Below are 144,179 nucleotides of genomic sequence, written 5' to 3'. Positions count from 1 at the left end.
GGCCTGGGTGTTCCCAGAGCTGCCAGCCTACCCTTGTCAGGGGCAGGGCGCCACCTGCCGGTGAGGGAGTCCGGAAACTAAGAGGGAGACTTGCTGTATATCAGAAACAGACTTAACTAAGGTGCAAAGGGCAGAAAGTGGTCGCTTTTTTTCCTTCCAGGCATTTATCTGGTCTTCCTGCTTCCTTTTCTTCTTTTGTATCTCTCATTCTGGCTGAAACCCTAGAAGGCGTGGACTTCCTACTGTCTGCCTTTGCTGACCTTGGACCCGAAATCCCACTCATCCTGCACCATCTTGGTGAATGGCAAGTCACTGGTTATTTTTCATGTTCCCTAACATCTCATTTCTCCCAACCAAATTGCGTAAGATCTGCCTTACCCCAGCTTAGGCCAAGAGAAAGTCCCCAGGCACTGGTGTCGGGTGCTTGCAGTAGGTCATGTGGGCACGCACAGGGCGGGGCCCCACAGTGTCTGTTACTTCCTCCGAGTATCCTCCTCCACACAGTGCCCAGAGGGTGTGGGGAAACAGGTGGTATCTGCATTATTGGGGGAGGTTTAAATTGGTACGGCCTTCAGAGCAATTTGGCTGTACTGTCCAGACACTAAATGTACCCTTTGACCCATCAAAGCCACCTCTGAGAATCCAGCCTGCAGAAACACTGACACAAGTCACAAAGATGTGTAGGTACAAGAACACTCAGTGCATCCTGTCAAGGGGGCAGTGCTTAAATACGTTAGGATAATCCATGCAAGGGAAAAGTAGGAAGCTGCCTTTTAAAAAGGATAATACATGCACGCATCTTTCAGAAATAGAAGCAACTCAGTAACATGTAGGGTATTACCCCTTCCTGTCGGGTAAAGATAAGCAAGTTGGGGTGGGGTGGGAAGAAGAGGAGAGAGAAAATGATGTCCTTGGCTAGTTTAGATGAGAGCAAAGCACTTGAGATAATTAGGGGGGCCTAACTTTTGTGGGAGCCTTCGATGTACCAGACCCTTCACATACGTTGTATCACTTAAACCTCACAAAAACTTAGCCAGGTGAAGATCACTGTCCTGTCCAGTAGCTCTGTGGGAGAAAAGACCTGGAGATCTGCTCCCATAAAGATTACAGCCTGGGAAACCTTATGGAACAGTTCTACTCTGTCCTATGGGGTCATTGTGAGTTGGAATTGACTGTAAATATCTGTGGAAGCAGACTGCCACATCTTTCTCCCTCAGAATGGCTGGTGGGTTCGGACAACTGATCTCTTGGTTAGCAGCTGAGTGCTTTAAACACTGTGCCACTAGGGCTCCTAGAGGAAATATAGATGGAGCAAATTTTAGGAAGTTTCAGAAATCTAGGACCCTTAAGATGCAGGAAGGCAGGAAGGCAGGTGCAGAGAAAGCCACTGGAAAGAAGCCACTAGGGAGGCCAAGATTCCCTTGTAGATCCTCCAAGAAGCTAGAAATCTTGAGCCCTTTTCCTGACACCACCTCAGTGCCTCTTCCCCTTTCCCTGGGACAGGAGGGAAGGTCACATCTGAGTTTGTATATAGAATTAAGGGAAGGAGAGTAGGGAGCCAAAAGATGGGGCCCTGATCCTCGCATTTGGCTGGACCACAGGTGCTGGTGGTGCTCTGGTGCCATGTGTGGAAACCCCAGGCTTCTGCAGACCGCTTACAGCCTGCCTTAGTCATCTAGTGCTGCTATAACAGAAATACAAGTAGACAGTTTTAACAGAGAGAAATTTATTCTCTCACAGTCTAGTAGGTTACAAGTCCAAATTCAGGGCATCAGCTCCAGGGAAAGGCTTTCTCTCTCTGTCAGCTCCAGGGGAAAGCTTTCTCTCTCTGTCAGCTCTGGAGGAAGGTCCTTGTCATCAATGTTCCCTTGGTCTGGGAGCATATCAGCACAGGAACCTTGGGTCCAAAGGACGTGCTCTGCTCCCGGTGCTTCTTTCTTGGTGGTATGAGGTCCCCAAATCTCTCGGCTTGCTTCTCTTATATCTCAAAAGGAACCGGCTTAAGACACTATCTAATCTTATAGATCTCATCAATATAACTGTCACTAAACCATCTCATTACATCACAGTGATAGGATTTATAACATATAGGAAATCACATAAAACGGTGGACAATCATATAATACCAGGAATCAGGACCGAGCCAAGTTGACAGATGTTTTGGGGGGACAAAATTGAATCCATGACACAGCCCAACATGCCCCAGAACATTCTTAAGTGCCTCATCTTTCCTACCACCCCTGCTGGGGAATAGCCACAGGAAACCAAGGGCCCAAGCCCAGTTCCAGGCTGGAGAGCATTTTTTCTCCCTGCATTCTCACTTTCTGCCTTGGAATTAAATTTTAAAAAATAAAAGTATTGTGATTTGCCTCCTGCCCACAACTGCTGAGGGCTGTAGAACTTGAAAACACACACACATTCAAGTCTTTAGCTTTGAGATAAAGTGCCTTCCCCAATGTAATGGAATCAGCCTTCTACCTCAGCAGGTGAAATCCCATTCCTGGTAGACCGGGCAGTGAATGGGGGGTGGGGGGGGGGCAGTTAGAGAGGGGCAGGCTCTGGGGAGGTCACTAACTAGGAGTGGGTACCAGCAAAGGTGGGGAACTACCTGCTGCCTCTTATGCTCCACAGCCTGCTTTGTCACAGGGCATATTTCTCCTTTTAACAACTACCCTTAATGATCACTTGGGGCAAATTTCACCTGCATAAATGTGTTAGAGGAAGTTGGATTTTTCGGAGCCTTTCTCTGTTTCAAGGAAAGCCCTATACCTGTTTACCAACAACAGCAGTGAAGGCAGGTCTCTCTCCCACCCAACCAGCCAACCTGCAAGAAGGAAAGTCCAGCTTTGAACTCTCTAAGTACGTATATATACTATACATACGGTTTTCTGGAGGCTTTAGGACTGGCTTTCTAGTTGGTTGCCTCATAATCCTGCCCCTAAACAGTGGGATAAACAAGGTCCTTCCCCACCTGGGAATCCTGGAACTTAAGAAACTCTTTTCAAAAGAGCTTTTCCTTTTTATAGTCATCTTGAAACACATTTTTTGCAAATACCCTTGAGAGCGATCTTGTGCTGCTAACCACCAAACCAAAAGCCCACTGCCACTGAGTTGGTTCCGACTCACAGCAACCCTACAGGACAGAGTAGAATTGCCCCACAGGGTTTTCAAGACTGTAATTTTTTTTCCCTCAAGTATGTGAATTTTTACAGAAGCAGAGTGCCACATCTTTCTCCTGCAGAGTGGTTGGTGGATTTGAACTGCTGACCTTTTGGCTATCAGCAGACCTCTTAACCACTGCCCACCAGGGCTCCCACAGAGGCCTTCATTTCATCATAATCAAACTGTTGAAACATTATTAAATGTTCTCTCTTCCTGAGACCTCTTACTCACTTTATCTTTGTGGCAAACTCCTATTTTAAGACCCACATTAAAGTTTTCTCCTCTGGGGGTGGAAAGTGTCTCTCTGCCTGCTAGACCTAGCCTCTCATGTATATAGCCAATGTGCGTGGTAAGAGCTCTCATCACAGCACTTATCACACTGTGTTTCTTTATAGGTATGTCACCCTCACTAGATTGGAAGCTTCCTAAGAGCAGGGACCGTCTTAATATTCACATATCCATGAGATCTAGCACAGTGCATCACTCATAGTTGACGCTCCATAATATTTGGTGAATGGATGAGTGAATGTACGAATAAAAGCAGAGCTGCCATGAGCGTAGACTATGCTGTCCAATATGGTAGCTGCGAGCCACATGTGACTACTTATATTTGTATTAATTAAAAATTCAATTCTTCGGCTACACTAGCCACATTTCAAATGCTCAATAGCCACATGTGGTTAGTGGATACTGTATTAAAAATTAGAAAGATTGAGAACAGGTCTAGCATCACAGAAAGTTCTACTAAACAATGATAGACTACCTACTACTGGCACCACGTAGAGTTCTGCAGTGCTCAACCTGCATAACTGTTCAGAATAGCCCTGCATGAATGAAGTATCTCCCTGTACCTGGTGCCGCGCTGGCTTCTAGTAAGGAATTACTCATTTATAGTCTAAGACAAGCATGAGAACATCTAAAAGTTCATTATGAAGAATGCCCCGTTGATAAATATATGTAGAATAAATGAAGGAAGTAAACAGATTATGATTGAGTGTCATCAAATATATAGAGAATGAACAGACCAAAGGAAGGAAATAAAAAGAGCTTTGGCTATCCCATAGTCTCCAAATTAATGTCTGTTTCCCTTCCCACATTTGAAATGGACATTACTTTGCTAGAATTATTTCCTGGAGAAATAAACACATTAGATAAAAATAATCATACAGGCTATTGAAATGACAGTGAAAGAAAACCTTTGTCTTTATGTAGAAACCACAGATCTCTAACACGGCAGCCACTGATTTTCTGGGTGAGAGAAGGTTTACAATGATATTTCCTGCTGTTTTCCGTAGACCATTGGAGTGCCCTCTGCATTATGACATTTCCATTTCCAGGTTGTCTTTCTGACACTATGTCTGCACATGAAACATGTAAAAATATCCTTCGTTGGAGCATGTGTTCTATCAGATGTGGTCCCTGTACCTTGAGGGTCCCTTCCACCTCTAACAGGCTGTGATGTCACTTGGCCAAAGGAACTTTAAGTCCAAATGGCTAAGGATGCCTTCTCCCAGCTTTGGCCAGACACATCACGCTGGGGAGAAGGAGAGGAAACTTCACTTTTCTTCGTAGGAAGCCAGGGGTCCTGTACTCCAGGCCTCAGGCCCCTCTGCTTCATCCTCATCCCTCCATCCCAGAACAATTCCTGCTGGCTGCCAGGAAGAACATGAGTGGGGCTGGGATCTGGGAGCTGCCAGCTGAGAGCCCGGCCTGTGGGCTTGGCCACCCTTAATTAGTTTATCTTATTAATGCCAGTTTATTAACACAGAACCCTTGGGAAGCAGCAATGGGGGTGGGCAGGTGGAAGTTTGTGTTTTAAATAAGCTTCTATAACCCTGGTGGCTTAGTGGTTAAGAGCTACAGCTGCTAACCAAAAGGTTGGCAGTTTGGATCCATCAGGCTCTCCTTGGAAACCCTATGGGGCAGTTCCACTGTGTCCTACAGGGTCACTATGGGTCAGAATCGACTCCATGGCAGTGGGTTTGGTTTTGGTTTTATAGTTCATGTCTGTTAACTTCACATCTGAGCTAAGTGGGAGGGACCAAGCTGATAGCTGATCCTCCTGCCCCACCTCGCCCCGCTTCTCTGGATGGGGCCAGAATTGACCCAAGGAAGGCAAGGAAGCATGGTGTGGCTTCTAAACACAAAGAGATTGTCAACCTTTCACAGGTTGTCCGTGCTGGCTTCCCTTAACTGGTCTTCTAACAATTAACTTAAAACAAAGAACTTCTCTGTTAAACAGCAGTGACTTGTAAATGAAATAGGCTCAGTAATTAACCCTTACTCCTTCAAGGATTTCCAAATGGATTAACTCCTTCAGCTCTTAGGTGTTAGGAGCTGGGAGGAAAAGCTATCTTTCTGCTAAGGGGTTTCTGGCTTGTAATGAGTCCCGGCATTCACCCCCTCCTTGATGCTGGGACTGAGATAAGAGGTACCACATCCTTCCAGACACAAGACAGCATTGTATTTTATTTTTAAAAAATATTATTGTGCTTTAAGTGAAAGTTTACAAATCAAGTCAGTCTCTCATACAAAAATTTATATACACCCTGCTATATACTCCTAGTTGCTCTCCCCCTAATGAGACAGCACACTCCTTCCCTCCACTCTCTATTTCCATGTCCATTCGGCCAACTTCTGACCCTCCCCACCTTCCCATGCCCCCTGCAGACAGGAGATGCCCGCATAGCCTCGTGTGTGTACTTGATCCAAGAAGCTCACTCCTCACCAGTATCATTGCTATCTTATAGTCCAGTCCAATCCCTGTTTAAAGAGCTGGCTTTGGCAATGGTTCCAGTCGGGCTAACAGAAGGTCTGGGGACCATGACCTCCGGGGTCCTTCTAGCCTCAGTCAGACTGTTAAGTCTGGTCTTTTTATAAGAATTTGAGGTCTGTATCCCACTGCTCTCCTGCTCCTTCAGGGATTCTCTGTTGTGTTCCCTGTCAGGGCAGCCATTGGCTATAGCTGGACACCATCTAGTTCTGGTCTCTGATGTAGTCTCTGGTTTATGTGGCCCTTTCTGTCTACAAGAGAGCATTTTAAATGAATTGATGAACTGCTGTAATTTAAGGAGATGATGCAAAGCACCTGAGAAATTTCCATGGGCATAAGCTCCTTCTGCTTTATAGGGATCAGGGCCACAGCCAGGGCAATCCTACCTGGAAAGGTGAGGGTGGGTGGGTGAGAGAGAAAGAACTCCCAACCCAGACAGTGGTTCTTCCCTCACCAACACCCAGTTTTGAAAATCCCATCAAAACCAAACAAAAGCTTCTCACTTACCCCTCCCCTTGCCCAGGGAGGGCCTCTCCTTGGCCTGGCAGCCAGTGTTGGGGGGAGAGGAGGGTGAGGGGAGGGAAAGAAGGGGTTGGGGAGGATGAGGGGCAGTATGAGTCCATCTGAAGCTGTGATGTGCTGGGGAATACTTAACAACTAATTCACTGGAAAAAAAAAAAAAAAAGCAAGCCCTGATTTGTAATGTCTTCCAATTTCTGTGATGTAAATGCTGTCATCTTTGTCAATTCAAGGTAGCAATGCAATGTCACTGAAGATAAAGTTGGGAGGAGAAGCATACCCTTATGTAGTATTTCCACCAGACAGATACAATAAATGCAAAATACATAAACAATACAGGCAGTCCAGTCCAGTCCAGTGCCGTCGAGTCGATTCCAACTCATAGCAACCCTACAGGACAGAGTAGAACTGCCCCATAGAGTTTCCAAGGAGCGCCTGGTAGATTTGAACTGCCGACCCTTTGGTTAGCAGCTGTAGCACTTAACCACTACGCCCCCAGGGTTTCCATACATACAGGTAGTAGAGAAATGTAAATAAATAAATGCAGTAAAATAAATAGCAAATGATGAATTCTGAAATTTTTTCTCACTTTCATTTTTAATATAATTTACTTAATATAAGCTTAGATGCTTTAATTTTTAATAAAGGGTGTATTTCACAAGTGGGTTTCACAATTCCCTGAAAATTTTGCAGTCAGCTCTTTAGAGCTGGCACAAGCTGGCTCCAGCACACTGCTGCCCTGAAGCCACTCACTCACACATTTGTGTCCCTGTTGTTGCCACTTCAGCTTTGAATTCCTGCTTCATGGCTCCCACGACCATATCTGTGTGGTCAGTGTGTGAATTTAAAGAAATGGAAATCAGTTGTAGTAGATGCTGGTGACGCACTTGTATCCCCTTCAGTGGTGGGTGACATCAATCAGTTCTGGTCTCATGGCAAAGGAGACAGTTCACGGAGGCAATTAGACATACATTTCTGTTCCTCCTCTGCTTCCTGACCGTCCTTCTCCCTCTGCTGCTCCAGGCAAATACAGAACAATTGTTGTACCTTGGATCGCTGACCCTGAGCACCTTTTTAAAAATTATTTTATTGCAGTAAAATATATATTACATAAAATTTGCCATTTTAACCTTTTTTAAATGTACAATTCAGTCACATTAATTACATTTACAATGTTGTGTAAATACCATTAATTTTTTGGCTTAAGGTTTAAAAATTATCTCAGGGTAATAGTTTCGGGGGTTCACCGAGCTTCAGTGGTTCCGGAAAGTCTGGATTCCATGAGAATTTTAACTTCTGTTTCAGATTTTCCCCCCTTTGATCATAGAATTATTTATCAAAATGTTCAGTAATGGCAGCTGGGCACCAACCAGTTTTTCTGGTCTCATGGCAAAGGAGGCAGTTGTTCCTGGAGGCAACTGAACATCAAGGAGGACTATTCAGTGGAGTGGGTTATGCCCAGAAATTTATGGATCGGACAAGATCTTTACCTGAGATACATCCTGGCTTTGCAATTCCCTCTCCTTTATCCTGCTCCCCACATTCCTTTTCTCTGAGAGCCCTCCTTCAATAATTCCTGTCTTAGGCTCTGCTTCTGGGGAACTTCATCTAAGACACGAAGTCTCAGACGGTCTTCCCTGAATTCTTACAGTGACCAAGGCAGAACTTGAACCCAGGTCCTCTGACTCCCAAGAAAGTGTTCTTTCCATCATCCCACATCTGCTGATTCTACTTAAGGCTCTTCAGTGCCTAAGGAAGGAGCCTGAAGCCCAAACACCTTAGCTTGGCATTCAAAGCCCCTGGTTCTTTGACCCCAACCTTCCTTTCCACCCTCACTCCCTAGGGCTTCTTGTCCCCATGCTTTTGATTCTGTCGTTTCTTCTTCAGGACAAATAAATCTAAATGTCTTAAGTACCTACTGCATTCAAATCACTGTGCTCTAGAAGTGTAGTCTTCAAAATGGGAGACACCTCGTAGGGAACAGGAGACTTTCCAGGTATGTGCACAGAGTGGTTTTGGTTTCCATGTCCTCTGTCTCCATATGTATATGTTTCTAAAAATGTGTGAGAAGGGGCCTGCTATCAAAAGAGTCTTTTTTCCACCTGTCAAAAGAAAAGAAAACCCCTGTTCTATCTCAATTTTCACTATGGTGCATTGCCCTGTTTTATAAAAATGGGTGTTTTGAAATACTGGTTTGAGGGAAGGGTCCTTTAATGATTAATCAAAGCGTGTTTACACTTAGAGTTTTGTATTAGTCAGCTATTGTTATAATAATGCTGTATAACAAACAACCCTGACTTAAAAGAGAACTACAAAAACAAGACTTTATTTTTCTCTTTCACGGGCCTGTGAGTTGGCTGACACAGCTCTGCTTCAGGCTGCCGATCAGCAGGGCTTGGCTCCAGGCTTCAGATCCACGTATCTCATCCAGGGGCCTAGGCTGAAGGGCAAAAGCCGCCGCTCATGTCACATTCATTAACATTGCAGTAGCCAAGGCAAGTTACATGGCCAAGTCCAACATCAAGCGGGCAGGGAAGTAGACTGCCTACCCTAGTGTGCTGCAAGGTCACGTGGCAAGAAAAGGGTGCGAAGAACTGGGGACAATAAAATGTCGATCCCAGACATCACCCCCAGCCTTTTTACTCTGGGAACAGTGTGCTGAGATGTTGGGAACTGAGGCCAGCAGACTTTCAGGTTAGTGTGTCTGAGTCTTCTAAATGTAACTATAGTGTGTTTTGGATAATTACATTTTTCAAGATTTACTGGATAATACCCACAGGTAAAAAAAAAATATACATAATTTCTTCCAGAGTCGTGTATGCTATGTGATATATTTAAAACCTATTTTATTAAATCTTTCATGAAATATTTATTTTAATAACAGTGATTCTCACAGTATTTCATGGTATTAAAAACGTTTAATTTTTTTTTACCTCCTATTGATGAAAGGAAACCCTGGTGGCACAGTGGTTAAGTGCTATGGCTGCTAACCAAGAGGTCGGCAGTTCAAATCCGCCAGGCGCTCCTTGGAAACTCTATGGGGGCAGTTCTACTCTGTCCTATAGGGTCGCTATGAGTCAGAATCAACTCGATGGCAGTGGGTTTGGTTTGGGTTTTTGGTATTGATAAAAAATAAGCTTTGAAAACATGAAGAAAAAAATTTTGACAATTAAAAAATGTGTGAGGAGCATACTTAGATTTTCACATTTTGATTGGGGCTCTGTCATAGCTGTGGGAGCCTGAGTCCTAACACCACTTTGATCCTTTGATGTAATGAGTGGAAATGGCCAGAAGAAACTTTCTCAAACAACTTGTGTTTGTCACGAGATTATTCAACATAACAGATGTCATGAATTGAATGAACTGTGTCCTCCAAAAAATATGTGTCAGCTTGGTTATTCTGTGATTCCCAGTATTGTGTGGTTGTCCTCCATTTTGTGATCGTAATTTTAAGTTAAAGAGGATTAGGGTGGGAGTGTAACACCCTTACTAAGGTCACATCCCTGATCCAGTGTAAAGGGAGTTTCCTTGGGGTGTGGCCTGCACCACCTTTCATCTTATAAGAGATAAAAGGAAAGGGAAGCAAGCAGAGAATTGGGGGACTTCATCCTACCAAGAAAGCAGCACTGGGAGCAGAGTGTGTCCTTTGGACCCGGGGTTCCTACGACTGAGAAGCTCCTTGATGAGGGGAAGATTGATGACGAGGACCTTCCTCCAGACCTAGCAGGGAGAGAAAGCCTCCCCCTGCATTTGGTGCCCTCAATTTGGACTTGTAACCTACTAGACTGTGAGAGAATAAATTTCTCTTTTTTAAAGCCCTCCGCTTGTGATATTCCTGTTACAGCAGCACTAGATAACCAAGATAAGAGACTTATACGATAAAAAATGATCAAACTACTTAGACTAAACTTTCCTGTTAATCCATCACATGCCCACAGGCGCGTGCACGCACACATACATGCGTGCACACACACATGCACACACACTCCTTGCATTAGGAGTAGAGGCCACAGTACTGTAGCCTTTAGTTAGCTGCTCTGTCCCACCTGGTCTGTCACTTGGATTAGATCCAGTCTAATCCAAGTCTCGTGAAGTCCAGAGCCCTGGCCAGAGCACCTGAAGGGACAGTATGCGCCTCTGCAGCAGGAGCAGGTCATCGAGCTATGAAAGCTCAAGGTTCTTATTCACTGTAATGAAAACTCCCTTCCAATGATTGGTTCTCTAGGGGTTTTGCCTCATTCACCCTCGCTATGATTTGATATATGTAAATTAGTGAACCCTGATACGTTGTAATCAGTGCACATGCTGGCTCTGCTGCCCTCCCTCACCCCCAGCCTACAGATTTTACGAATACATAAAACATAGCCTTACTATGCTGACGTTGGTAACATGTGCTGGCTCTTACTGGGAAGCAGGCAGCCTCATGTATCGATAGGATAAGATTTTGTAGTCAGAGCTGGGACTTACAGTCGTAACCATATACTCACACATGTTTATGGTTACTTGAGCAAGTGGTTTTGAGGGCCACTGCTATAGAATGTCTTCTCTCTAATCCCACAGCCACCATCTCCACCAATGAGATTCCTGCTTCTTCTTCAACACCCAAGTTATATCCTATCTATCTTCTCTAAGAAATGTTCTCTTATCTCCCAGCTGCCTGTGACTTCTCCCTTCCCTGAACTGCATCAAGACTTTGTATCTCACTTAGTACAGCATCTAACTGCAATGCAAAGCTGAAAATGATAGCCGTGAACTTGTGATTGTAAGTATCTCCTTACTAGGGATGATACTTCTTACTGGTCTACCCCACATAGCCTAGCACAGTGCCTGGCACATAGTAGAGGCTCAATGAATGTTTGCTGAATGGAATTGAACATGAACAAAGATAGTACTGAGGCTGACAAACAGGCCCATGTTCAGGAGCAGTGAGGGATTGTGATGGAGACCCATGGCTGTAAGGTTGGACTGGGCTTTGGGGCCAGGCAAAGGGGTTTTAGCCTTGGTGCAAGAGGAAGCAGGTCCATTTGGCACCAAATACCCAGCTACAGGGATTTTGACTGGGGTTGTTGTGAGATTAACTTTGCGCTACTTCCATGCTTTTCAACCTGGGTTATTAACGCCGTATCAAGGGTTCTTGAACATGGCATATCTTTATGAATCGTCAGTTTTACTCACATTTGTTGGGGGTGAGTGTAAGGCAGGGGAAGTTTAGTAATCTAGCTAGTAAGTAATTGTGTACGTTTTATATTAAAATAATAGTAATAGCTTACACGAGCAGTGCTTTCTTTGTGCCTGTCCCTGGCCTAAGAACTTGATATATATTGTTGTGTTGCTGTTGTGTGCTGTCAAGTTGATTCTGACTCATAATGGCCCTGTAGGACAGAGTAGAACTGCCCCATAGGGTTTCCTAGCCTGTAATCTTTATGGAAGCATATTGCCAGGTGTTTTCTCCTACAGACCTGATGGAAGGTTTGGGTTTGAACCACCAACCTTTAGGCTAGCAATTTAGCACTTAACCATTGCACCACCAGGGCTCCTTTTGATATATATTAAACATGTCTAATCATTACAACACTACTATGAGTAAATGAAGGCTAAAAACAAAGGCTGAGTACATTACTGTCTTGGTCATCTGATGCTGCTATAAGAACAATACCACAAGGGAATAGCTTTACCAAAGAGAAATTTATTCTCTCAGTCTAGTAGGCCACAAGTGCAAGTTCAGGGCCTCAGCTCCAGGGAAAGGCTTTCTCTCTCTGTCAGCTCTGGAGGAAGGTCCTTGTGATGCATCAGTCTTCCCTTGGTCTGGGAGCATCTCAGCAGAGGGACCTCAGGTCTGAAGGACAGGCTTGCTCCTGGCACGGCTTTCTTGGTGGTATGAAGTCCTCCTGTCTCTTTACTCACGTCTCTCTTTTATATCTCAAAAGAGATTGGCTTAAGACGCTATCTAATCTTTTAGACCTCATCAATATAACTGCTGCTAATCCATCTTATTACATCATAGTGATGGGATTTACAACACACGGGGAAATCACATCAGATGAGAAAATGGTAGACAATGATACAATCATACAAGGGAATCATGACCAGCCAAGTTGACAGATATTTTGGGGGGACACAATTCAACCCATGACAATTACCCAAAGTCTCCCAGTTGATAAACTAATGACCCAGGATTTGAACCCATGTGGTATGGCTCCGGAAACCCTGGCAGCATAGTGGTTAAGTGCTATGGCTGCTAACCAAAAGGTCGGCAGTTCAAATTCACCAGGCACTCCTTGGAAACTCTATAGGGCAGTTCTACTCTGTCCTATACGGTTGCTATGAGTCAGAATCGACTCGATGGCAACAGTTTTGTTTTGTTTTGTTTTGGTATGGCTCCAGAGTCTGTGCCTTTAACCACAAACCCCATGTCTTAAAACAAATGCAGATTTGTTTTAGAGTAGAAAGCAAAATCTGTATGACTGTTTAAGCTAAAATGTCAGGCTTTTAGGATTCTGCGAACTGCTTCTTTTCCTAGGAGCGGGGTGGTGATGGGAACTTGGTCATTCTTCTATGACCTTGAAGAGTTGGTGGAAAGGTTTTTTTCCATCTTTTTGGTCTCTATGTATTCTGCTAAGTGGGGAATAAATGGAGGAGACATTGAGGATGTCCTGGGAAGAATAGAGTGGGAACACCATATGCATATGAATGAAGTTAATTTTCCTCTGTCTTCCAGCTCATTAGAGATGTTGGGTGGGACCAGGCTGGTCACCTGCTGGAGTCAGCAGGGTAATGTTGCCTATCTTACCACCTGGGCTGGAAAAGCCCTCCAGCAATGAGAGTGCTGGGTCTGTGCTGTGGAGAGATCAGCTGGGTAACCGAGGGAAGGGACAATGAGGCAGGAAGCCCTCAGAATGATGGGGGTGAGCAGATATCACAGTGCAGGTGGAGCTTTGGAAGCCCTCAGAATGATGGGACAAGCAGACATCACAGTGCAGGTGGAGCTTTGGCCAAGGCTAACTTGCATTGGTGAAAAGAAAGAGAAGGGGCTTGTGTTAAAATTTGGAAGGAATAGAACCCATATGAGTGTGTTTTTCTACATTATAGCCAGGTAACAAGTATGCTTATGGTGAAATATGGGCAAGGAACTCATAAAAGCATGAGTAAATGAGATGGAATGTACGTCCTATTTTTCAAATTTTCAGTAAAGCTTTTTTTCCCTTTGCTAGTAATAAAAGAAAATATTTCTTTTCTAAGGAGAGTGGAAACATAAGGAATATAAGACAACAATTTTGACTTCTGCCCAAAACTGGTCAGTGCAGAGCCTTCTGTGTTTTCCCTGAAAATGCCTGTCTTAGTCATCTAGTGCTGCCATAACAGAAATACCACAAGTGAACGGCTTTAACAAAGAGAAATTTATTCTCTCACAGTTTCGGAGGCTAGAAGTCTGAATTCAGGGTGCCAGCTCCAGGGGAAGGCTTTCTGTCTCTGTTGGCTCTGGGGGAAGTCCTTGCCATCAACCTTCTGCAGTAGAGAAGCTTCTCAGCACAGGAACCTCAGGTCCAAAGGACACATTTTGCTCCCAGCACTGCTTTCTTGGTGCTATGAGGTCCCCCTGTCTCTCTGCTCACTTCTCTCCTTTATATCTCAAGAAAGATTGACTTAAGACACAATTTACATTGTAGATTGAGTCCTGCTTCATTAACATAACTGCCTCTAATCCTATCTTCATTAACATCGTAGAGGTAGGATTTACAACACTTGGGAAAATCACATCAGATGACAAAACGGTGGACCATCACACAACTCTGGGAATCATGGCACAGCCAAATCGACACACACACCTTTGGGGGACACAACTCAATCCATGACACTGCCTTTTCCTGAAACTTGAAGACCACTTCCTGATTTGTGAAATACTTACAGATGTAATAGATTAGTCTTTTCACACTTTAAAGTAGGCAAGGCAGGCAATATGGTTCCATTTTATAGAGAGGAAACAGAACTCAGAAAGGCAGTGATTTGCTGGAGGTCTTACAACAAGATATCTTCTCCACTGGATGGGGGCAAGTTGCTTACAATGGATCTCCTGAAGTGTTTCCTAGGAAACTTATGTCTAAACTATATTTTTAGTTCTGGGGAAGTGGCTCAGAAATCAGAAAGGGGGAGGGGAACAAAGGGAAACAGAGCCCTCTGCCTGGGCACAGATGGAAAGCTCAGGTTGCTGCCAGTTTGTCCTGGCTTCCTTTGACCCCAACTTTGGGGATGAAGACAGGCTAGCAGTGGGGGCACACTGGTCTGCAGAGGGCACTTAACTGGTCACTGAGGCAGTTGAGACAGAAGTAAGACACACGGAAGGGTGAGAATGGTATGAAAGGGCCTTAGGTTCAGGGTCCATTTGGGGTCTGTTCCAGGGATGGAAAGTGGGACTGCAGTTTGGCAAGCCTCTAAGACTGCCTGCAGGTTCAATGGTTTGTTAGAAGGACTCATGGATCTCAGAAAAACCATTATACTCATGGTTACAGTTTTTTATAGTGGAAGGATACAGGCTAAAGTCAGCAAAGGGAAGGGATGAGTAGGGCAGGATCCAGGAGAGAGCAGGCGTGAGCTTCCAGTTGCTCTCTCCCAGTGGAGAGGAGCGGGTAGTGCCTACTTCTCCCAACAATGATATGTGGTATTACACACAGAGTATTGCCAACCAGAGAAGTTCACCTGAGCTTGGTGTCCAGGGTGTTTATTGGGGGATCAGTCAGGTTAGGAGGCTGACTGCCTGTGCAGCTGACCTTAGTCTCCAGCCCCTCAAAAGGTCTAGCTGATACCGTGTGACCCAAGGCTCCCGCCATAAATCACACTGTTAGCATAGACTATCTGGCATGTCCCAAGGTCCCCAAAGACAACCCTTATCAGTCAGGATATTCCAAGGACTTAGAGGTTACCTCCCAGGAGCTTGGCAAAGGCCAAACCTTTCTTTGAGCAAGGTTAATCCTTTACTGCACAGGGACTAAATCAAATCACTCTGTTATCTAGGAATGAAAAAAAAGAAAAAAACCAGTTGCCATCGAGTCAATTCCAACTCGTGGTGACCCCATGTGTGTCAGAGTAAAACGGTGCTCCATAAGATATTTAGTGACTGATATTTCAGAAATAGATCACCAGGCCTTTCTTCCTGTGGATGGACTTGAACCTCCAACCATTCGGTCAGCAGCCAAGCATGTTAATCATTTATACCATCTATGATTGGAGGGATTCTTGATCTCTCTTCCCTGTGGACCTTTGATTCTTGGTGCCGGGCCCTGCCAGCAAAGGGAGCTTTTCTAGAATGTGGCTTCTAGAATCCAATCTCAGGGGCCAAACCAAAATATGTAAAGGGAAGATTTAGGCTGCCCTGGCTCCCTAGTCTAAGGAGCTGTGGTGGCACAATGGTTAAGCACTTGGCTGCTAGCTGAAAGGTTGGCAGTTCAAACCCATCTAGTGGCTCCATGGGAGAAACACCTGGCAATCTGCTTCTGTAAAGATTACAGCCTATGAAACCCTATGGAGTAGTTCTACTCTATCGTATAGGGTTATAGGGTCTCTGTGAGTCGCAGTCGACTCAACAGCACAGAACAACACCACAACAGCTCCCTAGGTTGCAGCTCAGCATTTGGGCAGCCTTGCTACTGAGAAAGCCCAGCCTTCTTCCTGAGACCCAGTCTCTGCCTTAAGTCTCGGGCAGAAAACGGGTCTTCTGCACTGTGCCCATCATGCAAGAGCATATCCGGGCAGCTTCTCAGACTGATACTCTGCTTGTTCTTGCTTGTTCTGAGACTGCAGTCCTGCCCTGAGCCCAGATTGGACCTTGCTGCCTACCTCCGGCCTGGACTCTCCATGTCCTTTCCCATATTCGTGTTGCTTCAGCCCTTACCTGACTTGGGCACTGACAACTGAACTGAGGCTCAGAGTCACTGCCCAGCACCTACAGCTGGTCTGTCCTGCATTTGTGGGATAGTGCAGACCCTGTTTTCCCCTTTGGCAATCATTGGTGAAGCTGGACCACACCATATCTCAGGCTATGGCATGGTGCTCTGGAAAGCTTGAATACTCCCTTTGCCTCTCTCTTCCCACCCGCAGCCAAGCTTAGTCCAGTGTTCCCCAAGAGGGGAAGTTCAAAGAGCTGTAGCACAACTGACCCACAAAGGAAGGCTGTCGCTCTTACATCTGTACCTCAGTGATCAGTCAAGGGCTCTTGATGGGGAGTTCTGCTTGCACCATGGCCAGGAACTTCAAACCTCTGGAATTCCTCCTGGACCAAAGGGACTTAAAGAAACCTAGGTGTCCAATCTTATCAGAAACCCTTGGGCCAGATGTATTTCAGAATTTAGAAAGATCGTTTGATACAGCTACTGTACTGTATGTAACAACCTCCATGGGGTCTGGAGCACCCTGCAAATCACACACATCAGTATTTCTGCAATGGAATGTATGAATATTCACACCCATGAGGTGAATAAAAACTATAAATTGCCTCATGTCAACTCAGGTCAGATTTTGCTACCAAATAAATTTAGGTTAAGTCAGGTGTTGGTGCCATGTAAGCTATGGGAAAGAAGATCAGGATACAGAACTTTTTGAATAGGCCAAATATTTTCCATGTTCTTTTTTTTTTATTGTTGTAGCAATATACATACATACATACATACATATATAACACAACATTTGCCAATACAACAATTTTCAGGGGTACAATTTAGCAAAATCAATTACATTAGTCATGTTGTACGACCATCGCTTATTGTCGGCAGTTTTGCCATCATTGTAAACATAAGCCCACTGCTTCCCAAACGGTGGGCCCCTTCCCCACTACCTCCTGCCCCTGGTAGCCACTCATAAACACTGGTTTCTATACATTTGCCCATTCTTGTTATTCCATATAAGCGAGATCATACAATATTTGTCCTTTTGTGATTGACTTATTCACTCAGCATAATGGTTTCAAGGCTCATCCACGTTGTGGCACGTATCAGGACTTCATTTCTCTTTATGGCTGAGTAGCATTCCACTGTATGCATGTACCACGTTTTGGTTATCATTCATCTGTGGAAGGACATTTAGGTTGTTTCTGCCTTCTGGCTTTTGTGAATGGTGCTGCAGTGGACACTGATGAACATGTTTGTGTTTCTGCTTTTCGGTTTTTGGGTATATGCCTAGGACTGGAATTGCTGGGTCCTGTGGTAGTTCTAGGAAACCCTGGTGGCGTAGTGGTTAGGTGCTACGGCTGCTAACCAAAGGGTCAGCTGTTTGAATCCGCCAGGCGCTCCTTGGAAACTCTATGGGGCAGTTCTACTCTGTCCTATAGGGTCGCTATGAGTCGGAATCAGCTGGACGGCACTGGCTTTGGTTTGTTTTTGTTGTTGTTGTTATGGTAGTTCTATGTTTAACTTTCTTAGGAACCATCAAACTGCTTTTCACAGTAGTTATACCATTTTACATTTACTTATCCATAGCAATGGATAAGTGTTCCAATATCTCCACATCCTTGCCAACATTTATTATTTTCCTTTTTTTATCTTAGCCATCCTTGTGGGAGTGAAGTGGTATCTCATTGTGGTTTTGATTTGCATCTCTCTAACGGTGAGTGATGTCGAGCATCTTTCTGTGTGCTCTTCGGTCATTTGAATACTCTCCTTGGTGAAATGTCTGCGCAAGTATATGTTCTCTGCTTTATAAGCCTTTTGATGGTAGAAATTTTGGCTTATGCACCCTTTTTATCCTTAATGCCTAGTGCGACTCCCGGCAGATAACAGACAATGAATGTTGAATGGGTGGGTGCATCATTTCTTAGTTCATCTTGTTATTTCCTTACAGGTAACACAAGGTGAGCAAGCCCCTCCCAGAACGAGTCATGACCAAATCCTGGTAGGTCATTACCGACAAGGTTGTGTAGTATCTCCAACTTGCCCCGAAAATCTCCATGAGGGCTCAATGATCTACAAAGTATTTTATCACCCTCCTAACCCATCTCAAGGGGCCCTGGAGGTGCAATGTTTAAAGTGCTCGGCTGCTAACCAAAAGGTCAGTGGTTCAAACCCGCCAACCACTCTGCAGGAGAAAAGACCAGGCGATTTGTTCTTGTAAAGATTACCAGCATAGAAAACCCTATTGGGCAGTTCTACTCTGTCACGTGGGGTCACTAGGAGTCAGAATCAACTCGATGGCACACAACAACAACTAACTTCTCTCTGCCCGGAAAAGCAGGTGGCAGCCAAGAGCAGGACACTGAGGGACAGGTCTTGTGGGGAGGCAGCAGTGCAGGAGAAAGGAGCCTTGGGAGGTACCTGGAGGACCTGAGCCCTGGGCACAGGCTCATCACTCACTGGGAGTGTGTGGCTGTGGTTATGTCTGGGCCTCAGTTTCCTCACCTGCCAGAAAAGTGACCCCTAAATTTGCCACTCATCAGAATTGCCTGGGGAGCTTTAAAAAAATGTAGATTTGGTTCAGTAGGTCTGAGGTAGAGTCCTGAAAGCTGTACTTAAAAAAATTCCTCCCTGAAAGAAGCTTGGCAGTTTCTTTAAAAAAACTGAACATGCAACTATCATACGACTCAGCAGTCATGCTTCTGGGGACTTACGCCTGAGAAATGAAAGCGTATGTGCACACAAAAACCTGTACACTAATGCATATAGCAGCTTTATTTGTAATAGCCCCAAACTCAAAACAACCCAAATGTCCATCAGCTGAAGAACAGACAAAGTGTCGTATGTCCACACACTGGAATATTGTTCAGTCATAGAAGGAATGAAGTCCTGATACAACGTGGATGGACCTCTAAAACACTATGCTAAGTGAATGAAGCCAGTCACAAAAGACCGAATATTGTATGAGTCCAATGAAATGCAATGTCCAGGATAAATCGGTCTATAGAGACAGAAAGTAGATTAGTGGATGCTTAGGGCTGGGCAGGAGGTGGGGGGAAACAAGGGGGTGAAAGCTAAAGTGTACGGGGTTTCTTTTGGAGGCTGTGAAATGTTCATTGCGGTGATGATTGTGCACATTTGCGAATATACTCAGAAAACCCCCTTTCCCCTCATCTCTTAGTATGTGTTTTACAAGTGAAATTGTTCTTAGTTTTTTTCTGATTAAAATGATACATGCTTAAGATACACACTTTAGACAATACATAAAGGCGTAGAGAAGAAGGTTAATGTATTGGGTAAGACGGTGAGCTCTGGAATCGTATCACTTGGGTTCAAATTCCGACTCTTTGGGTAAGTGATAAAACCTCTCTAAGCCTCAGTGTTCTCTTCTGCCAAATGGGGATCATGCGTGAGAGGGGACAAATACTCTGTAATGTTAGGTATTTTATCGTAATTACTATAACTACTATTACTAAAAACCACCTGAAATCTCACCACTCAGAGACAACTCCTGCTACTACTTTGGGGAACATCTCACCAGACACCTGTCTGTACATACAGGCGTGTGGACACCTCCAGCAAGTTGTGGACCCCAGGAAGCATAGTTCGATTTCCTGGAGCGAAGAGTTGGGAAGGGCTGTGAGGTTTGGAAAACTCCCCAGGTGATTCTGAATGGCTCCCTCTTTTAGGGAGACATCCGACCTTCACCCCACTACCTAGGCATCCCTGGACACTGACACAAAGAGGGTCATAAGACCCACGCAGTTTGGTAAACCGTCTTTCACATTCCACATCATTATACTCAGTGGCTCCATGCTATTATAGTTTGTTGTTGTTGCAGCAGAACTTTTAAGCTCATCCCATGTTCATATTATTTAGTTTTTCCATTAAAATATATACAGCATTGCAGTGAACATCTTCATACATATAAGTAGCACCTTATAGTGAACACATATTAGTGGAATTTCTGGATCAGTGGGTTGGAACATTCAAAAAGATTGATACATTATGTCATAATAACATCTAGAAAGATTGTACCAATTTATACTTCCATCAACACTCATTCAAGAAATATTTATCAATAACAAATATTTACAACCACAACGGATCAGGCATTGTTTAATCATAAGATTATCTCCCACACCCTTTAACGTTTACAAGTGAGTTCTAAAAGTTTTCCCAGTCTGAAAGTCCTGCTTCTAAGCTCCTAACCTCCGGTGAAGATGCTAATAATGCTTGTTTATTAGATTGAGGAGCTGTGGGGAGCCTACCAGCCCTTTCTCCTCCTCCATAGGCAAGGCTGTTTGTTTCTCTTTGCTGCCACCATGTGCTCGAAGAGGAGAAGTTCACTACTGGAGGACCTACTGACTTCAGGGCATGGAGGGTGGAGGAAATCTCCTGCAGTCAGATCTTGATAACCAGTTGCTGATGAGTCCGCTCAATTCTGACTCACAGCGACCCTATAGGGCAGAGTAGAACTGCCCCCTAAGGTTTCCAAGGCTGTAATCTTTATGGAGCAGACTGCCACATCTTTCTCCCTGAGGAGATGGGTTTGAATCACCCCTCTTTCGGTTAGTCCTTAACCACTGGGCAACCAGGGCTCCTTCCGCATCCTGATGTTGGTGGTGGTGGTGGGTGCCATCAGGTTGGCTCTGACTCATAGCCACCCTACGTACAACAGAACGAAGCACTGCTCAGTCTTGCACCATTCTCATAATCGTTGCTATGTTTGAGCCCATTGTTGCAGCCATCGTGTCAATCCATCTCATTGAGGGTCCTTCTATTTTTCGATAACCGTCTACTTTACCAAGCATGATGTCCTTCTCCAAGGACTGGTCCCTCCTGATAACATGTCCAAAGAACGTGAGACGAAGTCTAGCCATCCTTGCTTCTAAGGAGCATTCTGGCTGTACTTCTTTCAGGACAGATTTGTTTGTTCTTCTGGCAGTAGTCCATGGTATATTCAATATTGTTCACCAACACCATAACTCAAAGGCATCAATTTTTCAGTCTTCCTTATCCATTTATTGTCCAGCTTTCTTGTGCATATGAAGCAACTGAAAAGACCATGCCTTGGGTCAGGCGATCTTAGTCCTCAAAGTGATATTTTTTGCTTAACACTTTAAAGAGGCCTTCAGCAGCAGATTTGCCCAATGCAATATGTCGTTTGACTTTTCTTTTTTTTTTTTTTAATTTTTATTGTGCTTTAAGTGATAGTTTACAAATCAAGTAGGACTCTCATACAAAAATTTATAAACACCTTGCTATATACCCCTAATTGGTCTCCCCCGAATGAGACAGCACACTCCTTCCCTTCACTCTCTCTTTTCGTGTCCATTTGGCCAGCTTCTGACCACCCTCTACCCTCTTATCCCCCCTTCGGACAGGAGATGCCAACATAGTCTCATGTGTCTACTTGATCCAAGAAGCTCATTCTTCTCCAGTGTCATTTTCTATCCCATAGTCCAGTCCAATCTCTGAAGAGTTGGCTTTGGGAATGGTTCCTGTCTTGGGCTAACAGAAGGTCTGGGGACCATGACTTCCAGGGTCCTTCTGGTCTCAGTCAGACCATTAAGTCTGGCCTTTTTACAGGAATTTGGGGTCTGCGTCCCATTGCTCTCCTGCTCCCTCAGGGGTTCTCCATAGTGTTCCCTATCAGGGCAGTCCTCAGTTGTAGCTGGGCACCACCTAGTTCTTCTGGTCTCAGACTAATGTTGTCTCTGGTTGATGTGGCCCTTTCTGCCTCTCAGGCTCATAATAGCCTTGTGTCTTTAGTGTTCTTCATTCTCCTTTGCTCCAGGTGGGTTGAGACCAATCGATGCATCTTAGACAGCTGCTTGCTAGTGTTTTAAGACCCCAGACATCACTCTCCAAAGTGGGATGCAGAATGTTTTCTTAATAGATTTTATTATGCCAATTGACTTAGATGTCCCCTGAAACCATGGCCCACAAATCCCTTCCCCTACTACGTGGCCTTCGAAGGGTTCAGTTTATTCAGGAAACTTCTTTGCTTTTGGTTTAGTTCAGTTGTGCTGACTTCTCCTGTATTGTGTGTTGTCTTTCCCTTCACCTAAAATAGTTTTTATCTACTATCTAATTAGTGAAAACCCTCTCCCTCCCTCCCCCCTCTTGTAACCATCAAATAATATTCTCTTCTCTGTTAAAACTATTTCTCGAGTTCTTATAATAGTGGTCTTATACAATATGTGTCCTTTTGCAACTGATTAATTTCACTCAGCATAATGCCTTCCAGATTCCTCCATGTTATGAAATGTTTCACGGATTCATCGTTGTTCTTTATCGATGCGTAATATTCCATTGTGTGAATATACCATAATTTATTTATCCATTCATCCGTTGATGGGCACCTTGGTTGCTTCCATGTTTTTGCTATTGTAAACAGTGCTGCAATGAACATGGGTGTGCATATATCGTTCGTGTAAAGGCTCTTATTTCTCTAGGATATATTCCAAGGAGTGGGATTGCTGGATCATATGGTAGTTCTATTTCTAGCTTTTTAAGGAAGTGCCAAATTGATTTCCAAAGTGGTTGTACCATTTTACATTCCCATCAGCAGTGTATAAGTGTTCCAGTCTTTCAACAACCTCTCCAACATTTATTCTTTTGTGTTTTTTTAATTAATGCCAGCCTTGTTGGAGTGAGATGGAATCTCATTGTAGTTTTGATTTGCATTTCTCTAATGGCTAATGATCGTGAGCATTTCCTTAGGTATCTGTTAGCTACCTGAATGTCTTCTTTAGGGAAGTGTCTGTTCATATCCTTTGCCTATTTTTTAAATTGGGTTATTTATCTTTTTGCGGTTCAGTTTTTGCAGTATCCTGTAGATTTTAGAGGTCAGGCGCTGATCGGAAATATTATAGCTAAAAACTTTTTCCCAGTCTGTAGGTGATCTTTTTACTCTTTTGATGAAGTCTTTGGATGGGCAGAGGTATTTGATTTTAGAAGCTTCCAGTTATCTAGTTTCTCTTCTGGTGTTTGTGCATTGTTAGTAATGTTTTCTATACTGTTTATGTCATATATTAGGGCTCCTAGCATTGTCCCTATTTTTTCTTCCATGATCTTTATTGTTTTAGATTTTATATTTAGGTCTTTGATCCATTTTGAGTTAGTTTTTGTGCATGGTGTGAGGTATGGATCTTGTTTCACTTTTTTTGCAAATGGATATCCGGTTATGCCAGCACCATTTGTTAAAAAGACTGTCTTTTCCCCATTTAACTGACTTTGGGCTTTAGTCAAATATCAGCTGCTCATATGTGGGTGGATTTATGTCTGGATTCTCAATTCTGTTCCATTGGTCTATGTATCTGTTGTTGTACCAGTACCAGGCTGTTTTGACTACTGTGGTGGTATAACAGGTTCTAAAATCAGGTAGAGTAAGGCCTCCCACTTTGTTCTTCTGTTTCAGTAATGCTTTACTTATCCAGGGCCTCTTTCCCTTCCATATGAAGTTGGTGATTTGTTTCTCCATCTCATTAAGAAAATGTCTTTGGAATTTGTTTGACTTCTTAACTACTGCTTCCATGGGTATTGATTATAGATCCAAGTAAAATGAAATCCTTGACAACTTCAATCTTTTCTCCTTTTATTGTGATATTGCTTATTGATCCAGTTGTGAGGATTTTTGTTTTCTTTATGTTGAGATGTAAATCACACAGAAGGCTGTAGTCTTTGATCTTCACCAGTAAGTGCTTCAAGTCCTCTTCGGTTTTAGCAAGCAAGGTTGTGTCATCTGCATATCACAGGTTGTTAATAAGTCTTCCTTCAGTCCTGATGCCAAGTTCTTCTACATACAACCCATCACTTGGTCATGCTGTGGTGGCTTGCGTTGCTGCGATGCTGGAAGCTATGCCTCTGGCATTTCAAATACCAGCAGGGTCACCCATGTTGGATAGGTTTCAGTGGAGCTTCCAGAGTAAGACAGACTAGGAAGAAGGACCTCATCCTGATAGTTTGTCCTAAAAGGACCTGGGCCCCACGGAGTGAGGCCTCTGGGCTTCAGTGGAGTAACGGGGAAGAGCTCGGGACTGGGCATCAGAGACCCAGAGTCCAGAGCTGGATCCGCCCCTGATTTGCTTTTGGGCAAGTCTGTTCTTTTGTGCCCTCTATGTCTTCTCAAGGAAATGAGAGGCTGGCCTAGGTCAATATTTCACAAACTGTAGGCGGTGACCTACTAATGTGCTATGAACTGCACTCAATAAATTCTGGCAAGTTTTTTTTGTTTGTTTGTTTAATAGAAAAGGATAGAATGGGAAGTAACAGAAGTGCCAAGATGCATCTCACAAGCATTGCAGGTAGTAAAGGTAACTATGGTTTCCTGAACTTTCTCTACATGGGAGTGTCCTGGGTTACACTGTAAAAGGTATTTCTTACTTCAGGTCTCGGTCTTGAAGGGCCACTGGCTCAGGAGACTTCTAGGGTCCCACAGCTGGAGCTCTCAGTTCTACCTGGTACTACTCGTGGCAAGAAAGTCCTATCATGTGGAGGATGCTTTGGCGCATGCTGATGTGGTCTGTTCTCTATCCCTGCCCCTTCTCAGCTCATCTACGACAACAAGAAGCCTCAGACTGTAATGCCGATGTCAGCATTATGCGTGAGAGTTTCCCATGGGGCCCCAAAGAAACAACAACCTACAGCCCTTGACTCAGAATTCCCTTAGAGCAGCTCATTCTTAGGGGTGCCCGGAATGGGGCAGACAATGCAGTCATTGTACGCCGCTGACCTTGCAGAGGCCCTAGGTGGAGCCATGAGCCCCAGGCCTTGTTTTCCCTGCTCATCACCATCCTGCAAAGGGCAGTGAGGAGAACCCGCAAACCTGATAGGGAAGGAGAAACAGGGCTTGGGCCTCTGGACGCTCTCACCTGACCCACTTGAGTCCCTGAAAGCTGGAGTGGGAGCGGGAGCCTATTTCACCTGCCCCCTGGGCTTTTCGCCCTGCTCTGGGGCGTACGGATCCCGTGGTGGGAAAAGGGCTCTCAGCAGCCGCAGAGCGCTGGAGCTGCCGTTAGGGGGCAGCAGAACACTGATGTTGGAAGTGTGGGCTCGGCCTTCAAGGGTAGGGACTAGAGGTAAAGGTTTTAATCTAGAAATGAAAGGTGGCAGGGAGCAAAGGGCCTCCAGAGAAGAGGGCCTTGCCAGCTCTCTCCCAGGGGACTCCAAAAAGAGGACAAACTCAAACTTCCAAAATAGGGGCCCACCAGTGGTGTGCTTGAGGTGGCTTATACTGGCTCATAAAAGCCAATAGTTAAATTTTCAATAATTTTGCAAACTAATTGTTAAACATAAAAAAAAAAAAAAAAAAAAACCCAAACCCGTTGCTGTCGAGTCAGTTAGAACCCATAGTGACCCAATATGACAGAGTAGAACTGCCCCATAAAGTGTCCAAGGAGCACCTGGTGAATTCAAACTGGCAACCTTTTGGTTAGCAGACATAGCTCTTAACCACTACACCACCAGGGTTTCCTTTTGTTAAACATAGCTGTTGCTAAAAACTTACAATTAAATAAATTACATTTAAAACAAAGGTAATAAACACTTAAACCTCATCACTTTCTAATTATACTACAATCTATTATCACCTGTGCTGTTGAGGTTATTTATGTCTCCTGTATCTGTATGGTAGAAATGCTATATAACAGGGTGCTATTCCTCATTTCTTCCCAACTCTGCTTTCAGTGACATCACGTTAATAACTTAAAATTGGCCTTGGCGGAAGAATTCGCACCACAGACACCAGCAAATGCCACCCCTCAGGGTGGCAGCAGTGGCAGCTGCTTCTCCTCCTCTCCTTCTCCTTATTCTTCTTCCCAGCTGTTACACATTTACCAGCATACCACTGGGGCCCACTCTGATCTCCCCAGTTCTCTGATCTCTTCCTCTACCCCAACCAGCCGCTCCTGCCACTGGTGGTCTGGGAGAGAGTCCTCTTCAGAGGTAGGAATGTGCAAGACATGACTTTGGCTTTGGGCTTTAGCACTGAGAACACTTAATGACGTGGAAGAACTTAGGTCAGAGACCAGAGTTCAAAAGGGAGGAGATAGGGCAAGCTGCACACAGCCCCATCACCCCCACCCCACACACACACAGCCCACGCCATGTGGGGAGCAGGTGGAGGGGGAGCTGCTCAACCTGGAGAAGAGAAGACACAGAGGACACATGCTAACTCGAGCAAAAATCTGAAGAGCTGGAAAGTGGATGAGGATTTAGACCTGATTTATCTGGATCCGGATATAAATATAGATCTTGAAGCTTCAACTCGAGCTGCTCTAAATGGAATTAGTTGGCTCCTGAGTGCTGCTCCCTTTCCAATGGGCAGGCCTCATAAAAGAGAATTTAATACAGGAAGTTGACAAACTCTTGCCGCTCAAAGTGTGGTTCACAGACCAGTATCGTCTGCGTCACCCGAGAACTTGTTGGAAATGCAGGCTCTCAGGGCCCAGCCCAGACCTGCTGTATGGTATCAGCACTTTAACAAGATCCCCAGGTGATTCATAGGCACGTTATTGTTTGAGAGGCAATAAACCATGGTACCTTTTAGAGGCCTTTGAGGGGATACTCATTACATCATTGCCTTGGGCTGGGAATAGTCTACGTATAATTTGGGGGAACTGGTGAAATAAATTATAGTAAATCTGCACAATAGTATAATTATTCACATAGCTAAAAAAGAATGAGACAACTTTTAAGCACTAGTATGGATGAGTTCCAAGCTATATTTTTAAGTGAAAAGACCAAAGCCATTCCTAAAATAAAAATTCATTCCAGGTTAACTAAGATTTAAAAATAAATTTGAAACTCTGGGAGCATATTTTTATAATCTTACAGTATGGCCTAAACCCAGAGGCCATAAAAGAAAAGCCTGATAAGATCAGACGTATAAGAACCAACCACACATTTCTACTTGGCAAAAACAACCGCTCAAAAGTAAAGGCACGAGTGACAGGTTGGGAAAGTATTTGCAACATTGTAAACAGGAAGTTACTTTAGTAAGTGAAGAGCTCCTACAAATCAATAAGAAAAAGACTGACAATTTAATAGAAAAAAGGACGAAAGGTATAAACAGATCTCTCTTCTTCCTTACGGCCCTTCAACCCCACCGCTACCTCAGCCATTAATTTGCTCACACTAAGGTTTAAATTTTTTTCCGCAAATTTTATCAGCTCAGGGGAGCTTTCACCAAATATTTATGAGGTGACTATTGAGTGCTGGACACTCTGAATGAAAATATAGATAAATAATACACAGAGCTTACAATCTTTTGGGGAAAACAGTCACAGGAACAAAATTCATATAGTGTTGTTAGCGCAGTGGTGGGAGCTGCTCGAGGTATTACGAGAATATAACTGGCGGCCATGGCGTTGACTCCACCTCACGGTAACCACACGTGACAGAGTAGAACTGCCCACGGGGTTGTCGGGCTTTAATCTTTTGGGAGCACATTGCCAGGCCTTTCTTCCATGGTGCCACTGAGTGAGTTTAAACCGTCAACCTTTAGGTTAGTGTTGTGCTGTTGTTGTCGGGTGCCATTGATTTTGATTCATAACGACCACGTGACAGAGTAGATCTTCCCCATAGGTTTTCTAGTCTGTGATCTTCACAGGAGCAGATCTCTAGGTCTTTCTGCCACAGAGCCAGTGGGTGGGTTGGAACTACCAACCTTGTGGTTAGTGGTTAGTGGCTGAGTGCTTAACCATTGTGCCACCCTGGCTCCTTTACAAGAACTTACCAAAGCCACTTATTGCTATCAAGTTGATTCTGACTCCTAGTGACCCTATAGAACAGAGTAGAACTTCCCCCATAGGGTTTCCAAAGCTGTAATCTTTAGGGAAGCAAACTGCTACAGATCTTTCGTTTAGCAGCCAGGTAAGTAACCACTGCGCCTGTACAAGGGCTCCTTTACAAGGACGTAGAGCAGGGGGATTATCCTATTCTTGGAATTAGGGACATTTTCCTGGAGGGGGTGATGCCCTGGCTCAGTCTTAAGAAAGAATGAGAGTCTGGGGCTCCTGTCCAGTTTTCACAGCTAGTTGTCTTTTTTAGCCATGATACCTCATCACCCCTCTTTCCATCTTTCTTCCTTTCCTCCACAGTGGAGGGGCTGTCCAAGATTAGCGGGGGGTCGGGGGTGGGGGGGAGGAACCATTTTGAGTATTACAGGGCCCAGTCACAGGGACAAACGGAATGATGTTGGACATTGATAAAATAGTTGTGCAGCGTGAAAGACCCCTGCTGGGACAGGTAGTAGCTCAGGGTATCATTGGAAGGGGATGGAAGTGGGGCTCTAGGGTGATTAGATCTTGCCTTATCAACGGTCCAGCTGGAAGTTACCCTACTCCCATCCAGGGAGCATGCTCCTCTCCAGTTCAGGCTGTGTGAAGCCCTCAAAGGCCCAGCCAGGCTCTGCCCTGTTTCTGCCCACCAGCAAAGGGCCCCGTGGGCGGGGCACTCCAGGCTCGAGGCTCTCAGGCACAGCCTGGCCACTCTCGGTAGTCACTGGTGGGCCTTCCACTCCTCACTGCCCTCTTCAGAGTCCAGAGGAAAATATTCCCGGACGTGCAGAATCAGAGCTGTGGATTGGCTCTGTCCTGTTCGAACCCCTCCTGAGAATCTGCATTTCTAACAAGTTCCCAGGCGATGCTAATGATGCTGGTTAGGGACCAGTTCTGAGAACCACTAGTAGAGCAGTGGTTCTCAAAATTATTATACATAGGAATCAGCTGGGGGTCTTGTTAAAATGTGGACTCTGACTCAGTATATCTGGGGTGGACATGCAAGTTCTCAGCAGGGGTTCGAATCAGAAGGAACCAATTCAAAGCCCTGCTCAGGAGTAAGGCTGCACCAAGGGTATTGGCCGGCAGCCACTGGAGGATCTGACCCCACATGTGCATGGCGCTTGTTTATACCATCTGAAGCCTTTGAAACAGCTGCATGTCCTGGAGGGTGGGCTATATGCTGGGGATGTGAAGGGTGACTTTACTGGGGGACCACGTGGAGGTTACAGGCTCCCTGAGTGGTGCAAACGGTTAAGTTCTTGACCATGAGCCAATAGGTTGATGGTTCAAACCCACACAACGGTGCCTTGGGAGACAGTCCTGGTGATCTGCTTCCAAAAATTCACAGCCTTAAAAACATATCTAGCAGTTCTACTCTGCACACATGGGGGCGCCATGAATCAGAATTGAGTCTATGGCAACTAGCAACATGCGGAGGTTAGAGGCAGGCATCCTCCAGGCACAGCTCCCATGGCACCTGGTGGAAGGGAGTGAGGAGCCAGTGGGACCGAGAGTGAGAACCTCCTCCTGGCCACCTGCACCCTCTATTCTTCCCCCTTGAAGGGCCAGCCTCAGGACAGCCAGGCTGAGAACTGTCAGAGCCCTGTGGTTATGGGCCCATTCATCTCCACGTCTGGCCAGCAGAGGCAGGGGGTGCTTCTTGAGTGAAAACCTCCAAAAGCCGATTGATTCTCAATGCCCAGAGCCCAAGGTGGCAGCTGCCAGCTGACCTTCCCTTCAAGTTCAGACACTCGGGCTGCCGCAGTGAAGGGCAGGCTTTCAGGATGTTGGAGAGGCCAGGAGGCTCCTCTCTGCTGCAGGCATCCACCACTTCCCAGCTGGGACCCCTCCCCCAGATAAAGGCTTCTTGTGAAAAAAAGCTTCCATCTGAGGCACTGGGAACCCTAGAAGCCGACTGCATTAGCTACATGTCATAAATATTTATGCTCCCGCTGACGTGTGTCACAGTCTGTGTGTGTGTGCAGGGTAGTGTCTGCTGCTGATGGACTCAGAGAAGGAGACAGATTTCAAGTCATGAAAGGGCGAACTTTCTAGCCCTGAGCATTGTAGGGCCTCCAAGATGGAGTGAACTTCTGCTTCTAGACTTGATCAAGCAGAGGCTGGGTGGCCGCCATCAGGGATCCTGTAACGGGAGTCCTTAGGAGGGTGGGAAGAAGGAACCTACAACCCCTTCGGCCCTGTCCAATGCCCAGATTCTGAGCCTGTGAATGTCAGTGGTCCCTGTCCTAGTTCCCCTATGCTGCTCTAACAGAAGTACCACAGGTGAGTGGCTTTAAAGAACATTTATTTCCTCACAGTTGAGGAGGCTAGAAGTCTGAATTCAGGATGCCGGCTCTATGGGAAGGCTCTGTCTGTCAGCTCTGGGGGAAGATCCTTATTTCAGCTTCTGTAGCCCCAGTGTTCTTTGGCAACTTTCCCGTGGCATCTCTCTTCCCCTGTTTCTGCTTGCCTGTCTCTGTCTGCGCTGCTTCTTATAACTCAGAGCTGATCAGGCCTGGGACACTGCTATGGCCTTATTAACACAGCAAAGAAAGCCCTATTCCCAAATGGGATTACATCCACGGGTATAGGGGTTAAGATCCCAACACATATTTCAGTGGGGAGGGACACAATTCAACCCATAATGGTCACCATGGTTTACAGTTAATTGGACTAGCTCCACATATCCAGCACCAAGAATGTGTCTTCACAGAGGTGACCTTATTCTCCCTCCACGATGCCCAGAGGTTAGTACCATTTCCCCATCTCCCAGAGGTGGAGAATAAGGCTCAGAAGGGTCACACGACTGTCTGTGGTCACATAGCCGTGAGCAGCACAGCTGAGATCCAATTTCAAGCCCTTGGCTCCCAGACCAGTGCTCTTTCCTCTGTGAGGCGACTGCCTGTTCAGTCAGCCCTGCACACCCTACGTGATGCCACAACCCTGTCTGTGAGGGGCTTTGAGTTCAGTCAGCCCTGCACACCCTATGTGATGCCACAACCCTGTCTGTGAGGGGCTTTGAGTTCAGTCAGCCCTGCACACCCTACATGATGCCACAACCCTGTCCGTGAGGGGCTTTGAGTTCAGTCAGCCCTGCACACCCTACGTGATGCCACAACCCTGTCTGTGAGGGGCTTTGAGTTCAGTCAGCCCTGCACACCCTACGTGATGCCACAACCCTGTCTGTGAGGGGCTTTGAGTTCAGTCAGCCCTGCACACCCTACGTGATGCCACAACCCTGTCTGTGAGGGACTTTGAGTTCATCCTGGCCACCTGCTACACAGAGTGCTTTTCTGTCACTTGTTGAAGATGGGGTGGGGGCACGCTGACTTGTGTGCACAGTTTAAGGGCCGGAAGGAAACTCGCCAGGCCTGACACCCTGATTGGGTGCACGGGGGTGGGGGAGGGTAGAGAGTTTGGGGATCTGAGCTGATCTGTAGGGGTCAGCACGAAACCCACACACAGTCCCCAAACTCAGCCCACAGAGGACAGGAGCAAGCCGCCTCTATCTTTCTAGAGTAGAAGCGCCCAGGGCAGCACTCAGGGGTGGCTTGGGGATGTTTAGAACCTCATAGTTCTCATCAACCACTTCAAACACTCCTTCCCCTCATGAACATAATTCAGGGGTGTGCGGGAGCTAGCTCCTGCCTCCTTGGGGGAGCCAATTGTGTGTACCTTTTCTACCCTCTGCTTTTGGTGACTTCACATTGATATCATGAAACTGGCTGTGGTGGGAGTATTTACACCAAGGAAATTGGCAAGCACTACAAACCAGGGCTTCCCATCCTCCCTGCCACTTGTTAAACATTCACCAGTATACCTCTGCATGTAAGAACAAAGTACTTGCTCTGCAACACAGCTTCAAGAAAGGTTCCCTCCACCACTATCTGCCTTGCACATCTTCTGTAAAGAAAGCTGGACTCACAGGTACAGAGTGTCTTGCTTTCATAGCACTCTATACTTTTTGTTCCAAATTCATATGCAAGTATGAAAAATGAAGTTTATATTTAAAATAAGATACATATTTTATTGACACACATATAAATATTTAGATAGTTAAAAGCACACACACACGACAACAACATTTGTCTTCTCACAAGATAGCTAGCAACATGAAGGCAGACTGGGCCTGCTTTGCTCACCAACACCTACCTTTTGGGTGTTCATTGAATACTTGTTGAATGAATGAATGAGTGCCCAACTTCTGTCCTTTCACTGACCCTGTTAAAAATTAAATTTTGACATTAATTGGTCTCAACCCACCTGGAGCAAAGGCAAAGGAAGAACACCAAGGTCACACGACAACTAAGAACCCAAGAGACAGAAAGGGCCATATGAACCAGAGACCTACATTATCCTGAGACCAGAAGAACTAGTTGGTGCCCGGCCACAATCGATGACTGCCCTGTCAGGGAGCACAACAGACAACTCCTGAGGGAGCAGGAGACCAATGGGATACAGACCCCAAAGTCTCACTAAAAGACCACACCTAATGGTATGATTGCGACTAGAGGAATCCCAGAGACAATGCTCCCCAGAACTTCTGATGGCACAGGACAGGAACCATCCCCGAAGACAAATCATCAGGCATGAAAAGGACTGGTCAGTGGGGGGGAGAGAGATGCTGATGAAGAGTGAGCTAATTAAATCAGGTGGACACGGGAGAGTGTGTAGGCAACTCTTGACTGGAGGGGGGATGGGAAGATAGAGAGAGAGGGAAGATGGCAAAATTGGCACAAAACGAGAGACTGTAAGGGCTGACTCAATAGGGGGAGAGCAAGTGGGAGAAGGGAGTAAGATGTATGTAAACCTACATGTGACAGACTGATTGGAATGGTAAATGTTCACTTGAAGCTTAATAAAAATTAAAAAAAAAAAAATTAAATTTTGTTGCCCTCCTGCTAAAAAAAAAAAAAAAAATATGTGTTGAAATCCAAAACCCCTCTACCTATGAACGTAATCCTATTTGGAAACAGGGTTTCCTTTGTTGTGTTAATTAGATCACACCGAGTAGGGTGGCCTCTGAACCTAATCACTCTCAAGTTATAAAGAAAGCCGATTAGGCACAGCGATATGCACACACAGGAGAAGACAGACAACATGGGAGAACCATCCACAAGCAAAGGAATACCAAGGATTTCTGGCAGATACCAGAAACTAGGACAGAGGCTCACAGAAGGAATCGATGCAGCAGAGACCCTGAGCCTCCAGAACTATGAGAAAGTAAATCTCCGTTCTTTACAGCCACCCACTTGAGGGATTTCTGTTCCAGCAGCACTGGGAAACCGAGCCAGCCCCAATCCTCAGAGCCCATTGCTGGAGAACCAGAAAGACTCAGTTTAGATTTTGACTCTGTCTCTTGGTTTTCTGGCCTTGAGTAATTGGCTGAACCTCTCAGAGTTTTGGCATTTTCTGCCACTGACTTGTAAAATGGAGCCAACACCCATCTTACCCTCCCTGTAGGGGCTTTTGTAAGGAGGCAACTGCGGAGGGCCTCGTGTAGTGCATGGCACACAGTAGGTGCCCGACAAGTGGGGCCAGAGCAGGAATCTGTCTTACACCCCCTCCCATTGCTCCCCTACACTGTGCCTCTCATCTGTCCCGGAGGGTCTCCTCCATTTCCCCTGCCCGCCCTGTGCCCCCTTCCTTCCCCCCAATTGGAATACCTTCCTCTACCTCTTCACCTGGTGGCGCAGTGGTTAAGAGCTATGGCTGCTAACCAAAAGGTCAGCAGTTCAAGTCTACTATCTGCACCTTGGAAACCCTATGGGGCAGTTCTACTCTGTCCTATAGGGTCACTATGAGTCAGAATCGACTGGATGGTAATGGTGCCTCTTCACCAATCAATGATCCCATGCTTTCTCTCTCTCTCTTTTATGGCTGATAATCTTTATTTTTTTAATAGTTTATTTTTGTTGTTGAAAATGTACACAGCAAAGCATATACCAAGTCAACAATTTCTACGTGTAGAATTCAGTGACACTGGTTACACTCAAGTTGTGCAGCATTCTCACCCTCCTGTACTGAACTAGTCCCCTTCCATTAACCTGGACTCTCCACCCCCAAAGTCTTCCATCTAACCTTTCGAGTTGCTGCTGTAACTCGATTCCATACAGACAGTTATTTAAAATAGCACAGTGCTCAAGGCAAACATCCTTTACTAATTAAGCTAAACCGTGGTTTGCTTTAAAGACTTCCAGGGGATAGTTTTGGCCCTACCTTTTCCATACTGATTTCTCTGACAGCTCCGGTCCCCACTCAACTCTCCCGTCCAAAAATCTTAATCACATTTTTGAGATCTTTATTGTACAATCCCTGCTTGATTAAACACTTTCTTGATCTCTTCACACCTAGTCCATGAGCCTTAATGCAAGGAACCTGTCTTCTAATTCTCTAACATTTCTCCCAGCACCTGGCCCAGAACTGGGCACAGAGCGGGCACCCATGGAAGGACGTAAACACAGGTGCTTGGTTCACACAAGGGCCCTCTGCATGGGCCCTTACTCTGTGCCAGCCATTGGGCCTGGGGCAGGGATAGGAGCTCAGAGACCCCCAGCCTGTAGACAGACAGTAAGGAGTAATTATAATACGGGGTAATGAGACTGATATGGCAAGCACTGGGTTCTTGGAGCACAAAGGAAGTTGAAAACTAACTCTGTGTGTGGGGGGAGTAGGGTGTGGGTGAGAGAGAAAGAAGAAAGAAAGAAGAAGAAAGAAGGAATTTTCCTCCCTGGCCAAAAAAGAAGGTAGATGGAGAGAAAACAGCATTTTCTCACTTTGCCCTCTTATAGACTCCAAAAGGAAATGAGGCTTTGTCCCTCACTAATGGGTCACAAAATTCTCCCCTACAGCCCAGTCCCAGGTTGAGACAAGGCTGGGCAGACCCCTTGTTGCCTTTCCCTCTCCCCCTTGGGAGATACCATGTGGAAAGCTGCCCCCAGGACCTGACCCTCTACAGCGCGGAGGGCAGCAGCTCAGTGCTCTTGCTCTCCTGAAGTGGCCCCCACACCTGGGCACCCCTAACCCTCTTCATGTGACTGGTTGCAAGGCCCTCGAGAGCCTGGAGAGCCTCAAAGATGACCAGTTGCCATCACGTCACCTCCAACTCATGGTGACCCGTGTGTGCCACAGGGGAGCTGTGCTCCGTGGCTAGTCAACGGCCGGTTTGTCAGAAGTAGGCCAACAGGCCTTTCTTCCGAGGCACTTCTGGGTAGACTTGAGCCTCCAACCTGTCTATTAGTAGGAGTGTGTTAACAATTTGCGCCACCCAGGGACTCCCCTTGATAGATTTAAAAAAGAAAAACAACCAAACCAGTTGCCACGGAGTCTGTTCTGACTCATAGTGACCTTGTGTGTGTCAGAGCAGAACCACAGGGTTCTCATGGCTGTGGCCTTTCAGAAGTAGATCAACAAGCCTTTCTTCCGAGGCATCTCTGGACGGGTTTGAACTACCAACCTTTAGGTTAGCAGCTGAATGGCTAACCATTTGTACCACCCAGGGGCTCCCCACTGACAGGTTAGGCAATGACAAGCAGCACCCCCTACTTAACTCTGCCTTTTCCTGTGAAGCCAAGGAATGAGCCTGGGGACAAGACCCTGTTGGGGGTGGGGATGGGGGGGGGTTGTCTCTGTTATGTAAAAGGCATGTGTGTAAGGGGAAGCGCTCAGGGTTTTGAGCCCAAAGCCCTGGGTTCAAACCCTTTCTCTTCCATTTGCTAGCTGCACGACCCTGGAAAAGTCATTTCCCTCTGTGTCTTCACCAGTAAAGGGTCTGCGTGCTGACTCCCCTCACAGAGGAGGTGGGAGGAATAAACGAGAGCATCTCTGTGACAGAGCCCGGCGCCGAGCCCTGTACTCCACGCAGACTCAGCACGTTTGCCTATTCAGCCTGACGTGGATCACTGCTCACCGCCTCTGGCCCAGCTTTGGATCCTTTGGGCCCCATTGACTTTCTAAAGGAAGGTTGCTGGGATCTAGCCCTGAAGGTCCATTTGAGCAGGAGAGAAGCTCACGAGCCTGAACTGGCAGATGCAACATTGCCTCGAGGCAGTGGCGGACGTGTCTGCCTCCGGCAGGAGCCGCCTGCCGGGGTATCCAGAAGGCTTTGTGGATATGTTCACCTAAGAAGCTGCCTGGGCCTGCCAGTTGGCACCAACGGGGCCACCCTGGGTGTGCTAAGGACCCAGGCTGCCTCCCCTGCACTGCTCCAGCTCCCTGGCCTGCAGTGCCTAGGCCTGAGAAGAACAGATACAGCCCTGAGAGAAGGATGGGGTTGGCAGGGGACAGGTGAGGGAGTCAAGGGGGCCTTGGAGCACCTAGAGGAGCTCATCCACTACCCGCCCCCCCCCTCCCCAGCCACCACAGCCCAGGTGTAAGCAGGCAGCCGGCTCGGGACAGTGGACTGCAGGACCCGGAGAGCTAGCCCTCTCCCAGCCTCGCCAGGGCTCCTTCTGGAAGATCTGGATGTATACAGCTGGCACAAGTTGCCTACTTCTACTGCTTGCAACCTAGGATTTGGGTACCAACCCAGACAAGTCCAAATATGGAAAATACACATGTTGGTTATCTAGTCCAACCCCTCACCTTAACGACAAGAAAAATGGAAGCCAGAGGGGCTAAATGGCTTGGGCAGACATGCAGAGCTGGCTGGTGGCAGAGTGGGGTGGTCCGGGCTATGGCACGCTGCTTCTCACCTGGGGCAGTAGCCTCAAAGATGCTGCCTCGTCCACTCCCGGGGAGTAGCCTTCACTCAGGTCACACATAGCTACAGGCTTGAAGCTGGGCCAGACCCACTGACATTCTGTCCAACCCGAGGGAGAAGCACTCAGATACTCCCCAGCACTGGCTAGAGGGTGAGAGGACAATGTTTTGTTTATCAGCGTAGCCCAAGCACCTTGAGTGGTGCCTAAGTACATAGCAGGTATTCAAGGAACATTTGATGAATGAATGCCAGTTAAGATACCTGATCACCATCTGTCATTTTGTCCTACTGTGGTGTCTTGCATGTTGCTGTAATGCTGGAAGCCGTTCCATCAGTATTTCACATACCAGCAGGTCCGCCCATGGTGAACAGGTTTCAGCATAGTTTCCAGACTAAGATAGAATAGGAAGAAAGGCCAGGTGATCTACTTTCAAAGATCAGCCAATGAAAACCTTATGGATCACAACAGAACATTATCAGATTTGCTTGCTTTGGACATGTCGTCAGGAGGGATCAATTGCTGGAGAAGGACATGTTTGGTGAAGTAGAGGGCCAGCGGGGGCTTGGGAGACCCTTGGTAAGATGGATTGGCACAGTAGCTGCAATGATGCACTTGAACATGCTGGTGATTGTGAGGGTGATGCTGGAGCGGGAAGCATTTTGTTTTGTTGAACGTAAGTTCGCCATGAGCTGGAGCCACTCAGTGGCATCCAGCCACCTACCATCCGTCTGTCCGTCCGTCCGTCCGTCCATCCATTCATCTATCATCCCTGAAGGAAACAGCACACCCAAATTAGGAGAATTTGAGGAAAATGTAACAAAGGGATTATTCTCAAAGGTATGGATGGGTGGGGAAGCCACAGACGTGTTGTAGAATCCCAGCACCTACACAGTACAGCTGTGACCACCCGTAAGATTGAAGGGGCAAAAGAGGGTTCCATTGCCAGAAGCTCTAAGGAGAGAGTAGTGGGGAGAGGGCTGTCTTGAGAGGAGCTGTGACTTCAGCTGACGAATACAGGCAGCCTGAGGTAGTCCCTGGACAGGGGCCTGGGAATTAGGGCCCCAACCTCACTTTCTCCCTCACTCTGATCTCCTCCTGGCATGCCCTTGGCTGAACACAGCTGGAAGGCTCTTAGGATAGAGATCACAGTGGAGAAGGGCAGAGAAGCACCTGGAAGATACCAAGTGCCCAATGAATGGATCCCACATCCCAGACAGCCAACTTTGGACTCCTCCCGACACCTAAGAAGGTTGTTTCTTTCCCAAGTTGCCAAGCTTCTCCTGTAACCCCAGCAGGAGGCCTCAACTTGTTTTCCTAGTGACTGAGGACACAGGCCCTCTCAGCTGCTCCCTGTTCCTGGCCAGGTTCAGGAAGACTGCCCTAATGTTCTCTAGACCAGCCTTTCTATCTGCAAGCATCTATTCCCCTTCTTTTCTTCTAGAAGAGTTTTTAGGAAATGAAATGGCTCCAACTCATGGCAAACCCATGTACAATAAAATGAAATGCTGCCTGATCCTGAGCCATCTTCACTATCATTGGTATGCTCGAGTCCATTGCTGTGGCCACTGTGTATTTAGGGTGCCTTCCAACTTAGGGTGCTCGTCTTCCAGCACTGTATCAGACAATATTCTGTCATAATCCGTAGGGTTTTCACTGGCTAATTTTCAGATGTAGATTGCCTGGTCTTTCTTCCTAGCCTGTCTCATCTGGAAGCCTCATTGAAACCTGTCTATCATGGGTGACCCTGCGGATATTTAAAATGCCAGTAGCATAGCTTCCAGCATCACAGCGTCAGGCAAGCCACCGCAGGACCACAAACTGACAGCCAGAGGTGGCTCCTAGAGCTAGCTTACCCTTAAGTCAGGGTTTCTCAGTCTCCACATTACTGACTTTCTGGGCTAGGCAATTCTTTGTCTTGGGGGATTGTCCTGCGCGTTGTAAGATATTTAGCAGCATCCCTGGCCTCTACCCACTAGATGCCAGTAGCAGCCCCTCCCTCCCCACACCAGCTGTGACAACCAAAAGTGTCTCCAGACATTTCCAAAAGGCCCCTGGGAGGCAAAATTGCCCCCAATGAAAACCACTCCCCTCAACTGCCTTTTCCTAGGGCAGACACCCGGGCCCAGCCCTGCACTTTAGCATCAGAGCTGAAACAGCCTGTTTACTTGTGTCCTGGGTACTCATCAGAGCTCCCAATTTCAAATCCAGTCAGTTACACAATTAGCACAGGCAAACACAGCCATTTGCAGGCATCAGCAGGCAGTAATTTTTAGAAAAGTGATATACAAGAATATATACATATACAATGGGAAGCTGTTTAAATACGGATAGGATGCGTTTATTTATTCCCCACCTTGTTCCAAAATGGATTTAAATCAGTTTAAAGTAAATTAAAACAAGTGAGGGGAAATGAGACAAAGGGAAAATAAGAGCACGGATTTCAGATGGAGCCAACATAGAGATTCATACACCAGATGTATGCAATGAAGCGTTACATGCTTGCTGAAGACGGACCATAAACTAGCTCTATGCTTCTTATGCTTCAGCTCAAAAAAGGAAGCAGGACCAGGTATGGTGGTGGGAGAATTTCATCCTTGGAGACCTGCAGGGCTCCAAGGCCCAACATCCACCTCCCCACAGTCCCTGTCTCTGGGTGTGGGGAGCCCGTGTGGTCTAGTTGGTGAGGCAGTGGAGTCCTCTATCACCGTAGCGATCAAGGGGGTTAACAGACTCACCCTGGTGGAGTCCAGCAGGTCGGGCCCACCCTTGAACCAGTCCTGTGTGGGGCTGGCCAGGTTCCTGGGCCATGCTCAGAATTCGTTTAGGATCTATCTGGAATGCATGAGGACACAGTACTGTCTTGCCCTGTGGCTTCAGGAGTGGATAGAGCATGGTACTTGGATTGTTTTCTTCTTCTTCCCAAGTATTTATTAAATCTCTTGAGTGTACAATGTGTCTCACTTTGGGACTGAGGACATGATACCCATTTTACAGGTAAAAATAATAACTGATGCCATCATTAGGAGACTGAGTGGCTCAAGCGGTTTGCATTGGCTGCTAACCTGAAGGTTGGTTCAAACCCATCCACTGGCTCTGTGAAAGAAAAGGCCTGGTGATTTGCTTCTGTAAAGGTTACTGCTAAGAAAACCCTGTGGAGCAGTTCTAACTCAGGGGATCGCCATGACTGACTCAAAGACAACTAACATTAACAACAGCATTTACTGAGCACTTACCAGGGTCCAGGGCCTTTGTTCAATGCATTATGCCCATCATCTCACTTAGCCTGCACGATAACCCAGCACGGCAGGTACAGATTAGAGCACTGAGGTTTACAGATTAAGAAACTGAGGCTTATGAGATGTTAAGCAACTATCCTAAACAACTGTCCTAAGATGCCATAGCTAGTCAGTAACAGAGCAGAGATTTAAACCCACCTTGCCTTACTCCAGGGCCCATGAGCTGCTGCTCAGCTGTCCTGCCTCTAGTGAGAGAGCTGGAGGTCAGAGAAGAAAAGGAGCCATTCCCTGAAGTGAGAGGCCAAGCTAAGAAAAATGCTAGTAACAAAGTCCCAGGCAGTGTTTCCTCCATCCCAGGGAGTTCCTCCCTTTGCACCCAGAAGAAAGGTTTGTTTCCTGAAAGGAGGGCTGATCCTGTCTTTATTTAAAACTTTGATGTGTTGTTCTATCATAGATTTGTTTTCATATATTTAGAGTATTTTAATTTGGCATTAAAGTGTTATTTATCTCAATAACTGACTTTTTTGGCACCCCCTTAAAATTTGCACCTGAAGTAAGTGCCTCACTTGCCTCACCCGGTCCGGCCCTGGAAGGAGGAGTAAAGAGGCTGTGGTGAGTTCAAACAGACCACAGGGAGCCCAGAGAGCCTGCCACTGAGCAGCACACACAATCCATTCCTTGCCTTTCCTGTCACTCCCCAAGTAAGCTGGCACCCACTTCTTAGCCTCAGTGTCCTTGTTGTGTCAGAGAGAATAGCCATCTCCCCTCTCTCTGAGGGCAGCAGTGGCTCAGTGGTAGCATTCTCACCTTCCACACAGGAGACCGGGTTCAATTCCTGGCCAACGCACCTCATGGGCAGCCACTGCCCTTCTGCCAGGGGAGGCTTGTGTTGCTGTGATATAAACAGGTTTCAGCAGAGTTTCCAGACTAAGACAAACTAGGAAGAAAGGCCTGGCAATTGGCTTCCAAAAATCAATCAAAACCCTATGCAGCACAATGGTTTGATCCACAACCAATCATGGGGATGATGCAGGACCAGTCAGCAGCCAACAATAACAACCTCTCCCTGACAATCAGGGCTGATATGAGAATCAAGGGGGAAGGAGGCTGGAAAAGCTGTTTGTCTTAGTTATCTAGTGCTGCTATAACAAATACCACAAGTGGATGGCTTCGACAAAGAGAAATTTATTCTCCCACAGTCCAGTAGGCTACAAGTCCAAATTCAGGGCGTCATCTCCAGGGGGAGGCTTTCTTTCTCTGTTGCCTCTGGAGGAAGGTCCTTGTCAGTCTTCCCCTGGATGAGGGGCTTCTCAGAGCACGGACTCTGATCCCAGTGCTTCTGTCTCGGTTGTATGAGGTCCTTTTGTCTCTGCTTGCTTCTCTCTTTTATATCGCAAAAGAGATTGGCTTAAGATACTACCTAATCTTGTAGATCTCATCAATGTAACTGCCGCTAATCCATTTCATTGACACCCTAGTGATAGGATTTACAACACACAGGGAAATCACAACAGACGACAAAATGGTAGACAATCATACAATACTGGGAATCACGACCTAGCCAAGTTGACAGGTATTTTTCGGGGACACAATTCAATCCAATCCAATTTCTTATTATTATACCAAATCCCCCCAGGCTTCACAGTCCTCACCCTGCCACGTCAGCAAAGATTATCACCCCCATTTTACAGGTGAAGAAACTGAGACTCAGGGTCAAAGTGCCTCAGCTAAGGTCACACAACCACTGTGGGATTCTTAGTCCAAGGCTTTTCCCACCACCCTCCCCTGCCTCCAGTCCTGGCTCCTCAGGCCCTGAAGGAGAGCATGGCTGTGGCTCTGGTCCCTGACTGCCCTACGCAGGAGTCTGAATGCTGCTTCCTTGTATTGCCTCAGCAGACTGTGAAATCCAATTCAATCGAATCTGTGGGGAAGGTAAATGGACCCTACAGAGAAAACGTGAGATGTTGTCTGAGTTAATAAGGTAACAATTTAATATGTTTCTCTCCCTTAGCCCCAGCCTCCATCTTAAACAACCTAGCAAGTGCTCACAGTTTCCCTTGAAGTAATTTAGGAGAAGGCATTTGAAATTCCCATCTGCCTTACTCCCCAACCAGTGATGTTTCTTGTCACAGGCTAACAGCATTTAAAAGATTTACAGCCCTTTCTTTACCCTAGGGGTGTATCAGAATAAATCATTGTTACTGCCAATAAGTCAAAAATTAATCTGCAGAAAGCTCGATGCCTGTCCTAACCCTCAAATAACAAGTTGCAGAATCTATCCAAGAGATTGGCATCATGGGAATCGGTGTTTTCCCCAGCCTCTCCAGGGAAAACCCAAACCCAAACCCAACTCACTCACTGCCTTTGAGTTGAGTTCAACTTATAGTGACCTTTTAGGACAGAGTAGAACTGCCCCATAGGGTTTCCAAGGCTGTAAATCTTCACAGGAGCAGATCTCCACATCTTTCTCCCTTGGAGTGGCTGGTGGGTTCAAACAACTAACCATTGGCAGCTGAGTGCTCTAATCACTGTGCCACCAGGACTCCTCCCCCAGGACCCGTTGCCATTGGGTCGATTCCGACTCATAGTGACTCTACAGGGCAAAGTAGAACTGTTCCCATAGAGTTTCCAAGGAGCACCTGGTGGGTTAGAACTGCCAACCTCTTGGTGAGCAGCCATAGATCTTAACCATTACAGCACTAGGGTAGGCAAAAGAAATGATGACTCCACACTGCCCCCCGGTGGAGCTGCTGCTGCAGGGTCATGACCAGCCCTGGGATGGACTGATGTCCCTGGAGCCCTCAGTGATGCTGAGCCTGCATCTGGCCTCTTCATCCTGGAAAGCCACCTGCTCCTTTGCTGGTTTTTGTTCTTACTATTTTCTTTTTCATCTATTGAGATGTCCCTACTCTCATCCTCTCAGTCCTTCCTATTTCGCTCTCGTCCAGCTCTCCTTGAGTTCTGCTGTACTTTTCTCTTCCTTTAAAAGCTCCTTCCCTCCACTTGCTTTCAACTTTCTCTCTTATCTTGGAATTCGGGATGGAATAGTTAGAAATCTAACGTGTGTGCTATGCGCCAAGTACCATGCCAAGCAATTTGTACATGTCACTTAATCCCCAAACAGCCTCATCACATTCTTTCCATTTTAAAGATGAGAAAACTGAGGCTCAGGGAAGTTAAGTAACTTGCCTAAAGTCACACAGCTGATGCAGACTCCATAGCCTGCATTTCTTTTGTTTTTTATTGTACTCTAGATGAAGGTTTACAGGACAGACTCGTTTCTTCATTAAACAGCTAGTATACATACTGTTTTATGACATTGGTTAACAACCCCACAACATGTCAACACTCTCCCTCCTTGACCCTGGTTCCCTATTACCAGCTTTCCTGTCCCGTCCTGCCTTCTAGTTCTTGCCCCTGGGCTAGTGCACCCCTTTAGTCTTGTTTTGTTTTATGGGCCTGTCTAATCCTTGGCCGAAGGGTGAACCTTAGGAGTGACTTCATTACTGAGCTAAAACGGTGTCTGGGGGCCATACTCTTGGGGTTTCTCCAGTCTCTGTCAGGCCAGTAAGTCTGGTCTTTTTTTGTGAGTTAAAATTTTGTTCTACATTTTTCTCCAGCTCTGTCTGAGACCCTATATCCAAGCAGTCAGTGGTGGTAGCCGTGCACCATCCAGTTGTACTGGTCTCAGTCTGGTGGAGGCCTGCTAGATGTGGTCCATTAGTCCTTTGGACTAATCTTTCCCTTGTGTCTTTAGTTTTTCTCACTCTCCCTTAGAGCCCACATTCTTAACCACTATACTATCGTGAACAGACTGGGGAGTTTATAAGTTTATACGTTATGCTGAGTGAAAGTTAGATCCACTGAAACTTTTTTTTAAAATAATTTTTATTGAGCTTTAAGTGCACGTTTACAAATCAAGTCAGTCTGTCACGTATAAGCTTATATACACCTTACTCCATACTCCCACTTATTCTCCCCCTAATGAGTCAGCCCGCTCCCTCCTTCCAGTCTCTCCTTTCGTGACAATTTTGCCAGTTTCTAACCCTCTCTACCTTCCTATCTCCCCTCCAGACAGGAGATGCCAATACAGTCTCAAGTGTCCACCTGATACAAGTAGCTCACTCTTCGTCAGCATCGCTCTCAAATTCATTGTCCAGTCCCTTCCATGTCTGATGAGTTGTCTTCGGGAATGGTTCCTGTCCTGGGCCAACAGAAGGTTTGGGGACCGTGACCGCCGGGATTCCTCTAGTCTCAGTCAGATCATTAAGTCTGGTCTTTTTACGAGAATTTGGGGTCTGCATCCCACTGATCTCCTGCTCCCTCAGGGGTTCTCTGCTGTGCTCCCTGTCAGGGCAGTCATCGGTTGTGGCCAGGCACCATCTAGTTCTTCTGGTCTCAGGATGATGTAAGTCTCTGGTTCATGTGGCCCTTTCTGTCTCTTGGGCTCATACTTATCTTGTGACCTTGGTGTTCTTCATTCTCCTTTGATCCAGGTGGGTTGAGACCAACTGATGCATCTTAGATGGCCGCTTGTTAGCATTTAAGACCCCAGACGCCACATTTCAAAGTGGGATGCAGAATGTTTTCATAATAGAATTATTTTGCCAATTGACTCAGAAGTCCCCTTAAGCCATAGTCCCCAAACCCCCGCCCTTGCTCCGCTGACCTTTGAAGCATTCAGTTTATCCCGGAAACTTCTTTGCTTTTGGTCCAGTTCAGTTGAGCTGACCTTCCGTGTATTGAGTATTGTCCTTCCCCTCACCTAAAGTAGTTCTCATCTCCTAACTAATCAGTAAATAACCCTCTCCCACCCTTCCTCCCTCCCCCCCCGTAACCACAAAAGTATGTGTTCTTCTCAGTTTATACTATTTCTCAAGATCTTATAATAGTGGTCTTAAACAATATTTGTCCTCTTGCCTCTGACTAATTTCACTCAGCATAATACCTTCCAGGTTCCTCCACGTTATGAAATGTTTCGCAGATTCGTCACTGTTCTTTATCGATGCGTAGTATTCCATTGTGTGAATATACCACAATTTATTTAACCATTCATCCGTTGATGGACACCTTGGTTGCTTCCAGCTTTTTGCTATTGTAAACAGAGCTGCAATAAACATGGGTGTACATATATCTGTTCGTGTAAAGGCTCTTATTTCTCTAGGGTATATTCCAAGGAGTGGGATTTCTGGGTTGTATGCTAGTTCTATTTCTAACTTTTTAAGAAAAAGCCAGATAGATCTCCAAAGTGGTTGTACCATTTTACATTCCCACCAGCAGTATATAAGAGTTCCAATCTCTCCGCAGCCTCTCCGGCATTTATTATTTTGTGTTTTTTGGATTAATGCCAGCCTTGTTGGAGTGAGATGGAATCTCATCGTAGTTTTAATTTGTATTTCTCTAATGGCTTTTAATGGCTAATGATCGAGAGCATTTTCTCATGTATCTGTTAGCTGCCTGAATATCTTCTTTAGTGAAGTGAGTGTTCATATCCTTTGCCCACTTCTTGATTGGGTTGTTTGTCTTTTTGTGGTTGAGTTTTAACAGAATCATATAGATTTTAGAGATCAGGTGCTGGTCAGAGATGTCATAGCTGAAAATTTTTTCCCAATCTGTAGGTGGTCTTTCTACTCTTTTGGTGAAGTCTTTAGATGAGCATAGGTGTTTGATTTTTAAGAGCTCCCAGTTATCTGGTTTCTCTTCGTCATTTTTGGTAATGTTTTGTATTCTGTTTATGCCTTGTATTAGGGCTCCTAACGTTGTCCCTATTTTTTCTTCCATGATCTTTATCGTTTTAGTCTTTATGTTTAGGTCTTTGATCCACTTGGAGTTAGTTTTTGTGCATGGTGTGAGGTATGGATCCTGTTTCATTTTTTTGCTAATGGATATCCAGTTATGCCAGCACCATTAGTTAAAAAGACTATCTTTTCCCCAATTAACTGACACTGGGCCTTTGTCAAATATCAGCTGCTCATATGTGGATGGATTTATATCTGGGTTCTCAATTCTGTTCCACTGGTCTATGTGCCTGTTGTTATACCAGTACCAGGCTGTTTTGACTACTGTGGCTGTATAATATGTTCTAAAATCAGGTAGAGTGAGGCCTCCCACTTTCTTCTTCTTTTTCAGTAATGCTTTACTTATCCAGGGCTTCTTTCACTTCCATATGAAGTTGGTGATTTGTTTCTCCATCACATTAAAAAAATGTCATTGGAATTTGGATCAGAAGTGCATTGTATGTATAGATGGCTTTTGGTAGAATAGACATTTTTACTATGTTAAGTCTTCCTATCCATGAGCAGGTGTGTTTTTCCACTTAAGTAGGTCCTTTTTGGTTTCTTGTAGTAGTACTTTGTAGTTTTCTTTGTATAGGTCTTTTACATCTTTGGTAAGATTTATTCCTAAGTATTTTATCTTCTTGGGGGCTACAGTGAATGGTATTGATTTGGTGATTTCCTCTTCGATGTTCTTTTTGTTGATGTAGAGGAATCCAAGTGATTTTTGTATGTTTATCTTATAACCTGAGACTCTGCCAAACTCTTCTATTAGTTCCAGTAGTTTTCTGGAGGATTCCTTAGGGTTTTCTGTGTATAAGATCATGTCATCTGCAAATAGAGATAATTTTACTTCCTTCTTGACAATCCGGATGCCCTTTATTTCTTTGTCTAGCCTAATTGCTCTGGCTAGGACCTCTAGCACAATGTTGAATAAGAGTGGTGATAAAGGGCATCCTTGTCTGGTTCCCATTCTCAAGGGAAATGCTTTCAGGCTCTCTCCATTTAGAGTTATGTTGGCTGTTGGCTTTGTATATATAAAAAAATTATAGATGCCCTTTATTATGTTGAGGAATTTTCCTTCAATTCCTATTTTGGTGAGAGTTTTTATCATAAATGGGTGTTGGACTTTGTCAAATGCCTTTTCTGCATCAATTGATAAGATCATGTGGTTTTTGTCTTTTGTTTTATTTATGTGGTGGATTACATTAATGGTTTTTCTAATATTAAACCAGCCTTGCATATCTGGTATAAATCTCACCTGGTCGCGGTGGATTATTTTTTTGATATGTTGTTGCATTCTATTGGCTAGAATTTTGTTGAGGATTTTTGCATCTATGTTCATGAGGGATATAGGTCTGTAAATTTCTTTTTTTGTGTGTCTTTACCTGGTGTTGGTATCAGGGATATGGTGGCTTCATAGAATTAGTTAGTTAGTATTCCGTCATTTTCTATGCTTTGAAATACCTTTAGTAGTAGTGGTGTTAACTCTTCTCTAAAAGTTTGGTAGAACTCCGCGGTGAAGCTGTCCGGGCCAGGGCTTTTTTTTGGGGGGAGTTTTTTGATTACCGTTTCAATCTCTTCTTTTGTTATGGGTCTATTTAGTTGTTCTACTTCTGATTGTGTTAGTTTAGGTAGGTAGTGTTTTTCTAGGAATTCATCCATTTCTTCTAGGTTTGCAAATTTGTTAGAGTACAATTTTTTGTAATAATCTGATATGATTCTTTTAATTTCAGTTGGGTCTGTTGTGATGTGGCCCATCTCGTTTCTTATTTGGGTTATTTGTTTCCTTTCCTGTATTTCTTTAGTCAATCTGACCAAAGGTTTATCAATTTTGTTAATTTTTTCAAAGAACCAGCTTTTGGCTTTGTTAATTCTTTCAATTGTTTTTCTGTTCTTTTAATTCATTTAGTTCAGCTCTAATTTTTATTATTTGTTTTCTTCTGGTGCCTGATGGATTCTTTTGTTGCTCACTTTCTATTTGTTCAAGTTGTAGGGACAGTTCTCTGATTTTGGCTCTTTCTTCTTTTTGTATGTGTGCATTTATCGATATAAATTGACCTCTGAGCACTGCTTGTGCTGTGTCCCAGAGGTATTGATAGGAAGTGTTTTCATTCTCATTGCATTCTATGAATTTCTTTATTCCCTCCTTAATGTCTTCTATAACCCAGTCTTTTTTGAGCAGGGTATTGTTCAGTTTCCAAATATTTGATTTCTTTTCCCTAATTTTTCTGTTACTGATTTCCGCTTTCATGGCCTTGTGGTCTGAGAAGATGCTTTGTAATATTTCGATGTTTTGGATTCTGCAAAGGTTTGTTTTATGACCTAATACGTGGTCTATTCTAGAGAATGTTCCATGTGCGCTAGAAAAAAAAGTATACGTTGCAGCAGTTGGGTGAAGTGTTCTGTATAAGTCTATGAGGTCAAGTTGGTTGATTGTAGCAATTAGGTCTTCCGTGTCTCTATTGAGCTTCTTACTGGATGTCCTGTCCTTCTCCGAAAGTGGTGTGTTGAAGTCTCCTACTATAATTGTGGAGGTGTCTATCTCACTTTTCAGTTCTGTTAAAGTTTGTTTTATGTATCTTGCAGCCCTGTCATTGGGTGCATAAATATTTAATATGGTTATATCTTCCTGGTCAATTTTCCTTTAATCATTATGTAGTGTCCTTCTTTATCCTTTGTGGTGGATTTAACTTTAAAGTCTATTTTGTCAGAAATTAATATTGCTACTCCTGCTCTTTTTTCTTGTTTGCTTGATATATTTTTTTCCCATCCTTTGAGTTTTAGTTTGTTTGTGTCTCTAAGTCTAAGGTGTGTCTCTTGTAGGCAGCATATAGACGGATCGTGTTTCTTTATCCAGTCTGAGCCTCTCTGTCTCTTTATCGGTGCACTTAGTCCATTTACATTCAGCATAATTATAGATAAGTATGTGTTTAGTGCTGTTATTTTGATGCCTTTTTATGCGTGTTGTTGACAATTTCATTTTTCCACTTACTTTTTTGTGCTGAGAAGTTTTTCTTTGTAAATTGTGTGTTCCTCATTTTCATAGTATTTGACTTTATGTTTGCTGAGTTGTTATGTTTTTCTTGGTTTTTATTTTGAGTTATGGAGTTGTTATACCTCTTTGTGGTTACCTTAATATTTACCCCTATTTTTCTAAGTAAAAAGCTAACTTGTATTGTCGTATATCGCCTTGTTTCCCTCTCCATATGGTAGTTGTATGCCTCCTGTATTTAGTCCCTCTTTTTGATTATTGTGATCTTTTACATAATGACTTCAATGATACCCAGTTTTGAACATTTTTTTGTTTTTAAAATTAATCTTAATTTGTTTTTGTGATTTCCCTATTTGAGTTGATATCAGGATGTTCTGTTTTGTGACCTTGTGTTGTGCTGGTATCTGATATTATTGGTTTTCTGACCAATTTCCTTTAGTATTTCTTGTAGCTTTGGTTTGGTTTTTGCAAATTCTGTAAGTTTGTGCTTATCTGTAAATGTTTTAATTTCGCCTTCATATTTGAGAGAGAGTTTTGCTGGATATATGATCCTTGGCTGGCAGTTTTTCTCCTTCAGTGCTCTATATATGTCATCCCATTGCCTTCTTGACTGCATGGTTTCTGCTGAGTAGTCTGAACTTATTGATTCTCCTTTGTAGGAGACCTTTCTTTTATCCCTGGCTGCTTTTAAAATTTTCTCTTTATCTTCGGTTTTGGCAAGCTTGATGATAATATGTCTTGGTGATTTTCTTTTTGGATCAATCTTAAATGGGGTTCGATGAGCATCTTGGATAGATATCCTTTCGTCTTTCATGATGTCAGGGAAGTTTTCTGCCAACAGATCTTCAACTATTGTCTCTGTGTTTTCTGTTATCCCTCCCTGTTCTGGGACTCCAATCACACGCAAGTTATTCTTCTTGATAGAGTCCCACATGATTCTTAGGGTTTCTTCATTTTTTAAAATTCTTTTATCTGATTTTTTTCCAGCTATATTGGTGTCAATTCCCTTGTCCTCCAGATCCCCCACCGTGCATTCCAATTGCACAAGTCTGCTCCTCTGACTTCCTATTGCGTTGTCTAACTCTGTAATTTTACTGTTAATCTTTTGGATTTCTGAATGCTGTCTCTCTATGGATTCTTGCAGCTTATTAATTTTTCCACTATGTTCTTGAATAATCTTTTTGAGTTCTTCAACTGCTTTATCAGTGTGTTCCTTGGCTTTTTCTGTAGCTTGCCTTATTTCATTTCTGAGGTCATCCCTGATGTCTTGAAGCATTCTGTAAATTAGTTTTTTATATTCTGCATCTGGCAATTCCAGGATTGTATCTTTATTTGGGAAAGATTTTGATTCTTTAGTTTGGGGAGTTGCAAAAGCAATCATGGTCTGCTTCTTTACGTGGTTTGATATCAACTGCTGTCTCCGAGCCATCACTAACATATTGCAGTGATTTATTCTATGTTTGCTCACTGAGTCTTATCTTGTTTTGTTTTCTTTCAACATACGTAGATGGCCTTCTAGATTGCACTGTCTTGATTGTTGTAGCCCTTGAATCACTTATGTCCTATTACCAGCTGGTTTGGGCTGTTACCAGATATATAAGCCTAAGAGTCCATTCGCTATTCTTGAGTAGAATCTGATTTTGGGTCATCAAGTGTGTGGTGCAGACTGTCACCTATCCACCTAGACAAGTAGTGGTGATAGTTGTGTGCACCAGATTCTAGTAGCAGCAGGGTTTCACACTCCAGGGGGGGCAGGATGCTGACAGGCTTCCCCCAAGTGCCAGGGAGGTAGGTGTGTCTCTATTCCTCAAGCACTTTGGTGGGTGGGCTCTGCAGCTGTACCTTAGGCCCCCAGTGCAAGTACCTCTACAGATTGGTAGGTGTCACCCTCCTTAGAACACTAAGGCAGGAGGCTAGGTGGTCTGGGGGGAGCTTCAGCCCTCAGTTCCCTGTTGTGGGTCAGTGAGGCTCTGTTGAATACACAGAGATATCAGACCTGGGAAACTAGTCTTTCCAGTAATCCGATAAAACAATTACAGTCAGATCCCTATCAGAAATGCCTTTGCGTTATAATAGCCACCTTGCTCCCTGTAGGGATGAAAGCCCAAGACTGTGGATCACATATGTTTGGCTGGAGCTTGTTCTGTGTTTTTAGTCCAATTAGGGAAGGATTTTTGGTCCCTGGGTTTTTTGCAGCTGCTTCTCTCAGGCCAGGAGAATGGCTTAGGAAAAGACCAAAAGAAAAAAAAAAAAAGAAAGAAAGAAAAACCACAGCACACTTCACTCTCTGGCTCAGGAAATTCCAGTGTTAATGAAACCACCTGGGAAGGGGAGGAGAGGGTTCAGATAAGTAGGAAAGAGTAGCACCCCAGAATATAGACAAAGTTACTTATCTTGCTTGGGATGACTGTTTTATCTGAGATTCCTGAGGGTCGTTTTGACTGTGTGCGCTGGCTGGGTAGAGATTGCCACCGAGGGTCAGGCCCGCATCCCGTGCTTGTGCTGTCTCGGATGCCGTGGTCAGTTCCTCCACTCCCAGTCCAAAGCCCAGCACCAAGGTTCCCCGGCTGGGACGCCACACTCCAGGCTCCAAAACCAGTCGCTGCCTCCCGGTGACTTCTCCTCCTGTCAGCCGTGTTGCTGCACTGCCTGCGTGCACTGGCTGGGCTTCCCCCGAGGTCAGTTCAGGGGGCTAGGGCTACGCCCCGTGTTTGCGCCATCTCAGGATGCCATGCTCGCTCCCCTGGGCCCAGCCCAAAGCCCGGCGCCAAGGTTTTCTGACTGGGACGCTGGCTCCAGGCTCCGAAAACAGTCACTGCTTCCCCGTGATTGTTCGTTCTCAGTCTCTGTCACTCAGGTCAACTCTTTAGATCTGTGTTTGATGGTCAGGGTTCGTAGATTGTCATGTATGTGATCGATTCACTTGTTTTTCCGAGTCTTTGTTGCAAGAGCGATCTGAGGTAGCTTCTACCTAGTCAGCCATCTTGGCCTCACCTCCCCACTGAAACTTTTTAACCAAGTGAGTAGAATTATAAACATTTTAAGTCTGTATTTTAGAAATATTTATCTGTGAGAAAATAGGCAAAAAATTTACTGTTCGTTAATTCTGGATGGTAGATACACAGATGTTTATAGTATTATTTATTCAATGTTCTTTTCTGTGTATAAGAAATATTTTGTAATTTTTTTAAGTTACAGAAAAAAATTCTTGGGGCTTTGTGGAAAATGGAGGGTCTTGGGAAGCTGGAGATGAATGAAGGGACTGCCATAGAGATTCAGACAAGTGATACGGTGGCCTGAATAGAGGTCATGGCAATGGGGAGGAAAGGAACTAGATGCATCCAAAAGGTACATAGGAAGTAGAGTCAGAGAGCTTAGCCATCAGCTGGAGTGGAGGGCTGAGGGATGAGGATGACACCCAGGTTTCTTTTGGCTTGGACAAAACGAGATGGTTGGTGGTGAGATGGGGTCACTGGAAAGAAGCGAGATTCCAAGGATGGAATTCAAATAGAGATGCCTGGTAGTTCTTCTGGATTTGGAGCCCAGCTGGAGGGCGGACTTGGGAAGACGTTGGAAAGGATGAGGTCACTTCAGAAGGGAGTATGGTGTGAGAAAAGAGAGACCTCAGGGGGACCTTTGAGTAACCAAGAAGATGGGCAGAGAAAAAGTACCCTGTGACCAGAGGGGAAGAGGGAAAATTGGAGTTTACGTTCTCAGGGAAGCCACGGGAGGAGTGTTTCGGAAAGGCAGTGGGAGGAACACCAAGTGTGTGCAGCATCTATGGAGTCCGGGCTGCTTGTTAAACCACATCCCACTAGCTGCCTCCATTTCTAACAACCGACTCTTGTTCTCCACCTCCTGGTTCCAAACCTCTCTGTTACCCTTATGTACATCGACAGGCTCCCTTAAAAAAAAAACCAAACCTACTGCTGTCGAGTCGATTCCAACTCATAGCAACCCTATAGGACAGAGTAGAACTGCCCCATAGAGTTTCCAAGAAGCACCTGATGGATTTGAACTGCCAACTTTTTGGTTAACAGCGGTAGCACTTAATCACTATACCACCAGGTTTTCCAACAGGCTCCCTTAACTATAAGGAAAACACAAAGAAAAGCTAAAAGAAAACGTGCCATCCATACCTGCCAACATCAACAGGGAGTGGAGTGAGGCTGAGTAAATTTCTGGGGCTGGGATGTTGTTGTTGTTATTGTGTGCCACTGAGTCAATTCCAACTCATAGCAATGCTATGTGACAGAGTAGAACTGCCCCACAGGGTTCCCTAGGCTATAATCTTTTGAGAGCAGATTGCCAGGTCTTTTCTCCTGAGGATCAGCTTCTGGGTCTGAATCTCCAACCTTATAGTTAGCAGCTGAGTGCTTAACCTTTATACCACCAGAGCTCCATGGGGCAGGGGTAAACCAAACCAAACCCATTGTTGTCGAGTTGATTCCGACTCATAGCAACACTATAGGACAGAGCAGAACTGCCCCATAGGGTTTCCAAGGAGCAGCTGGTAGACTCGAACTGCTGACCTTTTGGTTAGCAGCAGAGCTCTTAACCACTGGGGTAGGGTAGAGGGTAAGAATTCAAGCTAGGCATGGCCTGGGGTCTTTTCACTGTGTGTCCCTATTCTTTCTCTTTCCATGAATTTCAATGAATGTGAAATTAAATTGTTTCCTTGCTTTTTCCTCTGCTTTTTTCTAACCCTTAAATTCTATCACTCAAATGGACTCTCTACATGCCTTCTAGTAATGTGATTTTCTTAACTTATTATTATCTCTGCAACTACCTGAATTTAAAAGTTTTATATTGTTCACCATCATATAATAATACATGCTCATTGTAGTGAATTTGGAAGAGACACCAAAGTACAAGGAAAATGAAAACCACCCATTATTCTACACCTAGAGATAACCAGCATTATTTACTTTTTGGCACACTTCATTCCTTTTTTTTTTTTTTTTTTACGTATATGTATATTTTATTAAGTTTTCACCAATCCACCATAATCAGAATGTGTTATTTGGGGTAGGCTATGCTGCAACAGGAAACCCTGGTGGCGTAGTGGTTTACTGCTACAGCTGCTAACCAAGAGGTTGGCAGTTTGAATCTACCAGGCACTCCTTGGAAACTCTCTGGGGCAGGTCTACTCTGTCCTATAGGGTCGCTATGAGTCAGAATCGACTTGATGGCAGTGGGTTTTTTTTTTTGTATACTGCAATAAATGGGGTCCTGGTGGTGCAGTGGTTAAGCACTCAGCTGCTAACTGAAAGGTTGGCTGTTCAAACCCACCAGCTGCTCCATGGGAGAAAGATGTGGCATTCAGCTTCTGTAAAGATTACAGCCTTGGAAACCCTATGGGGCAGTTATATTCTCCCCTATAGGGTTGCTATGAGTTGGAATCAAATCTATGGCAGTGGGTTTATTTTTTTAGTTATATTGCAGTAATGAAAATAACTTAAAAAATTCAGTGGTTTAATACATTATAAGTTTATTTGTTGCTCATGTACAATCTTGGCCAGTTATTCAGGTTTGCAAGGCAGTTCTGTTCCACATAGTCATTCAGTGACCCAGGGTCCTTCCATTTTGTGGCTTCCTCATTTCCATAGTGCCTTGTTGCTATCTCTATCCAGTTCTCAAAAACGGAAAGACAGCAGGAAGAAGGCACACTCACTCTCTTAGAAGTGCTGCTCAGACACGGCACACACTACTTCCTCTGACATTCCATTGGAGATAACTTAGTCATATGGCTCCTCCTAACTGTAAGGAAGGCTGGGAAATGTAGTCCAGCCAAACAAACATTCCATTTCTGTTAAAAGAGAGAATGTTGTGTTGCCTAATTGCTACCCATGTTCCCTGTAATTCCTTGCCCTCTCTCACTTCCCAAGCCTTACATGTGCATTCACACGCCCTTGAAAGTGTAGGTCTCTGGGCTTGAAGCTGTCTTAAAGCCCTAACTCCTCTAAGCAGAGTTGGGTGTTATTCCTTTGTACGCGCATACATTGCACTACGGTGACAGAGGACTCAACTGTTTCATCAATCAGACTATGAGCTTCTTGAGAGCAGAAACTGTTAAAGTTTCTGTTGTCAAATTCTGTTGCACAATAGGTATGTATTTGCTAAGCCCTGAAAAAATACAAAAAAAAAAAAACCAAAATCTACCCCCACACACTGCCTACAGCAATATGAAGCAGAGTGAGGTAAAGCGAGGTACTAGGCTATGGGGATATTGTTGTTAGGTGTTGTCAGTTCTGACTCACAGCAACCCCTTGTACAACAGAACAATCATTCTATGTTTGAGTCCATTGTTGCAGCCACTGGGTCAATCCATCTTGTTGAGGGTCTTCCTTTTCTTGGATGACCCTCTACTTTACCAAGCATAATGTCCTTCTCCAGGGACTGATCCCTCGTGATAGCATGTCCAAAGCAGGTGAGACTATCCTTGCTTCCAAAGAGTGTTCTGGCCGTACTTCTTCCAAGACAGATTTATTTGTTCATTACTCTGGCAGTCCATGGTATATTCAATATTCTTCATCAACACTGTAATTCAAAAGCATTAATACCTCTTCAGTCTTCCTTATTCATTGTCCATCTTTCACATGCATATGAGCTGATTGAAAGTATCATGGCTTGGGTCAGGCGCATCTTAGTTTTCAAAGTGGCATTTTTGCTTTTTAACACTTTAAAGAGGTCTCTTGCAGCAGATTTGTCCAATGCAATACATCATTTGATTTTTTTAAATTTATTTTATTGTGTTTTAGGTGAAAGTTTACAGCTCAAGTTAGTTTCTCATTTAAATATTTATACACCTATTGTTTTGTGACAGTGGTCAAAATCCCCACAATGTGATAGCCCTTTCCCCCGTTCCATTCTGGGTTCCTTTCGTTCGTTCATGCAGTTCCCGTCCCTTCTTGCGTTGTCTTCTTGCTTTTGGGCAGGAGTTGCCCATTTGGTCTCGTGCATTTGATTGAACTAAAAAGCATGTTCATCACGTGTGTTATTGTTTTATAGGCCTGTCAAATCTGTCTGAAAAGCAAGCTTTGGGAGTGGTTTTTGTTCTGAGTTAGCAGAGTATCCGGGCACCATAGTCTCAGGGGTTCGTCCAGTCTCTGGCAAACAAGTAAGTCTGGTCTTTTTTTGTGAATTTGAATTTTGTAACACATTTTTCTCCCACTCTGTCCAGGGCTGTCTGTTGTGATCCCTGTCATAGTTGTCAGTGGTGGTAGCTGGGCCCCCATCTAGCTCTTCTGGGCTCAGGATGGTAGAAGCTCTGGTTCGTGTGGTCCTTTAGTCCTTTGGGCTAATATTTTCCTCGTGTCCTTGGTTTTCTTCATTCTCCTTTGCTCTGGATGGGATGGGACCAATAGATGTATCTTAGACGACCACTCTCAAGCTTTTAAGACCCCAGACACTACTCACCAAAGTAGGATGTAGAACATTTTCTTTATGAACTATGTCATGCCAACAGACCTAGATGTCCCCCGAGGCTATGTTCCTCAGCCTTCAGCCCCAGCAACTCAGTCCCTCAAGGTGTTTAGATGTGTCTAGGAAACATCTATGACTTTGCCTTGAGCAAGTTGTGCTGACTTCCCCTATATTGTATGTTGACTTTCACTTCACCAAAGTTGGCACTTGTCTACTATTTGTGATTTCCCCTCCCATCGCTTCCCACCCTTGTAACCATCAAAGAATGTTTTTTTCTGTATGTAAATCTTTTCTTGAGTTCTTACAGTAGTGTTCTCATACAATATTTATCCTTTTGTGATCACCCTCTAGATTCATCCATGTTGAGATATTTTGTGGATTCATCATTTTTCTTCATTGTTGTGTAGTATATTTCATCGTGTTTTTGTACCATAATTTGTTTATCCATTCATCTTTTGATGGACACTTAGATTGTTTCTAGCTTTTTACTATTGTGAAAAGTGCTGCAACAAACACGGGTGTTCATATGTCTATTTGTGTGACGGCTCTTATTTATCTAGGATTTATTCCTAGTAGTGGGATTGCTATATGGTACTTCTATTTCTAGCTTTTTAAGGGGGCATCATATTGTTTTCATAGTGGTTGTACCACTTTACAGTCCCACCAGCAGTACATAAGAGTTCCAGTCTCCCCACAATCTCTCCAACATGTTAGTGTCTGCTTTTCTTTTTTTTAATTAGTGTTTGTATTTCTGGGTTGAGATAGTATCTCATTGTAATTTTGATTTGCGTTTCTCTAATGGCTAATGATCATGAGTATTTCCTTTTGTCCTTCTCTGTTAGCTGCCTGAATATCTTCTTTGGTGAAGTGTCTGTTATTTGCCCATTTTTAATTGGATTATTTGTCTTTCTGTTGTTGAAGTGTTGAAATATTTTGTAGAATTTAGAGATTAGATCTTTGTTGGATGTGTCACAGCCAAAAATTTTTTCCCAGTCTGTAGGTTGTCTTTTTACTCTTTTGGTGAAGTGTTTTGATGAGCGTAAGTGTTTGATTTTTAGGAGCTCCCTATAATCTAGTTTTTCTTCTGGTGTTTGTACATTGTTAGTTATGATTTTTATTCTATCTGTGCCAAGTGTTGGGGCCCCTAGTGTTGTCTCTATTTTTTCTTCCATGATCTTTATCATTTTAGATTTTATATTTAGGTCTTTGATCCATTTTGAGTTACTTTTTGTGTATGGTGCAAGGTATAGATCATTTCATTTTTTTTTTTTTTACAGATGGATACTCAGTTATGCCAGCACCACTTGTTAAAGAGACTGTCTTTCCGTCATTTAACACACTTTGGCCCTTTGACAATTATCAGCTGCCCACAGATGGTTGGATTTACATCTGAGTTCTCAGTTCTGTTCCACTGATCTTTGTGTCTGTTGTTGTACCAGTGCCAGGCTGTTTTGACTACTGTGGCTTAATAATAGGTTCTAAGATCAGGTGGAGCCCTGGTGGTGCAATGGTTAAGAGGTACAGCTGCTAACTAAAAGGTCAGCAATTCAGACCCACCAGTTGCTCCTTGGAAACCCTACAAGGCAGTTCTACTCTGTCCTATAGGGTTACTATGGGTTGGAATCATTCTGTGGCAATGTTTTTTTTTTTTTAAGATCAAGCAGCACGAGGCCTCCCACTTTGTTCTTCTTTAGTAATGCCGTCTTATTTATCTAGTGCTGCTATAACAGAAATATCACCAGAGGATGGCTTTAACAAACAGAAGTTTATTCTTTCACAGTCTTGTAGGCTAGAAGTCCAAATTCAGTTGGGTCTGTTGTAATAGCACCCATCTCATTTCTTATTCAGGTTATTTGCTTTCTCTCCTGTTTTTCTTTTGTCAGCTTGGCCAGTGATTTGTCAATCTTATTGATCTTCTCCAAGAACCAACTTTTGGTTTTGTTGATACTTTCTTTTGTTTTTCTGAACTCTATTTCATTTATTTCTGCTCTAATCTTTATTATTTCCTTTCTTCTGGTGCCTGTGGGCTTCTTTTGCTGCTATTTGTTCAAGCTGTAGGGTTAATGTTTTGATTTTGGCCCTTCCTTCTTTTTTCATGTATACATTTATTGCTATAAATTGACCTCCAAGCACTGCTTTTGCTGTGTCCCAAAGGTTTTGGTATTATGTGTTTTCATTCTCATTTGATTCTATGAATTTTTTTTATTCTGTCCTTGATTTTTTTCTATTACCCAGTAGTTTTTAAGCAAGTGTTGTCCAGTTTCCATGTATTTGATTTTTTCCTTGCTATTTTTGTTATTGATTTGTACTTTTATGGCATTATGATTCAAAAAGACGCTTTATATTGTTTCAATGTTTTGGATTTTGTTAAGGCTTGCTTTGTGGCCTAAGATGTCGTAATTCTGGAAAATGTTCCGTGTGCTTTGGAAAAGAATGTATTCTTTGGGGCTGCTGGGTGGAGTGTCCTGTATATGTCTATGAGGTCGAGTTGGTTGATCGTGCCATTTAAATCTTCTGTATCTTTATTGAGTTTCTTTCTAGATACTCTGTCCTTCACCAAAAGTGGTGTGTTGAAGTCTCCTACTATTATTGTGGAACTGTCTATTTCTCTTTTCAATACTATTAGAGTTTTATGTATTTTGGAGCCCTGTCATTGGGTGCATATATATTTATTATGGTTATGTCCTCCTGGTGTATTGACCCTTTAATTATTAAATAGTGACCTTCCTTATCTTTTATGGTGGATTTGGTTTTAAAATGTATTTTGTCAGAGATTAATATTGTCACTCTTCCTCTTTTTTGCTTATTGTTTGCTTGGTATAATTTTTCCATCCTTTGAGTTCTAGTGTGTTTATGTCTTTGTGTCTAAGATGTGCCTCTTGTAGATAGCATATAAATGGATCATCTTTTTTTTCTTTTTTTTTTTTAATCCATTCTCCTCTCTCTGTCTCTTTACTGGTGAGTTTAAGCCATTTATTCAGTGTAATTATCAACAGGTATGAGTTTACTGCTGTCATTTTGTTATATATATATATATTCTGGTATTGATTATGCCTTTGTTCCACTCAATTTTCTGTTCTGAGTTCTTTTGTTTACGGATTTTCTTTTCATTTCTATCATTATTGTTGATTTTGTGTTTAAATAACTTTATGTTTTTCTTCATTTTTATTTTGATGGGTAAGCTTGTTAGCTTGCTTTGTGGTTATCTTAAAATTTACCTTTATTTTCCTAAGTTTACACCAGTCTTTTATGTCTTGATATTGCCTTGACTTCCTCTCCATATGGAAGATCTACATCATTTATTTCATTTTTTGTTTTGACATTGTCATTGCTTATATATTAATGTGTCGGATTCCCTATTTTCAGTCTTTTAGCTTTGGTATCTGGTTGGTCTGTCCTGTGTCCTAGTCTCGGATTGTTGTCTGATGCTGGTTCTTTAACCAGGGGGACTCCCTTTAATATTTCTTGTAATTTTGGCCTAGTTTTTACATATTCTCTAAATTTATGTTTACCTGGAAACATCCTAATTCCACCATCGCATTTGACAGGGAACTTCGTTGGATATATATTTCTTAGCTGGAGCTTTTACATGTCATCCCATTGCCTTCTTGCCTGCATGCTTTCTGTTGAGTAATCAGACCTTAGTTTTATTGATTCTCCTTTGTGACTTTTCATTTTTCCCTAGCCACTCTCAGGATTCTTCCTTTGTCTTTGGTTTTGGCAAGTTTGATTATGATATGTCTTGGCAACTTTCTTTTGCGGTCTACCCTGTATGGGGTTTGTTGAGCTTCTTGAATGGACGTCTTCTCATCTTTCATGATATTAGGGAAGTTTTCTACCAGTAAATCTTCAACAATTCTCTCTGTATTTTCCATTATCCTCAACCCCATTCCCCTGTTCTGGAACTCTGATCATACGTAGGTTTTTCCTCTTGATAGTGTCCCACATAATTCTTAGGCTTTCTTCATTTTTATTCATTCTTTTTTTCTGATTTTTCCTCAAACAAATTGGTGTCAAGGGATTTGTCTTCAATCTCATTAATTCTATCTTCCATCATCTCAATTCTGCTCCTATATCTTTCTATTGAGTTGTCTAATTCTGAAATTTTATTGTTACTCTTGGATTTCTAGTTGCTGTTTTTGTGTGGTTTCTAGTAGCCTATTTATCCTGTCATTTTTTTTCTTATATTGTTTTCCTGAATTCTTCTATTACTTTGTGTTTTCCTTGGTTTTGTCTGTGTTTTCCCTGATCTCTTTCTTGATCTCTTGGAGAGCACTGTATATTAGTCTTCTGAATTGATTATTATGTAGTTTCATTGCCTTATCTTCCTCCAGAAGGTTTTCTTGTTCTTTATTTTGGCTGCTTGCTGGAGCCATCCTCTTCTGCTTTTTATGAGATTTGATATTGACTGTTCTCTCCAAGGAGCCCTGGTGGCACAGTGGTTAAGAGCTTGGCTGCTAACCAAAAGGTCAGCATTTCAAATCCACCAGCCTCTCTCAGAAACCCTATGGGACAGTTCTACTGTCCTGTAGGGTCACTGTGAGTAAGAGTCAACTTGACAGCAATGGATTTGGTTGTCTCCAAGGCATCAAGCAGTTATTTTATTTATTGTATGTTTGTTTACTGAGTCCTGAATTTTTGTTTTGTTTTCACGTATCTGAGTAGGCTGGGCATGTGTGCTACTCTGGTCACTTAATCTGGCCATGTTGAAGCTCTCACCTCCTCTCTCCAGGTGGGCAGAGTAACTACTAGGTGAGCATGTGACCCTATTCAATGTTCTTGCAGGGCTGCTGAGGATGTAGGTGTTGGTGTTAGTGAAGTGACATATCTGTCCTGCTGGTCACCTGGCTGTGGATGGAGGGGGTATTCTCCCTAGTCCTTGGGTTGGGTGCTGTATGTGTGCTCCACTGCTTACCAGATGGTTGGGGTGAAGTTGCCTAGGTCATTAGTCACTGGGTGTGTGGTTCAGAGACTATAGTCCTGGGCTGGCAGGGCTGTGTGGGGTGTCCAGAGGGGGTTGTACAGCTGGTGTTCAGGGGCCTGGTGCCATTGGGTGGAGGAGATGGGGTGCACTTAACTTTTCCAGCCATCGTGGGTGGCTGGATGGAGTGGGTGATCCACCAGCCCTCAGGCCCCCAGTGTGGGTGATTGAGCTCCCTCCTTAGGGGTTCGGGTGGTGTCAAATGCCACAGATCTACAGCTCACACTTGGCTGTTGCAAGTGAAGTGGGCTTCAGCTGGGAACACTGCCCACCTTGATTCAATGTGGATGTGCTGTGCCAGCTCGGCCAGCAGGGCTCTGATGTGGGTGATCAGAGGGAATGGAGGGCTCTGCAAGTCCATGGACCCCCTGAGCCAGTGGCTGGGTGAAGAGGATGGGCTTCAGCTGGGAACCGTGGAGTGCTATGCCACCTTGGCCAGCAAGGTGTTGGTGTGAGTGATGGGAGGGGGTGGAGGGCACTGAAAGCTCAGGGACACCCTATGTCAGTGGTGGGGCGAAGCAGCAGGCACCTCCGGAAGAGGGCCATGAGTTCCCAGCTTTGGGGTTGTGGCAGTATTCAGTGACACTGGACTGGTGTTGGAGCAGGGAGGGGGATGTGTGAGAGGAAGGGAGTGCTCCTCCGCTGTGAAGCTCTGGTGGGGGAGGGCTTGCATTTGTGTGGTGGGTTGGGTGTGTGCACTTAACTTTTGAAGATCTAGTATCACTCCCGTTTGACTCTGGAGATGGCGTGCAGAGTTGCTCCTGCTTAGCTATACTAGGTGGTACGGGTTTGGGCTTGGGTTGCTGCTTCTTGCTTCAATATGTCCATGCTGCACCCGTTTGGCTTGCCAGCAACCCATAATTCTCTGTTTCTGCTGTTTTTGAATTTTCTCTCCTTCTACCTGTTGCTCTGCCTGATTCTTCAGCTTTGTCTTTGATGCTTAGGGTTCGTAGATTGTCATATATGTGAATTCACTTGTCTTTTGAGTCTTTGTTGTAAGAAGGATGACAGGAAGTGCCTGACTTTTCTGCCATCTTGGCCTGACTTCTCCTTTGATTTCTTGACTGCTGCTTCCATGGGCGTTGACTGTGGATCTAAATAAAATGAAATCCATGACAACTTCAATATCTTCTCCATTTATCATAATGTTGCTTATTGGTCCAGTTGTGAGGATTTTTGTTTTCTTTATGTTGAGGTGTAACCCATACTTCATGAACGCTGTGGTCTTTGATCTTCACCAGTAAGTGCTTCAAGTCCTCTTCACTTTGAGCAAGCAAGGTTGTATCATCTGCATATTGCAGGTTGTTAGTAAAAAAAAAAAAAAAAAAAACTTTTTTTTTTTTTTTTTAGTGAGTCTCCCTCTAGTCCTGATGCTGCGTTCTTCTTCAAATAGTCTAGCTTCTTGGATTATTTGGTCAGCATACAGATTGAATAAGTGTGGTGAAAGGATATAACCCTGATGCATACTTTTCCTGATTTTAAACCATGCAATATCCCCTTGTTCTGTTCAAACAGCTGCCTCTTAGTCTATGTACAGGTTCTACATGAGCAAAATTAAGTGTTCTGGAATTACCATTTTTTGCAATGTTAACCATAAATTGTTATGATCCACACAGTCGAATGCCTTTGCATAGTCAATAAATCATGGGTAAACGTCTTTCTGTATTCTCTGCTTTCAGCCAAGATCCATCTTACATTAGCAGTAATCTCTCTCATTCCATGTCCTTTTCTGAATCTGGCTTGAATTTCTGGCAGTTCCTGGCTGATGTATTGTTGCAAGTGCTTTTGAATTACCTCCAGCAAAATTTTACTCATGTGCGATATTAGTGATATTGTTTGATAATTTCCAAATTCTGTTGGATCACCTTTCTTTGGGACAGGTACAAATATGAGGTGTGGGAATAGAGACTATGTAAATATAAATATCTATTTTAAAAAAAGTGAAACCCACTGCCGTCGAGTCAATTCGGACATATAATGACCCTGTAGGACAGAGTGGAACCGCCCCATTCCCAAGGCTGTACATCTTTATGGAAGCAGACTGCCACATCTTTCTTCTGTGGAGCAACTGCTGGGCTTAAACCACCGACCTTTTGGTTAATAGCTGAGCATTTTGACCACTGTGCCACCAACCCAAAAAAACCAAACCCATTGCCATCGAGTCGATTCTGACTCATAATGACCCTATAGGTCAGAGTAGAATTGCCCCATAGAGTTTCCGAGGAGAGGCTGGTGGATTTGAACTGCCAACCTTTTCACACTTAACCACTTAACCACTATGCCACCAGGGTTTCCTACTGTGCCACCAGGGCTCCCTAAATATCTATAAATATACTTTTATATAGAAGTATATAAATATTCTCTGACAAGACCCCTGGTGGCACAGTGGTTAAGTGTTCGGCTATTAACTGAAAGGCTGGCAGTTCAAACCCACCCAGTGGTTCTGTGGGAGAAAAGACCTGCAGATCTGCTTCTGTAAAGATTACAGCCTTGGAAACCCTATGGGGCAGTTCTACTCTGTCCTATAGGATCGCTATGAGTCAGAATCAACTCAGTGGCTCACAGCAACGACAACCGGTGCTGTGGAAATGTCAGGAAAGATAAGGCATGAAGAGTCCACTTGATGGAGCAGGTGGGAGAGAGGGGCGTGGTGGCAAAGCTAAATGTGTAGCTGAAAGCCGCGTAACTCTGGGTAGAGGCCGGGGAAAGGTCCTTATCAAGCACATCTCCAGAGGTGGTGCCTTATCAATTGTTAGCATTACTTTAAAATTTTTTCTTGCGGTAAAATATATAATATAAAACTAGCCTTTTAAACCATTTATAAGTGTACATTAATTACATTCACCGGGTTGTGCAATCATCACCTACCTGTTTCTAAAAGTCTCCCATCATCCCAAACAAACTCAGTACCCATTTAGGAATAGCTCCCCATTCCTCTGTCACTCCAGCCCCTGGTAACCGCTAATCTATTTATGTCTCTATACATTTGCCTATTTTAGATATTTCATATAAGCGGGATCACATTAGTATTTGTTCTTTTGTGTCTGACTTATTTCACTTACCCAGAACCCAGTGCCTTTGAGTCGATTAGCATGATGTTTTAAAGGTTCATCTATGTTGTAGCACGTATCAGAGCTTCATTTCTCTTACAGCTGAATAATACACCATTGTATATCTATATAGCACATTTATGTATCCATTAATCTATTGGTGGACACTTGGGTTGTTACTACCTTTTGGCTGTTGTGAGTAATGCTGCAATGAACATTGGTACACAAGTATCTGTTTGAGTCCCTGCTTCCAAGTCTTTTTGGGTATATACCTAGAAGTGGTTATCAATTATTTTTTAGGATAATGTGTTGATATGATGATTATTTAGACAGTAATAAAAAGACATTAGAGGAAACCTCAAGAAGGCAAGACTAAAACACAAAGGGAAGGTAGCCAAACGGAAAGCAACTCAGATGTCCATCAACAGAGGAATGGATGAATAAATTGTGGGTTATCTATACGCTGTAATATTACAATAAAAAACCAAACCAAACCTGTTGCCAGTCGACTACATCGGCCCTACCTCTACCCAGGCCTTGTCCCCAGCCCTGCCCTTACAAAACGAGGGGGGCAAAACTTGTATGCACTTTCTTCCGTAGTTATTAGAATCTGGCTGTGCTTCTGGGTCCATGACTTTGTCAGAGATGTCTCCGCGAAGTGGTGGGAATGGGCTAAAGAGGGAATGGGCTTTAGGAGATGTAGAGATAGTAAATGAAGACTCTTCTTTTGAGCTGCTCTGCTCTGAATGTGGAAGAAGGAAACAACAGTAGCTAGCAAGGGTGAGGAATTTAATAAAGCCTTCTGGAGACTGTGGGAGGAGGCAGGGGTTATTTTGTTTGTGCTTAATTTGGTTTGGTTTTGATAGTTATTGGAGGGACTTTACCATTTTTACATGCTGAAGAGAAGGAGCCAGCAGAGGTTAAAAATACAAATGAGATAAATTGGAGTCCATCAAAATTAAAAACCTGTGCTCTTTGAAAGATACCATTAAGAAAATGAAATGACAAAATTATGTATATAAAATATATAATATTACATATAATATGATATATTCTGAGAATATTCATATATTCCCATGTAATTTATTATTGATATATATGAAAACATTTTTACAACTCAAGAATAAGAAAACAAAAAATGAGCAAAAGATTTGAATGAGCTTTTCATAAAAGAAGATGTACAAATGGCCGATAAGCGTGTGAAAAGATGTTCAATAGTTTTAGTAATGAAGGAAATGAAAATAAAAACCATGATGAAATATAACCGTACACCCACCAAAATGGCAAAATTTAGAAAGATTGACAATAACAAGTGTTGGTAAGGATGTGAAGCTGCTGGAGGTCTCATACGTTGCTGATGGGGGTGTAGAATAGTACGGCCACTTTGTAGAACGATTTGGCCATTTCTTATAAATAAATGTATACTTATCATATGACTCAGAATTTCACTTCTAGGTATTTACCCAAGAGAATTGAAAACATGCCCACGTAAAGACTTGTAATGATAATAGTGTCAAGCAGAAAATGACTCAAATATCCATCAACAGAGGAATGGATGAATAAATTGTGGGTTATTTACACGGTTAATATTACAATAAAAAACCAAACCAAATCTGTTGCCATCAAGTTAATTCCAACTCATAACAACCCTATAGGACAGTGTTGAACTGCCTCATAGAGTTTCCAAGGAGCACCTGGTGGATTTGAACTGCCGACATTTTGATTAGCAGCTGTAGTACTTAACCACTACACCACCAGGGTTTCTGAATATTACAATATATTACATATATTTAATATTATACTACAGCAAAAAGAGTGCACTACTGACATATACAACAACATACATAAATCTCAAAAACATTATGCTGAAAGAAAGAAGTCAGACACAAAAGAATATGTACTATATGATTCCATTTGTATGAAATTCTATTGCAAGCAAAACTAACCGATAGTGACAGAAAGCAGGCCAGTGGTTCCCTGATGTAGGAACCTGAGGAGGAATTGATTGCACAAGTCAGTTTTTTGAGGTGATGAAAATGTTTTATATCTTGATTGTGGCAATAGTGGTTATAGGGGTGTATTCATTTGTCAAAAATCATCCATTTGTCAAAATGGGTGCACTTTACTGTATGTAAATAATACCTCAATAAAGCTGATTAAACAGTTTTTTAAAAATACAGGAGAGAGAATAACTGAAGACTAAGTTGTAAGTGGAAGATGGGACCAAAAGTATAGATGGCATGATGGTTAGGGTTGTTTGTCAACATAGCTGGGCCATGATCCTCAGTGGTTTGGCAGTTATATAATGATGTAATCATCGTCCATGATATGATCTGATGTGATCAACCAATCAGTGTAAGGGGAATTTCCTCTGGGGCATGGCCTGCATCCAGTATATATACGGACATTCTGGCAAAGCTCGGTTGCTTGCTCTGGATCTTGCTCGTCTAACACCTGACCTCTGATTCTTGGAACTTGAGCCAGCAGCCTCCATACTGCCAGCCGATCTTGGGATTCACAGCCTCCGCATTCTGTGAGCCAGCAGCCTACCATCTTACCTGCCTGTCTGGGATTCATCAGCCTCAGCAACCCATGAGCCGGTGGCCTCCAGCCTGACTTGCCAAACTTCGGTTCATTAGCTCCTGCAGCTACGTGAGTGAGGAAAAGCCTCCACCCTGACACCTGACCCATGGACTGAGGACTTGCTAGCCTCTACAACCACATGAGCCATTTCCTTGAGATAAATCTGTGTGTGTGTGTCTCAAACCAAAATCAAACCCGTTGCCATTGAGTCGATTCCAACTCATGGCCACCCTATAGGACAGAGTAGAACTGCCCCATAGAGTTTCCAAGGAGCAGCTGGTGGATTCAAACTGCTGACTTTTTGGTTAACAGCCGAGCTCTTAACCACTGTACCACCAGGGCTCGACTATATATATGTGTATATATATATACTTCATTGATTTTATGTCTCTAGAGAATCCAGCCTAAGATAGATGGAAAGACTGATCTTGAGTAAAACAAGACATACTTTTTTCTCTGAGCTGTACCCGGAGAGTGATCCCATGTGTATCAGGGTAGATAGAACTGTGCTCCATAGTGTTTTCTATGACTGATTTTTCAGAAGTAGGTTGCCAAGCCTTTCTTCTGAGGTGCTTTTGGGTGGACTGAAACTCCCAACCTTTTGGTTAGCAACCAAGCACATTAACTCTTTGTGTCACCAAAGGACTCCACGAGGTCACCATGAGTCGAGTCAACTTGATGGCAAATGCTTGTTTGTTTTTTCAGGGAAGTAAGAGTGCAAGAGAATATAGACACTTTTGGAAGTACGTGTCTGTGTGTGGAGGGAGTAGAGGTAGGTAGTATGGGTAGAGCAGGTGGTCTCTCAGGGCCACGATGAAATGTAAACTCAACAGCACAGCTTTATTTTCTGTGAGAGAGGTTATGATGGTTGATATTTTTCATAGGCGTAAAGAGGCACCAGGCAGATTTCAGGGGTTACCCAAGGGCACTAAATAATGCACCCAGGGGCTCAGGCTCCTAGCCATGGACTCACGCCATTACCCCACACTGTATCTGCATAATGCAATTTTGCAGTTGCAAAAAGTTCTGAGTCCAATAAACCCCCCAGGAATCTTAGAGCTCTCAGAAAGCCTCTGACCATTATTATGCAGCTGGAATTGCAGCCTTTTGTTGTCATTTTTTGCCTTGGGTTTTAGGGAAAAAGATACAGCCCAGCAAAGTCTTACACATGTTATTTGGAAGTATTGTGACAGCTGAGAAATTGGGCTGGTGTCAAAAGAAGCCACAGTGGCTGCTTCCTTTTTATTATTTTTTAAAAAACAATTTTGATCTTTTAAGCCCTGAGAGAAAAAAAGTTTACTAAATATACCTCTGTGGGAGTGTGTGTTGATTCAAGTGTTTATCTTGTCTTTGAGCCCCGGAGGATAAATTCCTCTTTCCAGGGCTTTTCACCTTTTGGTGTCTCCCATCCTAAACTTCAACCCACAGGCTTCTAAAATCTGTGGGATAAGGGGTATTATGGATTGAATTGTGTCCCCCAAAATGTGTATCAACTTGGCTAGGCCATGATTCCCAGTATTGTGTGGTTGTCCACCATTTTGTGATCGGATGTGATTATCCTGTGTGCTGTAAATTGTAATCTCTATGATGTTAAGAAGGCAGGATTAGAGGCAGTTATGTTAATGAGGCAGGACTCAATCTACAGGATTAGGTTGTTTATTGAGTCAGTCTCTTTTGAGATATAAAAGAGAATTGAGCAGAGAGGAGAGGGACCTCATACCACCAAGAAAGCAGCGCCAGGAGCAGAGTGCATCCTTTGGACCCAGGGTTCCTGCACTGAGAAGCTCCTAGACTGTGGGAAGATTGACGACAAGGACCTTCTTCCAGAGCCTTCCCCTGGAGCTGGCACCCTGAATTCAGAATTCTGGCCTCCTGGACTATGAGAGAATAAATTTCTGTTTATTAAAGCCATCCACTGTGGACTTTCTGTTATAGGAGCCCTAGATAACTAAGACAAGGTGCAATGGTGGGAGTACTTTCTGGAAAAGGTGGGGCCAACTCCACACCTTGTTCCATTTGCCTTGTAATTGAAAGAGACAGGAAACCCTACCCTGTCTTAAACAAAAAGGGAGATTATGGCTCATGTGACAAAGAGTCTAGGGATAGGTCAGACTGTGGCTGTGGCTGTGGCTGTGGTTGAATTCAGGCCTTAAACCTGTCATCAGGACATGATTTTGGTTTTCTCTCAACTTGCCCTCATCTATTTTGTCCTTAAGTGAGCCCTGGTGGTACACTGGTTAAGCACTTGGCTTCTAACCAAAAAGTTGGCAGTTCAAACCCACCAACTGCTCCATGGAGAAAGATGTGGCAGTCTGCTTCTGTAAAGATTTACAGCCTTGGCAACCCTACGGGGCAGTTCTACTCTGCCCGAGAGGGTGGCTGTGAGAATTGACTTGAAGACAATGGGTTTTGTTGTTGTATTTTGGCTTTAGTCTCAGGCTCTATTTTTAGAAACTGGGCAGCAAAAGCTCTTTCCAAATTCCTCTAAGATTCTTATTCTCTCTAATGAAACTCCAGGAATTGACTTTTATTGGCACCTTTTGGCCTAACTTAAATCATGTGCCTATCTTTGAACCAATCATTGTCACTTGAGAAATAAAATATGCTAACTGGCTTAGGACCTTGCCTTGCCCAAGTGCTCTAGAGAAACAAAACCAGCAATAGATAAACAGAGAGATTTATTGTGGGGGATGGTAGTTCAAGTGACAGGCTAGAGGCTTCTGCTGGCTCACAGGATTGTGGGAGGCTGGAAAGTCTAAAATCCATAGGTCAGGCAGCAGGCTGGAAATTTCTGCAGGCTGTGCCCCAATGTCCCAAGATCCATACATAGGTCAGGTGACAGCAAGAGTGCAGGATGGAGAGAGCGAGCACGTTCTGCCAAAATATCTACTTATAGTCTGGAGGCAGAACATACCCTAAGGAAACTCCTTTTTCAACTGATTCGTTGATTATATTACATTATGGAATGTAGTTACATTAGATTACATTATGAAACAGCAATTAGTGTGGTATTTGGCCAAACCACTGGGAATCATAGCCCAGCCAAGTTAACACATATAATTAACCATGACAGACCTTAACCCAAAATACATGGTCTGAGAGGGGTGGAGGGAAGTTTCTCCCAAGGCAATATGATAGAATAGTTACCACAGGAAATGATAAAGGAAGGCCCAAACAACCAGTGTCCATTGTATTATGGAGCACTAGCAGATCCTCCAAGGCTGGCTATCTGGTCCGGGCTACTTAGAAAAGGAACCAGGATCTGCCCCACAGGGTTTCAGTTGACTTCCTAATTCCTACAGGACTTGATTAAGCATCCTCGGGAGCAGACGTGATACCTACCTGCACTTGGAGAGATAGCCAAAGAGTTCCTTAGACCAGCTTCCAAGGCTCTCTGTGCCTTGGTTGACTCCAATCTTTGTCTCCATTTCTCTTCCAATTGAAACCTCTAGCCTAACTAATATCAGTCAGCAGGATATAAAAACTCAAGTTCAAATTTCCCAGGTTCAAGCTGCAGCTCTGCCATTTACTATTTGAAGACTCTTGAGCAAGCTATTCTCTGAGCCTAATTCCTCAGCTGTAAAACGGATAAATTACAGTGCGTACCTCATCGGTATCAGGTTAAGACAATTACAGGAGCTTGTTCTTGGAATGTGCAACACCTAGTGGGCTGGTTACCCTCGTTTTGCCCTCCACCCTGAAGTCCTTGCCCAGCCCTTATCTACCTGCTTGATTCCAGGATACTGACCCTTTCTTTGCACAGAATCGCCTGGGCTCCTTCTGGCTTCCAATTGGGTTTGGCGATGAGGTTACCGCTTTCTCCCTATACTTGTGTCTCTGGCAGTGGCTGTGACCCTTTATGGACTACAGCTCCTGTCATGTGCCCCCCTCCTCCATCACTCCAATTCTCATTTCTTCTTTTGGTAACATTATTTGCTTCTATTGCCTTGTCAGCCCTGGAGGTAGTGATGGTTTCACACTGTTCCTAAGCTCTGAGTGGCTTAACATTCTTATTTGCTCTCAACCCTGCTCATACCAATGTAACATCTCTTCATTAAGATATCTTCATTTAAACCATCTGTCATAGAGGCTGTTTTCTGCTGAGACCTTGACTAATACAGTAGCTGGTAACAGGGTAGCCCCAGGAAACAACCTTCAAAACATAGATTCTGGGATGAAGTTTCTCACTTATTTAATAAATACATGAATGACCTTATTGCTGGGGGAAATGGAACACTGGTAATCTTGTTTTGCCCTCCACCCTGAAAGCAAGAAGTAGCCTTAAGATTACTCACATTATCGCTGGTGGTGAAATAGGATGGAGACCCAGTGGAAGGCAAAGCTGTAAGTGATCAGGTGACCACAGCACTTGATTGCTATGGCAACAGTGGTGATTATGGTATTGTAGGGTAGACTGACTACTTCTTACTGTGCTGGAAAGTTTACCAAAGAGAAGAGAGAGTCAGAAAGGAGCTTTGAGTCTTGAACTCCCAACTCAAGATGTGGGTCTAGAACCAGAAAGTTTCTATGGAGACCTTAAAAGAATCCCTTATTTTGCATGGCCTCAGAGAAAACATTGTTGTTGGTCATGCCTGAAATCCAATTCTATCAAAGAGTTGCAATGCCTGTTAACCATACAACCTTACTAAGTCTCTATGTGAATATTAGGTCACTGATTGGGAAGAGGTTGCACGCTGAGATTGGGATGAGGGCACTTATAATGGCACAAACCAGATGGAGATAAATGAAACACCAAGTCTCCCTAAATATCCCTTACTAGAGAAAGCAGACATTCTTCCTTATTTGAGCAAACTTTCTTTGTATAAAGACTTTTCCATGATTTCATATAGGGCAGTTGCCTACTGTCCTCAAGACCCAGCTCCACATTACCTCATTACCTCCAAACTCATAATAAGAGTTACATCTCATCGTTGCTCAGAGGAGAAACTAAAAATCTGCTCCAGGAGGAGATAGTTATACTCCAAAGGAGCTGCACTATCTTTCCATTTGTGCTGGTAGGAACGTGGGGAACATGTAGGGAAGTAGATTCTAGGAGTAGATTCCAGGAGAGAAAGTAGAAAGTTGAATTGGATCAAATTCGTCAATATGGGTGAATCCGCTTGGGGTTCAAGATGTAAGGTGGTAAGTTAAGCAGCTGGAGTGGCTCTAATAGTTTGCTTGGTTAAGGGATTAATTTCTGGATTCACCTGTGCCCTACAACTCATGAGGCTGAGTGTGCTGGGACTTGTCTGGCATACTGTAGAAGGAACCTGAAACTTAGGGTGATGGGAAATGAACATGTACCTGTCACGTGCAACCTGCTTAACACCGTCCCTCCCAAGGCCCAGAGGACATTACAAAAGCATTTAAAATTCATCTGTACTAGGAACATCAGCAGCCTTGTAAAAGCTCTGTGGTATCTGTCCTCTGTAAGCCAGAGATGATAGTGGAAGATGCTGCTATTGAAATGGGATGTCCACTACTAATGATAATAATGGGAACACACAGTGACAGAGCCAGGTGGCAGTGATTGACTATCAGAAACAAACAAAAAAACCTGTTGCTGTCGCATCGATTCTGACTCACAGCGACCCTATAGGACAGTGTAGAACTGTCCCATAAGGTTTCCAAAGAGCAGCTGGTGGATTCGAACTGCTGACCTTTTAGTTTGCAGTCGAGCTCCTAACCACTGTACCCCTGGGCTTCAGCAGAAACAGGGTGTGTTCAATTACTTTAGTAAATCATAAGGATAGAATGGTAATCAGAGTGTTTCTTCCACATGGGTTTACGATGATGGCTAATTGACCATAGGGTTTCTAGGAATGAAACAGATGTGTAGCCTAGTGTAGTATTGCTTGATCCATATCTGCACAGTCCAAATGGAAATATACTGATATAGAAATAGAAATTAAAAATTATCTAGTAGTCATATTAAGAAAGTGTGATGGCTAAGGTCATGTGTCAACTTGGCTAGGCCATGATACTCAGTGGTTTGGCAGATATTATGCAATCATCCTCCATTTTGTGATCTGATGTGAGCAGCCAATCAGTTGAAAGCCAATCAATTGAAAAGCCAATCAATTAAAAAGCCAATCAGTTGAAAGCCAATAAGTTTCCTTAGGAGTGTGGCCTGTATCCAATATATGTGGATGTTCTGGCAAAGCTCTCTCTGGATTCTGCATCTGACTTGTCATTCTCTGACCTCTGGTTCTTGGGACATGGGCTAGCAGCCTTCTGCCTGACCTGTCGATTTTGGGTTCATCAGCCCCTGCAGGAAAAGCCTCTAGCCCGACGCCTGACCGGTGGATTTGGGACTTGCCAGCATCCACGACTGCATAAGCCATTTCTCTGAGATAAATCTCTCTCTATATATATTTATATATATATGCTTCACTGCTCCTCTAGAGAATCCAGCCAAAGACAGAAAGTAAAAACATACTAATTTTAATAATATACCTTTTTAACCGAATATATCTAAAGTATTATTTTGACATGTAATCAATGTACAAATTATCAATGGGATATTTTACATTCATTTTTTAATAATAAGTCTGAAATCCAGTGTGTCTTTTACACATAAGCACATCTCAGTTTGGACTAGCCACATTTCAAAAGCTCAGTAACCACGTGTGACTAGTGGCTACCATATTGGACAGCACACATGGGAAAATCATAGTTGTGGTGAGTAGGAGCTTGATTCAAGCAGCCATATTGAAAATTCTCACCTTCCCACCCAGCTTCCTGAGATGAGGTAGTTCACATATGAGAATTCCTTGTTTGAGGGACAGACCAGTTCCCTTTAAGGAAGAACGGTGAAATATGGCTAAATTTCCTCTAAGCCATTTGCTATGATTACTGGGTGCAGGAGAAAGGAAAATACTCAGACCTTGCAAAGATTATTGGTTATTGGTTCTGAACTGATGTTAATTTCTGAAGACCCTAAAACCCTCCATCTGCCCCTAAAACCCTCCATATGCCCGAGTGGGAACTTATGAAGTTCTGATGATAAATGGAATCTTGGCTTAAGCTTTCTTCTAATGAGTCTAGGGGACCCATGGACTAAGCTTGTAGTTATTTCCCCCATTTTTGAAGGTGTAGCTGGACTATACATAAATGGCAACTGGAAGAAAGAATCACCACACTGGTTCCCTGATACATAGATTGAGAATTATTATGGTGAGAAAGTCCAATGGGAAGCCTCTGGAAAACCAACTCTCCTCTTGCTACCTACCAGAAGAGAAAATCAAAAGCAATACCCCGTTCCTGGGGGTACTGCAGAGATTACAGTCACCATCAAAGACTAAAAGATGAAGGGGTGGTGGTTCCAGTTATATCTCTTTAATAACTAGAGGAATGGCACCTGATATATTGACTTGGCAAATGGTTTTTTTTCCATCTCAATTAGTAAGAACAAATAGAAGCAGTTTGTTTTCACCTGGCGAGACAGCAGTATTCATTCTCAGTTATGCCAACTCTCCTGCTTTCTACCATCATGATATAATCCAGAGGTCCCTTGAAACCCTGCATAACTTCATGCCAGTCCATTATTGATGATATTATGCCAAATGAATCTGGTGGAAAGGAGGTAGCAAGGCCCTAGAAGCCTTTGTAAGATATAGGCCTGGCAGGGGAAGGAAGATAAACCCCACAAAATTCAGAAGTCTGACACATTGGCGAGATTTCTAGGGATTCAGTACTTCATAACACCTTCCAAAGTGGAAGTTAAATTGCTACGTTTTGCACTATGCACCACAAAGAAAAAGGACCAATGATTGGTGGGTCTTTCTGAACATACACCACATTTGGTTGTTTTTCTCTGATCCACTTACTCAGTGTCTTAATCACCTAGTGCTGCTATAACAGAAATACCACAAGTCGGTGGCCTTGACAAATAGAAATTTATTTTCTCACAGTTTAGGAGAAAATAGGCTAGAGGTCTGAATTCAGGGTGCTGGCTCTAGGCGAAGGCTTTCTCTGTTGGCTCTGGAGGAAGGTACTTGTCTCTTCTGAGCTTCTGCTCCTGGGTAATCTTCATGTGACTTGGTATCTCCCTTCCCCTATCTTTGCTTCTCTTGCTTGCTTGTTTAATCTCTTTTATATCTCAAAAGAGATTGACTCAAGACACAGCCTACACTAATCCTGCCCCATAAACATAACAAAGACAATCTATTCTCAAATGGGATTATAACCACAGGCATAGAGGTTGGGATTTACAACCCATATTTTTGGAAGACAGAATTCAATCCCTAACACTCAGTAACCCATAATGCTGCTGTTCTAGGATGTGTCCCAGAATAGAGGACTCTATACCAGGCCCAGAAACCCTGGTGGTGTAGTGGTTAAGAGTTTGGCTGCTAACCAAAAGGCTGGCAGTTCAAATCCACCAGGTGCTCCTTGGAAGCCCTGTGGGGCAGCTTGGCTCTGCCCTATAGGGTCATTATGAGTCAGAATTGACTCGATGGCAATGAGTTTGGGTTATACCAGGCCCAGGCTGCAGTACATGTTGCTCTGCAACTTAGGCCTTATGCAGCAGATGCAATGGGACTTGAAGTATCTGAACACTTGACCACAGGATGCCAAATGAACCCTGAACCCTTGACCAAAGGATACCTAGTGATTACATGACCTGAGCTATCCATCATGAGTTGAGTATCATCTTATTCACCAAACCATAGTTAGGTGTGTGCCGCAACATTCCATTATCAAATGGAGATGGTATATATGAGATGAGGTCTGAGTAGGTCTGGGAGGCACAGTTAATCAGTTGAGATTCCCATTGCATTTATTCGTGCTGTTTCATCGTCTCTTCCTCAACCAACATGGATGGCCTCATGAGATCTTCTTTCTGGCCAGTTAACATGAAAAGTAAAAACTGCAGGCCTGGCTTATACATAGGTCTGTTTGTTTGCTGCACTAGCCAGAAATGGATAGCTTATGCGTTACAGCCTCACTCAGGGATGGCCTGAAAGGCAGTAATGAGGGAAATCTTCCCAGTGGGCAGAATCTTGGTTAAAACATCTGATTTGCTTGGAAGGAAAGATGGATTGAAGTATAGATCTACGTAGTCTCCTGGGCAGTGGCTAACAGGTTGATTTGACTGACTGAGGACTTGGAAAGACTAAGAGTAGAAGGTTGACAGAACAAAGAGAGCTGGGGAAGAGGTATGTGGATGACCCTCTCGGAATGGGAATGGACAGTGAAGATATTTATGATCCAAGGAGAAGATCACTGGAGAGCATTCACTGCAGAGGAACCCTTCAGAAATAAGGTGGGCAAGATGACTATCTGTGGCTGTAGTTAACTTCTTTCCCAGCCACCCTGGTGCTTGCTCATGGGTCCTTGTGTAAAGTGGCCATAACCTAGTGCTGTCGAGTCAGTTCCTACTCATAGCGACCCCATATATAAAGTGGCCATAGGCGCAGAAGTAGTCACAACAACAGGGATTCGCCCCCCCACCAAAGCTCCTCTGGCTGTCGTCGTTGCTGCTGAGCCCAGCTTGCCAATAGCAGAGAACAACTTTGAGCTCTGGAGAGGGAATCAGTCCTGTGGGAACCAGCCAATCACCTAATTGTATTGAATTCTGTCCATCTTGGAGGGTGTGGCGCTTTGTCTTCATGGGAATAGATACATATTCTGCATACAGATTTACCATATTTGTCTGGAAATCTTCTTCCAGCGCTATCATTTAGGGGACCTACAGAGTCCCTTATTAATCCTCATGGTTCTTACACAACATCACCTCTGACAAAAGTAGTGCAGTAATAGGTTTGTGCCCATGGAATTCAGTGATCTTACCATGTGCTCCATCATCTGAGAGAAATATGGAATGGGCTGCTAAAGGCTCACTTATGACTCTAGCTGAGTGACAGCACCCTGAGAGACTGAGGTGCTGTCCCGCAGATGCCATATGTGCTCTAAACCTGTTGCTAGGTACCATCTCCCTCAAAGCCAGAGTATAAAATCCGAAAACCAAATGGAAGAGGTGGAAGTGCCACATCTCACAATTACACTTAATAATACACTTATAGAATTTTCCTTCATGTGCACATACCCCTGGGCTTAGCAGTTTGGAAGTCCTAGTTCCCAAGGGAAGAATGTTTCCCCATGGGAACACAGCAGAGCCATGGTTCCCTTAAAGTAGAAGCTGACATCCCCCCAGCCATTTAGGCCTCCTGTTCTCACAGAACAGGGAGAGAAGAGGGTTCCATAACTGGCTAAGATGATTGACCCCAGCTTCCAATAGGAACTTGGGTTGCTGCTGCACGATAATGACAAAGATGACCTTTTATGGAACCTAAGGATGTGGTAAGGTCCATTTTAGTATTCTGATGGTTATAACAAAAGTATATGGAAAACTATAACCAAAAATAAAACCAGTTGCCATCGAGTTGATTCTGACTCCTCGTGACCCTATAGAACAGAGTAGAACTGCTCCATAGGGTTTCCCAGGAGAGGCTGGCAGATTTGAACTGCTGACCTTTTGATAAGCAACCAAACACTTAACCGCTGTGCCACCAGGTCTCCTGGAAAACTGTAGCAACCCAATAGAGACCCCACGAAGAAGTCAAATCTTCCGTATAAGTTTTTTTGGTCATCCAGCCAAGTAAAGAACCTTGACAAGCTTAGGTACTGGCAAGGGTAAGGTAAATACAGAACGAGTGGTAAAAAAAGGAAATTCTATACATCATCTTTAGCTTTATGACCAGCTATAGAGTCTGAGACCGTGGTTTCTGGCCATATTGTTTCTCTTTTAAGTCTTCTTTTCGTTGTTCCTTGAGTGAAAGTACTGGTGGTGACCAGCGCAGGTTGGAGTCTGACAGTTAGCTTCACCCCTTGATGGCTGACGGCACTTCCAGCCTCCCCCATGTTGGAGAGGAGAATTTCTTCATCTGAGCAAAGTGGGGGAAAATAGACGGTGAGTGGCCAAAGGGGTGGGTTGTGCTGGCTGTCTTCCCTCACTCCCTTCCTGGACTCCTACGTCACCCTGTCTGTCCTGCTGGGGGAGGCTGGCCCTCACAGACGGCATTACCTGGGCTCTTGCCTTCCGACTTCTGGTTGGTCAGCTGATGGAAGCCTCTGGCAAGAGATCAGAGGGTGGGAGGAGAGAAAATCTGCGATATTTCTTCCCTGGTTTCTCCCTGCATCAAGCTTCCGTCTTCGGCAGTACCTGCATCGCCCCATAACTATGGATCCCGCTTGGCAGCCCCTCCTTTCTGCTCCAATTCCCACTAGGCACTGATAGACCTCTTTCTGACCCTTGCCTCCTTAGCCCTGAAGAGGGTAAAGCCTTCCTGCTGTTGCTAAGCACTAGGCGCTTCAACATTTCTTGTTTAGTTACATCAGCCCTGCCCACACTTCTATAAGGAGTCTCCTTATTAAAATCTCTTCTTTAGAACTATCTAGGATAGATTCTGTTTCCCGCTGGGACCCTTACCAAAAAAAAAAAAAACCTGGTGTATGTCAGGTACTTAACAAATTTTAGTTTGTTTTGAATTCTTCCTAAAATGCTATGGACACCCCCACTACTTAGTGCCTGTTCTATTCTGTTGTCCCCCTTCTCTAGAATGCCTCCTCCTCATTTTTCACCTGTACAAGTTCTCACGTCCTTTGAGGTAAAGTTTCTCTTCTATCTACATGTTTTTCTTACCATCTCAGGCTCCCTCCTTAGGCCTACTGCACCTCTGGCACAGTGGGTGTGGCCTGTGATTGCTCTTATATTATGTCATCTTTACCATTTTCTTAAAGAAGTTTTAATTACAAAATTAGTACATGAAGATAATTGCCTTGTTAAAGTCACTTTTCAGTCCCCATCCCAGTGCTTTCTCCAGAGGTAACCACAGTTATTAGCGTGGTGTGCATTCTTCTCAATCTTTCTTATATATACCTCTTGAAGATAAGTCTAGCTCTTAGGACTTTTTAATATAAATTATGTCATCATCTACATAATTTTATGCAAGTTGGCTTTTTCCTTTCACAACAAGTCAAGGAGATCTTTACGGGGATCTTCCTGTGCCACTGCATACAGGTAGGCCTCATTCCTTCTTTATTATTATTATTATCTATCTTTTGTATTATGGTAAAATATATGTAAGAAAACATTTGCCTTTTCTATGCATACAATTCAGTGACATTAACTATGTTCATTATGTTCTGCAACCATCACAACTATCCATTTCCAAATTTTTCCATCACCCTGAACAGAAACTCCGTACTGCTTGGGCAACCTCTCCCTTTCCCACTCCTACCCGCACTGGGACCTGTGATAAACTTCTGTCCCCACGGATTTGCCTCATCTAGGTCTTTCATGTAAGTGCATCATGCAATACTTGTCCTATTTCGTCGTACTTACTTCACTCAGCATGAGGTTTTCAAAGTACATTTATATTGTAGCATGTGTCAGAACTTCATTTCTCTTTAGGGCTGAATAATATTCTATTGTACGTATATGCCACGTTTTTTAGTCCATTCACCTTTCAGGTTGTTTCCATCTTTTGACTGTTATGAATACTGTTGCAGTGAACATTTGTGGACAAGTATCTGTTTGAGTCCCTGCTTCCCATTCTTTTGGGTATGTACCTAGAGGCGGGATTGCTGGGTCACATGTTGATTCTATGTTTAACTGTTTAAGGAATAATTCTTTCTCTATTGAAATGCGATATGCCATAGTATAGGTGTGCCACAGTTTCCTGTTTTCATACTGACAGACATTGAGACGTTTCCAGCGCTTTGAGAGTACAGACACTGCATCACCCCCTAGACTGTAAGCTACGCAAAGGCCTTTACCTCCATCCTCCACACTGCCTGGCATATTTGGCTGAACAAGTGCTCCTCAAAAGATTGTTGAAACATCTACACCCCAGGATTACTCCTGTTCCAGGACTCCGCGGGCTATGGTTCTAGAATGCCGGCCACTATGACCTTGCCAATAACAGAGGAGAGCCCCCAGCTGGCTCAGAGAGGCACAGGCTGGAGGGCCCTGGCTGGGTTCCATCCTGCATCCTTCTCCAGACCTGCTGAGTGAGAAGACAGGGTTTATGGAGTTCAATTCACCTCAACAAACATTTACTGGAAAGCTTTTGGATGTAACAATGCAGCAAAACTGACTAACCAGCACATTCATGAAATAAATTGTTCTGGTAAATGGAGCCTTCAAGTAACTTAAGTTTTATTCTGAAAACTCTTGCTAAATATCTTTCTGAAATGTCTGAGTCTCTTTTCTTCCTACTATCAGCACAGCCTGGTGAGCATGGTTGATGCTTTCTTTGATGAACAGAGATCTTAAAGTCCCTCACGGTGGTTATTTCCAGAAGACCAAGATTCAAGGCGATTGTGTAGATAAAGGGAAGGTAATGGGAATGAATGAGCTACACAAGACAGAAGTAATTTTATCAAAAGATAAATTCCTGATATCAGCTTGATTCACCAACGTTTGCCTTCTAAAGAGGAGTCTGGAAGGAGCTGTGTTTAGTAGAAAGCTTCTGGGAGCTGAGGATTTGTGGCTGTGATGATAATGGCTGTTGACCTGGGAGGCTCATGCTTACACGGTGCTCTGCACTTTCCTGCCTCTTTCATATTTATGCTTCCATCCGAGTCCCACACCAGCCCTTTGAGATGGCGAAGGCAGGCTTTGTTATTTCCGCTAAACAGTGGGAACAACTGAGATGCAGAGAGGTGAAATGACTGTCCCCACACTGGGTGGTAGCAGAGGAGAATGCACAATCCCTCTAATTGATGCTTCCTATTTATTTGGTTTCCATTCTAGGGTATTCTCTTAAGCGTAGATAACAGGAAGAAGACAGTAGATTTTCATGGATTTTGAGAGAAAAAAAAAAAAGAGAAGGAACAAAAATCAATGTGGTGGTGAAATTGCAATAGGCAGGATGGACTGCAGGAAGAGTGGAAAGACAGTCAAAGGATCCCCAAAATGCCTGTATGTGGAACTAAAAGTGGCATGTCCCTGTCACACAGGGCAGAAGCCCAGGCAATACAGCTCAAGGACCAGGTCCCGCTCCTGGTGACAATCTCCCGTCATTACCCTGACACTCTTAGTCAGGTTTCTGGCATCTTCAATAGGAGCAACACCAGACATGCTAAAGGAAGCCTGCACACTGGGCTGGGGGAGGGTTGGGGGTGGATCTCCCTGCCTCCCAGCCTCTCTACTAGGGCTTTCACTTCAGGATCAAAAAAATAGTTGCCTTCAGGTTAACCCTGACTCATGGCAGGTCACCACGAGTAGAACTGTGCTTCACAGAGTTTTCAATGGCCAAGTTTTCAGAAGTAGTTCACCAGGTCTTTCTTTCAAGGCACCTCCTGGCGGACCTGAATCTCCAACCTTTGGGTTAACAGCTGAACGTGTTAACTGTTTGCACCACCCAGGGACTTAAATTCAGGAGATGCCTCCAATTTGGGAGAAAGACTCTGCCCAACAGGATGTGCATTTTGCTTTTTGCTTCTTCTCCCTAAGGGAAGGGAACTGCCATTCCGGGCTGTTGGAGTGGCTCTGAACAGTGGAGCAATCAGCGCTGGAAAGAATGATGAGCTGGTAGTCAGGGACCTGGGTGCAGAGTGTGACAATACAGCCCTGGGCAAATCAAATGAAGTTTCTGGGACTCAGCTGATTTCACATGAACATACCAAATAAACCAAACCTGTTGCCATCGAGTTGGTTCCGACTCATAGCAACCCTATAGGACAGAGTAGAACTGCCCCACAGGGTTTCCAAGGGGTGGCTGGTGGACTTGAACTGCTGACCTTTTTGCTTAGCAGCTGTAGCTCTTAACCACTACACCACCAGGGCTCCTCCCATGAACATAAAACCCAGTGCTGTCGAGTCAATTCCGACTCATATAGCAACTCTATATATGAGTTGATGAGCCCATGAACATAGTAGGGGAGAATTATCTTTGCCCCTCTTTATTCTAAGACTACCCTGAAAGTAAATGAGATCATCCAGAAAGAAAGATGTTTTGTGCTTTTTAGAAACAGGATACTAAAGACAACCAGGTCACCCTTGGAGATCAAGTCACCCTTGATCAGTGATCTGCAAATGTCTGAGGCCTCCTCCTCTTCTCCCCACATTTCTGCCCACTGTCTAGTCTAGCCAGTGGGATCTTATGCATCCTCCCTGAGGTCTGACTGATACTGAGGAGGAGGTACCCACTAATGTCTGACTGAGACTCATATAAACACAAGAGGTCTCCTTTTTCTCTGCACATCAGTTTTCACATCTGTAAAATGGAGAGGGAGAGGCTGAGGAAGAGCAGTTAGTTCTGTTAGGTGATTTCTAAAGCTCTGTACAGTCTAACAGGCAAAGAGAACCTTGTGTGCTGTGGCCATATCTACGAAAAGCTAAGGACCAGGTAGCGGCAGGGACAGTGGGTGAGAAGCTTGTAGTTGTCAGCCGCCATCAAGTTTGCCCCAGACTCATGGTGATCCCACATACAACAGAACAAAATGCTGTCCAGGCCTGCACCGTCCCCTTGATTGGTTGTAGATTGGATTGTTGTGATCCATAGGGTTTTCATTAGTGTATTTTCAGAACTAGATCCTCAGGTCTTTTTCTGAGGTGCCTCCAACCTTTCAGTTAGCAGCTGAGTGTGTTAACCATTTGCACAGCACAGGGACTCAAGGCCCTCAATTTAAACAAAAACAAAAAACAAACCAATTGTTGTCTAGTCAGTTTGGACCCCTGGTGACCCCATGTGCTTCAGAGTAGAACTGTGCTCCTCAGGGTTTTCATGGCTGTGACCTTTTAGAAACAGATTGACAGGATTTTCTTCCAAGGCACCTCTGGGTGGATTTGAACCCACCAACCTTTTGGTTAGCAGCTGAGTGCTTCACCATTTGTACCATCCAGGGACTTCTCTTTATGTTCAGTTTCATTAAAATATTTTTTCAATATAGGTATTTATGTGAGTAGTAAATTCTCTCAGCCTTTGAATGTCTAACAACTTTTTATTCATGTTTATTCTTGTATGCCAATTGGGCTGGTATAGAATTCTAGGTTGACAGTTATTTATCCTAAGCATTTTGTCTTTCTCCCTTTCTCTCTTTCCATAACTCTTATTAGATATATGTCTGATCTTCTCCTTCTACCCTTCATACTCTTAGCCGTGCTTTCATGTTTTCATCTCTTTGCTCTCCAAGCTGCATTGTGGCTATTATCTCAGATCTGGCTTTTTAAAAAATTCACTAATTCTGTCTTTGCCCTTGAAAAGTCAAAGACAACCTTCCATTGGATTTTTAAATTTAAACTATTATATTTTTTATTTCTAAAATCTCCATATGTTCTTTTGGACAGTTTTATCTTCTTTCGTTATATGGTCCTTTTCATATCATCCTTTTTTAATATTGTAGCAGTTTCAATGTACTTATTAAAGTTTCTTTCATATTGTTCTATTATGTCCAGATATTGGGGTGATAATTCCCCCATTTGTTGTATCTATTGACTAACCCTTATAGTGCTGTTTTCTTTTGTGGTTTATAATATTTGACTGTGACCCTCTCTTCACTGGGGATTACTTCCCGGGGAATTTCTATGTGCCTTGAGCTTTGGAAGTATCCCTTCCAGCAAGGCCTCTGCAGGACCCTACAGGTTACAACAGTTCCTGACTGATTTTTTCGTTAATTCCTCAGCTGGGGCCCCTATACCATGTGAGTAGTGGGAATCCAGACCCCAAGTCTATCAAGTTGGATTAAAAAAAACAGCCGGTTGCTGGTGAGTCAGCTTCGACTCATGGCAACTCCATGTATGTCAGAGGAGAACTGTGCTCCATAAGGTTGTTCTTTTTTTGAAATAATGTTTTAACTGTGTTTTTGGTGAAGGTTTACACAGTGGTTTAGGTTCTCCCTCAACAATTTTTACACGAGTTGTTCAGGTACACTGCTTACATTCTTCCCAATGCGTGAACATTCTCAGGATTACTGTCCTGGTTGTTCTGCTCCATAGGGTTTTCAGTGGATGGTTTTTCAGAAATACATCACCAGGCCTTTCTTCTGAGGTGCCTCTGGGTGGACTTGAACCTCCGGCCTTTTGGTTAGCAGCTAATTTGTTAATAGTTTACACCACCCAGGGACTCCCAAACTGGCTTAGGGTATCATTTATTGACTGTTTTTACACCCAAGGTCAGAGTGGATATCAAGCTTTCCTCACCACTTTCCAAGACAGTTGTTTCATGGACAGGCCAGTTGTTCACAATCCCTAGTTCCATGGCGGCTCAACTCTACTGCATGGGGCCTGAAGCCAAGACACCGCTCCCCAGTTAGGTATCACAGCACCAGCCCCCAGCTGATTTACAATTCCATGAGCCAGTTGGCTTAGTAGCCACTAACTGCCCTGACTCTGAGTTTTCTCTTTGTTAGTATAGCACTGGGGATTTAGCACCCTTAACTTTGAACTTGGCTAAGTTTACAAATTTTGTTATATTTAATTGAGCATTCCCACGGGTCTGGCAAGGGGTTGGCTATGGAAGGAGAGTTGTTTCCTGTTAGGTCAGAGCACCACGCTGACCAGAGGCCCTAGCCCTTGTCTTTGGAGTGTACCCCTCTCTCTTTAGGATGTGAAGAGGCTTGTTTAATTCATGTTCAGTTTTGTTTGATGACTGTTCTAAAGGAATAAAGGCCTGATTCCCTTAGAAGTCAGATGATAAAACAAAAATTTCTCTCATTGGAAGAAAGGAACCTGAGTAAGCAAGTTAGAAAGAACCAAGGGGAGCCATTGGCATGAGTACCTCTTTGACTTGGGGGAAGCTGAAAATGGAGCCAACCTCTGAGGCTTGGAGCTCTGAATAAAGAGGCAGAGAGGTGCTGAGGAAATAATTAACGTCAGTGATCTGAGCAGAAACTGAACACAAGCTGACTTAGACCTGTGAAAGCCCTAAGGCTGCCTGGAGGTGGGGGAAAAAGAAACAAATGTTCAGAGAAAGAGAATTCATAATAGTTTTGTTAATGACAAAGCATTGAATTTGTACTATGGAATGTTATGGATTAAACTGTATCCCCCCCCCAAATTCATATCCTTGCCACATGCAAGACACATTCACCCCGTCACATCATCCCAAAAATCTTAAATCAACTCCAAGTCTAAAATCTCACCTTCTTAATCATCTAAATCAAATATGGGTGAGACTTGAGGCATATTCCATCCTAGCAAAATCCCTCATCATCTCTAAACCTGTGAAATCCAGACTACAAGTTATCTGTTTCCAAAGTACAATGGTGGAACAGGCATAAGGCAGACATTTCCATTACAAATGGGAGAAATTGGAGGGAAAGAAGGGAAAACAGGCACCAAGCAAGTCCCAAACCCAGCAGAACACATTACATTATCTCTCAAGCAGGGCTTTGAACCAGTTCACTCTGGTTCAAACCCCTGCTGAGAATTTGCATTTCCACCCCAGATGTACTGAATCAGAACCTACACTTTAACAAGATCTCCAGGTGATTCTTATGTATAATAAATTTTGATAGCCACTACTCTACTAGTTGTTCTCAGAATTGGTTCCTAACCAGCAGCATTAGCATTGCCTGGGAACTTGTTGGAAATGCAAATTGTCTATGGCCCCTGGACACCCTTTTAACTCAGTACTGAAGTCATTCCTGAGGTTCACCCTTCAGGGAAAGATTAGATAGGCCCATAAAACAAACAATAATACATGTAACTCAACCATGTATACAAGATCAAATGGGCAGGCCAGTTGAGAATGAGAAGACAGGAGGGGACAGGCAAGCTGGACAAATGGAAATAGGGAACCCAAGGTCGAGCAGGGGAGAGTGTTGACATGTTGCAGGGTTGGCAACCAATGTCCCCAAACAATATGTGCATTAGTTTAATGAGAAACTAATTTGTTCTATAAGCCTTCATCTAAAGCTCAATTAAAATAAAAATCATCAGAAAAAAAAAAAGAAATGCAAATTCTCAGCGGAGGTTTGAACCAGAACAAACCGGTTTGAAGCCCTGCTCTCAAGTCTTGAAAAGAAACCTCTCTTCTCTGAGACCATCTGAGACCAACCTCCAGACTCTGGATGTTGGCCACACCCTCTGGATGCTGGGTAGAGGCCCCTGGGCCCTGGGCTTCAGCCCTGCCTTTCAGGTCCCTTGGTATGGCAAATCTGCTCCCTTGACTTTGGGTGGCCCCATTCTCCTAGTCCACCTGAGTAGTGAACCCACCCCGTAGGCCCCAGCAGGCCCCATTCTTCTGCCCCTTGGGCCTGGCAGCCCTGCCCCCTCAGCTATGGGCAGTGGCCCCATCCACCTGGCACTGGTGAATGGCAGCTCCATGCTCCAGAACTGAGCTGGTGAAGATCTGACTCTTTCAAATCTAGGAAGCCACGGCCCCACCCTTTGAAACTGATACAGCCCTGCTTCCTGTGCTCCTTCCGACAGTTCTGCTGATCTCCGAGCTGCTCCAGGGTTGGTACTGTTCTTTTCTTGGAGAACAACATATGTAGCATCTTTGGCCTGTTTCCTGCCTGTAGAATTCCAAGAGGCAGACAACTTTCCTTCTTTTTGTCCTGTTTCAGTCCCCTTCCATCTAAGCTGATGAGTTTTCTGCTGCGGTAGTTGGTTAACTCCGTTAGCCACAGGCTTAATCTCTTCTAACAAAAGTTTGCGTAGCCATGTCCTTGGTGAAAATTCTAGGACATGTGTCCTTAGTTTGTACAACAGAATTTTCCAAATCTTGAAGTTCTGTTTTCATTTTTCACACTTCATTTTTAAGTCCATCTTTTTCTTCTAATAGTTTACCATAAGCGGCAAGGAGAAACCACACAGCCTCTTTAGATCTTGCTTAGGAATCTCATCAGCCAGGCATCCAGGTTCATCACTTACAAGTTCTACCTTTCACTAAACATTTGAACATAATTCAGACAAGTTCTTTGCCACTGCATAAAAAGCATCACCATTCTTCCTTCGTCCGGCCACATGTTTATCATTTTGTTTTAAAGCCTTGCCAGAAACACATTTAATGACAACATTTTCTAACAACATTCTGTGGCTGGTGTCATATGTAGTCTCTAAGATGACAGGGACTTTCTAGCTCTCCTCACTTCCTTCTGAGTCCTCATGAGAATTGCCTTTGACATCCACAATTCTACCAACAGTCCCCTCGAGGCAATCTAGGCTTTTACTATTAAACCTGCTGCTGTTGAGTTGCTTCCAACTCATAACAACCCCACAGGACAGAGTAGAACTGCCCCACAGAGTTCCCAAGGAGTGCCTGGTGGATTTGAACTGCTGACATTTTGATTAGCAGTTGTAGCTCTTAACCACTATGCCACCAGGGTTTACGCATTTACTATTAGGCACCTTAAAACGTTTCTTGCCTCTACTCATAATCCAATTCCAAAACCACTTCCACATTTTAGGTATCTGTTAGAGCAGCACTCCACTCCTGGTGCCGATTTCTGTCTTAGTTACCTAGTGCTGTTGCTGTTGTTAGGTGCCGTCGAGTTGGCTCTGACTCATAGCGACCCTATGCACAACAGAACGAAACACTGCCCGGTCCTGCGCCATCCTTACAATCGTTGTCAGGCTTGAGCTCATTGTTGCTGCCACTGTGTCAATCCAACTCATTGAGAGTCTTCCTCTTTTCCGCTGATCCTGTACTCTGCCAAGCATGATGTCCTTCTCCAGGGACTGATCCTTCCTGACAACATGTCCAAAGTATGTAAGACGCAGTCTCGCCATCCTTGCCTCTAAGGAGCATTCTGGTTGTACTTCTTCTAAGACAGATTTGTTCGTTCTTTTGGCAGTCCTCAGTATATTCAATATTCTTCGCCAACACCACAATTCAAAGGTGTCAACTCTTCTTCAGTCTTCCTTATTCATTGTCCAGCTTTCACATGCATATGATGAAATTGAAAATACCATGGCTTGGGTCAGGCGCACCTTAGTCTTCAGGGTGACATCTTCGCTCTTCAACACTTTGAAGAGGTCATTTGCAGCAGATTTGCCCAATGCAATGCGTCTTTTGATATCTTGACTGCTGCTTCCATGACTGTGGATTGTGGATCCAAGTAAAATGAAATCCTGGACAACTTCAATCTTTTCTCTGTTTATCATGATGTTGCTCATTGGTCCAGTTGTGAGAATTTTTGATTTCTTTATGTTGAGGCGTAATCCATACTGAAGGCTGTGGTCTTTGATCTTCGTTAGTAAGTGCTTCAAGTCCTCTTCACTTTCAGCAAGCAAGGTTGTGTCATCTGCTTAACGCAGGTTGTTAATGAGTCTTCCTCCAATCTTGATGCCCTGTTCTTCTTCATATAGTCCAGCTTCTCATATTATTTGTTCAGCATACAGATTAAATGGGTATGGTGAAAGAATACAACCCTGAAGCACACCTTCCCTGACTTTAAACCAATCAGTATCCCCTTGTTCTGTCCGAACAACTGCCTCTTGATATATGTAAAGTTCCTCATGAGCACGATTAATTGTTCTGGAATTCCCATTCTTCGAAGTGTTATCCATAGTTTGTTATGATCCACATAGTCAAATGCCTTTGCATAATCAGTAAAACACAGGTAAACATCCTTCTGGTATTCTCTGCTTTCAGCCAGGATCCATCTGACATCAGCAATGATAGCCCTGGGTCCACGTCCTCTTCTGAAACCGGCCTGAATTTCTGGCAGTTCCCTGTTAATATACTGCTGCAGCCGTTTTTGAATGATCTTCAGCAAAATTTTGCTTGCGTGTGATATTAATGATATTGTTCTATATTTTCCACATTCAGTTGGATCACCTTTCTTGGGAATAGGCATAAATATGGATCTCTTCCAATCAGTTGGCCAGGAAGCTGTCTTCCATATTTCTTGGCATAGACGAGTGAGCACCTCCAGCGCTGCATCTGTTTGTTGAAACATCTCAATTGATATTCCATCAATTCCTGGAGCCTTGTTTTTCGCCAATGCCTTCAGAGCAGCTTAGACTTCTTCCTTCAGTACCATCGGTTCCTGATCATATGCCACCTCTTGAAATGGCTGAATATAGACTAATTCTTTTTGGTATAATGACTCTGTGTATTCCTTCCATCTTCTTTTGGTGCTTCCTGAGTTGTTTAATATTTTCCCCATGGAATCCTTCACTATTGCAGCTCGAGGCTTGAATTTTGTCTTCAGTTCTTTCAGCTTGAGAAATGCCGAGCGTGTTCTTCCCTTTTGGTTTTCCATCTCCAGCTCTTTGCACATGTCATTATAATACTTTATTTTGTCTTCTCAAGAGGCCCTTTGAAATCTTCTGTTCAGTTCTTTTACTTCATCAATTCTTCCTTTTGCTTCAGCTGCTCGACGCTCAAGAAAGAGCAAGTTTCAGAGTCTCCTCTGACATCCATCTTGGTCTTTTCTTTCTTTCCTATCTTTTCAATGACCTCTTGCTTTCTTCATGGATGATGTCCTTGATGTCATTCCACAACTCGCCTGGCCTTCGGTCACTAGTGTTCAATGTGTCAAATCTATTCTTGAGATGGTCTCTAAATTCAGGTGGGATATACTCAAGGTCATATTTTGGCTCTCGTGGACTTGCTCTGATTTTCTTCAGTTTCAGCTTGACCTTGCATATGAGCAATTGATGGTCTGTTCCACAGTTGGCCCCTGGCCTTGTTCTGACTGATGATATTGAGCTTTTCCATCATCTCTTTCCACAGATGTAGTCAACTGGATTTCTGTGTGTTCCATTTGGCGAGGTCCATGTGTATAGTCACCGTTTATGTTGGTGAAAGAAGGTATTTGCAATGAAGAAGTCGTTGATCTTGCAAAATTCTATCATTAGATCTCTGGCATTGTTTCTATCACCAAGGCCATATTTTCCAACTACTGATCCTTCTTCTTTGTTTCCAACTTTTGCATTCCAATCACCAGTAATTATCAATGCATCTTGATTGCATGTTTGATCAATTTCAGACTGTAGCAGCTGATAAAAATCTTCTATTTCTTCATCTTTGGCCCTAGTGGTTGGTGCGTAAATTTGAATAATAGTCGTATTAACTGGTCCTCCTTGTAGGCGGATGGATATTATCCTATCACCAACAGCGTTGTACTTCAGGATAGATCTCGAAACGTTCTTTTTGACGATGAATGCAACACCATTCCTCTTCGAGTTGTCACTTCCAGCATAGTAGACTATATGACTGTCCAATTCAAAATGGCCAGTACCAGTCCATTTCAGCTCACTAATGCCTAGTATATCGATGTTTATGCATTCCATTTCATTTCTGATGATTTCCAATTTTCCTAGATTCATACTTCATACATTCCAGGTTTTGATTGTTAATGGATGTTTGCAGCTGTTTCTTCTCATTTTGAGTTGTGCCACATCAGCAAATGAAGGTCCCAAAAGCTTTACTCCACCCACGTCATTAAGGTCGACTCTACTTTGAGGAGGCAGCTCTTCCCCAGTCATCTTTTGAGTGCCTTCCAACCTGGGGGGCTCATCTTCCAGCACTATATCAGACAGTGTTCCGCTGCTATTCATAAGGTTTTCACTGGCTAATGCTTTTCAGAAGTAGACTGCCGGGTCCTTCTTCCTAGTCTGTCTTAGTCTGGAAGCTCAGCTGAAACCTGTCCTCCATGGATGACCCTGCTGGTATCTGAATACCAGTGGCATAGCTTCCAGCATCACAGCAACACAGAAGCCCCCACAGTACGATAAACTGACAGACACATGGGGGTACCTAGTGCTGCTATAACCAAAATACCATAAGTGGATGGCTTTAAGCAAAAGAAATCTTATTTTCTCAGAGTTTAGAAGGCTAGAAGTCTGAATTCAGGTGTTGGCTCTAGGGGAAGGTTTTCTCTCTCTGTCAGCTCTGGGGGAATGTCCTTGTCTCTTCTGAGCTTTTGCTTCTGGGCAATCTTCATGTTTCTTGGCATTTCTCTCCCTCCATCTCTGCTGCTCTCACTTGCTTGTTTAATCTCTTTTATATCTCAAAAGAGGTTAAGACACACCTGATACTAATCCTGTCTCATTAACATAACAAAGAAAAACCATTCCCAAATGGAATTATAATCACAGATACAGGGGTTAGGATTTACAACACATATTTTGGGGGGACACAATTTAATCCATAACAGAAGGTTTTATTTCCCTAATGAGGTGTTTCATAGCTTCCAAGAACAGTAAGGACCCCTAGTGGCACGGTGGTTAAGAACTCAGCTGCTAATGAGTCTCCCTCCAACCCTGATGCCCCGTTCTTCTTCATATAGTCCAGCTTCTGGGATTAGTTGCTCAGCATACAGATTGAATAAGTATGGTGAAAGGATACAACCCTGACACACACATTTCCTGATTTTAATCAACCCCACATCCCCTTGTTCTGTTTGAAGGACTGTCTCTTGGTCTATGTACAGGTTCCTCATGAGCACAATTAAGTGTTCTGGAATTCCCATTCTTCACAATGTTATCCATCATTCGTTATGATTTACACAGTCGAATGTCTTTGCATAGTCAATAAAACACAGGTAAATATCTTCCTGGTATTCTCTGCTTTCAGTCAAGATTCATTTGACATCAGCAATGATATTCCTTGTTCCCCACCCTCTTCTGAATCTGGCTTGAATTTCTGGCAGTTCCCTGTCAATGTACTGCAGCAACCGTTTTTGAAAATGGTTCAGCAAAATTTTACTTGCATTTGATATTAATGATATTGTTTGATAATTTTTCAAATTTTGTTGGATCACCTTTCTTTCAGAATGGGCACAAATATGAATCTCTTCCAGTCAGTTGGCCAGGTAGCTGTGGTGATGGTGATGATAGCAAACGGTTTGTCATTGTTGTTGTTGTTGTTAGCTGCCACTGAGGTGGCCCCCGACTCATGGCAACCCCATGCACAATGGAATACCCAATGTTATTTTCCTTTTTTTTGTATCGCCTGTGTCCAAGGTAGCCCAACAGCTGTTCTAATGCTTTCCTTAATCAGGCAACACTCATCACTTGGGGGTCAGACTGCCTCCTCGAATGATGGTAATATCACATTGGGGGCCTTAAGGAGTGGGGGCTACCTAATATAAATGAGGAGAAAGGAGACAGTTTTCTGGGTGCTTAATACTAGGAAGGTGAGCTACTTCAGCACACGGCTGGAAGAGTTAAGGAGAGGGATGAGCCCCCGCCCCTTCCCACCCAGCCTCCCCACCCACCAGGCCATGAGCCTAGCACTGGTAGTGAGGTCTCCAAGGAAGCTGATGACAGTGAGTTCTATTCTTACCCAGTTTGTATGACTCCAATCAGCACAGCACAAGCAGCCTGATTATGAGAGCTGAGTAAATACCAGGGACCAAATGTCCCCGGGGAGAATGGATGAGAGGGGAAGCAGGGCATGCGGAGAGAAGGTGCTTTGCCAACCGGCCTAAGGCAGGCAGAAAGGAGAACGGCAGGAGCTTTTGAACTCTGCTCTGTGAGGTATGGGGATTGGATCGTTGTGATGGGGTCCAGACACTGTCAAGGCAGGGAGGAGGCCCACTCACTCTTTATGCCTGGGTGCCATGGCTTGAACAACCAGCCTGGTGTCTGTCCCCAGGGCCAGGGGATTTGGGGACTCTGCCCCAGCCTTGACAACAATGATGAAGCAAACACTTCATTGTTGTTGTTGTTGTTGTTGTTAGCGGCCATCGAGTTGGCCCCCAACTCATGGCAACCTTACGCACAGTGGAACACAATGCTGCCCAGTCCTGTGCCATCCTTGCAATTGGTTGCAAATCAGACCCTTGTGATCCATAGGATTTTCACCGGTTGATTTTCAGAAGTGGATCTCGAAGCCTTTCTTCCTGGTCTGAAAGCTTCCCTGAAACCTGTTCAGTATAATAGCAACACGAAACCTACCACTGACAGATGGGTGGTCGCAGTGCATGAAGCGCATTGCCTGGGAATCGAACCCAGGTCTCCTGCATGGAAGGTGAGAATTCTACCACTGGACCACCACTATCTCTAGCAAACACAGAGTACCTACTATTTGCAAGGCACTCTTCTAAGCACTTTACACATAATAGGTCATTTAATCCTCATAACAACCTTGCAAGGTAGGTAAACTGAGACACAGAGAGAGTAAGAAACTTTCCCAAGGTCATACGTGCAGTTAGTAAGTGGTGGAGCTGGGATTCAAACCTTGGCAGACTGGCTCAGGTCTGCTCCTAACCACAAAGCTATGCCGCATTTATATTTGGAGCTACGAATCAACATATAATGAAAATAGTGATACCGACAACAACTACAAAGGTAGCTGTGAGTACTTGCTGTATGCCAGGCACTCTACTGTGAGTACTTGCTGTATGCCAGGCACTCTACTGAGCATGTAGATACCTCATCACGTTTATCCCTTAGAACAACTCCACGAGGTGAGCAGCAGCAGTACTCTCATTTTATAAATAAGGCAAAAGACATTCTTAATGGCTAAGCCACTTATGCAAGGTCACCTGGTTAATAAACTGGCAGTGCTGGGACACCAGCTTTTGTGTTTAGGATGCATTAGCCTGTGAGGAAAGCAGGCTGACATTAGAGGCCTATCCAATGGCCAGGGGAAGAGCTTAGCTGACCTGGTAAAGGCAGGTTCCCTCTCATAGGTAAACACAAGCACATGATCACATAAAGCTGCACTAACCCTTCATGAAGGTCCCTGGGTGGTACAAATGGTTAAGCAACAGACTACTAACACACCCAGAGGTACCTCAGAAGTAAGGCCTGGCAATCTGCTTCGGAAATGTCACAGTCTTGAAAACCCTGTGGGGTAGTTCCATTCTGCAAACTTGAGGTTGCCATGAATTGAAATTGATTCAAAAGCAACTAAAAACAACAACAACAACCATCCTTGGCAACTAGCAGCATCAACAACAACCCTCCAGTTACTTCTGGAAGAGGATAGGGAGGCACCAAGGATGGTTCTTTTTCTTGGGATTATTTTTTATTTTTTTATTCTTAACAACAGTTTTGATATATACTATAGAGCAAGAGGAAGCCCTGGTGGCGTAGTGGTTAAGTGCTACAGCTGCTAACCAAAGAATTGGCAGTTCAAACCCACCAGGTGCTCCCTGGAAACTCTATGGGACAGTTCTACTCTGTCCTATAGGGTCGCCATGACTCAGAATCGACTTGACGACGCTGCGTTTGGTTTTGGTTTTTATAGAGCAAGGGTCTGCAAAGTGGACCAACTCCTAACCACATCTATTTTTGTAAATAAAGTTTTTATTGGAACACAGCCATGCCCATTTGTTTATGAAGTGTCTATGGCTGCTTTCAGGCAGCCGTGGTGGTGCAGTGGTTAAAGCTCTCGTCTGCTAACCAAAAGGTCGGCAGTTGGAACACACTAAGCCACTGCATGGAAGAAAGATGTGACAGTCTGCCTCCATAAAGTTTATAGCCTTGGAAACCCTATGGGACAGTTCTACTCTCTCCTATAGGGTTGCTATGAGTCGGAATCGAATTGGCAGCGTGGATTCGGTTTAGCTGCTTTCACGCTATAGGGGCAGAGCTGGGTAGTTGCAATGGAGACCACGTGGCCCACACACCTACAACATTTAATATCTGACCCTTTGCAGAAAAAGTTTGCCAATGCCTGCTGCAGAGGTAAAAGCTGAAGAGGCCTGCGAATGGATTGGATGTGGGAGGAGAGGGAAAGGGAGGAATCTAGAGTGAGTTTTAGGTTTGGGGGCATCCAGCAATGCAACACCATTTTACAGAGCCCACTCACGTGCCAAGCAGTGCACTGGTACCTGCTGAGGATCCAGACATCTGGGGGAATCGCACACAAACATCAGTGACAGAAACAAAATGGAGATGAGCCTGGACAGATGGGCCTAGTACGGTATCTGTGAGTGATGAAGACCACTGCAATTTAACTTCTCCTTATCATCACAGATACTCAAGCTGATGTGATCGGATCTCAATCGTTCCCCTCCAGAAGGTTATAAACAGTTAGCAGTGGCCTGATAAATCAGAAAAGAATGAGTGTCCACTGTGTTCCAGGCACCGCGCTAGGTCCACGACCTCCAGTTGCTGTTGGGTCGACTCCGACTCATGGTGACCTCAGGTGTGTTAAAGTAGAACTGCGCTCCATAGGGTTTTCAATGGCTGATTTTTCAGAGGTCCATTGCCAGGCCTTTCTTCCGAGGCAGTTCTGGGTGGACTATAACCGCTCACCTTTTTGTTGGCAGCCAAGTGAGTTAACGGTTTGCACCACCCAGCGACTCCCACTGTGCTAGGTGTCAAAGACAAAACAGACATGGTTTCTGCCCTCATGGAGCTTTCTGGCTTGTAACAGGAGGGAAGGGGAAATCAAAGAATGGAGAAGGAGAAATTGTGGAGGGATGAGTGAATACATGACAGGGGATTTCTGTTTTCAATAAAGTCAGGGGTGAAGGAGCGGGTGTGAGAGGCGTGAGGAGAGATGAAAAGGTATAAAATAATCGTCTCCACTAGTGGAAAAGTTTTCCCCAGAAAAACACACAGTGGAATCTCCAGGCAATATTGATGCCAATTTGAGGGTTGAGGTCATGAATTTAAAGTAAAATCAGGCTTAGCAGCAAGCTTTGCTTCCAGCAGCATTCCGCAGCTCAGGTGCAGGCACAGAGATGCACCCGTGTGGCCAGGGAACAGGAGCTGACCTCGCAGCAGGGGGAGCCATCAGGAGGTTCCAGGAGGGGAAGTCTATTATGAAGCATAAGCTTTTGTTAACTTGAGTAAGGTCATGGGACATGATACGGAAGTATTGATTAAGTCCGGGTCTGCTGAGCAAAAAGCCCTACTCCCTTGTGGAAATCTTAATACCTTATCTTTCATTGACAGGCTTTAACGATCCTTATGCAGCTAGGATGCTTTAGTTCAAAGAGATGATTAGCATTGTCAATTAGGCCTGGATGCATTGATTTTCTAATTAGCCTTTGGGAGTGTGTGACTGGCCTCTTCCCTTGTTGGGCTCAGTAAGCACAGGCTGCTACCTAGGCAGGCTGTGAAACCCTCACTGAAGTGGGCAATCATACAGATATTACCTACCTTAAACATGACTTTAGCTTGAAATTTATAAATGGACATTGCTAATTTTTGGATGTAAGACCATGACCTTTTCTGTAAGTACGGATCCATTCCCCTCCACCCCCATCTCTTTTTTGTAAGTTATACCCATAAAGCATCAGCTAAGATTTGTATTTTATCCAAGGACTTAAAAACACTTGCTTAAAAATTCAAAAGTCAGTTGAATCCTCTACACCAACAAGGAGAACGTCGAAGAGGAAATCACCAAATCAATACCATTTACAGTAGCCCCCAAGAAGATAAAAATACTTAGGAATAAATCTAACCAGAGACATAAAACACCTATACAAAGAAAACTACAAGACACTACTGCAAGAAACCAAAAGTGAAAAACCTACATGAGTGAAAAAACATACATCGTTCATGGATAGGAAGACTCAACAGTGTAAAAATGTCTGTTCCACAGAAAGCGATTTATAGATACAATGCAATTCCCATCCAAATTCCAATGACATTTTTTAATGAGATGGAGAAACAAATCACCAACTTCATATGGAAGGGAAAGAGGCCCTGGGTAAGTAAAGCATCACTGAACAAGAAGGACAAAGTGGGAGGCCTTATACTACCTGATTTTAGAACCTATTATACCACCACAGCAGTCAAAACAGCCTGGTACTGGTACAACAACAGATGCATACATAGATCAATGGAACAGAATTGAGAATCCAGACATAAATCCATCCACATATGAGCAGCTGATATTTGACTAAAGCCCAAAGTCAGTTAAATGGGGAAAAGACAGTCTCTTTAACAAATGGTGCTGGCATAACTGGATATCCATTTGCAAAAAAATGAAACAAGATCCATACCTCACGTCATGCACAAAAACTAGCTTGAAATGGATCAAAGACCTAAATATAAAATCTAAAACAATAAAGATCATGGAAGAAAAAGTAGGGACAACACTAGGAGCCCTAATACATGGCATAAACAGTATGCAAAACATTACTAACAATGCACAACGGCAGAAGAGAAACTAGATAACTGGGAGCTCCTAAAAATCAAACACCTATACTCATCCAAAGACTTCACCAAAAGAATAAAAAATTACCTACAGACTGGGAAAAAATTTTTAGCTATGACATTTCCAGTCAGCACCTGATCTCTAAACTCTACATGATACTGCAAAAACTCAACTACGAAAAGACAAATAACCTGATTAAAAAATGGGCAAAGGTTATGAACAGGCACTTCACTAAAGAAGATATTCAGGTAGCTAACAGATACATGAGGGAATTCTCACTATCATTAGCCATTAGAGAAATGCAAATCAAAACTACAGTGAGATTCCATCTCACTCCAACAAGGCTGGCATTAATCCAAAAAACACAAAATAATAAACGTCGGAGAGGTTGTGGAGAGACTGGAACACTTATACACTGCTGGTGGCAATGTCAAATGGTACAACCACTTTGGAAATCAACTTGGAGCTTCCTTAAAAAGCTAGAAATAGAACTACCGTACAATCCAGTAATCCCACTCCTTGGAATATATCCTAGAGAAATAAGAGCCTTTACAGGAACAGATATATGCACACCCATGTTCATTGCAGCACTGTTTACAATAGCAAAAAGATGGAAACAACCAAGATACCCATCAATGGATGAATGGTTAAAAAAATAAGTGTATTCACACAATGGAATACTACACATCAATAAAGAACAATGATGAATCCATGAAACATTTCATAACATGGAGGAATCTGGAAGGCACTATGCTGAGTGAAATTAGTTGCAAAAGGACAAATATTGTATGAGACCGCTATTATACAAACTCAAGAAATAGTTTAAACACAGCGGAAAATATTCTTTGATGGTTACTGAAAGGTCAGCAGTTCAGACCAACTAGCCTCTGCTCCGTGGGAGAAGGATGATAAAGATTCCAGCCTTGGAAACCCTATGGGTCAGTCCTACCCTGTTCTACAGGGTCGCTAGGCATCGGATTCTACTTGAGGGCAACAGGGCAGAGCTGGTAACAGGGCTGCTTCTGCTACACCCCCTCACATTAGACAGCCATGTTTGTGGTTGACTTAAGGTGACATTTGAGCAGCGCGTCAGGACTCCTTTCCTCAGTGCCTCCCACACTGATGCCTAAATGTCTACGCAATAGATTCCTTTCTGTTTAGGTTTGCAATTGCCCTTTTCTTTGGTTGCCTTTTAGACTACAAATCGTCCTTGGTTGAGGGAGGCCCAAGCCCAAGCCCGTTGCCATCAAGTCGATTCTAACTCATAGCGACCCTATAGGACAGAGTAGAAGTGTCCCATTGGGCTTCCAAGGAGCTACGGGTGAATCCCAACTGCCAACCTTGTGGTTAGCAGCCAAGCTCTTAACCACTGAGCGGCCAGGGTTGGGGAAGCAGGACTCATTAAGCCTCCAGCTCCTCATAGGAAGAGTTTAGCAGATTAGCTTTCTTGTCATGGAGAGAGCTGGCAATGCTAAATGTCTAGAAACATGGACTTTCTAAGTTACCAATTTTTTGTCCAGGTGCGCCGTCTTAGGGGTTGGTTTAGGTGTGAACCTGCCCCAGCTCCGGGCTGGGCGGGCTTCCTGGGTCTGGAGCCTGGGGCTCTGAGCCCACCACCAGAGGGCGCGAGGCTCAGGGAGAAGGGCTTCCTGCCGCCCCGGCCTCCACCGCTCGGCGGGAGGAGGCAGGAGAGGGAGCGGAGCGTGGGCAGTGGCGTTTAAGCCGATGAGTCAGAGCAGGTCCGGTCCCCACCACTGCTGGCCTTGCTGTAACTACTGCCAGCGCTGGAAATGTTCTGACCATGCTACCTATGACCCGGCACCCCCGCATCAATTAAGGGGGCTGGTGACACAAGAGCTGTGGCTCAACGGAGAGGGCGAATTTCTGGCTCCTATTTCTTTCCAGGATTCTGGAGCTGTGAGCCTGCCCAGAGAGCTGGGCCTGACCACTGCCTTTTCCTTGTAGAGAAGCCTCAGGTCTCTCTGGCTTCAGCATCTTTGAGAACCCTAGCTTTACAGTAGGAAATAGTAGATGTCCAGGTACCACGGAGCCATGGTCGCAGCTGAACAGATGTGGTTCCAAGGTCCGAACATTGGGAAGGTGGGTGCGTGTAAGGATTAAGAACACTAGTTCTGGAGTCAGTCAGGCTGAGTTCCAATCAGTCCTGCCAGTTAGTAGCTTTGAGTTACTCATACAACCTAACCCAGTTGTACCTGTGCCTCAGTTTCCTCATCAGTAAAGTGGGGACAATCCCCGTCTACCTCAGTGGGTTGTTAGGAGAATAAGATAATGTAAAAACACAGCACACTGCTTGGCCTATTGGGAGTTTCCCATCAGTTGTAGCTTGTTGGAGCATGATGAGGGGCACGCCATGGTGTGGAGAGGGGTCGTGGGTCAGTGGTCTGGGGGGCTCAGAATCCCCCTCATCACTGCCTGTGCCTCACTAGGGGACTGAAGTCAAATTGCTCAACCTCTCCGAGCCTCAGTTTCCCTTTCCATAAGGTGGGAAGGCTCCTTCTGGTGAGGAGGCAGTGGATCTCAACAGCAATACCAATTTGCAGTTTGTGGCCTCTTGGGATCAGCATTAAGTAAATAGAGGCATTGCTGAGACAACATTAGAGTAACCTGGCATTTGGAAAATTTTGAATTAGGTCACAGGGTGCCGCAGTGACAGCCTAATCAAACTAACAATAAGTTTCCGAAGTGGTCTTTAAATGCCTCTGAACTTGAGGGTGAGGTTCCTAAGTCTCCCCTACTGATTCCACCTCTGGCCTCCTTCATCCCAGGCTCCCCAAAGTCTAAATCCCATTTTGAAGTTTTGAAATATTTCTGAAAGTTCACTGTTACTCCTCTCTTCAAAAGGTGGGGTTCCCCTCCCAGTGAACATGGACCAGGCTTAGTGATGCACTTCTAAAGATAGAATGTGGTAGAAGTGGCTTGATCATAGAAAGGATACCTTTTGCGTGGATCTCTCACTCGGGGAAGCCAGTACCGTAGTGTGAGGACACTCAAGCACCCCTGAAAGAGGCCCATCAGAAGAGGAACTGAGGCCTCCTCCCAGCAGCCAGCACCAACTATGGGTGAGCCCCCTTGGAAGCAGATCCTCTGGACCCACTCAAGCCTTCAGATGACTGCAGCCCATCCCACATCTTGACTGCAATCTCAAGAGACCCCAAGCCGGAACTGCCCAGCCAAGTGGCTTCTGTATACCTGGCCCACGGAAGTTGTGTTTGTTATTCTTGTTTTTATTATGTGTGGTTTTTATTATTACTCTCAGCCATCAAGCTTTGGGGTGATTAGCTATGCAGCAATAGGTAACGAATGCACTCCATCTCCCCAAAATTAAATGCAGCGTGGGTTTGTCTTGGTCACTTATAACAGAAATACCACAACTGGATGGCTTTCACAAAGAGAAGTTTATTCTTTCACAGTCCAGTAGGCTACAAATCCAAATTCAGGACGCCAGCTCCAGGGGAAGGCTTTCTCTCTCTGTCGGCTCTAGAGGAAGGTCCTTGTCCTCAGTCTTCCCTTGGTCTGGGAGCATCTCAGCACAGGACCCTCAGGTTCAAAGGATGTGCTCTGCTCCTGGTGCTGCTTTCTTGGTGGTAGGAGGTCCCAATGTCTCTCTGCTCGCTTCTCTCTTTTATATGTCAAAAGAGATTGGCATAAGACACTATGTAATCTTATAGATCTCAGCAATATAACTGCCTCTAGTCCATCTCATTACATCATAGTGATAGGGTTTACAACACAGAGGGAAATCACATCAGATGACAAAATGGTAGACAATCACACAATACTGGGAGTCATGACCCAGCCAAGTTGACAGATATTTTGGGGGGACACAGTTCAATCCATGACATCGTTTGCTGCTACTGGCCTCCTGACCAGTCTGTCTGCTGTTCTGGTTGGAGGCAGCAGGGGCAGGCAGGTCAGAGCAGTGTTCTGAGGACAAAGAATTTGACTCCTGGAGAAAGTCTGGCCCAACCCTTTATCATTCAAGGGGCTCAGCAAAGGGAATGCCAATGATGTCAGCAAGAGGCTTCCTCTTCTCAAAGAATGGGGAGGGTCCTGGGATCCTGGGCATAAAAGTAGAATGTCCAGAGTAAGTCTGGTTCCCAGAAGGTTCTCTGATGGATGACCTCTCTGCTGTCAACCACACCTGGGCTAGAGCATCCCTCACTTCATAGTAGACCCCAGCCCACCTCCACCCCATGCTTAGCAAACTCATTTGTGCAGAGTAGAGGTTTGTCCAATAAAAGTCCTAGACAGACACACAGACTCCGTCCTCTTCCTCTCCCCTAACGTGGGTGTTCCCCAGGGTTCTGTGTTCATGGGGCAGGGAAGGTGCAGAGAAGCACAGTCACGAAAAGTGGCACTTATCGTGTTTCAAGGAAACGCATTGCATGACAGCGATGAAGACAGATGAAAATCTGTTAGAGGAGGAATCAGTGTGAAAACAGGACTGCGAGACGCACAGAGGGTAAAAAGGACGACACCTTTTTACATACTTGCCCCTCACCAACCAGGAATCTAATCCTGCCCCAGGCGTGTGCCCTCTAATATTAGAACCCGGCTACACCTCTTTTCTCACCCCTATTCCCTTTCTGCCACTCTGTTTAAGGGATCTCATACTCCCCCACTGCTCCAAATACCGCCTGTATTCTCATGACTCCTCAGAAAATATCTCCAAGCTCTATTCCTTACAGAGGTTTAGATACCGTGTATCTAACCAGCAATTTATATGGCCTTCGACCCTTGCTGCCAAGTCGATTCCGACTCATAGCGACCGTATAGGAAAGAGTAGAACTGCCTTATAGAGTTTCCAGGGAGCTGCTGGTGAATTCAAACTGCCAACCTTTTGGTTAACAGCTGTAGCTCTTGCTCTGAGCCTCATCTTCTACCACCTAGCCCTAAACCTTTGTGTTGGAGACCACCTATTGGAGCATATCTATTATTCCCTGTGGCAGCAACAGCAAGTCGCCCATCAATATCCATCCCCCCTTTTTTTCTCTTTCTAAGAGAACTTAACTAAAAGACCACAGTTCTAAGCCTCCCTTGCAACTACATAAAGTCATGTGACTAAGTTTAGGCCTGTAACATAGAAGCAGCAGTGATATGTGGGACTTTTGGAAAACTGCTTAGAGGAAGCTGACTCAGCTGGAGGCAGTGACCTTTGTCCTTCTTCTCTTTCTTTCCACTGTCTAGAATTGAGATGTGATGGCCAGAGCCTCAGCAGCCATTCTGGACCATGAGGTGACCTTGAGAATTAAAGCCATATGTTAAGGGTGATAGAACAAAAGGATCAAAAACAAACAAACACGTAAACCATCAAAGCAGTTGGCATCAATTCTAACTCATGATGACCCCAAGTGTTTCAGAGTAGAACTGTGCTCCATTGGGGTTTCAGTGGCTGATTTTTCAGAAGTAGATTGCTTGGCCTTTCTTCCAAGGTGCCTCTGGGTAGATTTGAATCACCAGCTTTTCAGTTAGCAGCCAAGCACTTAACCGTTCACATCACCCAGCTATTGAAATATGTATTGCACCAGTATGTACCAGGTTCTGTTCAAAACATATTTCCTACATGAAATCATGTAATCCTCAGAGCAATCCTGTAAGATGGGTACTTTTATTAGCCTCATTTTGCAGATGAAGAAACTGAGAGGCACAGAGAGGAAAGGTAACTTCCTCAAGTTCTTAAAAAAACAAAGTTCTTAGGGCCTGAGAATTAAGACCCCGAGGGTGTGACTCTGGAGTCTATGCTCTTAGCAGCTACCTCACACTGCCTGGCATCCTGATGGCCAAGGAGCTCCCTGCCTGGCCCTGGGCTGCCTAGCTCTGCACTTCTTTGATGTGAGAGAGAGATAAGCCTCGAGCTCGCTTAAACCACCACTATTTGGAGTTTTCTATTGTTGACTGCCAAGCCTGTGCCTACCTGATACATTCTCCAAATTGATTTTCATGCCTTCAGGCGCTTGTTCAAACCGTTCCTTCTGCCCGGAATGCCCTTTCGCTTGTTCACGCGACTGTCAGTGCACTTCTTACACAGAACAGCATCAGGTACTTGTTTGCCCGTCTTCCTCCCAAGGGAAATGGTCACCTTTCAGAGTGCAGGGACACTGTCTTACAATTTTCTGCACCCACGAAACTTAGCACATACTAAGTGTTCAATAAATGTTCATTGAATTTAATTAAGTTGGGAAAAAATGCTGATCTTATACAAAAGCAGGATAAGAGAGTGTGACTTCAGAGATGTTGGGGTACACTATGCCCAGCTCCCAGCCCCCAGCCCGCTCCTCCTTACTACCAGAATATTCTTCCTTGTTTACTGACCTTTCAACCAAGTTTGTCTTTTATTCCACAGTGAAGTGAAAGTTACCCTTATCATCCTGGGTATGATAGGAGCCCTGGTGGCAGGAACCGTTAAGTGCTTGGCTGCTAACCAAAAGGTTGGCAGTTGGAACCCATCCAGCAGCTCCATGGAAGAAAGACCTGGCAATCTGCTGCTTGTAAGGATTACAGCTAAGAAAACCCTATGGGCAGTTCTACTGTGTCATGTGGGGTCAATATGAGTTGGAATCCACTCAACAGCACACAGTACAACTGTGTGTAATAGGCATTTTATGTTATTTGATTCTTTACAACACTGGGAGATGTTTTCCAGACAAGCAAACTGAGACTCAGAGAAGTCAAATGATGCCTTCAAGGTCACATAGCTGATGAGGGTCAGGTTTACATGAACCCAGGACTATCTGATTTCACATACCCATTTTCTTATAAAGGAAGCCCCTTGTTTAAAATACATTGGGTGGTATTGAAAGTACTCATCTGGGATTCCATAAACCTACTTTGTTATCAAGCCACCAGGGTCCCTTTGCTCAGCTGTAAATTTGGGGAAATCTCTGAGGACCCTTCCAGCTCCCATAGTACATGATTCTATGACTTAAACTCACTCCAAGTGATTAAGAATCCTTCTTAGCAGAGGGGGACCGAAGCTGGTTGGATCGACACAGGGTGGAGAGAAGAAGTGTGCCGTCTCATTAGGGGGAGAGCAGCTAGGAGTACACAGCAAGGTGTATATAAGTTTCTGTATGAAAGACTGACCTGATTTGTGAACTTTCACTTAAAGCACAATAAAGTTTTTTAAAAAATGAAAAAAAAAAAAAAAAAGAATCCTTCTTATATAAGAAAGTAAAGAGGGCACGGAGACAGCGGTGGCTCAGTGGTAGAATTCTCACCTTCCATGCAGGAGACTCGAGTTCGATTCCTGGACAATGCACACGTCATCTGTAGCCCCACCCACCTATCAGCGGGTGTTACTGTGTGTGTTACTATGATGCTGAACAGGTTTCAGTGGAGTTCCAGACTAAGATGGACTAGGAAGAACGGCCTGGTGATCTACTTCTGAAAATCAGCCAAAGAAAACCTGAAAGATCACAATGGTCCAACCTATAATGGATCACAGATGGTGCAGGACTGGGCAGTGTTTCGTTCCATTGTGCGTGGGGGTCACCATGAGTCAGGGGCCGACAATGACAATAAAGAGGGTAAAAGATGACAAAGGCAGCCCCTGAAGTTCTCTGAAGATAAATGTAAGCTTGGTGTTCATTCACTAGACACGGACCCTGCTTGGCCTGATGGGTCTCAGAAGTCATCAAGCCACCCCCTCCTTGTATCACATCTGACATGGCCACCTATCTGAGCTGGTGAAAGCATAGCAAGAACGTTTGCAGGGAGAAGTCTGAATCTGTAAACAAATCTCTTTCAACAGAGCCAGTCTGGGAGTCACAGGCTTGAGTGGACCTGCGTGTATTGACATTCACCAGTGGGCCTCCCACCCCATCAGGAATTCCAGGAAGGCTGTCACCTTGGGAGTCTGGGAGAGATGTAGTGAGTGTGAACAAACACAGGGTGAGCTCCTGGAGGAAGGAGAGTGCTGGAACAATCCCCGAGGGGGTTCCAAGAGCCAGGGAATGCTAAATGCAAACAGGCTGGCAGACAGGCAGGCCTGCCTCTCAGATCCGCAGCCTGTGTTCCTCCCCCGGCATGGAGGCCTCACTCAAACCCAATCCCTCCTACCGAGAGCCCTGAGTTCAAATCTAGCTTTGAGGACATGTCATGTGGATTTAGAATTTAAACTTGTTTCCCCAAATTTCTATTTATTAAGCAAACAAAATTAAAGGAAATGAGTCCTCTTCTCACATAGATCAACTCTAGCTTGCCACGTATATCTGATAGTAATCAATACTGACATTTGTACAGCACTTTACAGCTGTGGTGCAGCCACTCCTTGAAAACCCTATGGGGCAGTTTTACTCCGTCCTATAGGGCCGCTATGAGTTGGAATCAACTCCATGGCAACGGGTTTACAGCTTTTAGGAATCCCTAGGTGGTGCAGACAATTAATGCACACAGCTGCTAACCAAAAGTTTAAAGTTTCAAGTCCACCTGACACAGATAGGGTTAACTATGCTGGTGGAACAAAAGAGCTCTTAAAGATTACCTTCTGGAAGTTGGGAAAACAGGAACCACATCCTGTCAACGTGAGATAACCCCTCTTAGTGTTCTTCTAGTCCCTTCCGCCTTTACAGGCTCTGCATGCATGTGCAGAAGAACAAACTGTAACTGCTGTTTAACCTTCCTTTGCCTGCCGAAGAGGACAATGTAGTGCTGGAGATCAGTGCGCCTGTGCTGTATTCCATAATAAGCGATGCCAAGGGCTGCCGAGAGGACTCCATCTTGAATATCAGCAGGTTCCATCTTGGATTCCTAGTTAGTACACACTGCCATTCTCAGAAGTACCCGCCCCTGGGAAGAAACCCACTAAATATTCATTCGTCTGTTGTCTCCTCTGAACCCATATAAGCCCTAGTCTTTCTTCCCTTTCTGAGTCAGTCTTTTGGAGCAGCATGAGCCCCCACTAACTCCGTTTATTTGTCATAAGTAAAATAAACCTGTTAGAGCTGAACCCAAAATTGTCTCCTCTGTGTATTCTTACACAAGAAAGACAAGGACCCATTGAGTCCAGAGGGCCTCCGTGTCCTTGGGGGAAACACACTCAGAGAAACCTCAGAAGAAAGGCCTGGCCATCTACTTCCAAAAAATCGGCCATTGGAAAACCTATGGAGCATGTTTCTACTCTGATACACATGGGGTTGCCACGAGTTAGAATCAACCTGATGGCAACTGTTTTTTTGTTTGTTTGATTTTCAGCCCTAAGATGAAAGAGTTGTGCTAAATCATATGAAACTGCTGCTATTCAATTGTTTTTGGCCTATAAACAGATCTTCCTGGGGTTCAACTTCGTAGGTGCTCACCATCATTTTACAGATAAGGAAACTGATGCTTTTAATAGTCCTGTGGCTTGTCCAAGGTTTTTAGTAAATGACAGACCTGGGACTGGATCTCTGATTCTGATTCTAGATGTTATTTGTTTATTCCACAAGTATTTATTGAGAGCCTGCTATATGCCAGAACTGTGCTAGGTACTCAAGACACAAAGAGAGAAGTATCCCCTGATCCTGTCTGCTTGGGCGTGTGTGCCAAGTCCCAGGGAGCTCCAGGAAAAAAGTGCCTCGTGGCAATGCGGAGCACATAGTAGGACATGGAGCAACGGGAGTGCTTGTTCACTGCAGCGTGATACAGCTACTTGGGAGACAGGCTGGCAGCCTCTCACTGAGCTAGACACAGGCTTTGTAAACACAGGTCAGACAACACAGCAAATGCACTTCTAGGTGTTTACCCAAATGAACTGAATATTTACGTCCACACAAAAAACATTCACACAAATGCTTATAGCAGCTTTTTCATACTGGAGAAAAATTGGAAGCAGCCAAGATGACCTTCAATAGATGAGTACGTAAATGGTGGTACAGCCATACAATGAAGTAGAATATAAAAATGGAGTCTATATAAAAAGAAATGAGCTATCAAGCTAGGAAAAGACTTCATAGAGGAGCCCTAAATGCATATTGCTAAGTCAAGGAAGCCAGTCTGAAAGAGCTAAAACTGTATGATTTCAACCAGATGACATTGCGGAAACGGCAAAACTACAGAGACAGAAAAAAGATCAGTGGCTGCCAGGATGAGAGGGGGGTGGATGATTAGGTGAAGGACAGAGCCTTTGAAGAGCAGGGAAACTATTCTGCATGGTAATGAAATGGTGGGTACGTGACATTATGCATTTGTTAAAACCCATAGGACTGCACAACACGAAGAGCAGAGCGAACCCTAATGTCAGCTACAGACCACAGTTAACAATGTATTAGTATCAGTCCATCAGTTGTTCACGAATACACCACAGGAATGCAGGAGTTAACAGGAGAAACAGTGTGTGGCGGGAGAGGGGCATGTGGGAACCCTCTGTGCTTTCTGCACAATTTTTATGTAAACCGAAAACTGGTCTATGAAATAAAGCATGGTTTTTTTTTTTTAATTTAAACTAACAACAGTGATGATGGTGAGCATATAGTGACCAGTCACTGTGAGCTGGGCCCATTTCTGCATTTATATTTCTTTTTTTAAATTGTGCTTCAGGTGAAAGTTTACAGAACAGATTAGTTTCTTATTAAACATTTAACACACACATTGCTTTGGGACATTGGTTGCCAACCCCGCAAAGTGTCAACACTTTCCCCTTCTCGACCTTGGGCTCCCTATTTCCATTTGTCCAGCTCTCCTGTCCCCTCCTGCCTTCTCATTCTTGGCCCTGGGCTGGTGTGCCCAGTTAGTCCTAGATACATGGTTCAACTACTTGTGTTACTGTTTGTTTTATGGGCCTGTCTAATCTTTGGCTGACGAGTGAAATCTCAGGAGTGACTTCAGTAGCGAGTTAAAAGGGTGCCCAGGGGCCATACTCTCGGGGTTTCTCCAGTCTCTGTCAGACCGGTAAGTCTGGTCTTTTTTTGTGAGTTAGAATTTTGTTCTGCATTTTTCTCCAGCTCTGTCTGGGACGCTCTGTTGTGATCCCTGTCAGAGCAGTCAGTGGTGGTAGCCAGGCACCATCTAGTTGTGCTGGACTCAGTCTGGTGGAGGCTGTGGTAGTTGTGGTCCATTAGTCCTTTGGACTAATCTTCCCCTTGTGTCTTTGGTTTTCTTCATTCTCCCTTGTTCCAGATGGGGTGGGACCAGTAGACATATCTTAGATGGCTGCTCAAAAGCTTTTAAGACCCCAGACGCCATTCACCAAAGTAGCATGTAGAATATTTTCTTTATAAACTATGTTATACCAATTGAGCTAGATGTCCCCCGAGACCATGGTCCCCAGCCCTCAGCCTAATAAATCAGTCCCTCAGGGAGTTTGGGTGTGTCTATGAAGCTTCTTTGACTTTGCCTTCATCAAGTTATGCTGACTTCCTCAGTATTGCGGACTGTTTCACCTTTCACCAAAGTTACCACTTACATGTTGTCTAGTTAGTGTTTTTCCTTCCCCTCCCATCCTCTCCCTCGTAACCGTAAAAGATCGTTTCTTTTTTGTGTGAATCTTTCCATGCGTTTTTATAATAGTGGTCTCATACAATATTTGTCATTTTGTAATTGACTTATTTCATTCCGCATAATGCCCTCCAGATTCATCCATGTTGTGAGATGTTTTGCAGATTCATCATTGTTCTTCACTGTTGCGTAGTATCCCATAGTGTGTATGTACCATAGTTTGTTTATCCAGTCATCTGCTGATGGGCACTTAGGTTGTTTTCACCTTTTTGCTATTGTGAATAGTGCTGCAATGAACATGGGTGTGCCTATGTATATTCGTGTGACAGCTCTTATTTCTCCGGAATATATTCCTAGGAGTGGGATTGCTGGATCGTATGGTATTTCTACTTCTAGATTTTTATGGAAGCACCATATGTTTTTCCAAAATAGTTGTACCATTTTGCATTACCTCTGCTTTTATATTTTGGCTTATATATTATTTATTTCTACTTTATTATTTATAATAGTTATTTTATTATTATTAATATTTGTATATTATTTAATCCTCACACCAACCATACCTATTCTACATGTGAAGAGGTTGAAGCACAGGAAGGTTAAGTAATGTGCCTGAGGTCACACAACTAGTAAGTGGCAGAGCCAGGATTCATGCCCAATCAGTCTAGATCTGGAGTCTAATACAGTGGCTGGCCTGAAGCTGCCTGGGGCATCAGGACAGGCTTCTTGGAGGAAGTGGCCTCTGAGCTGAGACCTAGGGAACAGGGCAAAGTCCTTGTGCGCCAAGGAAAAAAAAACATGTACAGAGGGACAGAAGCCTGAGAAAGAATGGTATGCCTTTGGGAATCAGCCTGGAACACAAAGTATTAGGGAAGGAAGAAGTAAGAGAGAGGGATGGACAAATAACCAAGGGACAGTGTTCTTAGCTAACTAGTACTGCTGTAACAGAAATACCACAAATGGATGGCTTTAACAAAAGGAAATTTATTCTCTCACAGTTTAGGAAGCTAGAATTCCAAATTCAGGGTGCCAGCTCCAGAGGAAGGCTTTCTCTCTTTGTTAGCTCTGGGGGAAGGTCCTTGTCATCAATATTTTCCTGGTCTAGGAGCTTCTCAACTCAGGAACCTCAAGTGCAAAGGACACGCTCTGCTCCTGGCACCGCTTTCTTGGTTGTACGAGGTCCCCGTCTCTCTGCTTGCTTCTCTCTTTTATATCTCAAAAGAGATTGATTTAAGATACAACCTAATCTTGTAGATTGAGTCCTGCCTCATTAACATCCTAGAGACAGGATTTACAACACATAGGAAAATCACATGGAATCATAAAATGGTGGACAACTGTACAATACTAGGAGTCATGACCTAGCCAAGTTGACACACATTCAATCTATGACAGACAGGTTTTGTGAAAGGCTTACATTTTATCCTGTAAGCAATAGGGAGTCATTAAAATTCTTGCAAGAGAACTGATATGATCAAATTGGTCTGCTGGCAAGATACTTTAGAGGGCAAATTGGGGAACCTATTGGAGGTGGGAGTGAGACTAGAGGTTACTGTGAATTTTTTGGTATGAGCCTGCCCACAGACCCCTTCTCTAAACCTCCTTGTCATTAATTCTCCAATCATGCCCTTCCCAATTCCCAGGCCATCCACTAACCCATTAGCTACTGATCAGGAATCAGCCATCTCTTCTCTCAGGAAGCGTGGTCACAATATATTGCTGGAAGTTCTGTCCCTGGGAGGACTTGCCTTCTCTTCTATCTTTCAAGGTTGGCCTCGAGGGCACCTCTAGTGCCATGGCAGTCCACTTTTGTGTGGGGCCAGCATATTGTGCCAGCAAGCTCCACTTTTTCCTCCTCCTTCAACAGGTCATAGGAAACTCTCCATGAGGATGGCGTGGCAGTGCCTCGGGAACAAGTGTGTTGAGGAGTGTGAGCCACATGCAACTAGCTAGTGCCTTCAGGACTTGCTTGACCCAGTCCCAAATATACTGATTCCACCTGATGCTGTGATGGTGCTGAAAGGGTCCTTCTTCATGGCTTGTTGATCAGATCATCCACAGTTCATGATGGGCAACTTGGGTTGCATGGCAAACAGGTATCCTATCTTCTGACATTTGGTCTGTGAAGGTCTAGTATGAAGGTAAGAGCTATTCTAAAAAAAAGTAGTTATTGGCCAAAGAGGTGATATCATTGCTGCAAAACCCCAGGGATCTGCCCCCACCACCACCACCACTGTGAAAGCTCCCACAGGTGCTTTCCAATGGCTCCATATTGAAACCTGGCGTGCCACAGACATGGGTCTTCATTGGATCTGCTGGGTCATGAGAGCCACATGACAGAACTGCTTGCACTGTGACCTGGACCCACAACAGAACATTCTCTTGCTCTGGGCCCCTCTTAAAGCTTGAGCCATTAATAGTTGTATTAATCTCTGCAATCCCCCCATGAATGTGGGAAGACTCCAGAGAATGCTTCTTGGTCCTTCCTATGGTAATAGCCCTTACTCCTTGGATCAGGGGCCAGGGTAGGAATTCTACCAGTTGCTGAGGTTATCTATTCCAGTTATCTAATAAGGAACTGAGAAAATTGCCATGGGATGGGGTCAGTGGCCCTCTGGGTCTACCATGAGACAGACTCAGCCAAAAATCTATTTATCACCTGCCCCCCCCAGCCCCACTTTGACCAGTGGATAAAGTGATGTCCTGGGTCCCTAGGAATTAATGTTAGGCCAGAGCTATTGTCCAATAATACTTGAAAGATCTAGGTAATCCAGTCACCCTGTGTATTAGCTTCCTAGGGCCATTATAACAAAGCACACTGACTGGATGGCTTAAAACAACACAGCTTTATTGTCTCACAGCTCTGGAAGCTAGAGACCTGAAATCAAGCTGTAGGCAGGGCCATACTCTCTCCAAAGGCTCTAGTGGAAGATCCTCCCTTGCGTCCTTCCTAGCAATCCTTGGTCTTCCTTGGCTTTAGATGCATCAGTCCAATATGTGCCTCCCTCTTCACATGGCTGTCTTCACTCTGTGTCTGTGCCTCTTCTCTTTTTATAAGGACCCTAGCCATGCTGGATTAAGGTCCACCCTACTCCAGTATGATCTCATCTTAATATGATTACGTCTGCAAAGACCCAATGTCTTAGGCTGGGTTCTCTAGAGGAGCAAAACCAGGGAAATATATATATATATAAATATAGAGAGATTTGTCTCAAGGGAATGGCTCATGCCGTTGTGGAGGCTGGCAATTCCCCAGATCCGTAGGTCAGGCATCAGGCTGGAGGCTTCTCCTGACTCACATAGCTGCAGGGGCTGACAAACGCAAAATCAGCAGGTCAGGTGGAAGGCTGCTGGCTCACAGCATTGCGGGATCTAGCGAATCCCAAGATCAGCAGGTCAGGCGGCAGGCTGCTAGCAAGCTCCCGTTCTAAGAACTGGTGGTCAGAGGGGTGATCCAGACAGAGCTCTGCCAGAACATCCATATATATGTAACCGTATCTACATTTATGACTGTTTCTGTATCTATATCTATCTATCTATCTACACACATGTTGGATGCAGGCCACACCTGCAAGGAATCTGTTGGCTTTCAATTGATTGGCTGCTCACACCAGATCACAAAATGGAGGATTATTACATAATATCTGCCAAACCACTGAGAATAATGGCCTAGACAAATTGACGCCTAACCCTAACCATCACAGTCCACCCCTTGTCAATTTGGCACCTGTACACATCTCCTTAAACTATATATAATCTTTAAATAAAGACAATTATAAAGTCATACTTGCACCTAACATGATACAACTAACATGCATACAACCAAAAACAAACCAGCTCCATTTACAACTTATATCTTATACTAAGTAATGGAATAAGGGAGGGAAAAAAAGATATTTGCTATGTGTATATATATGCACACATACATATATAACAAAACAAGGAAGAAATACCAAAAACAATTACAGTCCTAGTTTCTGCAACTGGTCACATGGTCATAGCTGATATTTAGAACTATCTTCTTCCACCACCTATTCCGTATTCCCTTTGCCCTCAGCTAGCACCTAAGCCAGTTGTGGTTCTTTGCTTGGTGGGGTGACCCAAACCTTCATTCCTGAAGGGTCTGGGCCATTAGTAGTCATGTTGGAATTGAGTGGCTGTAGTTTTCCGTTGATTTTAATCACAGGGCATGGTAGTACTAAGAGACATCCTAAGGGAGCTCCTGTATTCCAAGTATACTCTTCTTTACCTCCATTATGCAATATCTGCCAAACCACTGAGAATCATGGCCTAGCCAAGTTGACACATAACCTTAACCATCACACTCTTTTTCCAGATAAGGTCATATTGACAGGTACCAGGGGCTAGAACTTCAACATATCTTTTGGGGGAGGGGGGACACAGTTCAACCCATAACATCTGATAAATACATAATCACCCTGGCAAATGGCCACAGATCCCTTAGAGAAGGCTAGAAGAAGATTCACAATATATTCTTGTGGTGTTATTGCAGGACCTTCCCTCAGGAATACTTGGCCTTCCCAAGAATCTTCATGTCTGTGAACTGATTCACTAATGAGATAAAGGTGAGGGGCCATGGACTTTCCTCATAGCTCAAATTTGCTGATCCTGAAGCTTTCAGCAGTAGTACAACTAGGTCCACCACCTGTCTGTCAGTTTGTTGTACTGTGGTGGCTTCCATGTTGTTCTGATGCTGGAAGCCATGCCACCAGTATTTCAAATACCAGCGGGATCATCCATGGTGAGCAGGTTTCAGTGGAGCTTCCAGACAAAGACAGACTAGGAAGAAAGGCCTGAAGATAATTCCAAAAATTAACCAATGAAAACCTTATGGATCACAACAGAACATTGTCTGACTTACTTGCTTTGGACACATTATCAAGAGGGATCAACCACTGTGGGAGGACATCTTGTTCGGTGAAGTAGAGGGCCAACGAGGGCAAGGGAGACCCTCAGTGAGATGAATTGGAAAAGTGGTCACAACAATGGACTCAAACGTGCTGGTAATTGTGAAGATGACAGGGGATTGGGCACCATTTTGTTCTGTTGCACATGGGGCCACCATGAGTTACAGTAAGCAGCTAAAGCGATAGTGTTGCTAGTAGCTACCAACAATTCGGTAAAGAGAAGCAAAAGGGCAAACCTCTACCTTTTTCACTGAGTGAGGTCACAGTCTTCCTTCTGCTGGTTGTGGCTGCTTCTCTGGAAGGCTGTTGAGCCCTTTGGGAGGCAGGTGACGTGCTGGCCCTTTGTTCCATATGTAAGTTCTGGGGTGGACCCTATAGGGCCCTGCACTGCACATTTCCCTCATCCAGGAGATTTGACTCTGGCTTGCCTTATTTCCCATTACCCTTCAGCTCCCACCAAAAGTAATCAACATTGGGCCTCCACATTCTGGGATCCCCTTGGTGAGTGAGCAGTCCTTGTGATTTAGGCCACTGACAACTCAAGACCAGCAGCCTTCTGCTTTTCCATCCATCCAGCCGCTGGGAAACTCATGTGTCTTTATTGAATTGGATGGTGGGATCGTAGGCTGCTTTCTGGCCCCTCCACCTCCACCCCACACACCTCAATCCACAATCTCTCCCCAAGTCTCCTTTCCCTTGCTCAGATCAGACAAGCAGACATCCAACCACCACATGAAATGGAAGTCTGCTCTGCATGCAGATATTTTCAGTCTTTACAAGGGGTTCTTTTCTCCTCTCCCATGAGGTATGAAGGGAAGGAATAGCTTCTAATCACCAAGACTATTGTTGTTGTTATCTATTATTGAGTTGACCCCTGTTTTAGTTATCTAGTGCTCCTATAACAGAAAATACCAAAGTGGGTGACTTTAACAAACAGGAATTTAGTTTCTCACAGTTTAGGAGGCTAGAAGTCTGAATTCAGAGCACTGGCTCATGGGGAAGGCTTTCTCTCTCTGTCAGCTCTGTCTGTGTTGATCAGGACAGCCTCTTCTCAGCCATGTCTACAGGCAGGCTCTCTGGCCTTTTGCACCTCAGCCTCTCAGCCCAGCCTCTGCCCTGCTTAGGCAAGTGTTACAAAGCTCTTTAGCTCTGCTGAGAAGTTCCCAGAGACACCTCACTCCACCAAGAAGCCTCCTGCATGACGGCACTCTGCTTTTTCTCATTTCCATGGGTTGGGTCCTGTCACAGCTCTCTTTCTGTGTCTCCTGGTTCTAGGAGATTCTCAGCACAGGGACCCTGGGACCAAAGGATGAGCTCCGCTTCTGTCTCTTCTTCTTGGTGGTATTGAGGTCCCTCTGTTCTTGTTTCTCTCTCCTTTTATCTTTTGTAAGATGAAAGGTGTGACTCAAGTAAGGGTGGTTACTGGGGTAAGAGTAGTGATGAGTCACACCCTCTAGTAAGGTGGTAACTCAAGATACATTCCACCCTAACCCTTCCTCATTAACATAACAGACAACTCACTCCCAAATAGGACTATAAGCACTGGCATAGAGAATAGGGTTTAGAACACAACACAAACCGCAGGATAATTATATCAGATCACAAAATGCAGGACAACCACACAATACTGGGAATCATGGCTTAGCCAAGTTGACACATATTTTGGGGGGACATGATTCAATTTACAATGGGACAAAACACTGCCCAGTCATGTGCCATCTCTGTGATTTATTGGTAATTGGACAATTGTGATCCACAGAGTTTTCCCTGGCTGATTTTTAGAAGTGGATCATCAGGCCTTCCTTCCTAGTCCCTCTTGGTCTGGAAGCTCTGCTGAAACCTGTTCAGCATCATAGCAACATGTAAAACACCACTGACAGACAGGTGATGGCTGTTCCTGAGGTACCTTGGCTGGGAATTAAATCCAGGTCACCCACGTAGAAGGCGAGAATTCCACCACTGAACCACCACTTGCCCCATCATGAACACTACCCTCCCCTAAGGGTCAGCATCTCTCTCTCAGGCCTCCACTATCCATTGTGGGGGCAGGCAGGGTGATGTTCTTGAGGTACCCCTCAATATGCCCTGCAGAGGGGTGAGCTGATGACTCTCTGAATTTAAAATGTAGAATACGTAACACCTTCTATTCTTACTTTTGGCCTTAACCGTAATTCCAGAATAACAGGAAATGCCCCATTAAACATCCTGGTAAATATATATTTTTCAAGACCGTAGGGGAAAGAAATGTCTTTTGGGTCCTCTCAGAGTAGGTCTCACATAAATCCATGTCCTTCCAAATTCTGTGCAGTTCTTCCCTATGTCCACAGGAAATCACTGTGGAATCTATGCTTAAGTCAACCAAACAGAATTGGAACCACTCCTAGAAACTCCAGCTAGGGCATTCCTAGAAATGTCCCCATGCCCTTATCTTCAAAGTCAGGCAATCTAATATTATATTCTCCTCTCCTTGGTCTCACTCTCTCATAACTCATTCCCACACAAATTACCCAAATTTTTGATGATTCACGTTAATAACACCATAAATACTTTTGGCGCGTACGTTTTCTCCAGAGTTTAACTATACAACGGACAGCATCCACCCCTCCCACCACCCCCAGCATGCAGGGATCTGCCTCTAATTGTTTTCTTAAGTCTGGACATAATAAGGTCTTCCGCTCCTTGTAAGGTAACTCCACAAGGTTGGTATACAGAGTTTTCAAGCAGGGCAGGAACAGCCATATTGGACAGAGGAGGAGCTACAACTTGGGACAAGAAGTCTCAGTGAGGATGAGAGGTTCAGCGTATTCTGAGTCCACTAAATCTTCCCTTATATCCTCCTTCCCCCTTGTCTTAGTCATCTAGTGCTGCTATAACAGAATACGCACGTGGATAGCTTTAATGGAGAGAAGTTTATTCTCTCACAGTCCAGCAGGCTAGAAGTCTGAATTCAGGCGTTGGCTCCGGGGAAGGCTTTCTCTCTCCGTCGGCTCTAGAGGAAGGTTCTTGTCCTCAATCTTCCCCTGGTCAAGGAGCTTCTCAGGCGCAAGGACTCCAGGTCCAAAGGATATGCTGTGCTCCCGGTGCTGCTTTCTTGGTGGCACGAGGTCCCCCACTCTCTGCTTGCCTCCCTTTCCTTTTATCTCTTGAGAGATGAAAGGTGGTGCAGGCCATACCCCAGGGAAAATCCTTTTACACCGGATCAGGTATGTGGCCTGAGCAAGGGTGTTACATCTCACCCTAATCCTCTTTAACATAAAATTACAATCACAAAATGGAGGACAACCGCAGAATACTGGGAATCATGGCCTAACCAAGTTAATACACACATTTTTGGGGGGACGTAATTCAATCCATGACACCACTCTTTCCTGATCAACACCCTATCTTTCACATTAGAAATGTAGAAAAGCTGTGATTTTAATTAAATTTGTGATTTGATCCATAGGATCGAACTTTGCGATTGGTTTTGATTATTTCAGGTGACCCCTGTGTGGCACAAATGGTTAAGCACTTGACTACAAACTGTAAAGGCTGGTGGTTCAAACCCACCCAGAGGCCGCTGGGAAGCCAGGTCTGGTGATCTGCTTCTGAGGGATCACACAGTCTCGAAAACCCTATGGAGTACGGTTTTCTCCTGCAACACATGGGTGTCCATGAGTTACAATTGACTTGGTGGCAACTGGTTTGGTTGGTGTGGGTTTTTTTTTTTTTTTTTTTTCCGATTTTAGGATTGGACTTTGTGATTGGTTTTGACTATCTCAGTCCTACAGCTGTGAGCTATAAAGAAGCTTTATAGTAAAGTCATAGGAAGTCCCTGGGTGTCTGTCCATGCCTTGGGCTGAAATTTATTAATTTAACTTCTTCAATCTTCCTTTAAGCTTCCCTTGCTGACAGAAGCAACTCTACCAACACCCTCCTCACCCCCCTTCTGACCCCAACCCTAGTGTGTTAATTCCTCTTCTCGTCACACCTTCCCTGACTTAGTTTGGGCTCTCCTGAAAGCAGAGCTCAAGACTGAGACTTGGAGGAAGGTAGTTTACCTGTGGTATCTGTCAGGAAGCAAATGAGGAAACAGAGAGAATGAGACATGGGCGGGACACCAATCAACAAAGGTGCACTATTGTGCTGCTTATTGTGGTGGGCAGCTGCTCACTTGCCTCAGCACATTGTAGAAGGCGCCTCAGAATTGTCCTTTGGAAGGAAAGGAATGGGACAGTTATCCACTGACTCTCACTCCCTTTTGGTTGAGGTGTGCCCTCAGGAATGTTAATCCTCTCCCCCCACACCACCACCACCACCCTTGTGGCTGGCTGGTCATGGACTGAATGTTCTTCCCTGGCTTTGGAGAAACACTTACAGCAGGAAAGCAGAGCAATGGTAACACACGTGTGAGTGCGATTGTCCTACAGCTGCACTGAAGTCAGGTAGCTTTGTTGTGTGCTGTTGATTCAATTCCAACTCACAGTGACCCTACAGGACAGAGTAGAACTGCCGTACAGGGTGTCCTAGGCTGAAATCTTTACACGGAAGCAGAGAGCCAGGTGCCATTGGTAGACTCGAACCTCTGACATTACAGTTAGCAGCTGAGCTCTTAACCATTATGCCACCAAGGCTCCTTCCAGGTAATCTAGGGTGGGGCAGATGATTAACATGCTTGGCTGCTAACTGAAAGGTTGAAGGTTCAAGTCTACTCAGAGGCACCTCGGAAGAAAGGCCTGGAGAGCTACTTCCAAAAACTCAGCCATTGGAAACCCCATGGAGCACAGTTCTGCTCTGGCACACACGGACTCACCATGAGTCAGAGCTGACTCGACAGCAGCTGGTTTAGGGATGTGGCGAAGGGACAAAAACATCTGCTACAGAACCTTCATACCCTTGCAGGTACTTCATTCTAAGGATACTGACAATAATTTAAGTAGCTGTTTTGCCACTCGAGCCATGACTACTAAAGGTCCTGGCTGGATTTCTACTGCCTTCAGCCCCAACCAGGCAGATAATAAATCCCAACACCCCTCATTTCTCCAAGGGTCTTTTTCCTGCCACCACTTGAGACATCAATTTCTATATCTGTTAAGGTTCCTGATTGCAAACATCAGGACTGACTTAGACGGATTTAATCTGATAAGGGAATTTATTTGAAAAAACACTGGGTAACTCAACATAAAGAAGCCCAGGTGGTGTAGTGGTTAAGCACTCGGCTGCTAACCCAGAGGTCAGTGGGTGAAAGACATGGTAGTCCGCTTCTGTAAAAATTACAGCCTTGGAAACCCTATGAGACAGCTCTACTCTGTCTTATAGGGTTGCTATGAGTTGGAATCAACTCGACGGCAACGAGTTTGGTTTTTGGTTTTAACTCAACATTGCTGAGAAGACTGGAGAACTATGCGTAAATAATAAGCAGGAAAAGGGACCGCCAGACTTCAGCTCAGCCGGTCCTCCACTGAGAGTTTACTAAGGGTCTCCCAGGGGCTGGCCTAGGCATGCTATACTGAGAGCATGGCAAACACCTCCCAGGAAGAGCTGAACAACCAAACCATTGAGTAAGAGAAAAGAGGGTTCCATTGGTGTGGAGGCCTCGGAAGGAGGAGGCCTTTTGGATAGATGGGGGAAGGGGTTTGAGAAACCTTCCAGGTCATGGTCATGAAGACCCCCTGCACTCACATCTGGCCACTGTCACCACCATAGCTGTGGGGTCAGGGAGGACATCTCTTCCTTCTTGGACCTAGGATGTAGGCTCTCACTTCCCATCCTCTTGTACACTATTTTAGAGAAGGTTATTAGAATTAATAAGCTCAGTCATTCGGAGTACAAATCTCCTTTGCTATAGAGAAAGAAAATCTTTAAAATGTGTACACATGAAATCCAGTGGAATAATTTATAGGTATATAACTTGATCATTGAATCCAGCTTGGCAGCCACGTAAGTATGGTTTTGTTTTTTTTTGTGGCTTTTACTTACACGGGCTCCTTGCTCCCCAAAGGCCTCCCTTCCCCACTAGAGGCTCTTAAGCACCATCTGCATACTCAGTCCTGCCTCAGGCTCAGGGACTTATCCTGGCCTCAGTCATGGAGAGTTTAAGGAGCCTTGGTTCAGTGGCTCAACTGTAAATCACCCAGTCCTGCCCTGTCAAGATAACCTAGTTCTAGAGCCTGAGTGGAAACCCTGGTGGTGTAGTGGCTAAGAGCTACAGCTGCTAACCAGAAGGTCAGCAGTTCAAATCCACCAGGCACTCCTTGGAAACCCTATGGGGCAGTTCTACTCTGTCCTATGGGGTTGCTATGAGTCAGAATCGACTCAACGCAGTGGGGTTGAGGTCCTGAGTATCTGCCTTGTCTGTGTTAAGGTTCTCTCCTTGTACCAGCTACCCCTACCTGAGCCTCTAAGTTATTCTCTTGTGCCTGAACAGCTGCCTAGAAAACTTGGCAGGGGTCAGTTCCTCCAAAACCAAGACCCAGCCTTACTCCTATCTATCTTCCCAGGATTCTTAATTTCATCATTTTCCCAGAAATGCTGCCCAGAGCCCAGCCTGCTGCCTGTTCCCCTTGATACTGACCACCACCCATTTGGATCTCTCATGGGCTCTGCTAACAGCTCTTCCCACCCCCTGCCCCTTAATGTGATCCAAAACTATGGGGACCCTCTCTTTTCACCTTTGATGGACTTCCTCCAGACCACCATCTACACCATTACCTGGGCCCATCCTCACACTGTGGTACGGTGCCTGGTAGCTTTTATCCCATTGCCCACAGCAGAGCTTACTCACCCTCCCTCAGTGAACAGGACTGGCTTCTATATTCTGATCACCCCTGGTCTGGCCCCTTCTACTGTTTACTGAGTTCTGGACTCCCTTTTCTAACACAGCTTGTTTTTTATCTTGTTCCTGTCTGCTTATAATTTATGCCAGCCCTGGATAATTGTTCTTTTGTGCTGGTCTCCAGGAATGAACAATCCATTGATTTCAGGTAAAAGCTACACTCTCTGTATGAGAATGGCTTCAATCTAGTTGTTCATTCATATGAGAAAACAGCCTCTCTCTTTTCTGTACATTATTACATTTTGTTAATTTATTTAATTCATATTTATTAAGAAACTACTATATATATCAGGCACTGCTCAGAGCCCTGGTGGCACGGTGGTTAAAGAGCTTGGCTGCTAACAAAAAGATCAGCCATTTGAATCCACCAACCACTCCTTGGAAACCCTATAGGGCAGTTCTACTCTGTCCTATAGGATCCCTATGAGTCAGAATCAACTCGATGGCAATAGGATTGGTTCTGTTTTTCGTGTTAAGTGCTAAGAATATAGAGATAACTAAGGTATGGTTCTGACCTGCAAGGAGTTTGAAATCTAGAGGAAAAATAAACCTACACCAAAAGAAGTACAATACAACCTGGTAAGTGTCATTTTGTTTGAGGCATGGGCAAAATACGATTAATTTTTTTAAATTATTATTGTATGAGGCAGGGCCAAGATGGCAGAGTAGTCAGACACTTCCTGTGGTCCCTCTTACAACAAAGCCCTGAAAAAAAGAAATGAATCCATTATTTATGACAATCTAGGAGCCCTGAACATCAAAGGTAAAGTTGAGGAATCAGACTGAGCAGCAGGGGGAGGAAGAGATGGTTCAGAAGCAGTGAGGAGTTGACAGACCTGACCTGGCGAGAACCGGCACCTTGCAGGCTGAATTGGCAGGTGCGAGCGGTGAGGCAAGCAGTGGCGCTTGCAATGCATCTTCCACATCGGGAGAGATCGAGTGGCAGAGAGTCTTCTCAACCCTCCAGAACAAGAGAGAAGCAGCACTCAATCAGCAAAAGATAAATATATGTGTCTAACCTACCACACGGAGCAAAAAAACACCCCCTTTGGCAAGTACATCTCTCCCATTTACCTACTCCCTCCCTGCTCTGCAATGGGCCCAGGCTGGCTTCAGTTATTGCTGTGTCTCCTGGGCAGGAAGTAGGACCTGTCTCGCCCCTGAGCCATTCCGCCAGCTTTGGAGAGAGAACAAATTAACAAACAGGAAAAAATAATCTGCCAGCTCACCTAAACTGGGAGTTCGGGGAAGGCACAGCCCCTTTGCCTAGGCACAGGCATAAGTGGTCCACGGATTTTGAATGGCTTTCACCTCTGCATAGACCTGTGTGGGCCCATTTCAACAGCATAGGCCCTCGTTAGTACAGTACAATAGGGTATACACCTGAAGCCTATTTTCAACTATATCAGCTATAAGGAGGAGTGGCAGATTTGTGACATTTGTCACTGCCCTGCCCATTAAGCAGGGTCCTCACCTACCCACATCAGAGGCCAGAGGACTGGTGGCTCCACCCACACCATCTAGCCACCCATGAGAGGGGTCTGAGAATAAGTGGGGCCTCCCAGTACTTACAGCCAACAGCACTGGGTGCCCATAGTCTGGCTGCAAAACCCACCCACCTATGCGCTCTAAGGAACAGGGGCGTGCTTTCTTCCCAGACACTCGGGGGCAGTCCATCTATATGCTGCCTACAAGAGACACACATTAGGCTTAAAGAAACAAAGAAACTAAAACTCAAAGGATGGAAAAAAAAAAAGTATATCAAGCAAACAACAAGCGAAAAAGAGCAGGAGTGGGAATATTAATCTCTGACAAAACAGACTTTAAAGCAAAATCCACCACAAAGGATAAGGAAGGACACTAAATAATGATTAAAAGATCAATACACCAGGAGGACATAACCATAATAAATACTTACGCACTGAATGACATCACTCTGAAATATGTAAAACAAACTCTAATAGCACTGAAAAGAGAAATAGACAGCTCCACAATAATAGTAGGAGACTTCAACACACCATTTTCAGTGAGGCACAGAACGTCCAGAAAGAGGCTCAATAAAGACATAGAAGATCTAAATGCCACAATTAACCAACATGATCTCATAGACATATTCAGGACACTCCATCCAACAGCAGCGAAGTATACTTTCTTTTCCAACACACATGGAACATTCTCCAGAATAGACCACATACTAGGCCACAAAGCAAGCCTTAACAGCATCCAAAGCATTGGAATATTACAAAGCATCTTTTCTGACCATAAAGCCATAAAAGTAGAAATCAATAACAGAAAAAGCAAGGAAAAAAAATCAAACGTATGGAACTGAACAACACCTTGCTCAAAAACTACTAAGTTATAGAAGACATTAAGATTGGAATAAAGAAGTTCACAGAATCAAATGAGAATGAAAACACATCCTACCCGAGCCTTTGGGACAGGAAAAGCAGTACTCAGAGGGCAATTTTTAGCAATAAATGCACACGTCCAAAAAGAAGAAAGGGCCAAAATCAAAACATTAATACTAGAACTTGGACAAATAGAAAGAGAGCAGCAAAAGAAGCCCTCAGGCACCAGCAGAAAGCAAATAATGAAAATTAGAGTAGAATTAAATGAAATAGAAAAACAATTGAAAGAGTTAACAAGACCAAAACTGCTTCTTTGAAAAGATCAACAAAACTGATAAGCCATTGGCCAAACCGATGAAAGAAAAACAGGTGAGGAAGAAAATAACCCAAATACGAAATGAGTTGGACGATATCACAACGGGCCCAACTGAAATAAAAAGAATCATAACAGAATACTATGAAAAATTATACTCGAAAAAATTTGAAAACCTAGAGGAAATGGACAAATTTCTAGGAACACACTACCTACCTAAACTAACACAAACAGAGGTATAACAACTAAATAAACCTATAACAAAAGAAGAGATTGGAAAGGTAATTTTAAAACTCCCAACCAAAGAAAAAAACCCTGGTCCTGAAGACTTCACCGAAGAATTCTACCAAGCTTTCAGAGAAGAATTAATACCACTACTACTAAAGGTATTTCAGAGCATAAGAAAGAATGGAATACTCCAAAATTCATTCTATGAATCCAGCATAACCATGATACTAAAACCAGGTAAAGATACCACAAAAAAAAGAAAACTACAGATCAATTCCCTCATGAACACAGATGCAAAAATTTTCACAAAATTCTAGCCAATAGAATTCAACAACATATCAAAAAATAATTCACCATGACCAAGTGGGATTCATACCAGGTTTGCAGGGATGGTTCAACATTAGAAAATTAATCAATGTAATCCATCACATAAATAAAAGACAAGAACCATATGATCTTATCGATTGATTCAAAAAGGCATTTGACAAAGTCCAACACCCACTCATGATAAAAAATCTCAGCAAAATAGAAGAGAATTTCTCAATAATATACAGGGCATTTTTACAAAAACAACAGCCAGCATCATCCTAAATGGAGAGAGGCTGAAAGCATTCCCCTTGAAAACAGAAACCAGACAAGGATGCCCTTTGTCACCACTCTTATTCAACACTGTCCTGGAGGTCCTAGCCAGAGCAATCAGGCTAGAAAAAAGAAATAAAGGGCATCCAAACTGCTAAGGAAGAAGTAAAAGTATCTCTATTTGCAGATGATATGATCTTATACACAGAAAACACTAAAGAATCCTCAAAAAAACTACAGAAACTAATAGAAGAGCTCAGCAGAGCATCAGGATACAAGATAAACATACAAAAATCAGTTGGATTCCTCCACACCAACAAAGAGAACTTCGAAGAGGAAATCACCAAATCAATAACATTTACAATAGCCCTGAAGAAGAGAAAATACTCAGAAATAAATCTAACCAGAGATGCAGAAGACTTATACAAAGAAAACTACAAAACACTGCTGCAAGAACCAAAAGAGACCTACATCAATGGAAAAACATACCTTGCTCATGGATAGGAAGATTCAACATTGTGAAAATGTCAATTCTGCCCAAAGGGATCTACAGATACAATGCAATCCCAACCTATATTTCAACAACATTTTTTGATGAGATGGAGAAACAAATCACCAACTTCTTTTGGAAGGGGAAGAGGCCCCAGGTAAGCAAAGCATTACTGAAGAAGAACAAAGTGAGAGGCCTCACACTACCTGATTTTAGAATGTATTATACTGCCGCAGTAGTCAACACAGCCTGGTAGTGGTACAACAACAGATACAGAGACCAATGGAAAAAAATTGAGAATCCAAGCATAAATTCATCAACCTATGAGCAGCTGATATTTGACAGAAGCCCAAAGCCTGTTAAATGGGGAAAAGACAGTCTCTTTATCAAATAGTGCTGGTATAACTGGATATCCATTTGCAAAAAAATAAAACAAGACCCATACCTCATACCATGCACAAAAATTAACTCAAAATGGATCAAAGACCTAAATATAAAATTTAAAACGATGAAGACCACAGAAGAAAAAATACGGACAACGCTAGGAGCCCTAATACATGCCATAAACAGTATATAAAACATTACTAACAATGCACAAACATCAGAAGAGAAACTAGATAACTGGGAGCTCCTAAAAATCAAATACTTATACTCATTCAAAGACTTCACCAAAAGAGTAAAAAGACAACCTACATACTGGGAAAGAAATTTTTGGCTATGACATATCTGATCAGGGTCTAATCTCTAAAGTCTACAAGATACTGCAAGAGTCAACAACAAAAAGACAAATAACCCAGTTAGAAAATGGGCAAAGGATATGAGCAGACACTTCACTAAAGGAGACATTCAGGTAGCTAACAGATACATGAAGAAATGATCAGGCTCATTAGCCATTAAAAAAAAAAAGAAATACAAATCAAAACTACAGTGAGATACCATTTCACCCCAACAAGGCTAGCATTAATCCAAAAAACACAAAATAATAAATGATGGAGAGGTTATGGAGAGACTGGAACACTTACACACTGCTGGTGGGAATGTAAAATGGTACAACCACTTTGGAAATTGATTTGGCACTTCCTTAAAAAGCTAGAACTAGAACCGCCATATGACCTAGCAATCCCACTCCTTGAAATATATCTTAGAGAAACAAGAGCCCTCACACAAATAGATATATGCACACCCACATTTATTGCAGCAGTGTTCACAATAGCAGAAAGATGGAAACAACCTAGGTGCCCATCAACAGATGAATGGATAAACAAATTATGGTGTATTCACACAATGGAATACTATGCAACCATAAAGAACAATGATGAATCCTTGAAACATCTCGTAACATGAATGAATCTGGAAGGCATTATGCTGAGTGAAATTAATCAGTTGCAAAAGGACAAATATTATATGACACCACTATTATAAGAACTCAAGAAAAGGTTTAAACACAGAAGAAAACATTCTTTGATGGTTACAAGGGGAGGGAGAGGGGTATTCACTAACTGGATAGTAGACAAGAATTAGCATAGGTAAAGGGAAGGACAATACACAATACATGGGAAGTTAGCACAACTGGACTGAACCAAAAGCTAAAAAGTTTCCTGAATATAACCAAACACTTTGAGGGACAAAGTAGCGGGGACAGGGGTCTGGGCACCATAGTTTCAAGGAACATCTAGGTCAATTGGCATAACAAAGTTTATTAAGAAAATATTCTGCATCTAGGGTCTAAGATCTTAAAAGCTAGCAAGTGGCCATCTAAGATGCATCAATTGGCTCCAACCCACCTGGAGCAAAGGAGAATGAAGAACACCAAAAACACAAGGAAAATGTTAGCCCAAGGAACATAAAGGGCCACGTAAACCAGAGACTCCATCAGCCTGAGACTAGAAGAACTAGATGGTGTCCAGCTACCACTAATGACTGCCCTGACAGGGAACACAACGGAGAGTCTCCAACAGAGCAGGAAAAAAGTGGGGTGCAGAGCTCAAATTCTAGTAAAAAGACCAGATTTAATGGTCTAACTGAGACTGGGGGAACCCCAGAAAACATGGCGCCTGGACTGTCTGTTTACCCAGAACTAAAACCATTTCCGAAACCAACTCTTCAGGCAAAGATTAGACTGGACTGTAAGACATAAAACGATACTTGTAAAGAGTGTGCTTCTTAGTTCAAGTAGATACTAAATGGGCAGCTCCTGTCCGGAGGTGAGATGAGAAGGCAAAAAGGGACAGAGGCTAGTTAAATGGATGCGTGAGATCCAGGGTGGAAAGGAGGAATGTGCTGACATAGGGATAGCAACTATATAATGTTTGTATATATTTTTGTATGAGAAACTAACTTGAGCTGTAAACTTTCACTTAAAGCACAATTAAAAAAAAAAGAAAAAAAATATTATTATGGCAAGACCTGCCCACAGAAAATATTGGAACTAGCTCCTAGGAGGACATGAAAAATGCTTCAGGCCCCAACCTCCTAAAGAGCTCCCAGAGGATGGGGTGGAGAAGCAGCGAATGGATGAGAACAGGCATGGTAGAAAGGAAGTAGAGAAGATTCAAGACTTGGGTGGGCATGAGAATATAAGCTAAGTAATAACTGACCCAGGGCATGTCAATCATTATTGCTTGGCAAATGGGCTCTCAGAGAATCACTCTAGGTCTTCAGAAATGCATTTCCTATACTGGAAACTGAATCCAAGTGGGAGAGTTCAAGTCAGTTAATCAGCAATATGTCTTTAAAAAGAGTACAAGAGGAAGTTACTGGACCAGGCCAAGATAACATGTGCATCTTATGTGACCAAAAAAAATTAATAAAGAATAATAGGTGTAAGCTGGACTTTCTTAAAAATGAAACAAACAAACAAACAAAAAACCCAAAAAACTCAGCCCTTTATTCTTAACCAGGGGATTGCTTTGGGCCAGTAAAAATGGCAGAGAAAATGACAATAGGATTCTAGAACCCTAGATATGGGGAGATGCAGCAGACACGGCTGGTTGGTCCCTAAACCCAATTCCTGTGTTCCTGGACACAGAGTTAGACTGGATTCTCCAGCCTCTCTTCAGCTAGGTGAGGCCATGTGTCTGTGTTCAGCCAATGGAATATGAGCAGAAGTACTGTGTGCCAATTCTAAGCCTTGCCCGTGGCAACCACTCACAGGCAATTCTCCACACTCTTTCCACCTCTGCAGGCTTGGTGCAGACAAGCATGATGGCCATGGAAGCCACATGTTGAACAGACAGTAACCACCAGATGGAAGGAGCCTGGGAGCCACTTGGAGGAAAACAGCTACCAATCAGGAACACTCGTTTTAGACTCTGAGTGAGTGAAAAATAAACTTCTGTTGTGTTAAACCATGGGAATTAGTGAGTTCTCCATTGAAGCTGCTAGCATGACCCTGTTGTTACCTGTTGTCAAGTCTGCCCCTGACTCATCACAGCAACACGCAAGCCTCTGCTGACAGACAGGTGGTGGCTGTGCTTGAGCTGTTTGGCTGATAACTGAGCCTGGTCTCTCGCACGAAAGATGAGAATTCTACCACTGAACCACACTGCCCTCAGAATTACCCTGCCTTTACCCTAAACGGCAGAAGAGAAGACGACATATTGCTCAGCCAACGTGAGGGACCAGAGACTGGGGAGCACCCGCAAGGCCAGGCCAGCTTGAGATGGGGGTGGATTCCAGCCCATGGTCTTTCTGGGTCATAACCTAAAGAGAGGTCCAGGAACTGAGCTCTGGAAAGCTAGAAGATTCTACCAGGGTTACATTAGGGCCGCCCTGAACTATGTATGGCTGGCTGAGGTGTCCTGAGAGTAAAGAGAGCAATGAGGCTCTGAGCCTAGTAAATTGTTTCAATCAAGAAAACTGAGTTTACAAAAAAAAAAAAAAAGTGTTTCAATGACTAGACCGAATAGTCTTGAGCGTCCTTTGATGCAGAAATCTGTTGACACTCATCTGTTTTTATACTTTGTTGCTTTCTTTGATAATTTTCCATCTGTCTTCGCTTAGTTTCTTAAGAAAGTTCCACTTGAAAATTCCAAATCAGACTTAGCCTGATGGGGGGTGGCAAGTCAGGGCAAATGTAGGCCCACCCTGTGAGGAGAGGTTTCTGGGTGGTAGAAACAGTTAACTTAAAGCTTGGCCATTCAAACCCACCCAGCGGTGCTGGGAAAGAAAGGCCTGGTGATCTGCTTCTGTAAAGATGACAGCCAGGAGAAACTTATGGAGCAGTTCTGCTTTGTAATACGTGGAGTCTCCGTGAGTCAGAATCCACTCCATGGCAAGGGGGAAGGGAGATTGGGGTTCTGGTGAGTAGAGCACCCCTAGAGGCCAGATGTGGTCGTGCAGGGACCAGTGTTTCTCAATCTGAGTATGCTGGTATTTGGGACAAGAAATTCTTTCATGTGCAAAATTATACCAAGAACTTTAGGACTCTTAGCAACCATGGCCCCATGCACTGAACGGCAGTACAGTTCTCAGTCATTGTGGCAACCAGAATCTACCAGGCATTTCCAAACACCACTAGGCGAGTGTAGTGCCCTGGCTCTAGGGTGAGAACCATCAAATGTCGAAAAACTGGGTGAAGGTAGAAAATTTAGAGAAGTGGGGGAGACTGTAAAGGACTCCTGAAATATGCCCTGCCTCCCTCATAGCAGGATTCTTCTCTAGGACCTTGGTAAAGACACTCTCCCTCTTAAATCTGTTTCTTCACTGTCTTCTCTCTAGACCACCCCAATCCCCTGTTACTCACTCAGCCCAAACCAATTCCTCCCCGCTACCCCAGTGTGGATCAAAATGTTATGATTTTATTTTCTCAGAATGTTTTTTCCCACCAATTCCTGAGTGAGAAACCCCACCCCATACCTCAGACCTACCTTGCCTGGTGTCCAGCTGGCTTATCAGTTCTTGGCCCATCACACAGTTAGGTGTGTGTCTAAAGCCCACCTTATTTCCTCTTAAGAGCAACAGACCAGAGTGCTGATTAGGGGCATCCCAGACCCTCCAGGTTAGGGGAACAGCATCAGCAAAGGCTGCAGTCAGAAAGAAGCATGAATGCTGGAAAGATAGTGACAGGCAGTTTGGCTGTAAGCTTTATGCTAGATTAAAGATGAAAGAGTCAGGATGGGGGCAAATGATGATGGACAGAAGAAGATGATGGACAGCTCTGAGGCATGGACCTCTCCTGACAGTGATAACATAGAAGATCTGAATCCCTGGGGCACAGAGGGGAGGAACTGAACTCAGAAGGCAGTCTCAGATGAAAGGAGATGAGGGTAGCTTCTTTAATTCTCCTGGGAGCCACCAAGTTAGAATAGTTAGAATCAGATGCCTGATGTGACAGTGAACATGAAGAAACCATGGGAAGGGGCCCTGTGAGAAGCAGCTAAGACTGAGACACACTAACTTTAGGTGGTTGGGTCATTGGCCAGGGTGCCCACCAACACACAAAAACCTTCACCTAAAAAGGTTCTCTCTCAAGTTACAAATCAGTGAATCATTCTGACTCCATTCGCTGATGAATACAATCAGGCAATTGGTTTGACTCTCTCCCAATTACCATTTTCTCTTAATTATATGCATTTCCCCCTTCCCACACACACATTTTAACATTTCTGAAACAGGAACATGTCTTAAAACAGGTGTGCAAGTTTATTCTTAAATTCTCCCTTTTTTTGGAAGTCACTATTAAATCATCTTATAATCAATGGCATATTAGAATTGAGGAAATATGGTAATTACTGGAATTGATTTCCCATTTTGGTGTTATATAGACCAGACTCTTCCTCAGGCACCTGGAAACACCTGAGTATGCCCACACGCTTACTCGTGCATGCCAAGATGCTATGGACAGCCTCAGCAGGCTCTAGGAATACACACACGTGTGCTTATTACCCGCACCCACCTGTGAGGTACCAGCTGACTGTGGGGTTTGGAAGCCATCAGGCCCCCAGGAAACCCAGAGAAATGTACAGTGTGCTAAATCCTACCATCCCTTTGAACATGTCATGGGGAAATTGCTTTTGACCCACTCTGCTGCTCACTGTGCTGCTGATTGGTTTCAGTGAGGGGCAACAATGCTGTAGCTGGCGGGAGACTTGCCCTGGCCAACGAGACTCAGGCAAACAGACTGGATGATTTTGATAAACACAAAAGCATCCTGGGAGATGAGGCACTCCCCATCTGGCACACCAGCCTTGGTCCCCTAAAGAGCTCAGCCACTCCAGAGGAACCCCAACTGCTTAAACTTCTGCTTTCGCTTCCAGACCTGGCTTGGTTGTCTTCCTGTTCTCTCCTCCCAGAAGAAAGGAAGGATGTGGGTGATGAGGTCATCAAGGATTGTATTGGTGAGGAGAGAGAGGATGACGAACCACCATTAAACCCCATCAGGTAGGCCAAGGCAGTGGGGAATGCAAGTGGCCCAGCCAGGCAGCAGGACCTCTGCTGGGCGATCTCAAGAAGAACTTTCCATTAGGTAAGTCAAGAGCTGTAGGGAGCCACACGCAGGAAGCGATGGGGAGTTCTGTTTTAGTCATCTAGTACCGCTATAACAGAAGTAACACAAGTGGATACCTTTAACAAAGAGAAATCTATTCTGTCACAGTCTTGTAGGTTACAAGTCCGAATTCAGGGTGTCAGCTCCAGGGGAAGGCTTTCCCTCTTTGTTGGCTCTGGAGGAAGGTCCTTGCCCTCAATCTTCCCCTGGTCGGGGAGCCTCTCAGGCACAGGGACCCCAGGTCCAAAAGATGCGCTCTGCTCCTGGTGCTGCTTTCTTGGTGGTATGAGGTCCCCAACTCTCTGCTTGTTTCCCTTTCCTTTTATCTTTTGAGAGATAAAAGGTGGTGCAGGCCACACTCCAGGGAACCTTACCTTGGATCAGGGAGGTGACCTGAGTAAGGGTGGTGTTACAATCCCACCCTAATCCTCTCAACATAAAATTACAATCACAATATGGAGGACAACCACACAATACTGGAAATCATGGCCTAACCAAGCCGACAGGCACATTTTTGGGAGACAATTCAATTCAAGACATTCCACTCTTTGGCCCCCCAAAAATCACATCCTTGCAACACGCAAAACATATTCATCTCATCATATCACAGGAAAGGTCTTAACCCCGAGTCCAAAATCCAAAAATTCCTCTTCATCTGGGAAATCTAGAATATCAGTTATCTGCTGCCAAGGGTACAGTGACAGAACAGGCACAACCTAGACATTTCTGCTACAAATTGGAGAAACTGGGATGAAAAGAAGGCATAACAGGCACCAAGCAAGTCAGCAGAACACATTACATTAGCCCTCAAAGCTTTGAAAATAATCACCTGCTCTCTGAGACAATTTACACAATGGTCCTGCCCTCCAGACTCTAGGTTTTGTTCACACTGTCCAGATTCTGAGTGGAGGCCCCTTGGCCTTGGGCTTTAGCTCCACCCTCCAGGGTCAGCAACTCTGCTCCCTTGGCTTTAGACACACCATTCTCCTAGTCCATCTGACTGGCAACTCTACCCTTAGAAACACCAGAGGCCATGGCTCTACCCTTTGAAACCCCTGAGGTCATGGCCATACCTTCTGAGACTGAGGTACCTCAGGTTCTTGTGTTCCTTGTCTCTTCACCTTCTGTTTCCTGGTTTCTTGGCCTCTCGGCTCCTCGGGCTTCATGCTTGCACCTGCCCTGCCGGGACAAGTCTTCCAAAGCTCAGTAGTGTTACCAACTGGCAATCCGACACAAAGGGTCCTTGTCTTTTCCTGAGTAAGAATGCACGCAAAAGACAAACTTTATCTTCAGCAAGCTTTATGTTGCCTGAGTCAAGCAAAAGGAGTCAGTGGGGATCTAAGCCTCTCCAAAAGACTGACTTGAAAAGGGAAGCAAGGCTAGGGCTTATATGGGTTCAGTGGAGACAGTAATGAATTTTTACTGGGCTTCTTTCAAGGAGCATGTACTTCTCAGAATGTCGGTGCATGTTAATTAGGTTGCGCGCGCATCTGGAATCCAAGATGGAACCCACTGATATTCAAGATGGAGTCCTCTCGGCAGCCCTTGGCGTCACTTATATGGGATATAGTGCAAGCGCACCGATCTTTGGCACTACATCACCATCTTCAGAGGGCTAAGGAAGGTTAAACAGCAGTCACACTGTTTTTCTGCACACGCGGGAGCCTGTAAAGGGGGGAAAAAGGGGGGGGGAAGGGACTAGAAAAAACACTAAGAAGGAGATAGTAATTCACCAGTTGTTGCAGCCTTACCTCATGTTGACAGGGTGTGGTTCCTGTTTACCCAACTTCTAGGTGGTAATCTTTTAACAGCTCTTTTGTTCCGCCAGCACAGTTCAGCAGCTCCACTGATAAGTGCCCGGAGGCACCCCACTCCTCCAGGAAGACTCCTGCACACAGGCACTCAGCTCTCTGGCTCTGTGGGTCAGCAAGCCTAGCCCCACCGATAAGTGCCTAGAGGCACCCCACTCAGCCAGGAAGCCTCCTGCACTTAGGCACTCGGTTCTCTTGCTCTGTGGGTCAGCTCCAGCGCTGTCTGGTACTGGTCTCCTGGTTCCATTGCAGCTGGTTCACTGCGTCTGCTGGCCGTCTGTCATTGCTGCTCGTCTATCCATTCACAATTTCAAAACTGCTTCCACATTTTAGGTATCTCTTAGAGCAGCACCCCACTCTCTCGGTACCAAATTCTTAGTAATCTAGTGCTGCTTTCTTGGTGGTATGAGGTCCCCAACTCTCTGTTTGTTTCCCTTTCCTTTTACCTTTTGAGAGATAAAAGGTGGTGCCGGCCACATGCCAGGGAAACTCCCTCTACCGTGGATCAAGGAAGTAACCTGACTAAGGGTGATCTTACAATCCTATCCTAATGCTCTCAATATAAAATTACCATAACAAAATGGGGGACAACCACATAATACTGGGAATCATGGCCTAATCAAGCTGACACACACATTTTTGGGGGGACATAGTTCAATCCACGTCAGGGAGTAACTCTGGTCCCCAAACCATGAGCCTCAAAGCCCCAGATTGCCTTTAGAACAGGTTCACTGCCCAAAGCCTGGCCTTGGAAGAAGTGGTACTCAATGGATGAGGCTCCTCTTCTCTCCAAGACCTCTGGGATTCTCAAGGAACATGGGATCAGGCTATGCTGAAAAAGAGAGTCCTTCCTGGTACCATCCCACTGTGACATCTCTTCCCAGGACACCACTCCAGCCTAAATGTTGTGGCCATGGAAATTTCTGGGACAGAGCATTGTGCTTTTGCCTGGCTCCCCTGTGAGGGGTCCCTTTTGTGCTGTGGGGGGGGGGGGGGCGTGGTGAGGGAGGGTGAGGAACAGGCTTTGACTACAATCCAGATTTGCTTGTTTTGGCTCCTTCCCTCTAGACCAGCGAGAGGGAAGACTGACCAAGTAGACCTAGTGTTGCCGTTGTGTCAGGGAAACAGCAGCAACCCCACGGGGGCCCTACCCCCACTGCATGACATGGGCAGAGAAACCCCAAGGAGATTGATCAGCCAGCATCTCTGATTTGTAATTTCACTTAATGCTATTAAAGGGGCAGTTTGGGCCATTTGCTGGAGAGGGCTGGAAACGTTTCAAGTCCTTGGCTAATGAATCCCAAGAATTAATCCCATTAGTCTTCTACTGTCTGCTGCTTCTGACTCCCCCTCTCCCTATCCCCGCCCCCGCCCCCCAGCTCCCTTCCCTTGAAGGAAGCTGCCTGGTGCCCAAAGCTCGTAGTGTGTTCCTGTAAGCCAGGGACTGGCTTGGCCTTGCTCACCAGTCCAGTTTTACCAGAAATTGAACAAGCAGCATGGGCAGTTACCTGGGTGGGTGATTGAGGCATTTTCCTCAAGAAAGCCATAGAGTCTCAGTTTGAAGAGGCCATGGAATTCTTCTCTTCTTTTCTCTACAGCAATGGTTAACAGTCTTCAGGGGGTACACAAATACAAAAATTATCTGGAGATTTCAAAGCAGTAGTTCTAGGGTAGAGCCCTGATTTCTGCATTTCTAACAGACATGTTTAACACCCTTTTGCAGGTGGTCCACAAACCATGCTTCTAGAACCCATGCTGGACAGCATCTTGATGGAGGGGGAAACCCTCTGATTGGACAGCTGTGCCCCCTGAATCCACGAGAAGCAAGTCTAATCCTTATCTCAAGTGACCATTCTTCTCATATTTAGACCTCCATGGACCTGTGTGGCACAGGAGAGAGAATATGAGTTGTAGAATTAGACAAAAGTGAGATTATATTCCAGATTTGCCATTTGCCATTTACCAACTGTGTGATTTGGGGCATACCACAGCCTGTGGATGGTTGGGGCCCCCACTGCTAGCTCTTGCAAGTCTGGGCCCCCCAGCCTAGGAGGTGTCCTGTATTTTGCTCCAAATGCTGTGAAATGAGTCTGTTCCCTCATGTAGGAAATAGAAAAAACATACAAAAATCAATTATATTTCTATATAGAAACAATGAACATGTGGACCCTGAAATTAAACATACAATACCATTCACAATCATGCCCAAAAAAACCCCATGATGGTTAATTTTATGTGTCAACGTGGCTATGGTATGGCACCCAGCTGTTTGGTCCAACACCAGTCTAGTTCCTTTTATGACCTAGTTACATATGAATAAATCAATTGGCCTTAAATAGAGCCAATTAGCTTCCATAATGTGGGTAGGCCAGTCAGCTGAAGGCCTTAAAAGCAAAAAGGGAGCTTTCCCAAGAGTATATTATGCCTCTGGGCTATAAATAGACATATTGCCAAAACTTTCACTCTTCCCATCACCAAAACATACAGATTTTAGAACAAAAGACTGCAGGAATCTCCAGCCTGCTGCCTGACTTAGGGATTTTTGACCTGCCAGCCCCCCAGAACTGCATGAGCCAAGTTTGCAAAATCACTCTCTCTCTCTCTCTGTATGTCTGTGTGTATACAGTGTATGTATATATACACACTTATAGAAGATGGAAGGAAAACACAGAGTCACTGTACCAAAAAGAAATGGTTGACATTCGACCATTTCAGGAGTAACATACGATCAAGAACAGACGGTGCTGAAAGAAGAGGTCCAACCTGCATTGAAAGCGTTGGCAGAAAACAAGGCTCCAGGAAATGATGGAACACTAACTGAGATGTTTCGACAAACAGATGCAGCGGTGGAAGGGCTCCCTGGTCTATGCCAAGAAATTTGGAAGACAGCTACCTGGCCAACTGACTGGAAGAGATCCATATTTATACTCATTCCAGAGAAAGGTAATCCAACAGAATATGGAAATTATAGAAGTAAAATTTTGCTCTAGACCATTCAAAAGCAGCTGCAGCAGTACATCATCAGGCAGCTTCCAGAAATTCAGGCTGGATTCAGATGAGTGCATGGAACAAGGGATATCATTGCTGATGTCAGATGGACCCTGGATGAAATCAGAGAATACCAGGGAGATGTTTACCTGTGTTTTATTGACTATGCAAAGGCATTTGACTGTGTTGTTGTTGTTACGTGCCGATCAGTGGGTTCCAACTCATAGCGACCCTATGCATAACAGAACAAAACACTGCCCGGTCCTGTGCCATCATTACAAAAGTTGTTGTGGTGCTTGAGCTCATTGTTGCAGCCACTGTGTCAATCCGCCCCGTTGAGGGTCTTCCTTTTTTCCTCTGACCCTGTACTTTGCCAAGCATGATGTCCTTCTCCAGGGACTGATCCCTTCTGACACCATGTCCAATGTATATAAGACACAGTCTCACCATCCTTGCTTCTAAGGAGCATTCTAGTTGTACTTCTTCCAAGACAGATTTGTTTGTTCTTCTGGCAGTTCATGGCATGGTACATTCAACTGTGTGGATCATAACAAATTATGGATAACATTGCAGAGAATGGGAATTCCAGAACATTTAATTGTGCTCCTGAGGAGCCTGTATTTAGATCAAGAGGCAGTCATTGGAACAGAACAAAGGAATACTGCATGGTTTAAAGTCAGGAAAGGTGTGCATCAGTGTTGTATTCTTTCACCACACTTATTCAATCTGTACGCTGAGAAAATAATCCGAGAATCTGGACTTTCTGAAGAAGAATGTGGTATCAGGATTGGGGGAAGATTCATTAACAACCTGCTATATGCAGATGACACAACCTTGCTTGCTGAGGATGAAGAGGACTTGAAGCCCTTACTGATAAAGATCAAAGACCACAGCCTTCAGTATGGATTACTCCTCAACATAAAGAAAACAAGAATCCTCACAACTGGACCAAAAAGCAACATCACGATAAATGGAGAAAAGACTGAAGTTGTCAAGGGTTTCATTTTACTTGGATCCACAATCAAAGCCCGTGGAAGCAGCAGTCAAGAAATCAAATGAAATGGAACAGAATTGAGAATCCAGACATAAATTCATCCACATATGAGCAGCTGATATTTGACAAAGGCCCAAACTCTGTCAAATGTGGAAAAGAGAGTCCCTTTAACAAACGATGCTGGCATAACTGGATATCCATCTGCAAAAAACCAAAAGAAGACCCATACCTCACACTATGCATGAAAATTAACTCAAAATGGATCAAAAACTTAACTATAAAATCTAAAACAATAAAGATCAAGGAAGAAAAAATAGGGACAATGCTAGGAGCCCTAATACATGGCATAAACAGTATACAAAACATTACTAACAAAGCACAAACACCAGAAAAGAAACTAGATAACTGGGAGCTCCTGAAAATCAAGCACTTATGCTCATCCAAATACTTCACCAAGAGAGTAAAAAGACAACCTACAACCTACGGACTGGGAACAAATTTTTGGCTATGACAAATCCGATCAGCATCTGATCTCTAAAATCTACAAGATACTGCAAAACCTCAACAACAAAAAGGCAAACAACCCAGTTAAAAAATGGGCAAAGGACATGAACAGGCACTTCACTAAAGAAGACATTCAGGCAGCTAACAGATACATGAGGAAATGCTCACAATCATTAGCCATTAGAGAAATGCAAATCAAAATTACAATGAGATACCATCTCACTCCAACAAGGCTGGCATTAATCCAAAAAAAACACAAAATAATAAATATTGGAGAGGTTGTAGAGAGACTGGAACACTTACACACTGCTGGTGGGAATGTAAAATGGTACAACCACTTTGGAAATTGCTTTGGCGCTTCCTTAAAAACTAGAAATAGAAGTACCATAAGATCCAGCAATCCCACTCCTTGGAATATATCCTAGAGAAATAAGACCCCACACGTAAATAGATATATGCAGGCCCATGTTCGTTGCAGCACTGTTTACAACAGCGAAAAGATGGAAACAACCCAGGTGCCCGTCAATGGACGAATGGATAAACAAATTACAGTATAGTCACACATTGGAATTCTACACAACGATAAAGAACAACTATGAATCCACGAAACATCTCAAAACATGGATAAATCTGGAAGGCATTATGCTGAGTGAAATTAGTCAGCCACAAAAAGACAAATATTGTATGAGACCACTATTATAAGAACTCAAAAAAAGTTTTAAAGACAGAAGAAAACATGATTTGAGGTTATGATGGTGGGGAGGGAAAGAGGGGGTATCCACTAACTAGATAAAAACAGACAAACAAACAAACAAAACATATCCACTGCCGTCAAGTTGATTCCGACTCGTAGCGGCCCTATAGGAAAGAGTAGAACTGCCCCCTGGAGTTTCCAAGGAGTGCCTGATGGATTTGAACTGCCAACCTTTTTGTTAGCAGCTGTAGCTCTTAACCACTACACCGCCAGTGTTTCCACTAACTAGATAGTAGAAAAGAACGAGATTAGGTGAAGGGAAGGATGACACACAATATAGGGGAAGTCAGCACAAGTGGACTAAACCAAAAGCTGAGAAGTTTACTGAATTCAAACAAATAATTTGAAGGACAGAGCACTGGGGTGGGGGGGAGGGGGGGTCTGGACACCATGTTTCAGAGGACTTCTAGGTCAATTGGTGTAACAAAGTGAGCAGCATCTGGGGTCTAAAAAGCCATCAAGCAGCCATCTAAGATGCACCAATTGGTCTCAGATCACCTGGAGCAAAGGAGAATGAAGAACACCAAAGATGCAAAGAAAACATGAGCCCAAGAGAAAGAAAGGGCCACAGAAGCCAGAGACTCCATCAGCCTGAGACCGGAAGAATTAGATGGTGCCTGGCTACCACCAATAACTGACCTCACAGGGAACACAGCGGAGAATCCCTGATGGAGCAGGAGAAAAGTGGGATGCAGACGTCAAATTCTAGTAAAAAGACCAGACTTAATGGTCTGACTGAGACTGGAGGCACCCGGCAAGTCATGGCCTCCGGACTGTTTGTTAGCCCAAAATTAAAACCATTCACGAAACGAACTCTTCAGACAAAGATTAGACTGGACTATAAGACGTAAACCGATACTGGTGAGGAGTGTGATTCTTAGCTCAAGTAGACACATGAGACTATGTGGGCAGCTCCTGTCTTGAGGTGAGATGAGAAGGCAGAGGGGGAAAGGAGCTGGTTGAATGGACTCAGGAAATACAAGATGGAGAGCAGCTAGGGTCACATAACAATGTAAAAGTTTTTGTATGAGAAACTGACTTGAATTGTAAACTTTCACTTAAAGCACAGTTAAGAAAGAAAGAAAGAAAGAAAGAAATCAGTGCGTTGCATTGGGTGAATCTGCTGCAAGAAAGCTCTTTAAAGTGTTTAAAAGCAAAGAAGCCACTTTAAGGACTAAGGTGCCCTGACCCAAGCCATGGTGTTTTCAATTGCCTCATATGCATAAGAATAAGGAAGATCAAAGAAGAATTGATGCCTTTGAATTATGGGGCAGGCAAAGAATATTGGATATACCACGGACTGCCAGAAGAATCAACAAATCTGTCTTGGAAAAGGTACAACCAAAATGCTCATTAGAAGCTAGAATGGCGAGACTACGTCTCACATACTTTGGACATGTTATCAGGAGGGACGAGTCCCTAGAGAAGGACATCATGATTGGTAAAGTAGAGGGTCAGCAAAAAAAGAGGAAGACCCTCATTGTGATGGATTGATACAGTGGCTGCAACAGTGGGCTCAAACATAGCAACGATGGTGAGGATGGCGCAGGACCGGGTAGTGTTTCCTTCTGTCGTACATGGGGTCCCTATGAGTTGGAACCGACTCGACTGCATGTAACAACAACCACATATAGCTTACCGGTTCTATTTCTCTAGAGAACCCCGACTGAGGTGTAAATCTATCAAAACATGTACAGGACTTGTATGCTGAAAACTACACAGCGCTGATGAAGGAAATAAAAAAAGTTCTAAATTAATAGAAAGACATACTATGTTCCATACTATGTTCATGTATTGGAAGGCTCAACGTAGTAAAGATGTTAATTCTCCCCAATTGATATACAGGTTTAATGCTAGTTGTTTTCCCCCAAATGATATAGCACACTCTTTCTCTCCAACCTCTATTTCTGTATCTATTCTGCTAGCTTCTGTCCCCCTCCGCCTTCTCATCTCCCCTCCAGACAGGAGCTGCCCACATAGTCTCATGTGTCTACTTGATTCAAGAGGCTCACTCCTCACCAGTATCATTTTCTATCCTACAGTCAAGGCCAAACCCTGTCTGGAGAGTTGGCTTTGGGAATGGTTGCTGTCTTGGGTTAACAGAAAGTCTGGGGACCATGACGTCCGGAGTCCTTCCAGTCTCAGTCAGACCATTAAGTCTGGTCTTTTTGTTAGAATTTGAGGTCTGCATCCCACTGCTCTCCTGCTCCCTCAGGGGCTCTCTGTTGTGTTCCCTGTCAGGGCAGTCATCAGTTATAGCCGGGCACCATCTAGTTCTTCTGGCCTCAGGCTGATGGAGTCTCTGGTTTATGTGGCCCTTTTTTTTTTCCTTGGGCTCATAATTGCCTTGTGTCTTTGGTGTTCTTCATTCTTCATTCTAGCTGGATTGAGACCAATTGATGCATCTTAGATGGCCGTTTGCTAGCATTTAAGATCCCAGATGCCACTCTCCAAAGTGGGATGCAGAATGTTCTCTTAATAGATTTCATTATGCCAATTGACCTAGATGTCCCCTGAAACCATGGTCCCCAAACCCCTGCCCCTGCTACACTGGCCTTCAAAGCATTCGGTTTGTTCAGAAAACTTCTTTGCTTTTGGTTTAGTCCACTTATGCTGACCTCTTCTGTATCATGTCTTGTCTTTCCCTTCACCTAAAATAGGTCTTGTTTACTATCTAATTAGTGAATACCCCCTCCCTCCCTCCACACTCTCATAACCATCAAAGAATATTTTCTTCTCTGTTTAAACTACTCTTCCGGATATTATAATAGTGGTCTTATACAGTATTTGTCCTTTTGCAACTAATTTCACTCAGCGTAATGCCTTCCAGATTCTCCCATGTTATGAAATGTTTCACAGATTCATCATTGTTCTTTATCAATGTATAGTATTCCATTGTGTGAATATACCATAATTTATTTATCCATCCTTCCGTTAATGGGCACCTTGGTTGCTTCCATCTTTTTGCTATTGTAAACAGTGCTGCAGTAAACATGGGTGTGCATGCATCTGTTCGTGTAAAGGCTCTTTATTTCTCTAGGATATATTCCAAGGAGTGGGGCTGCTAGATCGTATGGTAGTTCTATTTCTAGCTTTTTAAGGAAGCACCAAATCGATTTCCAAAGTGGTTGTACCATTTGACATTGCCACCAACAGTGTATAAGTGTTCCAGCCTCTCTACAACCTCTCCAACATTTATTATTTTGTGTTTTTTGGATTAATGCCAGCCTTGTTGGGGTGAGATGGAATCTCATTGCAGTTTTGATTTGTATTTCTCTAACGGCTAAGGGTCGAGACCATTTCCTCATGTATCTGTTAGCTACCTGAATGTCTTCTTTAGTGAAGTGCCTGTTCATATCCTTTGACCATTTTTTAACTGGGTTATTTGTCTTTTGGTAGTTGAGTTTTTGCAGTATCATGTAGATTTTACAGATCAGGCCCTGATTGGAAATGTCATAGCTAAAAGCTTTTTCCCAGTCTGTAGGTAATCCTTTTATTCTTTTGGCGAAGTCTTTGGATGAGCACAGGTATTTGATATTTAGAAGCTCCCGGTTATCTAGTTTCTCTTCTGGTGATTGTGCATTGTTAGTGATGTTTTGTATACTGTTTATGCCATGTATTAGGGCTCCTAGCATTGTCCCTATTTTTTCTTCCATGATCTTTATCATTTTAGATTTTATATCTAGATGTTTGATTCATTTCAGGTTAGTTTTTGTGCATGGTGTGTGGTATGGATCTTGTTTCATTTTTTTTGCAGATGGATATCCAGTTATACCAGCACCATTTGTTAAAGAGACTGTCTTTTCCCCATTCAACTGACTTTGGGCCTTTGTCAAATATCAGCTGCTCATATGTGGATGGATTTATCTCTGGATTCTCAATTCTGTTCCATTGGTCTATGTATCTGTTATTATACCAGTACCAGGCTGTTTTGACTACTGTGGCGGTATAATAGGTTCTAAAATCAGGTAGGCCTCTCACTTTGTTCTTTTTATTCAGTAATGCTTTACTTATTCGGGGCCTCTCTCCCTTCCGTATGAAGTTGGTGATTTGTATCTCCATCTCATTAAAAAAGTCCTTGGAATTTGGATCGGAATTGCATTGAATATGTAGATCACTTTTGGTAGAATAGACGTTTTTACAATGTTAAGTCTTCCTATCCATTTATGCAGGTCTCTTTTGGTTTCTTGCAGAAGTGTTTCATAGTTTTCTTTGTATAAGCCTTTTACATCTCTGGTAAGATTTATTCCTAAGTATTTTATCTTCTTGGGGGCTACTGTAAATGGCATTGATTTGGTGATTTCCTCTTCGATGTTCTTTTTGTTGGTGTAGAGGAATCCAACTGAGTTTTGTATGTTTTTTTTTGTATTCCGATACTCTGCTGAACTCTTCTGTTTCAGTAGCTTTCTTGAGGATTCTTTAGGGTTTTCTGTGTCATCTGCAAATAGAGATACTATTACTTCTTCCTTACCAATCTGGATGCCCTTAATTTCTTTATCTAGCCTAATTGCTCTGGCTAGGACCTCCAGCACAATGTTGTCTGGTTCCCGTTCTCAAGGGGAATGCTTTCAGACTCTCTCCACTTAGGATGAGTTGGCTGTTGGCTTTGTATAAAAAAAAATATATACCCTTTATTATGTTGAGGAATTTTCCTTCTATTCCTATTTTGCTGAGAGTTTTTATCATGAATGGGTGTTGGACTTTATCAAATGCCTTTTTGAATCAATTGATAAGATCATGTGATTCTTGTCTTTTGTTTTATTTATATGATGGATTACATTAATCGTTTTTCTAATGTTGAACCATTCCTTCATACGTGGTATGAATTCCACCTGGTCATGCTGAATTATTTTTTGATATGTCGTTGAATTCTATTGGTTAGAATTTTGCTGAGGATTTTTGCGTCTAAGTTCATGAGGGATCTAGGTCTGTAATCTTCTTTTTTTTTTTTGTGGTGTCTTTACCTGGTTTTGGTATCAGGGATATGCTGGCTTCATAGAACGAGTCTGGGAGTATCCCATCCGTTTCTATGCTCTGAAATACCTTTAGTAGTAGTGATGTTAGCTCTTCTCTGCAAGTTTGGTAGAACTCTGTAGTGAAGCCGCCTTGGCCAGGGTTTTTTTTGTTGGGAGGTTTTTAATTACCTTTTCAATCTCTTCTTTCATTATGGGTCTATTTAGTTGTCCTACCTCTGTTTGTATTAGTGTAGGTAGGTAGTGTGTTTCTAGGAATTCATCCATTTCTTCTAGGTTTTCAAATTTGTTAGAGTACAATTTTTCATAGTAATCTGATATGATTCTTTTAATTTCAGTTGGGTCTTTATGATATTGCCCATCTCTTTCTTATTCAGGTTATTTGCACTCTCCCCTGTTTTTCTTTTTTCAGTTTGGCCAGTGGTTTATCAATTTTGTTAATTTTTTCAAAGAACCAGCTTTTGGTCTTATTAACTCTTTCAATTGTTTTTTCTGTTCTCTATGTCATTTAATTCTGCTGTTATTTTTATTATCTGCTTTCTTCTTGTGCCTGAGGGTTTCTTTTGTTGCTCTTTTTTTATTTGTTCATGTCGTAGGTATAATTCTTTGATTTTGGCCCTTTCTTTTTGTCTGTGTGCATTTATTGATATAAACTGACCTATGAGCACTGCTTTTGCTTTGTCCCAAAGGTTCTGATAGAAAGTGTTTTCATTCTCATCTGATTCTATGAATTTCTTTATTCCATCCTTAATGTCTTCTATAACTAAGTCATTTTTGAGCAGGGCATTGTTCAGTTTCCAAGTGTTTGACTTCTTTTCCCTGCTTTTTCTGTTATTGATTTCTACTTTTATGGCCTTATGTTCAAAGAAGATACTTTGTAATATTTCAGTGTTTTGGATTCTGCTAAGGCATTATTTATGACCAACTATGTGGTCTATTCTAGGGAATGTTCCATGTGCACTAGAAAAGAAAGTATACTTCGTTGCTGTTGAGTGGAGTGTTCTGTATATGTCTATGAGGTCAATTTGGTTGATTGTGGCATTTAGATCTTCCACATCTTTATTGCACTTCTTTCTGGATGTTCTGTCCTTCACCGAGAGTGGTGTTTTGAAGTCTCCTACTATAATTGTAGAGCTGTCTATCTCACTTTTCAATGCTGTTAGAGTTTGTTTTATGTATCTTGCAGTCCTGTCATTGAGTGTATAAATATTTAATATGGTTATATCCTCCTGGTATATTGTCCCTTTGATCATTATATAGTGTCCTTCCTTACCCTTTGTGATGGATATAACTTTAAAGTCTATTTTGTCAGAAACTAATATTGCCACTTCTGCTGTTTTTTGATTGTTGTTTACTTGATATATATTTTTCCATCCTTTGAGTTTTAGATTGTTTGTGTCTCTAAGTCTAATGTGTCTCTTGTAGGCAGCATATGGATGGATCATTTTTTTTTTTTTTATCCATTCTGTCACTCTGTCTCTCTATTGGTGCATTTAGTCCATTTACATTCAGCATAATTATGGATAAGTATGAGTTTAGTGGTGTCATTTGATGTCTTTTTTTGTGTGTTGTTGACTGTTTCTTTTTCCCACTTAATTTTTTGTGCCGAGTAGTTTATCTTTATATACTCTTTTCCTCTTGCTCAGTGTTGTTGATTATGTTTCTGCTGAGTGTTTATTTTTTTTCTTGTATTTTATTT

This window comes from Elephas maximus, chromosome 18, assembly GCF_024166365.1.
Source record: "Elephas maximus indicus isolate mEleMax1 chromosome 18, mEleMax1 primary haplotype, whole genome shotgun sequence".
Taxonomy (NCBI): domain Eukaryota; kingdom Metazoa; phylum Chordata; class Mammalia; order Proboscidea; family Elephantidae; genus Elephas; species Elephas maximus.
The sequence above is the reverse complement of the archived record's forward strand: the minus strand, read 5'-3'. Positions refer to the sequence as shown.